This window comes from Telmatherina bonti (genome assembly GCF_933228915.1).
Source record: "Telmatherina bonti genome assembly, chromosome: 16".
Classification (NCBI taxonomy): Eukaryota; Metazoa; Chordata; class Actinopteri; order Atheriniformes; family Telmatherinidae; genus Telmatherina; species Telmatherina bonti.
Genome location: NC_136614.1, coordinates 23,017,475 through 23,161,653, shown reverse-complemented (window position 1 = coordinate 23,161,653; position 144,179 = coordinate 23,017,475). Strand labels below are relative to the sequence as shown.

The 144,179-nt window shown below is 38.1% G+C and overlaps 4 protein-coding genes and 1 pseudogene across 11 annotated transcripts; 3 read left to right on the top strand and 2 right to left on the bottom strand.

The window, feature by feature from the left end:
* Positions 1-30,202: 30,202 nt before the first annotated feature.
* On the top strand, positions 30,203-62,519 carry sgk1 (serum/glucocorticoid regulated kinase 1; the record flags this gene model as incomplete). 4 transcript variants are annotated; one of them, XM_079255455.1, is made up of 13 exons in its annotated part: positions 30,203-30,319; positions 35,058-35,297; positions 46,946-47,161; positions 50,992-51,055; positions 58,312-58,387; positions 58,592-58,667; positions 58,779-58,967; positions 59,072-59,203; positions 59,986-60,222; positions 60,317-60,412; positions 60,539-60,694; positions 60,785-60,874; positions 61,061-62,519. In XM_079255455.1, 13 exons carry the CDS (start codon positions 30,203-30,205, stop codon positions 61,226-61,228), a joined length of 1,857 nt encoding a protein of 618 aa, XP_079111581.1. In that variant the 3' UTR covers positions 61,229-62,519. The 4 variants fall into 4 exon arrangements, with proteins under 4 accessions (XP_079111581.1, XP_079111583.1, XP_079111584.1 ...); XM_079255457.1 differs by lacking the exons at positions 30,203-30,319; positions 35,058-35,297; positions 46,946-47,161; positions 50,992-51,055 and adding an exon at positions 56,268-56,634; XM_079255458.1 differs by lacking the exons at positions 30,203-30,319; positions 35,058-35,297; positions 46,946-47,161; positions 50,992-51,055 and adding an exon at positions 57,675-57,744.
* A 10,676-nt stretch (positions 62,520-73,195) lies between these two features.
* Positions 73,196-84,210, top strand: slc2a12 (solute carrier family 2 member 12). Its single transcript, XM_079255903.1, has 6 exons — positions 73,196-73,293; positions 75,090-75,206; positions 81,450-82,742; positions 83,190-83,312; positions 83,462-83,594; positions 83,689-84,210. The coding sequence occupies exons 2-6, from the start codon at positions 75,113-75,115 to the stop codon at positions 83,780-83,782; spliced, it is 1,737 nt and encodes a 578-aa protein (XP_079112029.1). The 5' UTR covers positions 73,196-73,293; positions 75,090-75,112; the 3' UTR covers positions 83,783-84,210.
* A 4-nt stretch (positions 84,211-84,214) lies between these two features.
* Positions 84,215-91,088, bottom strand: tbpl1 (TBP-like 1). 4 transcript variants are annotated; one of them, XM_079255904.1, is made up of 8 exons: positions 91,017-91,088; positions 90,316-90,376; positions 89,908-90,143; positions 89,702-89,784; positions 88,946-89,009; positions 87,723-87,826; positions 86,142-86,236; positions 84,215-85,796 (listed from the first exon to the last, which is right to left on the bottom strand). In XM_079255904.1, the coding sequence occupies exons 3-8, from the start codon at positions 90,040-90,042 to the stop codon at positions 85,714-85,716; spliced, it is 564 nt and encodes a 187-aa protein (XP_079112030.1). In that variant the 5' UTR covers positions 90,043-90,143; positions 90,316-90,376; positions 91,017-91,088; the 3' UTR covers positions 84,215-85,713. The 4 variants fall into 4 exon arrangements, with proteins under 4 accessions (XP_079112030.1, XP_079112032.1, XP_079112033.1 ...); XM_079255906.1 differs by having other exon boundaries at positions 90,310-90,376; positions 91,017-91,080; XM_079255907.1 differs by having other exon boundaries at positions 90,343-90,376; positions 91,017-91,077.
* Positions 91,089-114,420: 23,332 nt separating this feature from the next.
* tcf21 (transcription factor 21) lies at positions 114,421-115,745 on the top strand (the record flags this gene model as incomplete). The annotated part of the gene is made up of 2 exons (XM_079256002.1): positions 114,421-114,852; positions 115,571-115,745. 2 exons carry the CDS (start codon positions 114,421-114,423, stop codon positions 115,658-115,660), a joined length of 522 nt encoding a protein of 173 aa, XP_079112128.1. The 3' UTR covers positions 115,661-115,745.
* A 22,112-nt stretch (positions 115,746-137,857) lies between these two features.
* Positions 137,858-142,219, bottom strand: LOC306767196 (E3 ubiquitin-protein ligase TRIM35-like; annotated as a pseudogene). The gene is made up of 6 exons: positions 141,816-142,219; positions 141,628-141,723; positions 141,331-141,561; positions 141,208-141,230; positions 138,527-138,645; positions 137,858-138,399 (listed from the first exon to the last, which is right to left on the bottom strand). The product of its transcript is annotated as an E3 ubiquitin-protein ligase TRIM35-like (transcript).
* Positions 142,220-144,179: the final 1,960 nt, after the last annotated feature.

Here is a 144,179-nt window from a genome sequence, read left to right as displayed (position 1 = left end):
TAAACCAACACTGCTACACAGACGAGTGAGAGACAGACACACATATATACATATATCTTTATTATGTCTATGTTCAGGCTAAAGGTAACAGAGCTCATGGCTAACTGCACCAGTGTAGCATAGCTAACCCTAGCTGAGCTGCTGGGTGACATAAGTACAAGTGTAGGGACGTTTGTAACTGTAAAAGCAGCATCACAGGTGATTTAGAAGTAAGTATACACAACTAAAAAAGTAGTGGGAATACTCCGTATGCCCGCTCATACCCTTGGCTACACCCCTGTCTAAAACATTTATAAGAACTAAAAATAATTGTTATTATTCAACACTAATACTACTGAAGACAAATGCCCTTAAAATCTGATGAAGACAAATGTGACATTTTCACACGGTTCTGTTCTTCTGATTGACAAAATAATAGCAACAAACACCAGTTTCTAAACATGGACCTAGACAAGAGGACTACTGGCAAACCAAGCGACATAACTACCTTGATTTAAAGTTTCCTGTTAAAAATCGTTTATGAGATTGAAGAGCATTTTTTACAATGCATTTTCATTTATCATTTATTTACCTTACCTTGTTTGTTCAAATGCACAGGATACCCAATCTGTCCCACAAGGGTGAGTACACACTGACACTTGTTTAACCCTCCTGAAGTCACGTGGGACTGCGGCAGCAGATCTGTGGTATCTGATGAAACTGCTTCTCTGACACTTGACATTTCAGTCAACATAGCACTGCTCTCTGCACGGTGAAGCACTCAGCATCTTTATGTAATAGCTGATATCTATCAAGCAAAGCTAAGAGAGCAATACAGTGCAGCCAAATTTTGAAGAACGCCCACACTACCTGAAATACAGTGTGTGTATGTGTGTATTTTGCTACATTCAATCTTCCCAAAAGCAGCGATGTAACAGACAAAACACATGTGCAGGGAAAGTTTTTTTTTTAAAAAGTGATGCTGTCTCATCAAACATAAATAAATGAATAGATAAATAATTAAAATAAACAAATAAATAAATAAACTGTCCTCTGATCATAGAAGTGTTCTCCTATACAGAAAACCAGCCACGCAAACCTGGACCAAGCACTTAAAATCCTCTAAGTTCTGGGACAAAGAAAGGTTCAATTTCTTGCATTAACTCATCTTTATGGTCCATTGTGTGATCATGTGAGGAGAACGAAGTTAATCGGACACGAGAAAAGAACATGTTTTTAAATTTGCCTGTTGATGTAATGGTTTGCTTCCTCTTCCAATCAAATGGTTGTACACACACATGTCCAAACACAAATGCATTAAAATAGGACATTAAAATATATTTTTAAAAAAAACAAACAAAAAACTGGGCACAAGGTTTTTAAAACAACATGTAGAAATGATGTAGTAGCTTTAATTATTCCATCCATCCAGTTTCTTAACCATTTTGTGTCATTGCAGGGCTGTAGCCTATCCCAGCAATCATTGGGTGAGAGGCAAGATACACCCTACAGGTCGCCAGTCCATCGAAGGGCCAACACAGAGAGACAAACAACCATTCACATCCACACTCACTCCTAGGGACAGTTTAGAGTAACCAGTTAACCTAACATGCATGTCTTTGGACAGTGGAAGGAAGTTGGAGTACCCTGAGAGAACCCACTATTCAGACTTACCCCCACGCCAGTGCTTGAACCAGTGAGACCACAGTGCTTACCATTACCAGGCCACCATGCAGCCTGCTTCAATGAAAAATAATACTTTATGGACCAGTTAAAAATGATTCAGTGTAGTCTTCAAATAAGGCTGTGGGAGACTTTAATTGACATGTGGCAACAGCTGTTTGATTGTGTTATAGCTTTGCTTCCAATAAGCCGTTATCACTCAAGTATTCTCACTCAGCGAGGATCCACCTGCAAAGCCCTTTAAGGGGTTTCTGTATTTCATGCCAAATGACAAAAAAAAAAAAAAAGATCCAGGTTGAAAAAAAAAGCAACTTTTCTGAGAAAGAGATCTGACACATTGGTGTCCTTTTACCTGCTCCGAATGACTATATAATATGTACATATTTACACAATATCCATGTAAGCTGCATTTGCAGAATGCATTAAAACTGAACTTCTTTGCCTTGAATCTGTTGTTGTTGTTCTTTACTAATTTGATGATCTTGTGCAAAGTAGCTGCACATTTAATGATTAGATTATGATGGTGCATTTACATTATTGAAAGCCATGCTCATTATTTTCTTTTTAATAGACTGGATATTGTCTTTTACTTTGTTCATATCATTAAAAATGATATCATTAAAATGAAAACTTTTGTATAATTGGAATGAAAAGCTGAGCTGGATTTGCACTGTGTTGGATTTAAAGAGTGTTTCTCAGCATGAACGCCGCACAATCTCTTCTGGCATGATGTACTGTTCTCCCTTCACTCCAAAGACCAATTCATTTCACTCCAATGATGCAACCAAGGCAGTGATGTAATGTCAGTGTAACAACAGCGATAGCCTTTGGCACACACACACGCACACACACACACACACACACACACACACACACACACACACACACACACACACACACACACACACACACACACACACACACACACACAGACTCACACAAGTAAGTAAAAACATACACTTGAAACAATAAATGTCAACCCTTCCTGCTAATATACAAAAATAAACCACAAATAAAAACACAGACTCAGATTGAAACTTGTGTCATGTCTGAAAGTTTTAGATCCATGCAAGACTTAGATTTATTCATGTAATATGCTTTCATTTTTTTCCCGATCAGTTGACTCAAAATCCTCTACAAACCTGCAGAAACTACCCCCTACTCCTGCTTTCATTCACATTTTGCACTTCTCCCCATCTCCATGTTCACATGTGCAACCAGTGCATTTTAGAAGCTGACATCAGCGCACTGGGCTGTTTGTTTGTGTATCTTTGCTGAGAATACATGCAGACTGGCAGCCAGGGAAAATAATTTGTCAGCTGGAAGCAACATGCAATACCAAAGAAAAAGAGGAGAGTGATAAGTAGAAGAAACTAATTTATAAGGGAGTGCATAACAAAAGAGATGAGCTCATGGGAGAGAAAAGGAAAAGGAAGGGTATGAGGACAGATAATTACTATATCACTGAAAAAACTAATTAGAAGAATAATGTAGAGAAGATTTTAGTCCTGACAATAAGCAGATGAATATGCTTGGAGGACAACTAAGGACATGAGAAGGAAGTCTGGAGACGGAAGCAGAATGAGAGAAATATGCTGACATAGAGGACTTAATTAATGAGGGATCAAAGAGAGGAGAAGGAGAATAGAGTAAGACGGAGTATCAGCGGCAAAAACAATGACATCACAGTTTCTGTTTCCCTTCTCAACAACTCTCTACCTTTTCCCTTTTGACAAAGAAATACCTGCTCTACATGCAAGACATGTCCCACTTCCCATCATCTGCCCTCCATCTGTGTGTTATTGTGCGTTATGGTCACGCACATGCACTGGCATATCAAGATTATCCTGTCACTGAGTAGTTTCACCGGGCCACCGGTCCGCAGACCTGTCCCATATGCTCATTGGCTCATGAGATGTGCTGCCTCAACCAATGACAGGGCAGCAAGGTTTTATAGCCATGTGGGTTTGTGTGGTCACTGTGCGTGTGTGTGTGTGTGTGTGTGTGTGTGCATGTGTGAAAGAAAGGGCTGAAAAAGGAAAGCAAAAATGAAGAAAGACAGTTGGACAGATTGTCACAATAGACCATAATTATCAAAACTGTGAATGAAATAAGGCTCACATCTGCTATGAAATGAGAAAAGATGCAGCATAATGAAAAATTAGAGACACTCTGTTCCTTCACCCCAGAAAACTGTCCACCTCCTTTCTTTTTTCTCTTACTCATGCCAGCTCACAGTTAAAGGAACAGAAATAAACCTGTATTGAGTCCCTGTCAGGTAACCAAGAAGCACAGCCTGTGTAGTTACTATTGCTTTGTAATCAGACTTGTGGTTAAACCTACAAAATTTAAAGTAAATCTTTCAGCAAATGTCATCCAGGTGAGCAGGTTGAATATCAGAAGATGCCTTAGTGGTGTTTTGGGTGTGTGAACACCTGCTAGCTTTGGGTTTCAGTTGGTGTTTTGCTATCAAAATTATTGTACATATTTTTCAATTAAATCAGCATACAGTTGAAAGATGTTCAGAAAAAGTTGTTATTTATTGGTGGCTACTTAATGAAAAGACTGTCAGCAATGATTAGCCATTCTTCCAATGTGAAATGTTTTAAACCAGGACACTCCACAACCGACATAATGTGAGCTAAGCTTTCAATGAGACAATGCTGCTTTTGGGAAAAACTCTGATATGATCGTTGGATATTTTATTTCTAAAGTCACAAACAGGCTTTTCTTTGTGTTCTGGGTGATAAGTCTCCAAGTGGCATTGTAACGTGTAACTTGCATCGTATGGTCACATGACAATATTTTGAGAAACACCATTGTCTGGTCAAGCCCAGAGACAAATATGCCTCATGATATTTTCTTCGCTCATGTTTTTTTTGGAAGTTGAAGTCTCTTGTTGAATCACCATCATTTCCAACTGGTACTTTAAAAAATGTATATTAATTTTGCTCAAAGTGACAAAACTATACGATTTATTCGCTTGCTTAAACACAATCACATTTTTAATATTGTTTTTAATGTTCTTTCTTTAGTTTTTCTCTCTTTTTTTAAACTTTAACTTCTTATTTTTTAATGTTTCAAAATATTAAAGATATGGAAGTGAGAAGCATGTAAACATCATATCCTGTTTCCTGCAAGAAGGAAAACTGACTTACCAGAACAGACCAGACTATTTATTCTAACTAGACTGTTGACATGTTAGCATGTTTCTTACAGCAAATAAATGAACAATCACTTATAGCAGTACTGAGTTGTTGTTATGGGACACTTTTATTAATATTTTACTGCTTAATTCTTGGTAAACCAAATGACATATCTATGCATACAAGTACAGTAACTATATAAACTGATATATCTGTCTGATTTAATTAGTGCTAAAATGCCTCACGATTTTCACAACCATTCATTTTTAATAAGTCCCATTGGAGAAAATATTAGTGCAAAATTGAAAGATTAGCACCACATGAAGGTTTGTAAAGATCAGAGAGAACAACTACATTATATAACAATAACAGAGTCCACTTTGCTGCAAACGGAGAAAGAGTGCCCACTTACCTGATTCAGCTAAAGCTGCAGGCAGACAAATGTTAAGTCTGTTGGATTCCATTTGTTTATCATCTCATCAAGGGGCTTAATGTGTCATTGTTGATTTTTCCTCTTTAAGTGATTGTGTCATCAGTGATTAACCCTAACATCTAACATATTTTGTTAAATAAATCTTTTAAGTCATACAAAGTCACGTTGCAATACTTCAGAAGTCTGGAAAGAGATGTGTTTTCCAGACTTCCCAATGTCATCTTTTTTTCTATACTGTTGTTGTTCTGCTTTTGTCAGGAGACATTTATTTTCATCCCCAGCTCAGTATTTCCAAAAATATGGCTCAAACATTTCCATTTCAAAGCAGCGCTGGAGTTTCTAAAGTGTGTGCATGTGTGTATACACATGCGGATGTAAATGCATGAGTGTGTGCTCTGCAGTGGGGAGAACTGCTTCTTAAAATTTGAAGCTCAAGTGTTCAGAGTCATTGCTGCTTCCAGCTTCCCAGAAGCAAAATTGTTATCATTTATTTGCTTTTCAAAAGCACACTGGTGAAAGAACAGAAGAGTGTGACTTTCTTCCAATAAAAGAAACAAGTGAAATGGAAAATAGACAAACTAAAACTAAATTTCTCAAGCAAATTTCCTTACAACAGAGCCCCTTTATCAGACACGCACTTATAATGTATTCACTTAATATATGCAGTCAGAGATGAGAAGCTTTCGCTGCAGCTCAGTAACTTTTAAGAAGTTTTATCTCATTTATATAGGTAACGAGCTCATAAAAAATCTTTTGTTTTGTTTTTTAATATATATTTGATAAAATAGTTTGTTGTATTTAAAAGCTGATCAGAAACCAAATTAACCCACAAAACTACATGCATGTTTGCTAATAATAAGCTAAAACAAACAAAAAAAAAACTAAAACTAAAAAAAACAAAACAAAATAAATTTAATCAACAACTATCGTGTGTTCACCGTGTCATCCAATCCAACAAGTAACTCAAAAAAAGGGTGAATACTAACATGAGAATATTGCACAGAATTTGGCAAATTCACATTTAGCTGTATTGCAAGCATGATCTTTATAAGTTATGTGTCATTGTACAGGTAACTAATCAGACCTTTAAACTCACTGACTGCCAAAGACATCTGCTCAAACAATGGCAGGCAGCAAATGAGTTAATGATGTATATAATACAACACCAGTTGGTATTTTTAAAGGGGGGAAATGGTGGATCAAACACAATTTTCCTCACTTTTGTGACCAAGATATCATGAGTTTAGATCATTTTAAATTTCGTAGTATTATTTACCCAGTCTTTGGTTTTCAGTTTAAACTGTCCAAAGATTTGATTTTTATTTAGTTTTCTGTGTTGTGTTTTGTATAGTTCACTCCCAATCTGAACTGTGTTGTACTTACTTCCTGCTCCCCTGTTGCACCTGGCTCTCATTTCCCATTATGTTTGTTAATTTAAAAGCACTGTGTGCCTTTTGTTTTCTGCCTGTTTAATGGTCCTTGTTAAGATATTATCTTCAGCTTCCTTAGAGTTTGCTCAGTCAATTACAAGTTTTAATTTTGTTATTGTTAGAGTTTAATTTTCTATATTTTCTATGTTTTATAATAAATTCTTTGGTCTGTTCTTCTGTCTACTGCTTTGCAGAACTGCACCTTTATGTCGTGTCAACTGTATTAAATGTTGGGTTATAAAGCCCTAATAACGTCTTGTGTTTTTATGTAAAATGCACATTAAAGGCTTAAAATGCAAATGAATGACATTTGAGAAGGGCAGGAATTTAGTGCTTTGCTATTTATTCATATTGCTATGCGACTGCAGCACTTCCAACTTATACTTGTAACCCATAGAAAATATATATATATATATATATATATATATATATATATATATATATATATATATATATATATATATATATATGGCAATTGTTACAGAAAAACCCCACCATAATCAGATGTGACATCAACAGTTGCCAATTAATTTAAGAAAAGTAGTGCATGTTAGGAAGTGGTAGTGTACTGTTGTGTTATATCTCTCAGCCAGGCAAAGAGGTAATGGAAAAGGTGAATCAAAGTGGAGTGAAGGATAACATTACAGTAAGCACAGATTAGTTGAAAAGATGCAACAATAACATGACTATCTTACAAACAGAACACGTTTTGTGAGCCGGAAAAGGTTTTGCGTGTGTGCAAATGAGGTCAGCAACACTGGGGCACCACAAGGTACTGTACTCTCACCATTTCTCGTCATGTTGTTCTATTCTATTCTATTGTCATTTAGTGGACGCATTTATCCAAAGCAACTTACATACATACTCATATCCCGACAGGCACATCGGGGGGCAACTTGTGGTTGTAAATCTCAGACTTCCAATAGAACTTTAAAGCTCACTCCATAGAAACGATGATTTGGTTTTTGTTCTTGAGGCTCCAAGAAACAAAATGATGTAATTTTGTTCTTGCAGCCCTGGTTTGGGAATTCTTGCAGCTTGCTCTCAATGTATCAGCCGATCACAACTTTCTTCTTGTTGGGTTTGAGGTAGGTGAAGTTAATGCAGAAAAAGGATTGAAGTTGGGGTAGCTAATCTTGCACAGAGATTTTTTTTTTTTTTTACTCTGGGAGAAGTGGTTCCTCGTCCTGATAGTAGTCTATACATTTTGTTATAATAGACAATAAGAAATATAGTTAGACCCCTCAGTTTTCTGTGAATCTGTAAAAACTCTGACCAATCCAAACATTCGGACTGAAATGGAGTTGTTCATTTCTTATATTTTGTAAGCTTCTTCACCCAGCTCCCCTCCTCCCCCTCCCGCAGCGCATACCTGATAGATGCACCCTGCATAGAAATAGTGTGTCAGGATAAAAATACAAAGTAATGACGAAGAAACTCGGAAGGCAAACATGGCTGAGAAAATGCAGGGAAGGATTTTCCTGACCCGGATCCTCCCGCTAAACAGCCGAGAAAGAGAAAGTCGTTGGTGAAAAAGGCAGCAAATTAAAATTCCTTGGATCACGCAAGGAGCAAAACCAGATTATTGATTGTAGGGAGGAGGAGCCAAGACAGAGGGCCACTTTCAAATCTTGCCTGCTCCCAACATTACCTGTCCCAGCTGTAAGTTAAAAATGGTCACCTCTGCATTTTCACTAATGAAGAGCCGATAGAGGTGATAAGAAAGTCCGAAAGTATATACAACATGTGGCCTATAAAGACACAGACATCTCCACATGCACAACCCTGCCCTGCTATAGATGAAGATTCTCATTAAGTTTCCTCCGTCACCTGCAGTTATCCTTGCCCTGCTGCCAACAAAACTGTCCATGGAGTATGAACTGCTACCTTAAAACAAGAAAAAATTGGCGTTACAAGCTTAAGTCCTGTTATCTACAGAAATACAGAAATACTGACTGGTGGGGTGTAACAATAATGGACCAGAAGCTGAGTGCAGAGAACTGTTCAGTCAGTTTGTGGGATGGTACAGAAATAATCACTTCATCTTGGACACAAAAACTAAATGAAATAAGAGATCATTGTGGATCTTAGGAGATGCAGGAGTAAACAAAACACTGCTCAAATCCTGGGAGAAGAGGTGGAGGTGGTGGAGCACTAAAATTTCGTGAGGATTCGGCTAGACAACAGAGTAGGCTGAAAAACAACACAGACAATAAAGACAAGACTTCTTGAGGAAGCTGAGCTCCTTCAGCGTCTGCACCAAAATAATATGTATATTCCATAAATATTTCATGGAAAGATCTTTTGGGTCAGCAGCATCAGAGCCACAGACTTACAGAAATTGAACAAACTAATTGTGAACGCTGTGTCTGTGCAGAGAACAACTCTGGAGCTGATTGTCAGAGAAGTATCCTTCATAGGCTGCTGAATATAAAGAGTAGTTCAGGATGTCCACACAACCCAGCGAGGAAACAACACAGTCAGTGCGAGACTTCTTCAAGGATTCTGCATGACAGAAAAACACAGGATGAAAAAACCAAACAGCACCTACACACATGGCTTTCATTAAATGGATCCAACAGCCAATGAAGCTCTGCACAATGAGTGATTAGTTTGAGTCAGGTGTGTTGGAGCAGGTATACTTGGAAAACCTACAGGATTGTTGCCCTCGAGGACCTGAGCTCAACATAAGCAGTCACTGATACTTGTCAGTGCAATTTGTTTTCTCATGTTCATGGACATGAAGCATGAAATTTTGGGAGCCCTAAAAAGACCATTTGAACTTGCAGGGAAAAAAATCACTTGAGAATGTATCTGTGAATATGTTTGATGTTAAAATGTACCTTGTCCATGTTTGCAAGAAGGTATCCTACTTAAAATTAATGTTATGCAAGCTGGGTGAGACTAATATGAAGATTATGTTCTTAGTCATGAAAGGATCAAGAGCTCACCACTCTAGCAAGACAAGTTGGAATGAGAGACAAGAAGCCATTTCTCTGATTTGTTTCTGTGTCTTTTTTTTCTATTGGGTTTCTGTCTGTTACAGGACATCTTAACCCTTTCATGCATAGCGATCACCATAGTGGACACTTATTTATAAGCTTTTTTTCTTGCATATTGAGGATGTTACTTTACTATTTGCTGAAGAATAAATAAATACATGATAAATCTGAACATAAATGCATACATTGTAATTACACAAAATATTTACATAGTATAATTATGATTATATATTATTTTATATTATATAAAACACATGAAAATGAATTCAAATAAAATTAGAATATTAGCAGCATAAGACTGTATTTAAAAAATGTCATTGTTTTTTTTTTTTAAATACATGCATGAAAGGGTGCAAATTATTAATTGTGCAAATTATTTGAAATCTTTGAATGAATGACACTTTTTGGAAATCATTTTCTCAGGAAAAGATGCTAAAACTAAACAAAATGTTCATTTTCCACCTCAAGTTTTCTACTTCAAGTCAGTAAAGATAAAGAAAGTTTAGAAAGCTATGCTACTGACATCAGTATGTAATGTAGTTACTGTGCATGGATCTTTTCTCTTTCTTTTGTGCAGAGATTACATCCTTTTAACAGACAAAACAAACAACAAAAAAAACATCAACCAACCACAAGAAAATTCATCCTTTCAGTTTGGTTGCATTTTACAGCCATTCCTTTCCCAAAGCTGAAATCAAACAATCAAAGAAAGATGACATATTCACAAAATAAGTGTGAGATTGTGCCTGTGTGTGTGTTCAGGAGTAGAATGAGCAATGTGTAAGTGCGTATGGAGGAGGGAAGAGGGTGAAAAAGATGAGCCAAAAAAATCTGTGCATAGATAACAAGTGCATGTAAATCTGAGGGAGTGAAACAGGAAGCCTGACAGATGAAAAAGAATAAAAAAGCAGTGGAAAGAAACTGACTGTGGCTGCAGTCTTTCTCTGCTTTTCTTTTTTATATGTTGATATTTATATTCTTTTCAGAGTGTATTTTATGTGTATGTGTAGAATTGGATCATATTGGGTGGAACACTTTTAGGACATTGTTTTGTACAATGGAAGATATGGGAAAAACTGATGAAAGCTTTCAAGAATATGCTTCATTTGCAGCTGTAAATTAGTCTACTAAATGCTCCTGGGCACCAGCAATGATTGTTCTCCCTACCAGCTAAGACTTCTATCATAAAAGGATATTCACTGGCAGGAAAAGGTAAAGTTGCAGGATGGTAGATCTTGACGACTGAACTTTGCAGCCCTGATCTAGCTTAATATCAGCAGTCTCAGTAATATGAAGGAGCTTCTATTTCTCCTTTCATGAATCCTGTTTGGCCAAAATTTACTTATTTCCCAATTACAGTTGTAATGCGACAAATCAAAACTTTGGAGTATGGTTTCACATCTGCACAAATGACTGGCTGACAACTCCACTCCGGTTGTTCTTTTTTAACTAAGATGGTAATGAATGTGTTTCTTTGGTCCCAGTGGAACAATTCCTAGGATTCCCAGTTCATGGCTGTGTGCGCTTGTTTCTGATCTTTACTTTTTCAATGATCCAACGTGGTTGTCAATTGTGCTCTGTGCAGATACAGTAACTTTGGTCTGTTCCCAGTCCATGATGTGATTTTCCTGTTTGCAGTGGTCTGTTCTTAGTGATTTCATGTTTTCCTAAAGTGCCCGTTCTTTTGTTGACTGTGTTTGTCTTTTCTCTGTTTTCTCCTTTGTGTTCCTTTTGATGTTCTTTTTTTATGTGTGTTAAACAGGTTCTGTGGTGCACTGGAAGTTTTGTGCATGATTTGACCAGAGTGCTAAAGTGGTGTTTGTTCAATAAAACCTATGATATATGGTAATGCGACTGGTCCTTTGTTTGCTGTTTTTCTATCTGGTTTCTTTTTATTTGGTTTCTTCTGTTTTCTCTGCTCCACCTGTTCCCGTCCCTTTGTTATCGCCCATTGTGGATACTCAGATGTCGTCAGTGTGTTTTGGATGTATTTTTTTTCTTCTTCTTTTCTGCCGTCCTCATCTGTTATCAGTTTGGTATGATGTTCTGACTGTTGATAGTTTTGTGAGTGATGTTCTGAAGTCTATAATATTAGTCTTTGTCTGTTGGTTTCCTGTAAATTCTTATTTTAAAAGATTTGGTATCGAGTTGGTCTGTGATCTGTTGTTTGTTTTACTTTTACCTTGGTGTAAGTAGCCTCAGGTTTGTGTCTTTTTGAAGATCTTCTTTGATGGATTTAAGCTTAATTTTTGTTCTGTGGATAAGTTACTGATAATAAATCACAGGTTTTGCTACAGATGTTCGAAAAAAAAAATCACACAACACTGCTAATTTCTGGTTTGAGGATAAAGAATACTGGCAATCTAAAAAAAAAAAAAAAGGACCTTCACAGAAAATTTGCAGCTCAAAGCTGTATGACAAAAGTGTATGATAAAATGTGGAAAAGAGCCAGGAAGCTACATGAAGTAAATGAGACAGACTGAAATGACTCTCTTGGGAAAAATAAAAGTCAAGTGGAAAAGAAAATTGAATTCAACTTGGAGCTTTATGTTGTGAAAAACAGAGGTGTGCCATTATTGGGACATGAGTGGTTTGATTCACACTCACTTCAACTGGAAAAAAGATGAAGTCAGTAAGACAGGTATCAGGCCTAGAGATCTAGCTGAAACATATGCTAGATAAACATGCACAAGTGTTAAAAGATGGAATTGGGATGTTGAAAATGATTAAAGAACAGATTATACTGGAGGAGGGTAGAAAGCAAAGATTCCCAAGAGTCATTCTGTCCCTTTTTCTGTACCCACTGCAGTTGAAGAAGAGGTCCAGTGCTTGGAAAGAATGCTCACAAAATCAGAATAAGGCCATACTGGTCTACACCAGTAGTTCCTTGTTCCTCCGCTTGACTCAACAGCTGCCTGGAGGCACCTAAGGCAACTGCATGTCCTGCCTTAAATGTCTCATCCTTGTAGTTTGTCAGATGCTGTAAGCCCTGCAAAACTTGCCTTGGGTAACTGTCACCCAAATGGTTTTCTATCTTCCTTTTGTGGTTCCTTTTGGCCATTTTGTTCAAGTTTCCTCTGGCCACGTTGTAAACGTCCTGCTCCCAAGTTTTAAAAGGGTTGCCTCAGGCCTTCATCCCTGCTATCATCCAGGGTTTCCAGTTGTTAAACACTGAACTGGTTTTGTACCGTGATGTTGTCGAAACAGTCCTGCATTTGGCTAAGGTTTCACATTCCTTCTGACTGGTTTAATTCTTCTCCTGAGGAGTTTATGGGCTGGCACACTGAGCACTGAGATGTGGTCTGAAACGCCCAGGTGGGGCAGGGGTGTTGTTCTGTATGCCTCATTCAGGTCTGAATAAATCTGGTCTAGTGTGCTTACCCCTGGTGGGACCTCTCAGTGGCTACAGAGCAAGAGCTTTGTCTTGTAGCAAGGCATAGACCGTGATGTAGAAAACCTGGCTAAATCCTGCAGTGGTAGCCAGCCAAACCTGCGTCAGCCTCAGACAGCACCTGTACACACTTGAGGGTGGCCATCAACCTTGTGAAAACACAGTCAAGTAAACTATGCTGGACCATATGTAGACCAAATGTTCCTGATCGTGGCCTATACTCTCTCACAGTGCCCAGAAATCTTTCCTGCGAAACAAGCAACAGCTGCCATCACAATCAACACATTTACATGCACACATCTGCTACAGCAGCTAGTGAGCGACAATGGCAGTCATTTTAAGAATTCCATTGTTACCTTAAAACCAACAGTGTATGATAAATCAATTCATCTCCCCATCATGAATGGATAAGGTGAAAAAGGTGAAAGTCTCATCCAGACAAGCAATCATTGAAAGCCAGCCATATTGAGGGCAAGTGAGGAATCAACAAAACCAAAACAAGGGCATTTAACATTGGACAAAAGGTGATTGCCAGAGATTGCGGAAGCTCAAATCAGAAATGGTAGCCAGGAAATATTCTGTTACTAACTGGTCCTCTGACTTACACCACGGCTGTGGGAGCCAACCCAGTCTGGTGTAGCAATGTTGGCCAGTTTCTACACTTACATGGTTTCAGTGCAACATGGTAAAACAGCTCATTACTCAGATGAGTTTACCTTCACAACAACACTTAAGGTTTAGGGTTTGAGTGATGTCAAGATGCTCAAACAATTGAACTTTCCACATAGAATCTCACTGACCCTGGTTAAACAGACAGGTGTTACCTTCAGAGTTATCACAGAGCACCTTTGTAGGATATTTAGTTCATTCTCTGAGAAAAACATTCTAAACCCATTTTTATGTTGTAAATCACTGAGTGTGTGCCATATTTCTGTTTGGGGTCAAGTGATGTGGTCACAGCAGATGTAACTTTGACTGTTTGTTGCATTGTTTTGTTTTAATGATATATTTTAAAAAAAAAAGTAATGTTACCCTCACATCTTCAGCATGTGAGCTATGTGCAAGTTTGCCAGTAACAATTATCATCTTAAGAATTTGCTAAAAACGTTTTGTTCAATTCTCAAGAACTGTATGAACAAGTGACTATGTTTTTCCATATCATCCAGCAACCGTGCAGGATCATGAACATGTCCTGTTGTAAAGTGATGAATTTTGCATCCAAGCGATCAGTCAAAACCTCTGTTTAGCGTCATTCTAATCTAACATAATGATTTCACATTTAAACAGTAAACCACTGCAGGCACATTGTGCAGCCATAAATGATGCAGGAGTTCTTAGCTGACAGAGTCTTACAAATGCTACCATTTTACATTTAACAGCCGTACGGCTTATTCATGCTTTTTGTGTGTCTGTTTAGGTCTGTGAAATGTAAATTTCATCATCTGCCCAAGTCCCAGAGGTTCTTTGAAGAGCTCTCTGTTGATATCTGCATGCTGCTCAAATAGTCTGTCAGCACAGATTGTATGCACTGCTCAATTGCCAAGAAAGTAGCATGGATGCCTGCTTAATGTATTACAATAAAAAATATATAAAAGCAATGTAAAATATATTTAATGGTTTACTGCTTTGGTGCATGTTGGGACTTGGCATGATTTTTCCAAAAGCTATTCGCTTTTTAAAGCCACATCCAGCTTTGTGGAAACTTCCACAAAAACAATGTAAGTTTGTCTGTATTTGACATGAGGAGCGACGTGGCCCCAGTTTACTGAACTTCACCGGTGACGTCTGAAATGGCTGTTTTTGTCTTTGCTTGTTTTATACTGCTGTAGCACTCGTGTATTGTGCTGCACGTGCGTGAAATGTCTACATAGCAGACCTGTGCCTACATGGCAGGGGGTTCTTGTTGGCCAGGCAGCGCAGCGGCCGAGTTCATTTGCTTCATGAAATATATCTCTCAAGCTTACAGCAATTTTCCACTGACTGCTTTTTCTGGGATAATGGACATTTTCCATTTGAATCTTTTGTATTTGTGCAAAAAGCAACTCCCTATCTCATCATATTTCCTCATAAGCGCCTGTTTGTTTTCTCCTCTTTACTTAAAACCTGTTCATATGTCCATAGAATATGACTTTATGATGTCTTCATAGCCCGAAGTTTGTTCTACCAGCTCTTTGTGTGTGACCTAGTTTGAAAAGCTTTCTGAAAGAAAGTTTGCACTTAACACAACTGCAAATACAGCCGAGCCGATGATACATGACCACATCATTTTGCCCAACATTTGTAATCTAGAAACCAAGTTACTGACATTTTGATGTGGAAACATAGGAAGGATGATGCTGCTCTGACATACTGAAACATGAATTTTATTGAAAGTTGAACAGAATAATGTTGCAATGACTAAACCTAGCTGTTGCACTGATTTTCTAATAAACATGTCAGTTTTCAATGTATGCTGCGAGCTGCAGCTAACTCGTATTTTTCCAGACATAAGTCAGAGTAAATTCCATGAAACTGTTATTTTATGTGTGTTGAGTTGACAGTGATGTCCTTAAGCTTTGATGGTAAAACACAATAAGCAGCAGAATATGCTGCTGTGCCAATTTAAAGTCTTTTGTGAGAGATGACAGTGAGAGAGCTGTTGTTGCTGAGTTACTTGCACCAAAGGTTGACATTTTCCACTGATAGGGTGATTTCACCTTTAAGTTAACATCAGTCTCATCATTCTAGTTAATAATTGTGTTAAGACAAGAATGCATGATAAATTAAATTAACTGTATATTTAATTTAACTGTATATTTGATCTTATTTTATAATCAAACGTTCAAATATTTAGTCAGTGTACAACTGGTTAACGCAGCTTCCACTAACTACTCACTCTGTATGTTAGTGTGTGTGTATGATAGGAAAGGATAATCCAGGCCACATCCCCTGGGGAGGCAGACCTAGACTCATATCCAATGCTCTTTATGAAAGAAAGCTGTCGCCCCTGTCAGATCTCTCTATCTCTCTCCTCCCTTCATCTCTCTCTCTCTTTATATTCATCTTGTTCTGTTCTATCACATTCACTCACCCTTCCAGCACAGAGCCCTGCATTTCATCTGGCTCTCAGTATTTTTTCTCAGAATCAGTCATGATTTCACTTTGAACTGGTATTCCTTCCACGCCGTATATGTCGAGGGGCATTCGTGATGAAATTCAAAGTTTTGCCTTGCAGCTACAATGACCCAAACATTTGCCTTTCCGCACAGTAAACTTGCTCAGCCTCCACTGGGAACCTCTTTAAAAGATAAACTAATAGCCTGTAACCTTTTTAATCATGCATTCCCCCCCCTATCTGTGAACATGGAAAAGTTTTATTCTTTCTTCTTCTTCTTTTTTATTTTAGATTTACTCTCCACTCAGCACCCAGAATGAAGCTGCACATAATCTTACATGAAATCACTCTGCAGTTTCTGCAAATTACCCGAAACTGAACACGGGAATGTTTCTTTTTTTTTCCCTATCAGCCTTTCCTATCTGTCCCTCTGCCCTTGACGCTACCTCATAGTGTTACTGAGGCGATGGGGGGCCAGTGGCTGGCCACTGGTGTGGCGCCAGATAGGAAGCAGCTGACTATTTGTGCAGGAAGTCAGACAATAAAGGACACATTGAATCTAAAGCAAAAAGAGTGGGACTGTGGGTATCCATCAATGTATATTTGATAAGACTATTGTTTTCAGTGGTGCCTAGTGATGCCAACAATGGCACAGGTATTAGACAAGTATTAATTCTTTTTAATTAATAAATGAGTATTCAAAACACACCAATTGCTTGTATACAATTATAAACACTGACAATTACTAACTATTAGATCAAGCTATCAAAATCTTAAGCCAGTTTGTGCGTAATTTATCCAATATGCTAAGTGCATTAAAGGACTTATTTAGGCATATATTAACAAAGCTGATATGATATTTGTCATTCATTCAATGGGCGCACTTTAATACATCATTTAATTTGCTTGAAATCATGCTGCACTGTTATTTTAAAGTTTTGCTCCATATATACATATATATATATATATATATATATATATATATATATATATATATATATATATATATATATATATATATATATGTATACATAATAATACATAATGTATATATATATATATATATATATATATATATATATATATATATATATATATATATATGTATACATATATATATATATATATATATATATATATATGTATACATATATATATATATATATACATATATATATATATATGTATATATATGTACATATATATATATGTATATATATATATATATGTATATATATATATATATATATATATATATATATATATATATATATATATATATATGTATATATAAAATTGGTAATAAACACATATCTCTTAAATAGATACATATTGTCAGTAGCATTTATAAAATAAATATAAATGATATAAATCTCCTAGTAAAATGGGTTTTTTGTTAGCATAATATATACATATTGAATATTTATCAATGTTATGTAATAGAATATATGAATATGCATTGTTGATGATTTATTGTTGAGCATGTAGCAGAATAATATTTTATTTCATTTTTGTTTTTCCTTTTTTTATTATAAATTTATTTTATTTGTTTTGCCTGGTTATAATGGAAAATGTTCTGCATCCAATGTGTCAGATGCCAGGAAGAATAGCAGCAGTTTTGCTGCAGTTAATGGGGATCCAATAAAAAAAAAGTGTTAAAAAAAATAAAGAACAACGAACAAGAAGGGTGAAATGTGCCTCTATGTGTCATCATATAAATGTTGAATTATTTCACATTAATTCATTTTAAAATCACTGCATTATTTATAAGTAGAAATATTGAGAATTTCTTCCCATTAATGATAGAATATAAGTACTTTAGACATCAACACTAAAAACACAGACCCACTTCTTGACACACTAACTGACATGGTTAGTAAACATTTGGGCCACTTGCTTTTGTTTATTTATGTATGAATGATGACACCCCACAATCTATATTTTCAAAGAAAATCTGGGTTTCTGTGGCAGTTCAGACAAACTGTCCTAAATCAGACAATTCTTTACAACACATATACAAGATTTAGCTTAACTGAAGGCACCATAAAAAAAAAAAAAAAAAGTCTTGGTGAATGTGGGGAGTGCTTTTTGGTTGCACTTTACATTATGGCTAAGTAATTATAGGGTAATTGTGTGGTAATTTCATGATAATATAGATTAAACAAATGGGTAATACTCTGTAACTACCAGTAGTAATAACCAGGTAATGTCCTACTAGTAACACTCGGTACATCATGGTAACAACTGATTAAAATTGAAGTTAAAGGCCAATAAGTTGCCTGTAACCTACAGCAACAGGAGGGTAACCAATTCAATGAGAAAGAGAAACTGTTTGTTGTACTATATTAAAATTGTGGTGCTTACCTAGTAGCTGCCTGGAAGTGTCAATAAATATCTATCTATACTTAGATAAACAAGTAATTATGGTGATATTATGTCATTATTACCCAATTATAATTGGACAGTTTATATGGAATAACAAAAAATCAGGGCTGTAAAATCATCCATGAAATGTGTCAGTTTTATTTTATGGTGTTATGACATCACAGCAGACATTGCCATATAGAACAATTACCTGGAAACATCAGTAGTTTCTGTGTAGTAACCAGGAAACAGGGCTGCAAAGTGACTCATTACCTGTTTCTGTGTTATTCTTCTGTAAAATTACATTACAGCAGACATCACCATATAAAACAATAACCTAGAAAAAAAAACATTAGTATCTATGTAATAACCAGGATCTCCACTAACACTTGAGTATGTACTCCTGTAACTGGATGAACAAGAAAGTTGTAAGTGTAAGTGTATAAGACTGTGAGAAAAATTAACAGTTTGTTATCCTATGACGACCAAGCCGTAATGTAATGTGTGAACCCCCTTTTTTTGTCAGATAAAATGTAAAGATTAAAATAATTTGTTCCCCTTTATCAATTAACCCCTCAAGAACTTTCACATTAAATGTAAAGTTCTGACGGTGAAGCACAGAGGTAAGAGTTGCATAAAGTAGAGCAGTGTGGTTGCGAATGGTGCTGGACGCATGGCATGTTGGCTTCATGACTGGAAACTGAGAGCTTTCTCATCAGACAGTCCTCATCGTTTAAAATAAAGATCACAGTAATAATCTGAAGCACAAGAGTACGAGTTTATAGAAAAATGTCAAAGCTGCAACTTGATTGTTGACTTGAATTTAACAGTATACTTTAAGTACTCTCATGTATTTAACAGGTAGAGCAACACATCTCCTACATTAGAGAGCAATTAACAAAAAGTGTCTGTGAAGAGCAATTACCAGGAGCAGTTATCCTCCATGCTGAGAAAGATTGAGTCTATCATCAGAAAAAAGAAAAAAAAAAAACATGTATTTATAAACAAATACTGCTGTTTTGTGTTCCTATGGTGGCACCATCAATCCTAAATGTTAGTACTGAATTCTTAATAAGAGCAGATTTTGAATAAATTGACATTTAAGTACCATTTGCACAAAGATGCACTCACCTCTGTTCTTTTGCCTCTTGTCTGTTAACTGAACTGAAAGCATGCAAATCCCTGAAACTGGAGTTTCATGTGGATCCAATAAACAGCTTACTGCTGCTTTTGTGTTTTTCAGACAGAATGAGTATCAGGATAAAACAATATGATAAATTGCCCTTTGATGTGTGTCTCTGGAGATACATGAGTCACCTGCTGGTGGGCATGTAGATGTGCGTGTGTGTGCAGGTGATATGTCCCCAAGTCTCCTGGCTTATCCTTGTCAATCATCCAACTGAAAATTGCATTGCTGAAAAGGTCACAAGGCGACTGTTAAACAGGCAGACAGATTGAGAGATACCTGAATATTTCAAACTGTTATTGACCGAAACGAAGAAAAAAAGCATTTTCCTTTTTTTTTTTTTTTTTTTTTTTTTAACAAAACTTTTTTGAAGCTATAAAAACTAAAAGAAAAGTATCTTCAACACCATCAGTACTTCTGATCAAAAACTGCTGCAAACATATAACAAAGCGATCATAAATCAGCACTTCATTTGGAAGGCATGTGGCAGGTTGCATGTGACAAACAACATTCTTGGTTTGTTGACCGTCAGACAAGAACAGAATGTTTCTGTTTCACTACATACCAAACCAGACCTGCTCAGATGGTAAACCAGGTAAATTACCTGTTCCGGTATGTGGCACCAGTCATCAACACGCAGAATCTGTTTTCCTTGTGTTTCTAAAATGTTTCTAAAATATTCATGGATCCAATCTGCAACAGCAAGCAGTCAAGGCAAACATGAAGAACAGACATGTCACACAGTGAAGTGAAAGAACATGGGGTCATAATGTGCTGCAGAGTCTGGACTGTGCTGCAGCAAAGCTGTAACCAGGTTGATCCTTAATCAAACCACATGGCATCAGTTTGTACACAGATGCTTATGTGAAATGTGTTTCTGATTCTCTGTCTTTTGTTTTGAATAAAATAATCCAAAACGAGCAAGCTTCTCATTGTAATATGTAATGTTGATGCGACGCAAGCCATAAAAGCTGTGATATCTGAAACTAGCATGTTATACTGTTAACAGATACTGTAAAAGTAATATGATACACATAAAATATAAATAAGTAAAAGACATGAAACAACCTCGCAAAAAGTGCTTACCCTGAGCAATTTCGCGATAGATAAACTCTCAGAGATGCTTTTCCTCCTGCTTGTTCAATGTGCAGGTTTGAGCCTGAAACAAAAACAATGGGTAAGATGAATATCACTAAGATGTAAATCAAGTGATACTGATATGATCTGACCCATTAGATCTCAGATATGAACTGCAAGTACAATGAATGTAAGCAGGCCAGAAATGTACTCATACCCATTAGTTCTAGGTTTTATTTTTGTTAAAAAAAAAAAAAAATAAAAAAAAAATCATTCATTCATTATCCCAACTGCTTTGTCCAATTAAGGGTCGCAGGGAAGCTGGAGCCTATCCCCGCGACCTTTATTTAATTTAAATTTAAAGACAGAAATTGTAACGCAGATTCTCTAAATACAATAATTTCACCACAACAGTTCAGCATATTTTGGCCCATTGTCTTCACATTCTGCAGGACAAGTGACACATCTATTCACACCTCCCATTATGTCATGACCTGATAAACACCAGGTGTGAGAGCATCAGGTGATTCAAACTTGATGTTCCTATTTGAAGCATCTCCCCATACCACATGACTATATATTTTTCTTTTAATGTGTTTCTGCTGCTGTTTCTCATCTATGCATTCACACAAACACAGGCTTGCACATTTTATTTGCTTTCATTTATTGCGTATCCCTTCCCAAAACATAACCATGATTTTCCACCTCATTTGTGCTTTGGTCCCTATGAGATACTGGTCCTGACAAGGTCAGTGATTCTAACAAGACAATGTTTTGTTAAGGTAACAAAAGCAAAAGCACACACACACACACACACACACACACATAAATTTAGCTTTCTGACTTTGCTCTGGTATTTTACATTTTTTCATTGTAAACTGAAAGAGTGGTGCAACAAATTCACAACCCTGCCACTGTGGACAGGTTGTGTGGAAGAGCTAATGAGTACTCTGTAGGCCTGGGTGAGGGGCTTAGAGCTGAGTCTGGCCTTGTTCTGATATCAGTAACTCCAAGTCAGTGCTTGTTTACTGTGGCCATGGTGTTTCTGCCGTGTGGAGGCCAAGAACCAACTATAACTGTCGACACACTCCTCTTCAGTCCTGTTTCTGTTTTTCAAAAATCAGTTTAAAAATATTTTTGGATATGAATCATGACTCATTGACACATTTCATTTTCTGAATGACAAAACCGCTCTGTCCATATACCAGTACCACACAGAAAACGTTCCTTTTACTGATGCATGATGGTCTGAGATATTCTTTATTTACTTTTACAGTGCTGTAAGGGTGCATGAATGTCTATTTGTGTTTCTGCTTGCATTTTTTGCTGCTTTAGATTGCTTGTACTCTGTGTAATTGGCATCTAGATATCAGAATTACCTTACATGGTGGAAAGTGAGCACATTGTTTTTACATGGAAATATGCAGCACATGCACTCTGCAATTAAGATGATGTGTTTAAAAACAGCTAATTTAATTAGTTACATGACACACTATGCTTTTATCTGGTGTAAAACTTGCTTTGACAAGTTTCTGCAGGCCTGGAACAAAATGACTGCTGTTATTGTCTCTGAGCTGGTTGTCAGATAAAAATGGGTTTTTATTGTCGTGTTAATTCAGTAACTGAAAAAAGAAAACTGCTGTAATGATCTGAGTATTATTTATACTTCACAATCAGCGCTCTGACTTACTGAAACTGAAAGTTTTCACCTGACACACAACCACTGAAGAGGGTGTTTTGCTTCTTGCATTCCTGGGTTTTCTCGAAAGAAACAGGTACAACGGGTTTTGGAACAAAAGGCAGGTTCAGTCGAGTAATTGTAAAATTGTAAAAAAATAAACACTTTCTTCCTCACTCCCAGGTATCATAAGGTGAGGTGGTTCCTAATCTTGAGTTTTGAAAACTACAAGGGATGTAGCTGCAAGTTGGGATGTTTTCAGGAGAAAAATATGGGTGCAAACATATGAACTCAGATGTATGAACATACAGGAAAAAAGCTTTGCAGCATTAACACTTGAAAAGAAAAAAACTAGTCTTGGCATGCAATGTTGGAATGTGGGTAATTATTAGCTTTGTTTTCAGAAGTCTGTTTGTCTTGCAGGGTAGGGTGATTGTTGGTATGTACTTTCCCTTTTTAGATGTCAACCTGACTGCGCTTCTGCAGAGGTAAACTTCATTCTTTTACATCAGACTGAAACAGAGCTTTTAGTAACAGTGCATATCCAGCCCAGCTGCCCCATAACCTCACCATATCAGTATAGTTGGATGCTACAGTAATGCAGACCACTGCATTTTTTTTATTAGTCAGCTTGTCTATATGCATACAGGTTATATACTACTTTGCTCAAATCCAATGCGGCGGTAGATCACAAAGGTAAAATGTAACAGGTAGAAGCTGAATCAGGTTTAGAATCAGGTTGTGCTAACACAAGTCAATGCTCTACCTTATTATAACCTAGTAATTTGTAATATACCAAAACTGTACTCAGTTATTACAATAGGAATGATTTATGATATAAAACTTTGGCTATGTGTATTAGTGTAAACGTGATAGCCTATAGTATCATTATGTATGTACACAGGTATTTATGCATTTATATATTTGAATGTAAAGGCATATATCAGTAGGCGAAGACAAGAGTAATCACATGGATAGATACAGACATATTGTAATTTTTATGACCATTAGTAATAATGGATTAATATACATTAATAACATATGTGTTGATTCATGAATACAAGTATAGTAGTATATAATGGTGGCAACACCTGGTTGCTTGAATGTCTGACTTATGCATGCTTTTATATTCTTCTATTTTTTTTAAAAATTCTGATATGTACTTTATCTGACAGTTATATTTTTAAACACTATTTTTTCTATCCTCCAGTGACATTAGCCTTCAGCTGAAATCAGGGTTTTTTTTTTTTTTTTGCAACATGGTTACATGTAATGTTCATTATAGTCTTCTGTCCCTTCCAAGTTTTTTTGAGGCGGTTCAGAAAGATGACAGAAACTAGCAAAAATAATATTTTGGAAGGGTATGAAAGAACCAACTAACTAAATTCATATTACGCTTTAATATGTGCCAAAAGACCGGGTTAAGGAAGCATATGTGATCCACAATAATGGATATTTGTGCAACAAGTGTTTGTTTGTTTGTTTGTTTGTTTGTTTGTATGTTTGTTTTTTTTTTTTGTTGGGAACAAAGTTTATCACAAAAAAAAAAAAAAAAAAAAATCTTTAATTGCAGAGAAGGAAAGATCCATTGTTTACAATTTAGCTTCCAGCTCATTTCCGACTGCAGTCTTGAGCAGGTAAAAGACTTAAATTTTCATGCAAAGCTGAAATTTTTCCCAAGAAGTTAAACTGGATTTTGTGGGAATGGATGTTTACAACACATATAAATAAATTGTTCACAGATTTGCATGATGTTCTTCTGTCCCGCCAAGACCCTGAATTGGATAGATGGTCACGTGTTATGAATAGAATACTGCTTTGTATGTTCACTTTCCAGAATTAATGCATATTTTGTAGGGGGAAAATTTTGTCTGAAGCACCAAAACAGTGCATGTAAAATCCGTCAGAAAAACATTTGTCATCTATGTGAAGTAAAAGGTCAAAGCCGGTTTTTGTGAAATGACTTCAGTGTAACTCATATTTGAGTGATGTGACAGGACTCCACACCTACAGTAAAAAAATAAAACAAAAACATAATTCATATGTGTCAGAGCAAATAAAAATAGGTCCTGATTTAGACACTCGTTGCAGTCGCTACTCATGTTTTAGTTGACTGAGCTCAGCAATGATTGTCGGCTACTGAACCAGTCTAATTGGTTCTCTCCTCTCTAGCGCTTTTTCTCTGTCTCCTTAGCTCAGCACTGCAGTGTAGTTGGTCCCACTGGGAGTTTTGTGGCTGCACTCTCTCCCACGCACACCGCATGCACACACACACATACACCAACACAACATGGTAATATGGCAAACAAACACAACCCCACCACAATCACTGGCACGTGCAGGTATGTATACAACCCACTAGATTAAACCCCTCCCTACATTTTTCAAGCACAGTCAGTGTTAACTCCCACGCATCTCACATGCACACACACGTATATGCACATTCCCACACACACATTACTGCACCATCAGTATGCACTGTGCGGAGCTCGTTAGAGAATGATAGATTCAGTAAGCTTGAGTTTCGGCCCTGGGAGAGCCTTGAGGTAAATAACACCTTAAAAAGACTGTGACAGAAACACACACACACATACCCACACAAAAAAAATGGTGTTCATCACCCTTTCCATTAGTAAGATGTGGGGGTCAAATTAAAAAAAAAAAAAGAAAGAAAAAAGAAAACTTGTTTACTCAATTTATTTTAAAAAAAAAAAAAAAGTGTGCATCCTCATTCTCACCTATTCTAAGACCAGCTCGCAGTTTTTTTCTCCAACATCCTGTTTCAGTATTCTGGTGGTCCATCACTTCTGCTTCCCAAGATTATTCACACCTAGCAAAAATAATTTGGTGGGTAATTACTCGCGAGTCCAACAGTCCTGTACAGACAAATACACATTTCTCCCCACACCAAGTTATATTCCAAGAAAGTGGGTGCTTTCAAATTAATACGTGCCGAGCAAGGCTGCTATTTTCAGTTTGGGAGAGAACTTGGGACTGGTGAAAAAGCACAGCACTCCTCCCTGTATAGACTTTTCAGAGCTGCAGAGCAGGAATATGGTTAATTTATTTATGAGCCAAGAGCATCTTATTTAAAGTGGAAGACAGTGAGAGCTGTGGGTGTGTATGTATTTCAGAGAACGACACAAAGTGCATGCAGGCAGGGTCACACGGTCCGGGCATCGTTCCCAGCCATGAGGTCACTACCACATGTTACTGGTCAGTCTGTGTCCAGAAGAAGCTTATCCTCGAAGGGATGGCTCTGGCTGTGCCTTTCTGAGCAGAAACGTGTGTGTGTGTGCGTGGAAGGGGGGGGGGGGGGTCAAGGGCTGGTATAGTCCCATTTATTATCCTTCCTAATGTCAGATTGACCTTCATTACTGACTTGAAGGGTAAGCAAAATAGTCATTTATGTCAATTAGTGAGTATTTTAGTGATAATCTACCTCTCTGCAGACTTAAAAAAAAATAAAGTTTGAAACGAGCCATCAAAGTAATGTAAAGAAATAGGTTTTATTACTGCTTTGGTTTAGTTACCGATGACACTAAATCTGAAATACTAGTTATTTGAGCCCACAGTTTGTTATGTTTCTCGCCAAAAGAGCTGTTAAGGATTAGTGTGGATATCTTTTTCAACCTGGTCTGTTCATTACATTATCAACACATACCATTAGTGGTCTCAAATTACAAGTGTTTATTATCTCTGTCCATCACAAGGGGTTCAAAATGCTCTTGCATGGCTTTCTGTCAAAAGTTCTTGGTCTCATGTGTATGGTATGATGTTATGGGTAAATAATAAGCACGAAAATGCACGTGAGCCACAACCCTAACATATATAGCTGTTGCTTGTGGGATTTTTAAAAATTCATATTATTTTTATGAGGGTCTAACTATATGATATTTTATTGCAGAGAATAAATTTGAGCAAAATGTATAATTCATTGACTTTGTGATGATTTTGGTTACTCTTTGCACCATTTAAGAAATCTTGTTTTTAATTATTTAGATAGCACATTTAAATTCACAAAAGCAGCATAGAATCTTTTAAGAGAACACAGAATTATTTATGTGCCACGCAGCTATATATTTGAGAGAATCTGTTGCGATTATGTAAGTCTGTTGCATGCTGTCAGACCCTATAATAGCACCCTGGAGCCCCTACAACTCTATCTTTGAGAAGATATTTTAGCAAACTAGGTTTTTTTTGTTTTTATTCCCTTGACTTGAATAAGTGAAGCATACCACTGGTGCTTTAATGCAAAAACCAAATATGGCTTTTTTCTTTCTTGATTTTGTTGACCAGAGTCAGTCAGGCAAAGATTAGATTGCACTTTAAAGCTCAATCTCTTATATAACTTTTGTGATGTACAAGCCCTTCGGCAGAGATGATTTGTCCGTTCTCTCTGAGAGGACCCACAGAGGCGTGGGAAATATGACACAAATAAATAACTATTTAAAAAAACAAAATATCAGTGTGACAGAGTTCACTATCAATTTGAGATGAAGCTTAAAACAGCAAACAATGTTTTATTGACGCCTCCATCTACCCAAACCTTCATCCTTACACAGAGTTTGTGACTGTGTCTATCATGGACAGATGTGATGGACAGCCAAGCTCCCTGGTCTTTTTGTGTTTAAAAAATAATTTGCTGAAATGACTGATTTCGTCTCAAATCACAATGACCCTCATGGCTTTCAGTGATATGCCCATCTCACTTTGACAGTTCACAGAACAAAACAGCAGTTTAACAATAAATACTTAAAATGCACATTAATGTACTTTTCTGTGATGTAGCGACATCTTTTTGGAGGATGAATCACCTCATGTCTCCTCTGCCTGTGGACACCACACAGCCCCATAAGGATAAATGCACCTATTAAACATTTGTCTTCTAAAACTGAGAAAATTCTGTATATAATCTATCGGGTCTTTATTGTAATTTGAATAGAAAATTTGTGTAAAATGAGCAATTTTAATTAATTAAAATGAAATTAAATAAATGAGATTAACTGATTATTTTGATCAACCTCCAAGGGAAAATATGATCTATAATATTCAAATTTAATTGCTAACACTATGTCAGCCTAACCTAATGCAGAATATCAAACTGAGATGCATATTTTACAATTAAATGGAAATCTGAAATAACGCTGGTAACAGTTTATGGAATATTTTCATTTTTACAGAAAAAAACAATGCAGCTGGCCTTGCAACCTATTGCACCAGTGGAAAATAACTGCTGGATCACTGATCACCTGGCTGAGTCTGACTTGAGCAATACTGCACAAACATTTAGTCTTTTTAAGGAGAACAACATCCTTCTCTGTATGCATCTGAGAAAAACTGACTTTATTGCATTAGATCTTCTTCTGCTGAATGGCCCCAACAAGCTGATGGTTGTCTTCTGACCTCAATAATAGCTTCTGTTTTAATCAATACAGCGCAAGCTACTATGTTTTACTGTAATGTTATGCATTCTTCTTATATATGAAAATAATAAAAGCCATGGCACAGCTATGGCAAAACATGTTGCAGAAAAATACAAATGAGCAACATGACTAATGCTGTAAAAAATTGTTGTGTATCATTTCGGCCCATGATATTTTCCTAAACCCAACCAAGCAGTTTTGTCATCTGTAATGAACCTAATCATCTGAAAGTGTCTCTGCCACTGATACAAATGTTACATTTGACTATTTTAATGAAATTTCATGAAACTTTTTGATAAAAATCTTGCAAGCAAACAGATTTCTGTTCTCAGTGACTCTGACAAAAACACAAATGGAGTTGCTTAAACAGGGGTCTGTGTGCAAAAATAACAATTAAATATAAAATGAGAGTGGATAGATAAAGCACAATAATTGTAATTTTCACAACAACACAATAAAAAAAAAAAAAAAAAAAAAAAAGAAATCTGTTAATGTGTTGTGAAGAAAACAGATTTCTGCAGCCAAATTTCTGCATCACGCTACCTCCTGCTCCTTCTGCCTTGGCTTCCTCTCCACCTCCCCCTTTATACCAGGAGAGCTCATTCAAAGTAGAAAGCCTTCCACTGCAATGTGCTTGAACATCAACTGCAGAAAGTGACCAGACAGAATGATCTGGATTCTCTCGTGAAAATCTCAGCTGTTCCTATGTGAAAATGGCTCCACACACTAGATCTGTGGCTGTGTTGCTCCCACAGGCTGGAAACTGGCTGAAAGATGCAATTCCAAGCAGCTGCATCTGTGTTAGCAATGCTAGATAAGTAAAAAAATCTTAATAATGTTCCATACTTACAATTCATCTCACATTTTGGTTTTAATTAATCTAAATGCTTCATGTTACCTGAGTTATGTAGAAGAAAAAAAGTGACTCAGCTTTATTGTTCAAAGATGACACATCAAAAAAACTAATGGATGCAGTGAAAGACTAATACACAGATAAAATGTGTGTGTTTTGTATGAACCAAAACAAATAGGGAAAATAGACTGCTGTACATCAAGCCTTCACACTCTTACTTTGCTGCGGGGGACACATAACCAAGCGTCACTGTACTCTACAGTCCTTCCTGGGACAATTTCAGTAAAACGAAAAACGAAAAAAAAAAAAAAAAAAAAAAAAAAGAAACCATGGGAAAGATGAGGTGAGGTAGTTTAGAGGAGGGAGAGAAAAGAGGAGGAGCCACTATCGACTGCAGCAGAAGAATGAGTGAGAGGAGAAAATAGGGAGGGCGAAGAGGAGATCAGGATCGGTGAGGAAGCTGGATGGAGCGAGAGAGAGAGAGAGAGGAGAGAAGGGGAAGGGAGCCAGCATCTGCTCACTGCAGAGCCTTCCATTGATAAAGTAGCGGAGGTGTGAGGCACAGGGCTGCAGCTGGACACATCACATCCTCTTCATCATGCACACACACTTCCTGAGGCTTCCTCAGAGCATTCACCTACAATGCACCTCAAGCGATTGCACTATTGAGGACACACACTCACAGAGAGTTATCACACAGTGACACGCTCTTACTGAACCATACAACAACTTCATCATTGGCTTGTCCTTCTCTTCTCCATCCTGGCTTTGTGGAATGAAGACTTAGTTTAGAGAGAAGCGACACCTGTAATTAAGGACTGTAATTTGGTGCATCTGATCTGGGACCAGGCTTTGGAGGGGACTTCTTTAAAAACAAAAAAGGGTGCAGCAGGATCCGGGGAACAATCCAACACATCAGCATAAAGGTACAGACGGATGCAGACCGTGCTATTCTGAATGTTAATGATGTATATATAGTCACACTTGCATGCATAAACTTTACACACACTTCAGAGTTCACTGAGTTGCTTTTAAAGTGTTGTGACTCCCCTGTAAACAGAGCTGTTTACTCCTTACAGCAACAGGAGCTGCTGTCTTCCTCCGCCACCCCCTCCTCCCCCTTGCATCTATCTCTCAATCTTTATCTGCGCCTCTCTCACTTTCTCTGTTATCATCTCCATCTCTATCCAAACACACTGGTGTTACAGTAATCCCACTGTAATTGCAGTGTCCTGCCTCCCTCCCTCACATTTTGGTCCATATGCCTCCTTCCACCTCCTCTTGCTCTCTCTCATTCGTCCTCTTTTTGCCACACAGAAACATCTCTTTCGTTTTCTGACCCGAACTCGTCGTTTCTTTCCCTCATGACTTAAACAAATCTGTTGCTTTTGCCATAGCTCCTTGCCAGTCCATCCGTCACCCTGGGATCTACGGAGACAAGCGGGGTGCCGGTGTCGGCCATGAAGCTGGTGAACGGGGGAGGAGGAGGCGGTGGGGGAGGCGGAGGAGGAGGAGGAAGAGAGAAAACTGCTTTCTCCTTTAAGAAGTGCTCAGCTTTCCAGTTTGTCAAGAGAAAGGTGAGGTTGGATGGCACACTCATGCATACATTTGGCACATGTTGGAGGTGGGTGAATTTTGCCCTTTCTACACTTGCATCAAAGCTGGGAGGTGTCACAGTCGGAGGGCTCCCTTTCTCTTTGTGCCAGAGATGATGTCATTGTGGGAGCTAAGCCACTCTGATAAGAAGCAGTTCAGCTCCCTGCGTGTCTGTGTTTATCATGTGTGTAAGAGCATTTCTCTTTGCTTGTGTGTGTGTGTGTGCGCTCCAAAAGAGTTATAAGTGTGTAAGTAATGACAAATAGCAAAGCCCAGTCTTTAAGACCTGCCTGCACATCTGCCATTATGCTGCAGATTTGTTACAAAGATTATTTCTTATGTAAATGAAATAGTTTACATGAAGTACTTCCTTTGTTTGGTGGTCCTTTGTAATAATTTATTGCTTGAATTACCAATTATATGATGCAAGGAGTTAATAGATTGCAAACCAACACTTTGGAGGGTTAAATGCAACTTTACTGTGTGGCATGCTTTACCGCAAGCACTGCAGAGATGCTCATCCAGTTTTGTAGCTATTTTATTTTATTATGATCACTGGCATTCATATGCTGACATGGTCAATATCCCATTTATTTGTGTTATGGTCCATATAATGCTGCCACACACAGGATTTAAAATATGGGGATAAGAGTATGAATCAGTTGCGCATTTCGAGCAGTTTTCATCCCCCTTTGCTTTCTGCAAGTCACTATTATTCAAAATCTCTTCTAGGAGAGTAAAAGTCTCAGAGTCATCATCCCGTTAACAGAAAATGTGAAGTTTAGATGAAGATGCTGATTGCAAAATAAGGCAAGCAACATAATTATTCTTTCTGTCCAGTTTACTTTCACCAAAACAAGTCTTCTTGTAGCACTGATGTGCATGCGTGGGCAGTTGCAACCCAAGCTCAGCACCACATAAAACAACTGTGAATGGTTAAAAGAACCCCCCCCCCTCAAACCACCCTTCAATTTCAGAGCATTTGGTGCAGCACGACAGATCTCCTCTGCTGAAACGGTGCTGCAATCTGGTTATGTGAAATTACATGGTGCCATAAGGTCAAATGGTTTATAAAACACAAAACAGCATCAGCAAAGACGGACATGTCACACGATGAAAAGTGAACTTTTTTAAAGACAAAAAGACAATAACAGAAGCTTGCAATATGTGGGATGCAGCATCTGCTCTCTTAGCTGCCATAGTTTTTGTCTTATAATTCTTGCCACAGCTAGGAAATCATCCTAATCTCAGAGCAACAATAAAAAGATCTCATTTCATACAAATGTAATTAATCTTTGATACATCAAGATCACAAAACCAGACAAAAGTGCCCCAAGAATGAGTACAAAGCTGTTGACACATAATTAACCTGTAAGTACTTAATTGCATATGCTGTTATCTAGTTTTTTGTGTAGTTATGTATGGTTTAATTCTTAAAGTCTTTTCTGAATCCCAAGCTGGAGGAATATGGTGATAGATTGGTTTTAGACATGTAATATACTGTTTTATATGTATATTATACATATATAATCATTTAGAAACCAGTAGAGTAGCTGATAATAAACTGATGCCTAATTTCAAATGAAATATTTTAATTAAAAAGATACATTTCTATACATACTATTTAGCATAATACTACACATCTATGGTGTTGATTGACTAAATGTGTACTAAAATGACATCAGCAGGCATGACCAGAGGTTTGTTTGATTGGTGTGCGACCGTATGCTGTAATCACTCCGAGCTTGACAAACTGCTCAGCATCTTCATCTCTAAATCTGAATAATTTACAGCTGATTTACATGAGATGAAAGGAGAACACAGAGCAACATGACTGCAAGCCATAACAGGAAGGAAATGACTATCATTACTTCAAACTTGTGGAAGAGGAGAGAACTAATGGATTTACTCAGTAACACTATCCTATTATGAGGATGCACATTTTCATTTTTATTACTTAAACAATTTCACAAAGGAATGATAAATTTGAAGCTGTCAAATTTTCACCCTCAGGATCCAAACTTATAATGGAGAAATAAAACCATGACTTTTGCTCTTGTGTTTTGTGTAGCAATTGGTTCCCATTTATTTATTTATTTTTATCAAAATATGGGTTATTTTGACTTGTGGGTGGCTTAGTGTCAGCTGGTGAACAATGGTGTGGATGACACATGACTTGCTGGGTGAAAAAAAAAAAACTCTGCAAAGCGGGCACTTTATTTAAGATCTGTTTGCAGTTTATATCCGTTTTAATTGTTTAAGATGTTACTGGACAAGAGCTGGAGGTCATCATCACTTCACCTGTACATACTTACTGTAAGTTCAAAGCAGACTTATTATAAGATACACAATGACTCAGAATAAAAATATCTTTACCTGGCTTTATTGTAAATTGCAGACTGACTGACTGACTGAGTGAACGAATGAAAAATGAATGAATGAATGGATTATTGCATTCTTCATTATAAAGTTACCTTCCCTGTCTCTTTGACAAGAAACTCTAAATGTCCAGCCATTAATCTTGCAAAAAAAAAAAAAAAAAACAACGTAAAAAAAAACAACAACAAAAAACCAGTATCTGCTGGGTGGCAAAGAAAAAATAATTCAAATGTCTGCTAAGGGTTTTATGTCAAACAAGGAGTTTGAGTATTTCGATCCAATTACTGAATCGTTCCAAAAGAGGAGAACAAAGTAGCCGTTGTCCGTTCCTTCCCACTGGCACTGGGGAAAATGGCACTTCTTCTGCACACAAGTCCACACCATCAAAGGAAAATGTCACTTTAGCAGTAGGTGGTTTGAGGCTACGGGTGTAAAAATGAAGCTTTAAGCTCATGCATGTTTACTCTGTTGACGTTATGTCTCACTGAGCACATCTATGTTTGTGTCCAGGCTGGCTGGAATAAGAGACCTACTAATGAGTTATGTCATTAAACCAAAGCTAAAAGTATCATAGTGCATGAAAGTGGCACTGTAACAGCAGGCACTGAGCAAAATAAACACTGTTACATTCATTGTGTACTGCTGCAGACATATCTATTTCAGTGTCTGTCTACACTGTATCTGTAGCTTAGCTTTCACTCTGCTCCATGCTCACTAGAGTCAAAGCCCAGAAGCTTCCAGACATTTAGCAGCACAGCCCAGAATCAAAAGTAAATTTTCTGCTGCTTTTCTGACCTTATATGTTGCTTTAGTTTCATCTAAGTAAACCTAACCACAAAAGGAAGAGCTCAAAAGTCATGTCAAATGTCTGTGGCATACAAATCAGGAAAGGAAACAATGGAAGGAAATACTGTATATATTCCATAATGCTCTGTAAATAAGTGTGTATGCATATGCCTGTTTGGATAGTGCCTATTACTGTGCTACACATTGGAGCAGATGCACATGAACAAACACTTCAAAAAGATGATGTAATATTAAGCTTTTTCTGGATTTTTTTTCAAAGTGAGTAAAAAAAAAAAAAAAAAAAACCTGATTATGTAAAGGCTGCATAACCGTTTATTTAGATTTTTTTTTTTTTTTTTTTTTTTCCTTTTGCGCTTGAGAATTTGGTGGATTAAATTACACCTATGTTCGGTTTTATCATCATCTTGAGATCTTAAACAGGAGGTATGACAGCAGACCCTTTTATCCATGACTGCTGACTAAAACGTTTCTTTCTGCTTTGAATCTGATGAAGAGCATCAAAGGAAAAAGCAATCCAATTACATTTAACATCAATCATACGCTCAGTTCTGCATGAAAAAGCTTGTGCTGCACTGTTCTTCCTCAAGGTGTGGGTTGTTTTTGGATTTGTGCAGCACCTACAGTGGCTAGCTTGTTTTTGTGTGGAACTGCCAACGTGTTTTTACAGGTTTGTTTCCTTCGACCCAACACTCCTTGACATGTTGCCTGGCTATCCTTCGACTTTGGCATTCAGTCTTGGAGTCTATTTCTTTGTGTGTGTTGGTCTCAGCTGTCTGGACTTGCTTGGTCACACAGGCCACGGCCCCATGGTGTGTGTTTACTGACTGTTTGACACACACAGCACGACAAGCTCTCTCATGTCCTCTCGTGAAAGTGTAGCTTCTTCTGCCTTCCTGTAGACCTCCTACTTCAGCGTCTGCCAGTTGTTTTTTGTTTGCTTTGTTTTTGTGTTCTCTTGTCCATTTTTGCCAAATCTTTTTTTCTGTTTCTTTTCCCTGAAAGCACAGACATACAAACTCTCACCCACACACTTGGTTTTACAGTTAGTGGCAGTGGTTTTCTGGAAGGGCTTAGTCACTGCAGAAGTGTTGTGAGTGTAGTCATGCTGGCATGCTCCAACTTGTGCTTGTTTTGGTGATATAACACAGTTATACACAGTGTTTAACTCCATGCTGACAACATATGATTGCATAATGTGAATATCCATCAGTGCAACGATTACAGACTTTCCTCCTTCATCGTCCATAAGGGGGCCATCAATGGTCCTGTGTGGCATTAGCATGCAGCAGGTGTGTGTGTGCGTGCAATGCATGCATGTCAATCAGCAAGCATGCCCCTTTAGCGGCAGAGCAAAGATGCAATCACTGCCTTTTTTTGTTTTTTTGTTTGTCATTCTTTGACTAACATGTAATCCAGGAGAACATTACAAAGTCTTCTGTCTCTAATCAAAGACTGCAGCAGACAAGGCTGTTTTTGTGAGTGTGTTTGTTAACCGTTTAAAAAAACACATATCATCTATTCTTTCTTGTGCAGGTGAGAAGATGGATGAGGAATCCCAAGGTTAGCGTGGAGAAAGCTCAGGGGAAAGGTCTCCTTTATTCTTGTCCAAAGTGTCCACTGGCTGATGATTTGTGGTACTCCCACTTCCCCTCACCTTATGGCTGCTGTCACTACACGGGCCTGCAAGGCGGCCATTATTACCACCAGGAGCCATGCTCACCTTGCACTGCAAGTGGGCAAACCAGCGGGCATGACAAAAGCAAAGGCTGTAAGGTAATTGTGTGAACAAAGAAGGGGGGTTGAGTGTCTTTGTGTGTGTCCATGTTTGCATTTGCATCATTACTCATGCATGATGTCAGATCCTGTGAAACAAAAGTGCTTGCCTACACCTTTCGGTGTCATTCTCCTAAACAAGCTTATGACTCTGTGGGTGAAATGTTCCGGTGAGTAATATACCAAAACCTAAATAAGGCACTTTGGTACTTTTTCATTTACACATACATTTTTTATATGAAAAGCAAGTTAAATAATGATTGTTTTGTTCATCAACCTTTATACCTTTTAGACTGTATAAATAAGTAGGTTGTTTTCAATCTTATTTGATAATCTCCCACATTGAGTTTTAAATTCTGCTTCATTCATTCAGCTTCAAAAAGTCTTTCAACATTCAATGGGTCGGAAAGCTGTGAATTATTGACTTTACATTCAGTTTTATGAATGCAAATTTTTTAAAAGTCTCAATTGCAACATTTATTTTACACGGATTTTTCATCTTTAAAGAGGCTTGATCAGCAGTGCTGCCTCTGACTCTTGGTTTTTATCCCATAGCCATTTATCAAACAATTATTGTACATGAAAATACAAACAGATTTGTAAAAACAACTCATACAAGCATAAAATTCTAATTTACAAGTAAGTAAAAGCAGGATTAAAATAAAATGTAGAAGTAAGCATAAATAATAATATATGCAATGCATATTTGCAGCTAAGTTTATTCTTGTTCATTGAGTTAATCTGCGTTTAGAAATTATTTAGTAATGTTGTCACCTTTGCAGAATAATGATAAACCCCAAACCAAAATAAAAAAAAGAAAATAACTTATTTGCTGCCATATTGAAAAAGAATAATTTCATTCTGAGTTTGAAAGAAATGACCTACTATTTATGGGAATGCCTTACTAAATATACATGCAGAATATCTGTATGATGTAGCTATAAAGTCACAATTAAAATGTGTCTGTGCTTATACAGTTTGTGCATCCTGGACTATGAAATGTTTTATGCCCTCAAGAATTTCAAAGAAGGTCAGTTTAAGCAGTACATGATGTTTTGTGGCCTGTTTTATTACCAGTACCATGAAAAAGGAGAGGCTGCCCACTCAGCTGCGGTCCTCACACCACAAATGTCCCCCTCTGGTCTGCCGGTGGAAGTGTGTTCACTAGTCCCTCCATAACTTGAGTCATTTGATATCCATCTGTTTCCCAATTTGCACTTTGAAGAAAGTCAGGCAACCAATCAGTGTTGAAAGGATTCTGGACATTGTTGTTTCTTTCTGTCTTCTCTCTTTAAGCACAACCATGACTCGTGTTATGTAATGCAAACAGAAAGGCGACAAAAGACTGAGATGTTTTTACAAGGTGCTCCATGTATCTACATCACTGTTGTGTGTCTCTTCACATTTAGCAGAGACCATAAACACTGCATTGAAAACTGAACATGAGCACCGGTTCATGGTCGGAAGTGTAGCTGTCAATATTGCCCAAACATGCCCCCCCTACACACACACACGTTGTGATAATGTTGCTCCAGTGATCCAGGCTGTTATTGGCTTTTAATCTCAACAGCTATCCCATTGTGTATCAATCATTGCACCTATCAGCTGTTCCCTACTGTGTGTTTTTCCAGTCCCCTGGCTACTGGGAGGGAATGAGTCATCAAAATTGCAGCATGGCTGAGCCACAAAATCTTTTTCTTCATATCAGTGTGTGCAGTTCGAAGCAGCATTAAGGTGTGTAAGGATGAAAAGAGGGCCACAGAGCCATTATCTTTCCTTCAGCTCTTTTTTTTTTTCATGTCGTTTCATTGACCTGGATTTTGGAGGTCCTTTTGCTTCATCAATTCACTTTTTTGCCCTCCAAGCTGCTGCATGTGTCAGTTGTTTCACTGATCTATCTCAGAGGACATAGCTGGTGTGTCTGCAGACTTAATGGGTGTAGCATTGAAGTGAGAATATGTTGGGGTGGGGGGTCGGTGGGGGTCAAAGAGGAGGGGGCTTGGCAGTGAGTCATTTTCACTGCAGGGTGTAAGACTTGCAGAGTGTTCATGTGTGAAATCAGAGGTGCACATGTTGACCTAGAACAGCTAATCATAGGTCATATGTGTTTCTGTGTGGTTTTTGATCCGAGGCCCAATTAATGATTGACAGCACAGAAACCTCATACAGTAGCAGCTAGACATTGTAATATGTACTTGTCCTTCCCCTGCAATATGGCCAAATACTCCATGAGAAAAATGTTGTATACTTTCTTAAAACATGGCATGTTTGCATGCTGCGTCTAATGTGGGTTAATGTTAGTTTTACCAAATATTGGTGGAGGATAATGCTAGTTTGGCAACTGATGTTGCATCAAGCTAACTGCTCTGCTTGGATAAAGCCCACCCAAGACCTGACTCATATGCAAATAAACAAGGCTTTATTCTAAAAAAAATTTATCCTGTCAAAATGAGCTGAATCAGTGTGTTGGACTGGACTGGAGAGTTGCACAAGAAGGCTTCCGTCATATTTTCTTTAACAATGAACGCGATATGGTGTCAGATCACTCTTCAGCATGCACAGAAACTGGGGATATCTGTCATTAGAAATGTCACAATATCAGATTTTTACTGCATGATAACCGTTGTCAGAGATTCATGGTATCATTAGGAGATCATTGGAAAGTTTAATTGCCAACAAACCAATTTGATAATCTTTAGACTTTTCCTTTTTTTTAAATGTGGTCAGTGATGTTTTTTTTTTAAAGCTATATTTATTTATATTAATATTTTAATATTTTGACTATTGTCAATACTTTTTTTTTTTTTTACTTTCATTGTTAACTATTTCCCCTTAGTTGCCCCGTGTTGTTAAATACTGAATTTTAAGCTTTTACTGTAGTCTCCTTTGCTGCAAGAAGCAATATGTTGAACAGCATTTAGCAGTGAAATGCGGTGGTTGTTTCTTGCCAGAGGACCTGCATCTGACCTGTAATTAAAGTCTCCATGCAACCAAAAGAGGCCAAAAATGAATAAAATATTTATTCTGCAATATCTTGAATTAATGTACTAACTTTGATCAAACCGTCTCACATACTTGTGACTTTTTTCCAGTAAAATCCTCCCTGACAGATTGTCCATGTCCTCCTCCTCCCTTTCCTCATTAAAAATCCATCACAGCCCCTTTTTTTTTCTAATTACAAAGCATCAGCACCATTAAAAATGCAGGTAGCTTAGCTTTGCCTTGACCCAGTGCTCTTCCCTTCACCCTACTGCTACGTTTGATGAGTCTATCCAAAGTTAAAATAAATATAGACGCAACTTTATGACACTGATTTTATTATCTTATGAAATCAGCACAGTAAAGTTATTGCCCTGAATGTTTGTACAGGGATTTAATGACTGCTGGGAAAATAAATGGTTTGCTGTAAGCAGATAAAGATGAATGATAAGAAAAAAGGACAAACAATAGCTTAATGGCTGGACGGAAGAAAAAAGCACTGGTTGTAGGGGAGAAATATTAGTGATAGAAAATCAGTGATAGAAAGAGATGAGAAGAGCTGAGAGGACAGTTTTATTAGAAGACAGAAGATGAGGTCAGGCCATCTGCCCCAGCACTGCGTGAGCATGAACAGAAATCAAATGCGTATAAATCCTCCTGGCAAGGATGTCCTGTAGTGTCCCTTATACACACGAACAGGCTGTCACACACTCAATTACTTATACAAGTGCAGCCATTCCAGTAATCCATTTCATCAAGCCTGAACTGTACTTGTTGAAGACTTAATCAGCATGAAAAGAACAGGAACTTTTGCTGACAGCTGCTTGTTCTAACACGTTATCTCTGCTTTGTGCGATTGCGCTGCTTTTCTTTTTAGAGCTCAGTAATGCATTTCCACCTTCAGAAACTATTACTTGAAGTGAAATGCTTCATTGAAACCTTTCCATCAATAACGCAGAAACAATGTGTGTTGGTAAAATATAAAGAATGCACACCTGCATCATCATTTTTGATGAAAGTTCTCTCTTTCTTCAATGATTAGCGCAACACTATTGTGCAAACAGTTATTGTTGCTGTTATGTTTACAGGAGATTTTGCTAGACTGGAATGTCCAACCAGTTCTTGGAAAGGAAGAAGCATTTCTATGAAAAGAATATTAGTTTAGTTAGAGTGTGAGCGTGAGTGTGGTTGTTCGTCTCTCTGTGTGGCCCTGCGATGGACTGGCGAGCTGTCCAGGGTGTACCCTGCGTGTCGCCCAAAGCCAGCTGGGATAGGCTCCAGCATCCCCGCGACCCTGAATTGGAATAAGCGGTTCGGAAAATGAAATGAAATGAAAAATGAAATGAATATTAGTTTTATTGAGCATCAATTGATTAATTTTCCAAACCGCTTAGTCTATTTCAGGGTCATGGGAAGGTGGAGCCTATCCCAGCATCCATCGGGGCGAGAAGCAGGGTACACCCTGGACATATCACCAGTCCATCACAGGGCATTTTTATTAATCCTTTAAAAAAATGTTATATTCATGAAGTATAATAGTAATAATAATAATAAGTGATTCAAACAGAAAAAAATTCAAAATAAAAATAACAAAATTAAGTTTGAAATTGATATTCTGTACAAGTGTACTGCCTCAGAGCAGACGAAGTCACTGACTGAGGACACTCAAGTCTTCCTTCTGAAGTGGTTCCACTATGTAGACCCTTATATCAAGCAGCATTATAATGAATTGTCATCATTACTATTAATAGTATTAATGAAAGCATCATGTGTCCTCATGTCTAAGCTGATTTTATAGAATTTCACCAGCAACTGACATTGGAGGTAATGATGCAGGTTACTGTGAACTGGCCCGATATCACTGATCATGTGATGGTGTAGATCATCAACCGTATTCGGGATGGTTTACCCAGAATATCCTCACCCGCTCTGGCACCATTTGTCTTTATTGTCCAAAAGTTAGTCATGCAGGAGAAAGAAAGGAAGGAAAGCAGGGCATGAAGCAGAGAAGAAGAAGGCTGAAGACGTCTAGAGAGAGATGAGGGAAGCCAAGTGTATCCAAGAGGAACAGTGATTTTTATCTGCTCCCATGCATCACGGTGAAGTAGGGTTGACTGTTGTGTCATCCCCACCTAAAGTACAAAGTAAAAGACATGCAATTGAACCCAAATGCTGAAATTTGCTCATGTACAATCAGATCCTTGCCTCATCTGTCAATGAAATAAGCTTATCTTGTTGATGTTTTGTTACGGTCAACTGGATCATTCTGTACCTTTGTCTACACAGACAAACAGCTCAAGTGAACAATGGGTCATAATCATTTTATAACACATGTGTCATGGTTGAGTTGGCCACAGCGTGTTGTTCTCCACAGAGAAAATCAGAATGAAATGATCTATGACAAATCCACCTCCAGTGGCAAAGCCTCACCACTATTTCACTAATGCTAAAGCTTTTTGTGTAAGTCAGTGATTGAAACCTCTCAATATCCTGTTGGGAGACTACTGGCTAATCACAAGCGCAAACACATTTCAAGTGTAAATAAGATAACACTTACTTAAGGCCAACATACTAGCTGTAAACAGTTTCTCAGCTCTCCAGCTATCACTGTCTTACATTTCCTCTGTCAAGTGGGAACATATTTCTCGTGGACTTCGCACTCCAGACTTTGGCTCTTGACGTAGTCTCGTCCAAGAAGTGGCTTTATACAGAAAACACCTCTTGATAGAGCAAATGATTGATGACTTGGGTGTCACATTAAAGGTTGCCGTTTTATTAGTAACCTTTTACTGGCGCTCCGCTGACGTTTTCCAGGCAATGACATGAACTTTGCATTACAGCAACATCCCCCAGCTGGATGAAAAATCTTAAATTACTGCAGATTCAGCTGAATATCAGACTCCGCCCCAAAACTAAGACTTGATGAAATCCAGTAAAACAATAAGAACAAGGATATAATATATTTAAAAATGGTACATAAAGATTAGGAATAAAGATGTATTACAGTACTACTGGTTTGTGTTACTACTGTGGGTGTACCTGTTGAAATTCTTGTGGTGTCCTGACCAGTTTCTCTTTTCACCTGCCAGTTAGGTTACAAGCCTCCCAAAACCGCAGCTGAATTTCAGCTTTAGTTGCATTCACCATGAATTGAATTACTGTCAGAAAGGTTTTAGCAAGCACTGGGAGTAAGATGGAATTAGTAGGAACTCCCCTCAAGGTCCAATTATATTTCCTACAAAGAGTTACACTAAGAAGACTCGAGCCAGAAACCCTTTTCAGGTTGTTGGCTCCTCATGCATACCGTATCAATACCGGAGAGAAATGTCTTTTATTCTGAACTTCTGTTTGTATTCTTTAGAAGAGTTCATCTAATTTGACTGAGAACTTTCTTTTTGCCTTGTTAAGTACTTCAGCACATATTCACATTCAGCTCATAGAAATGCCAAATGTCAGAACCTCCTGAGTCTTTTAAATTCTTTGCTTAGTAATGAAACTGGTGGGGTGCCAACTTAGCATTTGTGTGAAGCCAGCTTGTGTCAGCGTGGCCACTTTCCAGCACTTGGCAATACCTTAGCTAATCACCTAGTTTCCTTCCAAGTATATTCTGCATGTATCCATTATATTATTTTAATTATCAACCATTGATGTTTCACCCTGGTTAAAAAAAAAAAAAAAAAAAAAAAAAACAGGTTTCATTTAAACTAGGCAACTCTCTGAAAGGCTAAACGGGGTTTAAATCTCCACTTTGATCATAAATTATGTTATGCCATATATTGATATTATAACAATATTAATAGTGACTCAGCGTTTGCTGATATCTCAGATTCAGTCATGATCTGATTTAAATTGTGTGTGTACACACACACATATATATATATATATATATATATATATATATATATATATATATATATATATATATATATATATATATATATATATATATATATATATATATATATATATATATACTGGTAATGGCTCCAAAGTCAAAGTACAAAGTACAAAATATCTTGATTGAAGTTTCCTGGACTTGTCATGATATGAAGTGACAGTTGTATTACTTTTGTATTTTTTTTTTTAACCCTAATTTAATATGAAAAAGCAAGAGGGATGTTGAGGAAGAGAAAACATCTGAAGTTTCTGTCCTCAGTAATCTGTCATATTTGATGAGAGAGGAAAGGCATTCAAGGCACAAGAGAATAGATGTGCACATGGTAACATGCCTTTCGGTTAAATTGAGGGAATGACAGTTTCATTTTTTTTTTTTTTTATAATGCTTGCTGAGTTTCAGGAGAGTGAAGTTTTAAAAAGGATGAAAGTTATGAATGTGTAGATGTTAATGACAGTAATGTATAGTAAATAAACTGATTATGGAATTTATTATGCAAGCAGGAACTTAAATGAGAAAAAAAAAGCTGTACATATAGATTTCTAGCAGAATAAATGAAGAAACAGATCATCTGTAGATACAAAAATACAAAATATATTTCAGAAACTATTTGCAACAATGAAAGCCTTTAAATTTTCCTTGAAGACAGTTCAAGGGCTCTTGTACGTGAATTATAATTCATGAGCTTGCCATAATGTGTGTGTCTGCTTGTAGAGGTGTTTTGCTGGAAGATCCATGACAGCTGTGTCAACCCTGGTTGTCTGACTGTAACATATTTTGTATTTCTGCATTCTATTAAGATGACTTGGTTATTTCAGAGTTGATCTTTTATTTGTGATATTGAGTGCCTCCAATGCCAGTCTTGCAGAATGATACAACCTCCACCATGTCTCTTCTTTTCAGAAAGGGGCTCCACTGTCCAAAAACAGTGAAATGCATCAGCATCATCTCAAAGTGTTGAAATGAAAACTTGATCTTGGAAACTAGTTTAAAATTCCCAACGCTATTAGAGAGCTCATACACCTTGTTATGCTGAAAAAGCAAATGAAGACAACCTGTCATTTAATGTAGTTTGTCATTCAGGTCATGTGAAAACTAAACATTTAACACAGTGCACGAGTTTATAACAATTAAATATTATTCTATTATTTCACTGTAATAATGCCTTTTTTTGAATTCTTGGTCAAAAAATTACAAAAAAATTAGATTTCACAAATTGGGTAATTTGGGTAAGGATATTTAATATAATGTACAAAAATAAGACATTACTGAACAAAATTCCACATCTGAATTAGTTGCTCTCTCTCAACCTCAATCCCTTCCCTCCTCTTTTCATGCTGCTGGAAAGAAGCGGAGCACCCACCCTCATCGGTGTTATTGTGAGGGGCTTTAGAAATTATTGCTGGCCTAATCTACCCTGAGAGCCCAGTTAATCCCATCTTCCATCTTGATGTTCCAAAACCCAAACTGCTGCCCCACAGAGGCTCAGCAACACCCTGATTATCCAGTGTAGCTTTTGTTTCTTACACTCCCATGCATGTCTCTGCAGAAACTGCTTTGTGGGGTTTCAGTTTATGGCACACACTCAACGGCTGAGCAAAAAAATTACCTAATCTGCTTCCATGTGAATTTATTGGCTTTAGATATTCTGCTGTGGTTGTTCAAGACAGTGATTTCATTGTGATAAGCTTAAAAAGCTTTGCTCACTTTCTGTGTAAATCAGGGTGAAAGCGTAATTCAAGTATGAAGTTGCTAAATCTGTGAGCTCAGTGACATGCTGAAAAGCTCACTTATTACTAAATAATCTTCTTCTTTATTCCTTTTGCATTACCACAAGGGAGACATTTATGGTTTTGTGTATCTTGATAACTTTAGTGTTGGGCTCTTCCCAATCTGAATTGCGGCTTTTGGCATGCCGATATGAGCATTTAGGTCAAAGCACTGCTGTTCCTGCAGACTCACAGGCTGACAGCTGTGTACTTATAATCCTGTTAATATGCACTTTTCACAAATATCTATGTTATAAACGTGATGTTTTATTAGGCAAGGAAAAGTTGGCATCAAGTGCCTCTGTCAGATTAGGGACACGAGAGAAAATGAGCCATGTATGTGGGTTTTAAGTCAGAGTTTTTTTTCTCCTTATTCATTGATATTAATAGGACGTTACAGAAATATTTACACTAAAGCGTATAAAGTTTTCTTCCCTTTAACAAAAGGGAAGAAAATCACATTTCATATTAGGGCCTATAGAACGTCAGCAGGCTCTGTGCCACATTTTCTGGAGAGAAACAAGAGAAAGACAGAGAGAGAAGATCAGGTCAGGGAGAGTGCAACTCTATAACACTGCAAAAATGTGCATAAATGTTCAGTGAATGTCCATGAATATTAATGTTTTCACCAGAAAGTCAAAGTTCAGACACCTTGTTGATGCACAGATTGAAAGATGAAGGAGTTTTTACAACCACATTGGATGAGAATAGGTGCAAGCTCCAAATCAGCTTAAGGTCAATACGCCAATGTTGAAATCCTAAACTTGCTCCTTCGTCTGCTTCTCTGCTCATCCATGACGTTACAGCTTTGTCTGGCTTGGGATTTAAACTCCCGTGGGATATGCTGCACATTTGCTGCTCAATCCCATTGAGACTGATCTGAATCGTAGTTATTCCCCTTTTTACCAACTGGATCTAATTTTCCCCGACATTCATTCATTTTAAGACCTTTTTTGGTAACAGAATCAGTTGACCTTGGCGTTAATGAGAAAGCCTTTTCTGAGAGAAAATCACTTTGCTTATGTAACTCTGCCTCAGGTCCTCTTTTTGTCTTTCAAACATGCATTTCTTTGTCTTTATATCCCTACTCACACCTTATACCTGTTAGAAAAGGACTGACATGCACAAAGGGAAGTGTAGCCTACTCACAAACATATATATAAAACAAGCCTAAAAACTGGTTACCAGGAAAGAAGGTCATAGACTGACTGATGACATTAAAATTTTTATCCAACATACATTTTATGAAGGCCAAAGGTACAAATTGCATGGAACAGAAAACAAGGCAGATAAAAACTTCTTCAGAACAGTTTAGCGACAGTATAATGGTTATAGCTGTATTCACTTCTTTTTTTTTTTCATCATGTGCCATCCAGCAAGAGTAAAGACCAGACCTTTCATTCAATGTTTTCCATAACATATGTAGAATATCTAGAAAATAAGGCAAGTAAGGAGAAAGCTGAGGGAAGGGTTTTGATGAAGCAGGAGCAAAGTGATGTTTTCATTTCTTGATTTATGGAGCAGTAGATCCTGCACATCCTGGCATTAGCTTGAGAATTTCCTTTGAATATATTACATCCTGAGTTTATGGAGCAAAAGGACAGATCTTGTCTGAGAAGCCTTATGTAAGCTAATCACTCTTCTGTTAATGGGTCGTAACACAAAACAAGGTCAACAGGCAGAGAAAGGGGTTGAAAGGGGAGAGTCTTGTGGGGGGGGTTTTTTGTTGGTTTTTTGGGTTTGTTTTTTTTTTTTTTTTTTTCGTTTTTCTGTGAACATATTTTTCTAAGCCCTGAAGGAATCCAAAGGAACCTTTCCTGGAACAAAGTTACAAGCTAACTACCCCACCTTACCTGCCCGCAGTTTTAGTCAAATGCAAATCTTGTTTTATCAAGTTTCATGCCGAGGAAGGCGTCTTCACACACTTCTCACATAAGCTAACGTTTAGTTATACATCTGGCTGTTGGGTTTTGTTTCATATTGAAGTGATGAACATGGCAGGTTATTATGCTATCACTTGGTCTTTCCTACACTGGACTGCAGTTTTAATTCAAGGGATAAACCCATCACAAACAAGATTTTTTTTTTTACTGAGTTGCAACTTCAGAGTCAAATGCACACATACACACACACAAACTCACTCATTCATATTGCAAATTTGATAACACAGTGAGCCAGCAGAGAAGCAATCACTGATACAGGCCTTGATAGCAGTTATTTGAAGTGACTGCTCAGTGAACGTGTCCACTCTGTGTGCCAAGGACATGTATTACCTTACATAAGAGCCACTCTGGGTCACTGACACATGCCGTTTGGTTTCCTCAAGAACCATTTGCACCTGAACCTTGGGTTCTGTTTTCCTGTATCTTGTATTCATTTCTCATACATCTGTCATTGATTGATATTCCCATTTCAGTCCTTGAGTGTGTATTCAGTCAGTGTTACCAAACACTTGTTAAATGCTGATTGAGAAATTGAGCTTTGTGGTAAAATCATCCTCGCGAGAGTGTGAGACACCAGCTCTCACATAGGAGGAGATTCTGCTAAGATTAACTCACTGCAAACCAAATGTCTGCCTCCAATGTTTTACTCATAAAAAGACAAACTTGACTCTTGCTGATGTAGTATATTAGTCCTACAGCTTTTACATACATATCCTGTGCCTCCAAATGGTAAACATCACTTGAATAAATGCTCTGAATAGAATAGTAGTAGCTCGTTCTTAAATGTGAAGTGTGTGTGCGGAGTTGCTTCTGTATTTCGTTAGAGTGACCATAACATCGGTTGACAAGCTAAAGGTATTGTTTCCTTCTTTTGTACTAATTTTACTGCAGTTGCTGTTTTTAATTCACCGTCTATAAATAAATCTGTTGTTTCATGTAAGTATTTTGGTTATTTATAAGTCCATAAGTCTGAGCCACTTTTTCCCATTAACACCATGAAAAGCATTTAATTCTCAGTTTCTCTTTGATCAAACAAGAAATATAATTCTTCCTAACATGCAGGTCAGGAAGTGGAAGATGCTGGCTCGACATCATAATGACAGCGAGGGGAAACAGAAGGAGACAGAGTCAGACATCCACCTGGGAGGCTGTCAGTGCTGGGGACTTCACACCTCACCTCTTCTGGCCAGCCCGGTGATGCTGGAGTGCTCCATCTGCAGCGGTCCTTATATTAGCTATGCCCTGGAGGATACCTGGCAGCCACGTCAGCGCACACAGGCAAGTTAAATCCACAGCTTTATTCTAGTCACAGAAACAGTTTATCAGTGAACCTCAAAGCAAGAATGAAAATTCCAAGAAAAAAATGTAAATCTTTGATGAATAGTGAAACATTATTATTTTTGTTTTCTATTGGTTTAGCAAAGTCTATTTCTTAAGGCAAATATGTCATTATAGCACTGACTGACAGTTGCATTAAAATATTTAATAATGAAAACACTCCCCCACATCAGGCTATTGCACACAATTTAGCAGAATCAGTAAATTCCTGATTTGCTCAACCGCATCTCTGAGTAATTTCAGCTCTTGATCTTTGTCAGTTACAGCTTATCTGCTTCATCTCTTGCCATTAATTTAGTCAGTGATACATTTTAGTATGAAACCAGAGATAATTTGGCTATTCTCCATGAAAACATGCTGACAGCCTTGCCAACTTTACTGCTGACCTGTACTGCCAATTAGCATTCAGCACACCATGTTCCCAACGCATTTCTTGAAATTTTCAATTAGGCTCTTCCTTATCTGGAACAGTTGTAGAGAGTAAAATTCTTTTCATGAAACTGTCAAATCTTGACAGATATAATTAAAAACTGATATAATTAAAAACAACTTTCAGGTGGTGAAAAGTCATGATAATGACACATTTTATTCTATTCTAATTCACACATGTAACAAGCTGATACAGTTGTGTTTGTCTCTATCTTTTTTTAATATTAAAAGAAGTATGAGTTGATTTTTTTACACAGCTGAAATGCCAAAAAGTTATTCTGGTAAATTAAGTACCAATATCACAGTTTTCAAAATTATTAAACGTTTTGTAATTTAAGAGTTGTAGTTGTGTTAAGTGTTAACCGACAGTATAACGTAAGTCACAAGATAAAATTCTGCTAATTTCAACTAATACTCATTGTTTAGAAATTAGATTTGATTTGTTAAACATAATGATCAAAACAATTAATTTCAGTGATGGTTTTGAAAATGTCATCACTATTTTTTCAGTGTTCCTTCTTTAATGAGATAAATAAACGATTCATCCATTTTAAGCAGTTCGTGCCCCAAACTTCCTTTTAGTTCTTTAAAATACCTTAAAAAACAAAGTATTCATAATTTCAACAAGAAGTGAATGCAACAAACTGATCAGCATGCAACAGGTTGGATTTTCATTTATTCTTTTTTTTTTTTTTTCCATTTCACTTAGTCAAACTGAGGGTTGCAAGGATGCTGGGAACTCTCCCAGCAAGTGTGAAGCAGCGTTCACCCAGCATACAGGTTGCCTGTACTTCACAACAGCTGGGTTTCTGTTTTTAAAATTAAATCTGTTTTTTTTTTCCAGCAAATATATGTCAAATATTTACAAAAACAAATTCTAAAAAGATATATGATTAAAGAAAACAACAATTCTTGTAAAAAGTGGATATAAAGATTTTATACATACTTTGTAGTTTTAATTATCCTCAGTAAACAATGCGTAGCATCTTTTCTTAGATTTTTGTTTCTCTTTTTGTGGATGAAATAAAAAAAAAACTGATCTAAGTCGTTCAATTCTTGATGAGTTTTTTTTTCCCTTTTTGGAGAAGTTTTTTTCTTTTTTTCTTTTTTTTACACAAGCTCTGTCTCAACATGATCCTGACACACACACACACACACACACACACACACACACACACACAACTGTTTCAACAATGTAAACTTTAAGTCTTCTTTTAGAATAATAAATCTGCTATCAAATATTGATGAATAGAAACTTCAGCCTCACCATCTCTATGGATACCACTCCATCAGACCTCCGCTGAATCAATAAACAACCGTGAGAGAGCACGACTGAGGCTAATTCAAGGAGAAAGAACGATCATGAACTGTAAAGTGATTGCAGCAAGTTGTTGACAGCATAGCTGGGTATGAACGGCGAGCCACATATGTTGATGTGTGTGCGTGTGTGTATCTAAGAAAATGATAAACAGACGAGGCAACTGCCAATTTTAAGACTTAGATGGAGATTAAATGTCTGGCATGACAGGCAAACAGTTGAAAGAATGGAGTGAAGAAGCAAACTGAAAGAGCTAAAGCAGCTCACATGCAGGCACGATCGCATGCACACACACACACACACACACACACACACTTCCCTTAACTTTTCTCATTCTCATAAAACACATGGGAGCCCACAGAGAGCCGTGATAAGTCTTCAATGCTGAACGGAGGAATGGAAAACTAGGCTAAGACTGTATTGAACAGAGACACAAGCCACTTTGGGAAGTAGTTGACTGACAGCAACATCATGGAAAACTAATATCCAACACAGCAGTGCAGTTTCGTGGGAACATGACTGTCTCTTTTTTTTCTTGTGTCCCGTGTCACCTGCCAATGAAGCTGTTGATGTATGAAAAGTTAAGAAAGTGGGGCACACTAACCAGCTGCTGTTGGAGCGTGTGTGCATGTGTCTCCACATCTGCAATTTGGAGGCTTTCAGCCTACTATATATTGAACAGTTTACTGATTGTTTTAGCCAAACAAAGCGAGCAAAAGATCAGCTCTCACCTTAAAACTGCACTCCACACTGAGTGTACAACACCAGAAACTTCTTTAGTACTTTTACTTATATATATTTTTTCTCATTTAGTGCTCTTTCCACTTTTCTATAACATTCATCTTAATAACTGACTGAAGTCCACAAACAAGTCCTTTCCTTCTTAATCTTTTAAGGTAGCTTTGATATTTCATAGATAATGTAATGAGTTGAAGTCCAAACACAATAAAGCAGCAATTACAAAAAAAAAGATTCAATCATCTCATGATCAATCAAAATGATACAAAGCAAATTGTGTTATCAGGTTAGTGATGTGAATGAAATCATGTGAACCAGCTGCAGCCAGATGGCTACTGAGTACTGAAAGCTAAACTTTAACAGACTATACCACAAACTATTTCTTATTTAACCCCCTGCAAAAGTCTTGAAATATCCTACATTTCTTTATATTTTGCTTTTAAGCAGTCAGACTTTCTTGGAGTCTTTTCATTGTGAGCTTGAGAACTTTTATTACTGCTTTTTTTTTTTTTTTACCCCCTTTAAGTCATACCTTGTTTGTTAAGCCACTTTACACTGACGTATGAATCGATTAAGTAAGAAAGAAGGGACCTAATTCAAGAGGTGAACCAGTTTGTGTCTACAAATAGCAAAAAACCCATCAAATAGCCTATTTAACCTTTACATCCCTGCACTTTGTTCCAAGTGGCTTGTTACAAAGACATAGAATTTGTTCTAGTTTCTTCAGCGGCATTTGTGAACAATTTTATTTCTAAGATGGTCAGTGGTAATAGTATGGCACACATCAAAATTGAGCCGAAAACTTGGCATATGTCTGGATGGTGTGTTGAGTGTCCTTAAGAAACATTTAGGTTGCTGGATGAGTGGTAGACATTGGAAAAAGTGGTAGACTTAATAGAAACAGTAAAAAGACAATATACAGCAGATAAACATTGTCAGGAAATTAAATCTCGAAGAAAAAGAAAAAAATTCTCATCAGATGACTGACACAATGATTTGTTCAGCTAAAGGGGACATTTACTTGTAGCTGGTTTATTTTACTTGAATAAATGTTTTACTTGGATATTAGGAAAATGTTTTTAATATCAAATTATGGGCATTTATACTTGGGTAAAGGATCACTACAACGTTTTATGTCCTTATGTGGACAAATGAAATATTGTTATTTGTGAATCAACAGCATTATCTGTTAACTTAAATTATTTATAATTAAATTTGTATGGAATAATCGCTACTATATTTCCATGAACTGTTTTCCTAAGTGATGCCAATGTTTTTCCCTCAGGCAATGGACCTGTATTACCACAATGAGTCAGAGTCGGACAACTACTGTTGCCCTGGCAACATCAGTAAGTAACCAGCAACTTAGCCTGTTATTTGTATTGTTTCACTTCATCCCACCATTTTTCTTCCATCTACTCTGACACTGTGACTCTTATCCCTTTGTTATTTCTCTCCCTTATCCCTCTTATTAAGTTTTACCTTTTATTATTCAGCTACGCTTTCATGTTGTTGTTTTTTTTTCTCCAAACCTAAAAGCTTCATGTTACTCACCACTTGGCTCCCTGAAGCAACCTCTAAACTCACAGGATAATAACTGTTGTCCAAAGCCCAAATTACTTTTTTCTCCTTTTTGGAATGTGGCAAAACAATGGTTACAGACATAATGCTCAGGACAGATCATCATAAACATAACACAGTGACCTTTTCTGTTTACAGCTTCACTGCAGCTGTCGACTCAATGCAAGCTTGTTTAAGTGCAGCCCGCCTTGCACATGAGCCACTGGGTTTAGAGTCCATCTTTTTTTATTGCTAGAATTACTGTAAGTTATTTAGCTTGAATTTCCAATCATGTTTTATATTTGTCCAGGATAAAGTACACAATCTGTATGTATGTCATGTTTTGGCACTGAGATTATCTAGACCTTTTTTTTTCATATTATGGATTTTCTTCTCTGGCATGATGTGAACATACTTCTGTGAGGATGTTCCAGTGAATCCTTATTGTTAGAATAATGTAAAAATTTAATTACATTATTAGTGTTTTACTGGTTATAAAATATTAGGATTAAGCTAAAAAGATTTTTCAATGTTGAACATGTTCATTGGTTAAGCAGATGAATTACATAGTTGGATTACACAGAAGAAGCTGGAAACAGGGAAAACTCAAACAAAGCAATTGCATCTTTTACCTGAGCATTTATACACTGTGCAGGAATTTTTGAACATCTGCAGGTACCTTTTGGAATATCACCAAGAAAGATATGTGACAGGAACCACACTGATGAAAATGCCTCTTGCTGGCTGTGGTCTGCCTGTTAGTCATGAGAGGTTTCAGCATGCAGAGAGAAATTGGAGCAATTAGCCGAGATGGTGACAGGCTCTTCCCGTGGCCTCTACTGTCACGCTGCTAGACCCTGACAATCCAAGTTCAGCAATTAGCGGCTTTTGGAACACCTAAAAGTTAAAGATTGTCACATATATGATTCGTTTACAGTGATGCAGTGGTATGTGTGACAGAGGGAGCAAAGAAAAGCAAAGGAGAGGTTAGGTCATAATAATTATAGGGAGAAAAGTCCTGATCATGTAATTCAACAGAGCCAACTAAGTCTGTATTGTTTCTAACCCCTTAGCAAAGGTTCAGCCTGAATAACAAAGAGCATCTTCAACAAGAAACCCTTATTAAAAAAATCTGTGCTCATCAACCTGCTGCTGTGAATCAGTGTTTCAACACTGACTTTGCTTTATCACATGCTGTTATATAACGTGGAATTACTCAGCCTTGATTTGAGTGACTGTGTGTGCATGTTCTTTAACCTTTCTTCTCTGAATACAAAATACAAAATGCTAAATTATAGAAACAAGTCACTTTTTAAGCCACGTTCTCACACAGTTTATGACTCATCATTCACCTTTTCAGCCTGCCCGTTAGAGATTTCTGTAAAAGGTTTCACCAACTGCACACAACAAAAGCATATATAAATCTATAAAGGCTCAACAAAGCCAAGGACATTCCACATGTTTGTGGGCAATGTCAGAACATGTTGGTTATGGTGAAAATTGTTGACAGACTTGGGTGTGTGAACTCTGATCCAAAGGCAGCCATTGTTATTTGATTACACCATATTAAATAGCAGCATTTATTTGCCCAAGTTTAAACAAATACTTTGGAGCGCTGCTGTGTAAATGTACTAAATGAGAAATGTTTCCACTGAAACGAGAATCGGAATCCTGCATCTTTAATAATAACTTTCCACTTAAATCAGCTAACTGTGCTTTTCCAGGAAACTGGCATGTGAGCAAAAAAACACTTGTCACATGCCTTTCAACACACAACTGACCCTGCAGGCATACAAATCCAGTCATTTCACCCAAATATATAAAAACCAGCAACCAGCTCCATTTCAACAATGGTTATATGGCCATATATGCTAACAGAAGCAGCTATAATGATAATTAGGACACTTTCTGGTAACCAAGAAAGCCAAACCACGCTGACATGCACGACACTGCACGCATTCACCGTGTCAAGTGACAAGATAAAAGCCAAGCTGTCTCTCTTTGAATAACTGAGGCTTTTATGTAACAGTGTCATTTGGTTCCTCACCACCAAAGCTCATTCACACTCATCGCCAGATCAGCTGTATCTGAAAACACCCTCATCATCCTCAGCAGCAGAAGAAGAGATTCCAAAAGAGTGATGGGCAGTTGACAGAGATGAGCAAACCTGATGGATGCATACTGTCTGTGGGACGCAGTGTGAATATGGGGACATGCTGGTCTTTATGTATGTGTTGGTCCACAGTGAGTAGGTACAATTTGTATGCTTGGATTACAACTCTAATGTAGAGGCAAACCCTTCCAATCCTTTCACCAAATGGCCAACAGAGTGTGTGTGTGTGTGAGAGAGAGAAAGAGAGATAGAGTCAATGCCTTTGTTGGCATTGATTACTGTGCCACTAGTGGGTTACATAACGTACTAGTTACCCCACACACATATGGCCAACAAATACGCAGCTTGAGTGTTGTGGAGCCTCCTCTTGTTCTGGGCCTGAGCATTGAGCAGATTGTGAATCCAGTGTGGTGAAAGAGGGCCAGATTGGAAAAACACTGAGAGGATCTTTTGTTAGAATCGCTCCCTGTCCTCTGATCTCCTTTCACCACCTCCCTGTCTCTCATTTTATTCAACTCTTGGCTATATAAACATCAGATTCAGACTGAAGAGTAGAGCGTACACCCCAGCAGAGGTAATGTAAAGTCTTTGACAATTTGTTTCAAACTTCTACAGTTTGACTTTGCAAAAAATTACTTTTCTTGTTGCAATGCTTCCATTGTCTTTCTTTGTGCTTTCATCCTCTTTTGAAAAAAAGGAGGATTTTTTGATGCACTGGTTTTACTTGCTTACCATATGCTGCTTTCCAGTGCTGATAAAAGATGTTAAGTTGTATCCCACAAGGACTGCCACTTTGGTGTCAGAGATGAGAAACTGTAGATGAAATGTCTGCTGAAGGATGGCACAGCTGCAACCTCTACTGTCTCAAGGAGAAATGTCTTTTTCGAGCAAAATACATTAGGTCCTGGTGGTGCAATGAGGAAGAGGTTTGCAGGACACCTTGAAAAGATTTAGAGAGATTGTCCTTCATTGTTCGGAAAGATTGTGCAAGTCTCTCTGCAGGTTTTTGTTGCCCTCCAGGTTGTGTACGTCTGTGTGTCCTCAGACTGTCCTGCAGGTGTGTTATGTCACCTGGCTCTGTGAATATGTGTGCAAGTGCATCAGGTGGCTGCAGTGGATAGATTAATAATAGATTTGACCTGACTTATGGAAAAATCTGAGACAGCAGTGAAAAGTTGGGGCTATATTTAGGACCTGCAGAGTCACACATGCATGCTAGTCTTCTTGACTGAGTATATGTGTGAATGTGCATAAATTGGTGCTTTTCTTTGGCTCTGCTTTTCCACTAATAACAATTACTCACAGCGTAGATGAGTTATTCATTTTCATCAAAGGATTTGTGGCTAAATGCTTGCAGACTGATCTCCAAAACTGGCAGGATAAATGAGAACGGGACAAAAAGCAGGAATAGCCCTTGGGCTAAATTCACAATGGCTATGCCCTGTAGCCAGGCCATTAAATCCCTACTGTTGAGGCTGACTGGCCAAGTGTTTGGAATCAGTTGTCCTGCAGCATGACCCAGTTTCAGCCAAGCTTAAGATGTTGGGCAGATGGTTCTATTTTTGACTGAATATTTGGTATAAAAGAGACTTGATGGTAAACTCAATTAATACAAATTATCCAGGTCCTATGGCCCAAATCATCCCCTCCTGCACCACCATGCTTCACAGTTGGTATGAGATATTTGTGCTGATATCTTGTTTTTTTTTTTTTTTTTTACTTAATGTAACACAGTGCATTACAGATAAATATCTTCTCTTTGGTCTCAGTTGTCCAATAACATTATTCAAGCCGTTTTGTGGTTTGTTTAGAAATATTTTTGCAAACCTAAACTGTACTGCTATGTTCATTTTCAAGAGCGTTCTCCAATCAACCCTCAAACAAGCCATGCTTTATTGTGTTTTTACTCATTTCAATACTATGAATGTCAACATTTAACATGCGAACTGAGACCTACACAGTTTAAGATGTAAATAATATGCTTATTACGGTGAAAACTGCAAATGATATTAAGGATATTTACACCTGAGAAGATCGGTATCTATGTAGAAGGGCCTTATAACCTTTCCCTGATTGATGGTTAGCACCACTTGCCTTTTCAAGATCACTGCAGATGTCTTTCCTTGTCGAAGATTCTCTCTACCAGATTTCAAAACGCAATACATTTTGTTATTTTACCTGTTGCCAACAGATCTTAGAATCTATGATCTTTTATTACACCATATAACAGTTTTTTTGTTTTTTGTTTTTTGTTTTTATACAAAAAGCAGACTGTGTCCTCATTCACAAGGTTCTGTTTGGACTACAGTGTCATTGAATGGACACGATATGTCTCATGATCGTTTTGTTGGCATTTGTATCTTTACATCGCAACTTTATTTTAGTCCTTCTCTTCAGAATCAAGTACAGTATGCTAATCATTTTCCTGACAAAAAAGTGTTTGCACGACAGAATAGTGCTTAATAATATGCTAATAATATTAATAGTGGTTAATAATATGCTAACTCTTCCTGGCAGTTGTCAAATTTGACCCTAAGTGAACCCTGTGAATTTCCAAATGCTAGTAAGGTGTGTGAACAACCTCAGCTGGCAAGAGTGGAAAAAACTGCATGTAATAAAAAAAAAATTAAAAAAAAAAGGAGTAATTTCTGAAAGGATTATTTTTCCTGTCTTCATTTGATGGAGTATTGTACATTGTGGCAAAACAATAAGGATGCATTGTGCTCAGGGAAACTACACAAAGATAGTGTAGGTGGCAAAAATTCAATCAGGATTATTGCTGACATATGTGTGCACAAACATTACAATCTGAATGTCCACCTCGTGTTTCACTGGGAGGCGACTTCATCTTCATTTAGCATTTAACTTTGAACGCATTGAAGTTGCAGGGAAATAAACAGATATTTCACAAGTACAATTATTCATGGAATGTTCTTGCTAATGTTTTAGTAAAACACAAGCTAAATGGCTCCTCTGGAAAGCTAAGCTCAACGAGAGCATTTGAAAACGGCGTCACCCCGCCCTTGGAAAAAGTCATGCAACCATCAGTGAAAAAACAAAACCCGAGTGGAAGGAGAGAGAGGCGGGACGTCTCCGCCCTGAAAAGAAGAAAAAAAATGTGAGAAGAAACTCTTCAAAAGGTGGAATGTAGTGTAGTTTGATTACATCCCTGCCGAGGAGCCCGCAGCCTCTCTCCTTGTTGTGATCAGGGGATTAAAAGCATCCTTATGAAAGACAAAACGACCGCTTTGACGTGTGAGTAGAACTTTAATAAGAGAAATCCTCTGAGGAATAAAACAATGCGGAAAAATCTGATTTCTGTCAGTTTTCTTAGTTTCTTTTGTACCTAAATTGTACTTAAACATTTGTCTTGTTTTGTAAGAATAAAAAGCCCAGACAGATTTTCTTCAGTGCGCTTCAGTAAGCCATGAACCCATGACCAGGATTTATGGTAGTGTTATCACTGGAAATGTCTCGTTGATAGGGGGCACAGCGTCTTAGAAATGCTAGAAAAGTCTTTGCAGCTCTGCTGAGCGACTAGTTTAACCCTGGAGCTGCAGGTTGTGTGAATGAGATCACTTCGGAGCTGAAAAGGTCTGCTTTGCGTGGAAACTTTACTTTTAGGATGAAATCGGAAATATCGAACAGTTTTATGTGTGTGTATTGGCCAATATGTGTGTGTGTTTTTTCCCTAATTCCTGCTATGTACTTTCTATTGCCCTAACATTACTGAAGGCTACGAAAACAGGGCCAACATAATGTTCTATTGAAGCGAATCTGGTTTCTATTGGTTGTATCGTCTTACTCATTCCGCAGAGGGGAGCAGATAAAACCGAACCAGGTGTCTTATGTAACTGTGCCCAACTGTCCTGTACATAAAGTGTGTCAGCGCTGAAAACGCAGCGCAGAGCCGCGTTTAACATTTTAATGAATCCTTTTGCCTGTTTATTTGCAGACAAACAGCCACAGAATGAGAATCAGATGCTTTCTCATCCTTTTTAATCGGATGCATTCAGGAGTTTCTGTACTTTTCCACTACCAGCGGCTTTTCTTGGCATGCGGCCTCCCTCCGCTCGGCTCTCCCTCCCATCTTTTGTGTGTTGGGAGGGGGGGTGAAGGGGATGAGAGGGGGGTCTGTGTCATTCCCCGGCTCTTTGAATTGAGAGGCAGCCAAGCAGTGAAGTTGATAGGCTTAGTGAGGAGGCTATCAAATTATTTGTACTGGACTTAGAGGCGACCTCAAAGTGGGTGAGACGCTGCGTGGAGGCGGTGAGACCACGCTAACCAGGCTTTAAAAAAAAAAAAAGGCTCGGATCGCGTGCGAAGTTTTGATCTCTGCTGAACTTTTTTTCACGTTCATGTACAGTAAGTTCATCCTGAACTCCTAGAACATACGTCTGATCATATGTTAGTTGATGGAAATATGTGGATTTCAGTGGCACAAGGGTGCAAATAAAACTCTTCCAGCGTAAATGGGTTTTTTCCTCCCGTTTCCCCCCCTATGTCGTTGACGCAAGCGGTGCTGAGGTGCGGCTATGACGTCAGAAGCGCAGAGCGACGATTGGTCCATCACCCTCCCCAGATTCGTGTGTTAAAGCGAGATGTTTACAGAGGATAACGCCCACTAGGGGGTGTGGGCGCCTGGGGGCAGCTCCTCCCACCTCTACACCTATTATATACCAGAGGCCCAGCGTGTGCAGTTAACACTTTGGATTTTTTGGCAGAAGCATAGCAGATGCTGGACTCATCATGACGATCAAAACAGAAACAGAGAAACCAGGCCTGACTTACTCAAAAACTAGAAGCCTTGTAGCATTAGTCACTGGTATGGGCGATGAACGGATCTTTTGTTTTAAATGTTCTTCATGTTATTCATTTTGTGTTTGTTCAAGGGTCCTAAATCTTCTTTTTTTCATTCTTTTTGCTGTGCAGCTTTTATGAAACAAAGGAGGATGGGTCTGAACGACTTCATTCAACGGCTTGCCACAAACTCCTACGCCTGCAAGCAGTGAGTACCATCTGACTCATGTTATTGTTCTGCTCTCCATGGAGGTCAAAACACTGGGAATGAAGCAAACATGCTAGTTATTTGTCCTCATGGGAAACTTATTGTAACTTTCCAGACAGCTGATTCATACTTAGAAATTAACTGAGTATTTATTTAATATTTTAACACAGAACTAAATGTTAACCTTTATTTTGTAATTTTCAGTCCTGAAGTTCAGTCTATTCTGAACTTGGGTCCACCACAGGATGCTGAGCTCATGAACGCGAACCCTTCTCCTCCTGTAAGTATGTTTCCATGAAGCTGAATGAACCTTTTCTTTTCCTCAGACTTTGACATGTGCAGAGATTGCCTTTATATTTTATATTTGACTCTATCCCGTTTTACCACACAGCCCAGTCCATCTCAACAGATCAACCTTGGCCCCTCATCTAACCCCTCAGCCAAGCCCGGTGATTTTCACTTCCTCAAAGTGATCGGCAAAGGCAGCTTTGGAAAGGTGCTGCTAGCACGCCATCGCACAGATGACCAGTTTTATGCTGTCAAAGTCTTACAGAAAAAGGCTATTCTCAAGAAGAAAGAGGTAGGTGCACACAGAGGCATGCTTACAAGTGAAACAAATACAAAAGTTCAAATATGTCAACCTCTCTAACCCCTGCTCTTTTTCTTTTGTTTTTTTTTTTCCAGGAGAAACACATCATGTCAGAGAGGAATGTGCTGCTCAAGAATGTCAAGCACCCATTCTTGGTTGGGCTTCACTACTCCTTTCAAACAGCTGACAAACTCTATTTTGTCTTGGACTACATCAATGGAGGAGAGGTGAGCTATCTGCAGAGCTGTTGCCTGAAAAGAGAGTGGATAAGAAGCAGCTATAAATATATATATGTCAAGCTATAAAAAGAAGTTAAAGATGAATTAAGGAGGAAATGATAAAGTTGAGAGAAGACAATATGGGCAGATACTGATAAAGTCTGATAGTTTTAGAGGAATGACACTGTCAGAATGAGAAACAAAGATGAAGCAGAGACAGAGAGGAAATCCTGTCATGAGAAGCAGTCTGCCGCTCTCTCCTCTTTTTTTTTATTTTACTCTTTTCACTGGAGGAAACATGGCTCAGGAAATTATGGGGAGGGCTGGGACAGCGGGAGAAACTCACGGCCAAAATTAGCAGCGCCATTGAGAGTCTGTGTGTGTCTAATCGAGCTAATTTCCTGTGATTGTTGCATGAGCAAAGACAGAGCTGATTAAATATGGACCTCATCAGGAAACAGGACGCATTTGCTCTCTTTCTCTCTTTTCTCCTTTCTTCCCCTCCTTCCTGCTGGTCTCTCTTTCCACCTTTGGCTCTTGTTTCATCTGTCTTCCCTTGTCAAACTTTTTAAACCATTGCCTTCCGGCGTTTTTACCGTCTCCCATCCATTTTCCTCTCACTTTTTTCTGCATTCACCTTTTTATAATCTTTCCACTCGTGTTTCGTACTTTTACTTCAGTCCACCTGATCATGTAATTTCAGGGTAGCAAGCGATTGATAATGTGGCTTTTGCTATTTTACCCAGAAACTTGTCAACCTTATGTGTGTTCCTTTTTTTTTTTTTTTGCAGTTGTTCTACCACCTGCAGAGGGAGCGCTGCTTCCTAGAGCCGAGAGCAAGGTTCTACGCTGCAGAGATTGCCAGTGCACTGGGATACCTGCACTCCCTCAACATCGTCTACAGAGACCTGAAGCCTGAGAACATCCTGCTGGACTCACAGGGACATATCATTCTCACAGATTTTGGTCTCTGCAAGGAGAATATCGAACCTAACGGGACAACTTCGACTTTCTGCGGTACACCTGAGGTAAGGAGAGATTATTCAACCGTGCAAAACTGATGTTTTTTCATTGACATTTTGATGCACGCTTTGAAACTGAATTTGCGTCTTCCCTTTGCAGTATTTGGCTCCTGAGGTGCTACACAAGCAGCCATATGACAGAACGGTAGACTGGTGGTGCTTGGGAGCTGTTCTCTATGAAATGTTGTATGGCCTGGTAGGTAACATAAAACATAAGTGTTTCCCCTTTTTTTTTTTATAAAAAAAAAAAAAAAGAAAAGAAAAGAAAACTTACTTTTTATTGTTGCTAAGTTGTTAATAAGTTGTTTTTGTACGCCAACAGCCTCCATTCTACAGCCGGAACACAGCAGAGATGTACGACAACATCCTGAACAAGCCGTTGCAGCTGAAGCCAAACATTTCCAATGCAGCCAGACACCTGCTGGAGGGTCTTCTGCAGAAAGACCGCACCAAGAGACTGGGCTGCACAGAGGACTTTGTAAGTCTTTATTTAGCTATTTATGCACTTTTTATGCACTTTTCTGTTAAAAGGGAACTTTTGATCATTTTTCATTTGTTCCTTTTTCAGACTGAAATTAAGAACCACATATTCTTCTCACCCATAAACTGGGATGACCTGAATGCGAAGAAGACCACCCCTCCCTTCAACCCCAATGTGGTAAATTGCTTTTTTTATGACTATTGCCACTACTTTTAAGTGCTGATGTGCCCAAATCCACACATCCACTCTTTTAATTGTGTTTACGTAACTATGGAACATCCTCACTGGGAATTAGAACATTTCCAATTATGGCAAGGTACTGTAAAGCCTGACTAATCCCTATTTGTTTCCCTCCTTCTCTAGACGGGCCCCAATGACCTGCGGCACTTTGATCCAGAGTTCACAGATGAACCGGTTCCCAGCTCAATCGGCTGTTCCCCAGACAGCGCCCTCTTCACAGCCAGCATTAAAGAGGCAGCCGAAGCCTTTGTGGGCTTCTCTTATGCCCCGTCTATGGACTCCTACCTATAGGACTTAAACACTGGCACTCAATATGGACACCAGTCAAGATCTACTGGACTTGAAATGTGCCATGTTGATGGACTTGCATCTTGACCCAACCCAGCATTCCCCATCAGAATGATGGATATTTCCAAACCAAAACCCTGCAAGAGCTCTTCACCTACATGTGTACTTGCCATATTCTCCCCTACTCTTCAATGCATCTCGCTACAAGAGAATGTCTGCCATAATTTATGTCAAGCTGGGATTGTAATCGTCCATTTCACCTTGATTTACCAACAACAATCTAGATCCCATTTAAACCCTTGATTTCCCATTTCTTACCTGACAGTGGGGTTTTTTTTCTTGCACATAGCTACGGCAGCTTAACAGATCCCCTCAAACCTGAAGCCACAACTGACAAGCACACATGAAACTTCCACCTTTCATCAGCAGAGAAAGGCCAGACAATACTGTTGCAGCGTTGGAAAAAAAAAGTCTATTTTCATCCATGTAGCGAAACATCTCCGCCCCCCCTTGCCACCCAAGGGGAGATGCTTGTTGAGTCTGAAAGAGTATCTTGGAGATGGCATTCATTTTGGTGCTTTAGTTTCTTCTCATTTACTGTCTGTGTGTCTGAAAGAGGAATTTCAAGAAGCTGATTGTTACAGAGGGGAATGGGGGGGGGTTTCTCTCAAATGTGCCTTTATTTTTTTCTCTCCATCAGAACTCACATCATTTGGGTAAATCAGATTTACAGTCTCATCCACTTGACTGTAGGTGGAACGAGTTATTTTACTATTATATTTTTTTTTTATTTTCAAAGTTTTGTAAGTTGAAGGATGTAGCACTAAAACAGTACATATGTTCAGAATTGAACATGTGAAATAGGAGCTCAAATGATGTTTCGTATCCTCATTTGCACATTATTGCTGATAGAGAGATGGAAAGAGAGCACTGCTGCTAGGTGAGATTGAGAGGGATGTGTTTGAAAAGTATTTCTGTAGTTTTGCTTGCAGACTGCATCCCCCTCATATAGTCTTCCATTTGCCTCACACTGATGTAACGGCAGCCTGCAGACAGGCTGACAACATTGAAACAGAACATTCCACTTTAATATTGCTGTAATGCAGTTTGACGGTATTTAAGTTTGTTTGTATATTTGGAGTTATGTGTACTAGTTTTAATGTATATTGAACAAGACAAAAAACAACTAAAGGTATGCTTAAATATGTATATGTAACGATTCATGTGAAATGTACTGTAAATTGTAAAATTGTTTATGTGACCATGTTTGGTTTGCAATAAAAATTTAACTTTATTACACATTATAAAGTGTTTGGGTGAATTTGTTGGACATAAAATATACTTTCCAATAAATAATGAAGATCAACTGGAAGAAAGTGATCAAAGCATGACTTTTCAAGTCAACTGAGGAATGTGAGGAATTAAGATCAAATGGTAAACATTTACTAGTGCTGATTGGAAGTGACTTGTGCTACTGACCAATGTCCTACATTGGTGTAATTTAGACTTTATCCCTGTTCATGCGTCAGCAACCTTACACAATACTGCTTGTGACATTCTAGTTATGTGACTGTGCAAATGTGTGTGATACTCAAATGAATGCTGCACCAAGTTTAGCAGAGGGGTTTAAATCTGAATAAAATAAAAATTAAAAGCCATATTTGTCAACAGTTCTCTGAGTGATACTTGATTGGAGCTGGTTTAAAATTAATAATACAGATAATACCCTGTGTCTTTAATAATGAAGATCAAGACAAGTGAGCTGAATAACTAAAAGGTTACCCTGGTGCAGTTCAGTGTCATGTCTGTGATTAATAATGTCTGCTAATAATGGACCGACACAGATCGGAGTTATATGATACTATATCAGAAATACTAATACTGATATCAGAAAGGTCGTGGTGGGTTCCACAAAAAATTTGTTGCTTTACATACATTAAACTTAAAGGTTAAATTTAAAATAATATGTAAATTGATTGGATCGTGATTATACAAGAACATGAAGTGGATAAGTCCATCTACCAGCCAAATATGGAAATTAGCTATTGACTATATTCTTGCTTATTTACATGCACATGCACATTCATTTGCCTGGTCCATATGCTTAAATAAATAAAGAAAGAATTTAAATAAATAAAGCAGATATTTAAAAAAAAAAAAAAAAGAAACAGATGGGTAATGAGAAGATGCTGTAAACATCTTTAGAAGCTGCTGCCTCCTCAACATACTGAAATAAATTAAAACACTGACTGGATCTTTCACCAGTCTTTCCTATTCTCTAATAAACGCTTCGGGTACCGTTGGTACATCCAGCATGACATTGTTATAAGCCAATGTCTCATTCATTTCGACTTATAAATTCTGTTAGTTTGAGTATGTGCCGCAATGTTTTTGCACCTGAAAAGCATCCATAGCTGTAGGCTGCCATCTGGTGGCTAAATTGTCTTTGTGCTAGAGTTTTCAATATTAATAATGCTTCAGCATGGCCATACATTCAAGATATTGTGCAGAGAATTAGCTGAGTCCAACAGAGGCTGACTGGATACTCTGCTGTGATGTAAAACTTTTGGTGTAGTTAAAGTGTTCAAATGATGAATCCAAGAGCAAAGAGGAAGAATGTCAAGCTTCTCCTAGGAGTTTTAAAAATGACGTACTGTTGCAACTGTGTGAGTTTTGCATTGACTCTTTTAATGGAAAATACAGACACAAGACTGGTGCTAAGACATTTTTAAGAAATACATTTGTAGGACATTACAGACGCTTGGGCTTTGGGATGTGAGCTGAAGAAGATGCCAATAACTGGAAATGCGAGGACATGGAGTTTGTTGATGACCAGTTGGAAAGCCAGAGAAAACATGTGCCAAACAGACTGAGAAAACTGATGAGGGGATACAGTCTGGTGTACAAGCATTTTAGAGCTGGGAGTCAGTGAGACAACATAGAGTCATGAGGACAGATACAAGGACCCTGGGATTCCCAGTGAATAAACAACGATGAACACATAAGATAATCTCTAGGGAGTCTTTACAGTTTATGGGCGTATATTGAAGGTGAAAATGCATTATCTCACCTCTGATGTGCCCCTATGCTAAAACAATTTCTTGAGGCATACAAGAAGACAGATAAAGAATTTTCCAATATGTTTGAAAGGGTTCAAATATGCCTCATATTCATGAGTGGTAATTTGAGATTGTTTGTTGTTCAGTATCTTGCTAAATGTCAGGCATAAATTGACATCATTGATGCCAACCCCAGAAATCTGCTCAACAATCTGCTTTTAAAGCAACAAAGCTGTAAGTCTCTAGATGTTAAGTCTTAGAACAAAGGCAACTACAAACTTTCAGCTTAGTATGAAATGAAAAAATGGAATAAGATCAAAATTACAGACACGTTTTATTCATTCCGTTTGATGTTCCTATGTGAACTTTAGATCTGCCGAAGAAGAAGTAGAGGATTTAGAGCAAATGTTAAAATGCTGGTCTTAATTCCAGACTAAACAAATAAGCAAAAAAAAAAAAAAAAAAACAAACAAACAAGAAAAAAACCACAAATCTTAGATCTTAAACACTGCATGCTCATTAAGTGTAAATTTTCAACTTACAAGGTCATCTGTTAGACTTCAATTGGTTTATTAGCTCATAAAGCTGGTCACCATGGAAACCAAGAAAAGGGAGAAAAGTATCTTTTTTTATGGCACATTAATAGTTTAAAATGGTGCATTGTTACGCAAACTAAGATGTTTCCACTCATTCATTCATTCATTCATTCATTCATTAAATCAATCCATCAATCAATGACATTATTGAAAATATTGAAAAGGATTTTCTGGATAAAAATCTATTCCACCACTTTGGGATGATAATGTTGAGACACTGATAAAGTCGATGATGTTGTAATCTCATCAGTTCTGTCTGACAAGTTGTTTCTCAATTTCTGACCCAGTCTTTTTTGTTTGATGGAGACTCTGTAGTCTCCTTATATATAAATTTAGAATTTATGGGCCAAGTCATAGATAACATCATTACAGACCTCCTCAGTCATAACATTTAACTCATTTAAGAGACACTTTTATATTTACATTGAATTGGACTGTTTTCATAATAATCAACAGGATAAATGAAAGTTTTATTTCCACAACCCATTAGAAAAGTAGGAGACTTACATTATAAAAGAGCCAGTTATTTCCCCTTCAGTTAAATCTGAATGCATCCTGTTGTTTACTGCTGTATGAAAAAATCAGATCTTTGAGCAGGAAAAGCAACTCTGGATCAGGTGTAAATGAAGAGTTAACCTGGTTTCTGTTGTATGTTTTTTGCTTTCTATTCACCTTTCCTTTGGCAAAGTTTAATTTAATGTTAGGCCTCTTTTAAAACTTTGAAAACAATAACGAATATATAGTTTCATGAGAATGGAAAGGAGCAGAGCAATAAACATTTGAATCCGGTAGATGTGTACAGTCTAGCACAGGGGTGTCCAGCTCTGGCCCTCAGGGGCCAGAATACTGCAGGTTTTCCTGGTATCCCAGCTCCAACACACATGACTTAAATTAATGAGTCATTGTGCAGAATGTCATAAGCTGCTGGATCCATTTTAAGTGAGTCAGGTGTGTTGAATCAGATATGTAAAAAAAAAATTTAAAAAAAAAAAAAAAAAACCCCTGCAGGATAGTGGCGCTTGAAGACCGACTTTGGACTCTCCTGGTCTAGCATGATTCTCTAAAAGAACCAAGTCTTCTCAAAAACTCCTCATAAATCCTGATTTCTCATTATTTACATTATTACATTTTTGTAAGAAACTTATCTTTTGCCTAGATCTCATTAATCACAGGGTGTTAGTTGCCACTCTTCTCTTTCCTCGGTAACAGGGGGGTCCAAATACGGTCCCCAGAGGCCCATGTCTGCACGTTTTTTTAAGTCAGCAGCTTCTGATATTCTGCAAACTGACTGATTTATCAAGGTAAGGTGTGTTGGAAGAGGGAAACATGGAAAACCTGCAGGATTGTGAACCAGCAGAGGTCACTTTTACACAGGTATTATGCAAGCATAAAGTTTGACAGGCAAGTCAAAAGTGTAGTTTAGATTGGGAAATACAAGTATATGAGAAAAACATGCTTGGATTAAAATATATTTGATCTATATGTCAACCTTGTGTGCTGCAAAATGCAGTACTCCCACACTTTACATAGCCAGAACTACAACAGTTTTGTTTTCTACAGAAATTTAAATAAAACCTCAGCATGAACGTGTGGGTGTGAAAAGTTTAAAACAAACACTGATTCTGATTGTTAAATATAAGAACATATTTCCAAATCAAGATTTTTTTGTGAGGGCGTGCCTGTTAGTTGGGTTGCTGACAACTGTGTTTGTCTACTGAGCCTCTACAAAGAGCTAAGTCATCCTGAGAACCAGGATCTGACTTGTGTCTAAATAGTTTCTGTCCTGTCCAACCCTCTGAATTACCTAAAATAATAGCTTCATCTAAACCATCCACCTGTTTTTTAGACTCTCTCCCAACAAGCCTCTTTAAGGACAATTTTCCTTCAGGTGATACATCTTTACTAAATCTTATCAATTTATCTTTAGTGACAGGATATGTACCACAATCATTTAAAACAGCTGTAATCAAGCCTTTACTTAAAAAAATCTCTGGATCCAGAGGTGATAGTAAATTATACACCTAAATCTAATCTCCCGTTTATGTCCAAAATTCTGGAAAAAATAGTTTCAGCTCAGCTACATGCCCACCTAAGCAGAAATAATTTATTTGAAGAGTTTCAGTCAGAATTTAGAGCTCATCATAGCACTGAGACGGCATTGGTGAAAGTTACTAATGACCTTCTTATGGCTTCAGACAAAGGACTTGTGTCCGTACTTATCTTGCTTGCTCTTAGCGCTGCATTTGATATAGTCGATCATAACGTTCTGTTACAGAGACTAGAACAGGTGATTGGAATTACAGGTACAGCGTTAAGCTGGTTTAAATCATATTTATCTGATAGACCTCAGTTTGTTCATGTAAATAACAAGTCCTCCTCACAAACTACAGTAAGTCATGGAGTTCCTCAAGGTTCTGTACTTGTACCGATACTCTTCACGCTATATATGCTCCCTTTAGGCAAAATTATTAGACAACATGGAATAAACATTCATTGTTTTGCAGATGATACTCAGATATACTTATCCTTTAAACCAGATTAAACAAATCAGCCCGATAGGCTACAAAATTGTCTCATAGGCATAAAGACTTGGATGACTAAAAAGTTTCTCCTCTTATACTCAGACAAGACTGAAGTAATTCTCTTTGGATCTGAGAAACAGGCTAAATTTTCCAGTTTTGTAATGAACCTGGATGGCATTACTTTAGCTTCCAGTGCTACAGTGAGAAACCTTGGAATTATATTTGACTCTGACCTGTCCTTTGGCCCACATATTAAGCAGGTTACTAAAACAGCCTTCTTTCATTCATGTAATATAGTCAAAATTAGGGACATTCTGTCTCAAAGTGATGCAGAAAAACTGGTTCATGCTGATTCACTGCTTCAAGACTAGATTACTATAACTCTCTATTACTGGGCTGTCCTAAATATGCCCTGAAAAGCCTTCAGCTGATCCAGAATTCTGCAGCCAGAGTCCTGACCAGAACCAGCAGGAGAGATCATATTTCTCCAGTTTTAGCCTCTCTTCATTGGCTGCCTGTTGAATCTAGAATAGAATTTAAAATCCTTCTCCGTACATATAAAGCGCTCCACAACCAAGCACCACTATATATCAAAGACCTCATTATTCCTTATATACCAAGCAGAGTACTTCGTTCCCAGACTGCAGGCTTACTTGTGGTTCCTAGAGTCTCAAGCAGGAGGCAGAGCCTTTGACTATCAGGCCCCTCTCTTATGGAATAAGCTCCCAGTTAGTGTTAAGGAAGCAGACACCCTTCCCACCTTTAAGACTAGGCTGAAGACTTATCCTTTTGATAAGTCCTATAGTTAGGGATCATTGGTGTCCCTGGCCGGGATTAGCAGTTCCTGTTGTCTGTTATCTTTCTTGTTGTCTGTTGTCTTTATGTCCTCTTCCCCAACACAGCAGAGGCAGATGGCTGCCTGTCCTTGAGCCAGGTTCTGTTGGAGTTTTCCTTCCCACTGTCACCAGTGTACTTGCTCAGGATTGTTGGTTTCCTTATATAGGCTATTGTGAATTGGCTTTCATTATGTTTTTTTTTTTCTACTGTCTGTAAAGTGTCTTGAGATGGCATTGCCATGATTCAATGCCATATAAACAAAGTTGAATAGAGTTGAGTCTATTTTAAGTAGGAGTAGGAGTAAGAGTTTTCATATTAAGAGTGTGACTGTCTGTGATGTATCTGTAAGTGGTTCAGACAAAGTGCACAAAAATTTGGGTAGTGATCGCAATGTAAGATTGTGGATACAAGCGGCTGAAATGAACTTCTTTCAGACAGTGGGTGGGTACAGTCTGAGAGATTGGGTGAGAAGCTTCAAGTAGAGCTGCTGGTCCTCTGCATTAAAAACAATCAACTGAGCTGGTTCAGATATCTGTAAGATGCCCCCTGATTGCCCTTCTTGGAGTTTTTCAAGGCATGGCATACTAGGAGGAAACTCCAGGTTAGCCCCAGTCTGCTGGAGAGATTGTATATCCCCTCTGGCTTGTGAATGTTTCTGGAGAAGCTGAAAATGCTTCTGGGGAAAGGGATGTCTGTGGCTCCTCCTCCTAAACCTCTATGAGCCAAACTCTGACGAGATGGAAAAACGGATGGAGGTGTCAAATATTAGCGCCACACCACAGCCTGAAAAAACATCAAATGTAGCTCATATAAACACAAACTCTTAAAACTGATCGGGAAAATCTGAAAACTATGTAATTTTGATATTTGTACCAGCAGCCTGCTTATTGTTATTTAACAGCAGTGCTCCTATCAGCTGTGAGAATAGTATCAAAGAAAATCGCTATGAGTGTAGGTTATTTGTGAGTTTTCCTCTTTGAATTGTTTGTTGTGGATCTACCTCCTACATGCCAGTCCTTTATTCAGTGACTGTGCTGGTGCAATAACCCATTGGGAGTCGGTGCATCGTTGAAACCCACTATGAACCAATTGATTTTCCACAGCAAAAGCGTCACCACAATGAAATGCTGCTGAGTTATTTAAATGTTCCTTCCTGTATATGTTTGAATCTCCCTCAAGCACTGTTTGAATTACTGTGGAAAACCTCAATGCAAGCAGTGTGAATGGAAGTGAGTATTCACAAATGTAACCTTCCATGTTAAAACATTAAACAGCAGGAAAATAAAAGAAGCACTGAACTTGTGGTTAGTTTGCTGCTTCATACATCAATATTGATACTCTAAGATTGTATAAGGTGGTGTTATCTTGAAATACACAAAACAGAAATTACACTGGTTTTGAATTTTTTTCTCGTGGTGGTTAAAACAGAATAGATCTGACCGATCCGAATGACATCGTCAGATGTAAATGATTATTTGCTCTGAACCAGTATAGAGTCGGTGCTAGACTAGAATCAGACTTGATGCTAGATCCAGTGCTTTTTTGGTCAACACAGAACTAACAGACACTGGCATCAAACAAGCACTGGAACTACTTTGCTTTATATGCTCCCATAGCAATCTTAGGGGAAGATTTATTGACTCCATAAGAAAAGCTGATGTTTTGTTTTAGATTGGAGTCTGTATCATGTGAAATAACAACATTAGTTACCATAGCCATGCAGACGACACAGATTTAAATCACAATGTCACCAGGCGACTGTAGCCCTGTACAGGTTCTTGGTAGATGAGGTGAGATTAGTAATTGGAGTTATAAACTTGTATAACTGATTAAACTAAACCAGTTAAACAAAAACAGAACAGATGTGTTGTCTTTGGAGTCGAAGAGAAATGATTAAAGGTTACTACAGAGCTGCATTTTATACACCTAAAAACCACCAACCAGGCCAAAAATCAGTGTAACAATGGGCTCAGACCTAAATCTAAAAAAACACATTAAAGAAATCATAAATGCTTACTTTTGAACTTAAGAATATATCAAGGGTGGACGTTCTGATGTCACAGCAGGACCAGGAAAAACTAGTCCATGCTCTCATCTTTAATTAGCTTGATTATTTTAGCAGTGACTTTAAGGGTCTAACTAGAATGAAATAAAAAAAAAAATAAATAAAAAATAAAAAAACTGCTAGGAAACTGCAGCTAATTCAGAACTAAACTGCTTGAGTCCTAAATAAGACGAAGAAAGTGGACCACATCCAGCTTTGAGGTCTTTACGCTGGCTACTTGTCTGTTTGTCAAAGGATAGATTTAAAAGATCTGTTGCTGGTCTAGAAAGCTCTGAATGGTTTAGAAACAAAATCCATCAGTTACCTCTTGACCAGGTATGAACCTATAAGGCCCCTCGGGTCATCTGGATCCAGTCAGTTTATCAATTCTTAGCGTCAGATCCAGACATGGAGTGGCTGCTTTCTGCTTTTACACTCCATATTTCTGGAACAAACTCCCAGAAAGCCTGAGATCAGCTGAAGCATTCAGTTTATATCTAGGTTAAAGAACAACCTCCTCTCAGCTGATGGAGTGAGAGGAAATAAATGACTAGTTCAATAGTTATTCAAAAGGCCAAATTTGGGTTGCACCTGTTAAAGCAGACAGGACTCTGTCTGGATTTTGGCTACTATTGTGACATGACCACGGTACACACAGGTACAAAAGAACACAAAGAGGACAGTGTAAAAGAATCGTCCAAGACGGAAGAAAAATAAAAATTTCTGAAACACTTCTCCTGAAGAATATCTGACTTAGGAAGTATTATGCATTAATATTTCCAGGCTGCAACATCTGCACTGTTTCTTTTAAACCTGAACCTTTCAACCAATCAGGTTTTAATACTGTCAGGGTTTGTGGAATATGAAGATTCAACTGCAGGATGGAGAGGCAGAAGAAATGCCGAAACAAAGTTTAATCCAACATCTTTCACAGTACAGAGACTGAACTGAAGACTGGATGGAGGACTAAAACAGGATGATCTGACCCAGGAAACTGAGAACCACGAAGTGTAAATACAGCGAGGGATTAATAAGGAACAGGTGAAGAAAATGACAAAACCAAGCCAGGTAAACTAAAGAACAGAGAGCGAAACAGCTAATACACAAGGGACTTAAACAGAGGAAAACTACAAAATAAAACAGAAAACAGGACAACAAGCAGAAGACAACACAAAAAATCCAATCCATGATAAATAGCGTTTTCATTTAATGCTCTCTTTTTTTTTGCCTCTTATTTTTCACTTTAAAATATACTTTTTATTCTCTGATGTTTGTTTCTTTAAAGCGGTTTGGATTATCCTGTTGTTAAGTTGTGCTATACAATTGAACCTGCCTAAGAGGTTGATGTAAAAGTTCTGCATCTTTGGCTTCATGTGTCTTTGGCTAAGTCCATCTTTGTTTTTTACGCATTCTAAGATATGAACTACATAGATTTTGTCTCGTCAGGACAGCTAACAAGTTGTGGCAGACCAAACAATATTCCCCAATGGAGGACCCGCTAATCAGTCAGTATGGATGTGTGGATTTGTACCACTCTACTATTTAACTTTTTATTTGCATAGAAATGATCAAGCTGTTTCATAAATTCACATAACCTATTATCATAGTTAGCATTTATTTTGTTTTATTTATTTACAGTATTCACTTTTACTAAAAGTATACTTCTTCCCAATTTTTTTTTTTTTTTATATCCGCATAAGCCACACTTGTGCCCTGGCCTTTGGACGATCAATAAGTCTGCCTACTGATTGTGTCACTATTGCTTTCTTGTTGGAGACGAAGTGATCCAAAACATTCTGTATGAGCTTTCATTTTTAAAACTGCTCACAAATAAATCAATGGACAATTGTCAATAAAAACAGGCTAAGGTCAAATATTTATCTTTGACTCTACAGGGGAGGATTTTAATAAGTGAATATGTGAACATAGCACAGTGCTATCTCAAGTCGGCCACTGCCAGAATTCTTGGTTATTAGGTCGCATAACTCATACGTGAGCACGCATGCAGTCACAAACCTACACACCCACACACACAATTCCATTTTCATTTATTTCAAGCTATCACACTTAATTATGTTTCTTTCAGGACTTTTTACTCTGCTCATAACTGTTAACTATAACTATTAACCTAATCCGAACCCTAAAATCCCATGTCCCCCAAAAGGAAGACAGGTATATCCCTATAAGGTAGATGTATAAACAAATCTACAAATCAACTGCCACAATACCTTGATCACATGTACACATCCTGTCATATCATATGAGGGCCAAATGACAGGTCACTCTTTTGATCTTGCATAATCTTGCACGAAAACCTAAATACATCTTAGGAAAAGCAGGCCAAGTTCAAACATAGCGTTCCACATATGTTAAAGGCTACATTCTGTCATCTGTGAAGCATCAGGAGCAGGTGGGACATTTCCGTCTGCAGCATTTGCAGAAATCCGACACGAGAATCTCATAGAGCAGCAGGTGGAAGAACTGTTTGTTTTAACTCGCAGTATGAGGAAAATATGAGTAGTGATGCAGGTGTGTTCTATTGTTAGGTGATTGTAGATGCAGCAAAAAATACACATTTCACCTGCAATAACAGCTGGATAGAATATAAGGAGCATCTACAGGAATTACTTAGATACTAATTCAGTTTATTTTCTTTTTTACGACACATGCATGGTACGTTATTAGTGAATATTCAGTGACATTCATTTCTTAGTGAATCCATTCAATTCATTGCAGTTTCTACGAACTCTACCGGTTTGATTCTTTCGGACCAATCAAAAGTCACGCTTGGAATTCTGGGACCAAACCCATGTCTCTGATTGGTTTGTGAACACATAGAGGGGCGGGGTTAAGCAAATTCCTTACCATAACAAGTTGAACGCGTGCACTAACACGAGTGAAAGAAGAGTTTGCAGGAAAGGGAGAAGTCTGCGGTAAGTGCTGGGAAAGAGGCAAATGGCCCGATAAACACGGCTTTAAACCGACAACAGTTTCGCAACTGGGGTGTCAGGTAAGAACTGCGTCAATCTGAACAGCTACCATAACAACCGTACTTGTTGGATCTTTTTTAATGCAGGGAAACACGAAAACTTGCATGGTAGGTGTGGTAAAGCACACACAAGTGGTTTTGTCGCTGTTATAATGCCGCTTGGCTTCTTGAATACTAGTGTTCTGTTATTTAGATAATGACAGCGTTTTATGTCAAGTTTCGGCGTTGCAAGTCATGGTAAACCAAATGCAAGTGAAAAGGGCGTCAGTCATATAAAAGGTACGGAACAATCAAAACCTCAGCTTTCACATGCAAAAATGTGTTTGTAATTATTTATGCCCAAACAAAACATAAGCAGCTATAGCTATCCTTGAGTTTAGGAGAGATGGTATTGATTTCAGGGCCACTGCCACGCTAGGTTTGATTGAAACCCAGCACTAAAAGTGCTGAGAAATTGATCTTTTATTCTGTGTTAGATGGATAAGTTAGAAGGCCCCATTTGTTTAAGGAAAGTGGTTAAGGTTATGCATAAAGTTTATGGTAATAGAACTGTTTTTTCAGGACCATTAGAGTATTTTTCTGATTCCTCAAGTCAATCACACACTTGCTGTGTTTACATTGGCCACTATTAATTATATTAAAAGTCCAGTCAGAACATAAAAGATCTAGAGTAAAACATGTCAATCAGATCTGACTGATCTGATCATACTCAATCAAAACCATTTCAGTTCATGTAAGGGAGGGGTGGTGAAACCCTTCCAGTAATCTGATCAACAGACAGACATTAACATACACTTATTCTGATTTATCTGTCTGACTGAAATAAATATGATCCCTCTACACATGAGAATTTGGGGAGAAATTACCTTTTGAGGTAGAAAATGTGCTGCAAAAAAAAAAAAAAAAAAAAAGGAACTGGCCTGTGATGGTCACTTTTCTTTTTTTCTTGGAGATGTTAGAAGAACTAGAGATTATTCAACACCTTTTCTAACTTTTCTTTTTTTTAATGCCTAATTCCTGAACGGAAAATTCCACGAAGAATACTGAGGCTGTATACTGGTTAACTGTGCTGTAAAGACATTCACTCTTGCTTGTTTATCGCCTACAATAAAAGTCAACCTTTATGCTTTCTATTTGGGAATAAAGTTGTGAAAATGTTTTCATCTTCTTTTTTTTACTACCATTAAATATTTATCTTGTTAATGTTCAACTAGTTAAAAAAATGTTATATAACAACGAATTTAATTAATTTATATTCATAATATTCATATAATCCAACATTTTCCATATCTTTTCCTAGGGTTCAAGTTTGAATAGTTAATCAGTATGATTTCAGTCAGATTTTTGGAAACATTTGTCCATATAAACACACTATTTTTTTCCCCCATTATTCTCATCTGAGAAATTCACTCCACACACGTGTTAAATGAACTGTCATGTTTCTATAAATTGTTGCTTTCTTCCTATTATTGATCAAAATCTTACAGTGCAAGTATTGACAATTGTCACGTGCAGATGGTTGGTATCAAATATCTGGTTAGATTTGTTATCTTGTTTATTTGTTCATCAGCTTCTCAAATGTTGCACATTTTTTGCACATCTTTTGTTTTTCAAATAGTTCTTGTATAAGTTCCATTGTTTGGGGTTTTTCAACTGAAGAAGTCGGAAAAGGAAAAAGTAACGGGCAGTTTTATGAAAATGTGTGGAGCTTAAAATAATATATATTTGAGTTTGTTTGTTGGCTAAACTGATATTTGTTTTGCAGAATTAATGGTGTCACTTGTTTTTCATGTGTTTTGTATCTGTTTGGGTCTAAGCCAACTACTAGTTCTGGTTGACAATGGACCCCAATCTGGAGACCAAGAAGATGACCTCTTACATGTCTGGATACCACTCCTGTGACACTCAGAAACTGACCCCAGTCAGAGGACCAGGTACACACAGAGATCCATAAAGTCTTTCATCAGATAAAATGCTTTTAAATCTTTGTGCTACTTACAAGATACTTTATGTTTTATGGCGACCTGATTGTGATCTCCCAAAAAATCTTGGAATGAATTTCTTAGAATTTGCACAAACAGGCACTTTGACACAAAGGTGGACTGATTAGAAATGTTGGTCAAAGGGCAAAGCAGTGGTGACCTTACAAAACATGTTTTTCTGCTTTAATTCTGGGAATTACTGTTGTTTTTTAAGACTTGCTTTTTCATATATCGACCTTTTTGGTCCACTAAAAGTATTGTCTTCTACTACAGCTGTATTCTAACAGTAAGCATTCAGGACTAAACATGAATCCACTTAACAAAGTTCCTTCATTGTCTTCACTTCATGCGTCAGACATGAGAGTTAACATGTCTACACGGCATCTGTATATGAGTTTATTCTGATATAATTTAAATACATGAAATTAATTAAGCAACCTTGCCTGCTTACTGGGCTAATCCACTGAACCTCTACAAAGATTTGTGTCCAATTTAACCCGTGTTGGCTGAAAATTGTTGTTGGATAACTGTGCTGGAACTTGTTGATCAGGGTGGTGAAGTAGCTTTAAAGGTGGAGTATGTAAGATTTTCAATATTTAAAAAAAAAAAAAAATTAACTAATAAAATAACTACAATCATAATTAGATAGCTTTTTGAACATGTAGGTTCCAGTCTGTCCATATTTGATGTGTTATTAAATTACAAGTTTAATTGATGACAAATGACAAAAAGCACTTTTTCTTTTACTGGTAGGCAAACATTTAAGAAGGGTCTTTGTCATTAATTAAACTTGTAATTTAATAACACATCAAATATGGACAGACTGGAACCTACATGTTCAAAAAACTATCTCATTATGATTGTAGTTATTTTATTTATTTATTTTTTTAAATATTGAAAATCTTACATACTCCACCTTTAAGTAACACCCCTGCAACCGTTAAACTTGGACTAAAATAATAAGTCCTATTCAGCAAAATTGTTCAGGTAATTCTGCACATCATTGCTGAAACTGGTGCATAAATGCTTAGAACAGGGAATTGGTGATCATTCACAAGAAACAGAAATGTAATTAGCTGTACTAACACTTTCCCAAAATGCTGATTTTTTTTTTTTTTTTCTGTTCTTTCCCCTCTTTATGATGATAGTGAAGCCAGAAGTTGTTAATGCTTTTGATACTTTGAAATTCATGGCAAAGTACCAACATCATGAAAGACACTCTTCACACAGCACCACAAACATTAACTAATTGCCCCTATATTGATCAACTTAACTATCCATATAATCACTGTAGGTGTTGTTAATATCTTGCTGTGTTTAGCAAACTGGTGCATTTTCAGACTGAAATACATCAATGATTTACATAATGTGCACTGTTTTGAACTTTTTGAAACTTTATGTAAAAAAACGCTCTAAGCACGTAGTTCAACTTGAAATTATTCCTCTGGGATTGTGCTCAATTAAGGACTGATCTGAATATCTCTGATAAAGATGCATGGATGATGCATCACTGACACTTAGGAAGGGACTATTCAGATTGTGAACACTTCGAAACTGTTTACCATCATGTGTCTACTGTGGTGTGAAATGCATTAATATTATTTATTCATTGTTTATAACATGTTGAGCAAACTTTAAAGCATAATTTCCCACCTACATATGGTGGCACACAGACATGCCCTTCAGGGGAGACTGGGTGTTTTTTTGCAAGACAATGTCAACACGGGCAACGTCATGGCTCTGGAGTAAGAGTGCAGATAACCGACTGGTTGTAGTTTAGAGAACTGGTCTGCAGAGAAATAAAATATATTATAAAGGGCACCCTTAAACAATAAAATATCTTAAATCCAGCAGCAGTTCAGAATATGACAATGTTTCATTTTCACGTATACAGACATCAATCTCCCGTTTTGCTAAACACTTAAAGTGTGATGTAACACAGCGGTTCACATGAACCAACACGCCCCGATTTCTTTTTTTTTTTTTTTTTTTTTTAATTTTGTGCTGCTGGCAGCAGAGTTAGGATTATATTGTATATTACACAACAATATTGCTCAGGTTTAGTGTTTAACATGTTGCCTTTGTTCTATTGCAATTAAAATAAATGGTATAAACAATTAAAAAAATCCTTTTATTCGGTTTTACTTGAATTTTGCTGAAAAACCCACCTCATTTTGGAAACAATATTTTAATGCACAGATCAGCTGAAAATGTCTATAGCTGAAAGTAAAGTGGTTTATTAAACACCACTGGTACTCTTTTCATTAAAAAATGCAATAAACAAATGGGACTGAAATATAACTTTATTACACCTGTAGTTATTGGGTGTAAAATCAAGTTTTACAAAAGGCATGTTACAAACAATTGTTATTTGAAGAACACAATCAAGAAGTTTCTTAATAAAGAAACTTGAGATTTTCAGTAAGTGTGACATTTAATACAAGATTTCATTGATGTTTTTAGTATTTTAAAGCCGTTTGCACACTAGAAGGACTTTGTTGATTGCTTGAAATGCAGATCTAAAGGGATCAATCAGGTTCAGCATAAAACCAAGATATTTTTCCCATACTTGGCCTTTTTACTAAGGTTTGTTCCATCCATCCATCCATCTTCTGCCGCTTATCCGGGGTCGGGTCGCGGGGGCAGCAGCCTAAGCAGGGAAGCCCAGACTTCCCTCTCCCCAGCCACATTTGCCAACTCTGCGGGGGGGATCCCGAGGCGTTCCCAGGCCAGCCGAGAGATGTAATCCCTCCAGCGTGTCCTGGATCTTCCCCGGGGTCTCCTCCCAGAGGGACGTGCCTGGAACACCTCACCAGGGAGGCGTCCAGGAGGCATCCTGACCAGATGCCCGAGCCACCTCAACTGGTTCCTCTTGATGCGAAGGAGCAGCGGCTCTACTCTGAGCCCCTCCCGGATGACCGAGCTCCTCACCCTATCTCTAAGGGAGAGCCCGGCCACCCTGCGGAGGAAACTCATTTCAGCCGCCTGTATACGAGATCTCGTTCTTTCGGTCACGACCCACGGCTCATGACCATAGGTGAGGGTAGGAACGTAGATCGACTGGTAAATCGAGAGCTTCACCACTCTGACACCTGTCGTACAGGGACCGGACAGCTCGTACAAGGGGGTCCGGTACCCCATACTCCCGGAGTACCCCCCACAGGAGCCCCCGGGGGACACGGTCGAATGCCTTCTCCAGGTCCACAAAGCACATGTAGACTGGTTGGGCAAACTCCCATGCCCCCCCCAGGACCCCAGAGAGGGTATAGAGCTGGTCCACTGTTCTGCGACCAGGACGAAAACCACACTGCTCCTCCTCAATCCGGGATTCGACTATCCGGCGGACCCTCCTCTCCAGGACCCCTGAATAGACCTTACCAGGGAGGCTGAGGAGTGTGATTCCCCTGTAATTGGAACACACCCTCCGGTCCCCCTTCTTAAAAAGGGGGACCACCACCCCAGTCTGCCAATCCAGCGGTACTGCCCCCGATGTCCACGCGATGCTGCAGAGGCGTGTCAGCCAGGACAGCCCCACAGCATCCAGAGCCTTAAGGAACTCCGGGCGGATCTCATCCACCCCTGGGGCCTTGCCGCCAAGGAGCTTTTTGACCACCTCAGCGACTTCAGCCCCAGAGATAGGAGAGTCCACCCCTGAGTCCACCAGCTCTGCTCCCTCATGGGAAGACGTGTTGGTAGGATTGAGGAGGTCTTCGAAGTATTCCCTCCACCGACCCACAATGTCCCGAGTTGAGGTCAGCAGCTCCCCACCTCCACTGTACACAGTATTGATGGAGCACTGCTTCCCCTCCTGAGCCGCCGGATGGTGGACCAGAATCTCCTCGAAGCCGTCCGGAAGTCTTTCTCCATGGCCTCGCCGAACTCCTCCCATGCCCGAATTTTTGCCTCGGCAACAGCCGAAGCCGCATGCCGCTTAGCCCGCCGGTACCCATCAGCTGCCTCCAGAGTCCCACAGGCCAAGAAGGCCCGATAGGACTCCTTCTTCAGCTTGACGGCATCCCTCACTGCTGGTGTCCACCAACGAGTCCTGGGATTACCGCCACGACAGGCACCAACTACCTTACAGCCACAGCTCCGGCCGGCCGCCTCAGCAATAGAGGCACGGAACACAGCCCATTCGGACTCAATGTCCCCCGCCTCACTCGGGACATGTTCGAAGCTCTGCTGAAGGTGGGAGTTGAAGCTTGCTCTGACAGGGGACTCAGCCAGACGTTCCCAGCAGACCCTCACAACACGTTTGGGCCTGCCAGCTCTGACCGACTTCCTCCCCCACCATCTGAGCCAACTCACCACCAGGTGGTGATCAGTTGACAGCTCCGCCCCCCTCTTCACCCGAGTGTCCAAGGCATGTGGCCGCAGGTCCGACGATACGACTACAAAGTCGATCATTGAAATGCGGCCCAGGGAATCCTGATGCCAGGAGTACATATGGACACTCTTATGCTGGAACATGGTGTTCGTTATAGACAATCCATGACGAGCACAGAAGTCCAATAACAAAACACCATTTGGGTTCAGATGGGGGGGACCATGCCTCCCAATCACTCCCCTCCAGGTCTCACTGTCATTGCCCACGTGAGCATTGAAGTCCCCCAGCAGAACAATGGAGTTCCCAGAAGGAGCACCCTCCAGCACTCCCTCCAAGGACTCCAGAAAGGGTGGGTACTCTGAACTGCCGTTCGGTGCATAAGCACAGACAACAGTCAGGACCCGTCCCCCCACCCGGAGGCGGAGGGAAACTACCCTTTCATCCACCGGGGTAAACCCCAACGTGCAGGCACCAAGCTGGGGGCTGATGAGAATGCCCACACCTGCTCGGCGCCTCTCACCATGAGCAACTCCAGAGTGGAAGAAGGTCCAGCCCCTCTCGAGGGTACTGGTTCCAGAGCCCAAGCCATGCGTCGAGGTGAGTCCAACTATATCTAGTCGGAACCGCTCAACCTCGCGCACAAGCTCAGGCTCCTTCCCCACCAGAGAGGTGACGTTCCACGTCCCTAGAGCCAGCTTCTGCAGCCGGGGATCAGACCGCCAGGGTCCCTGCCTCTTGCTGCCGCCCAGCTCACATTGCACCCGACCCCTACGGCTCCTCCCGCAGATGGTGAGCCCACGGGAGGTGGGGCCCATGTAACCCTTTCGGGCTGAGCCCGACCGGGCCCCATGGGCGAAGGCCCGGCCACCAGACGCTCGCTCTCGTACCCCGCCTCCAGGCCTGGCTCCAGAGGGGGGTCCCGGTAACCCGCGTCCGGGCAAGGGAACATTCATGCCCAGGTTAGTCGTCATCATAGGGGTCTATGAGCCGTGCTTGGTCTGGTCCCTCCCCTAGACACCTGTTTGCCATGGGTGACCCTACCAGGGGCATAAAGCCCCCGGCAACATAGCTGCTAGGATCTTCAGGACGCACAAACCCCTCCACCACGATAAGGTGACGGCTCAGGGAGAGGACTATGGTTTGTTGTTTTTTAAATTAATTTGGGTATTTCATAACTTTGCTGCTCCCATAGTGGAGAAATGTTACATACAGAATACTATGGAAGGGTAGGAGGTGCAGTTTCCAGGCAAAGAAAATAAAACCCTGCCGTTTGCAGCTGTGCGTTTGTAGCTGTATGTTGTTCTTGGATTTAGTGACATTATAATTAAGATCTTATGGAAAGACTTTTTAGTGTGGTCCCTTATTAAATGAATGAATGGTAAGTCTTCAGACAAACCTCTTGCAGCAGGAATTAAATAATTTACATCTGAAGTAGTATTTTATATTTGAGCTAGTGGTGTCTTAAGTGCATTATAAGCATTAGTAAACAACAATTTTATCTTAGTTTTTAGCCACATAAGAAAACCTTTTTAGTACAGTAAATATTAGTCATAAATCTGAAAGTGTCGGATCCCTATTGCACTGGTTTTCACGTCACAATCATGTATTAAAGCACACGTGTTTGCTTATGAGGTCGCTTCATCATTTGTAGTGTAAACGCCTGGCCTCTAGTTTCACCCAGTCAGTGCTGTTTCAGTGGCTTCATGGGAGGAACAGGTGCTGGGGTCGGCATACAAAAAAAAAAGAGCTTTCATATAAGAGCCAAAGTTGTTTTTCTGTTATTTCTAGACAGTAAATCAACACTCAGGGCTTTTCACAGACTAGTGATGTCTCCATATATCAATTTGTATTTCTGCCCTTTTCTCCAGGCTGCAGCTGGCTGGTGGTGCTTGCAGCTGTATCGGCCTCGCTGAGTGGCCTGATGTTGGGCTATGAAATGGGCCTGACCTCCGGGGTCCTGCTGCAGCTGCGGGGCGTTCTCTCCCTCTCCTGCAGGGAACAGGAACTGCTGGTTAGCTCCCACCTGGTTGGTGCTCTCCTTGTTTGCATGGCTGGAGGCCCCGTACTGGATCGCTATGGCCGCCGCTGCTCTTTATTCCTGAGCGCTGGTATGGTTGTAGGAGGAACGATTGCACTTGTTGCCATGACATCGCTCATCGCTCTCACACTGGGTCGTGTAATAGTCGGCATGGGAACGGCTCTGTCAGGAACAGCAGCGTGTTTGTACATTGCAGAAATCTCCCCCAGGGAGAGGAGAGGGCTGTTGGTCACACTCTACGAGCTGATGTTGGTTGTGGGTGTAATGCTGGGATTTGGCTGCAGTTACGCCTTTGCCACTTTGCCAAATGGCTGGGCATATACATTTGGACTTGTAATTCCTCCAGCGCTGCTCCAGATAGGGGCACTTGTCTTCCTCCCACCTAGTCCACGCTTCCTCGTCGCTCAGGGCAAAGTGGAGCAGGCGAGGTCGGTGCTGACCAGAATGAGAGGCGATAACAAGGAGCATGTGGCGGTGGAGCTCAGAGACATCCAAGCTGGACTTAAACAAGAATCGGAGCACAGTTTCTTGGAGCTTTTCAGTGCTAAAGCTAACCTACGTTTACGGCTGCTAACAGGTGTGACCTTAGTCTTCCTCCAGCAGGCTACTGGACAGCCCAACTTACTCTCCTACGCTTCACCACTCCTCCGCAGCGTGGGCTTCAACAGTGATGCCGCGGCAACGTTGGCCTCCACGGGGTTTGGAGTGGTCAAAGTAGTCGGTACCATCCCTGCCGTGTTGCTGGTCGACCGCGTGGGACCCAAGAGCTTCTTGTGTGTGGGAGCTGTCGCGATGGGACTGTCACTGGTTGCACTCGGTACACTGATGCTGCAGAGTCACACTCAGCTCACAAGCCTGTGTAAAAGTCACACTGCTATAAACCACACGGATGCACTGTGGGATTTAAACAAGGCACATGCAGATTTGGACAGCAGTGGCATTTTTCCCACTGAATTCCCAAGTCAGTGGAATGCCGAGGACGCACTGACAATTGACTCAGAGAGTGATGAAATTGGGAGATCGGGAGAAGGCACTCATGTTGAAGTGTCTTCCTCACTGAAGTGGGCATCACTGATCAGCCTTTTAGTGTATGTGGCAGCCTTCTCAATCAGCCTCGGGCCGAGTAAGTGCTTATTTATTCTACTTATCTTTTGTTTTCCATTACTTTTGCACAAATATGCAAAGGCACAAATAAAACTTGTTCATGCAATTTATATAAATTCTATAATACAAGTTATTATTCATAAAGGAAAAGCAGGAAGTACATTGACTTTTTTTCTTCTTCCTTTTTCTAACCAGCAATGAATAAGTTCTTCCCATTTGATGATATTATCCTCAGAGATAAGGGAATGTGTGTATTGGGTTCTAATGGGTGCTGCATGTAACATGTTGCATAATTAGGTACGAAGTACAAGAGTTCCTTTTGTACAATAATTAGGTTTAGGTAAATAGATAATATGAACGCTCTGGCTCTTTGATGAAGCAATGCAAAACCTGACTAAGGTTTCCCCTTTTGACCCTGCCTGTGCCTTTTTTTTTTTTTTTTTTTTTTTTTTTTTGCCTTCCTCAGTGGTTTATGTGGTTCTTAGTGAAATATTTCCAATGGGAGTCCGAGGACGGGCCGTGTCTGTGGTATCGGCTGTAAACTGGGCCACTAACCTGCTCATCTCCATGACATTTCTCACCGTCACAGGTTTGTTTGAAACTGTGCAAACCAAATAAGTCATTCTTGCAAATCTAAACGTCATCACAGCTGTGCCAGAATAAGTACATTATACAATATCTACTATTTGGCTATTGTTCTGAGCAAGTGAAGAACATGTATTGTTTCTGTTTTTCTAGAAAAGATTGGCGTTCCCAATGTAATGTTCCTGTACTCCGCCATGAGCTTTGTTCTACTGGTGTTCGTCATCCTCTGTGTCCCGGAGACCAAAGGCCGCTCACTGGAGGAGATATCAAAAGAGCTGGCTAAGAAGTAAGTAGCCACTCACTCGTGTCACTTTATCTTGGGAACTGATGTGGAAAACTGATTTGTCCCTTTTTGTTTCTTCTTCTGTTGCTTTTACCAGGAAGAATTTTAAGGTGAAGCTCTTAAGGCACACACAGCCTCGAGACAGTCTTCTCAACAGGAGCACATCCACAGATAGTCCAGCAAACGCATGACTCTTAAGACTACAACGCAACATCTAACCTGAGAGGCAACAGATGATTATGTAATACTTGCATATATTTTATCCTTTCTATTCAGGCAGTCCCAAAGCAGAAAGGGCCTACCAGAGTGTGAAACTCATGAAGGCTCTTGAATTATGGTTAAAACTGAGTAACATGTACTATGAAATCACATACTTGCCTAAAATGGGAGTGTTTAGTGCCTTGGCTCCCTCTTTTATGTAGGGTCAGAAGACATAATGTGGATTTGTTGATGATCAAACTAGTATTGGTTATACAAGTCTAACTCCTTATTCCTTAAACTTTATGGGAACAAACATTTTAATTCAAGATTTTTTTTTCATTTCACATTTATGAACAACAAAAAAACAGACTATACGATCTCCTAGTAATAATTCATGATTTAACATCTAGGACTATAACATTAAGAGGTGTGAAAAGTGGAGTTATTATACCCAAGTAACTGAGTGGAATATTTTGCAAGTAAAATTATTTTTTTAATTATTCAGTTAAATTTGCACATTTTTGTGATTGGTACTTTGATACCTTTACAGATCGTGTTACCTGATGTAGAAATGTGTTTTAAGTGACATTCTGTTAAACTGGAAATTGCTGCACTCCACCTCACCAGGAAACACATACACTACAAATACATCTGCAAAACAGACGCAACAGGACTTTTTTTTTTTTTTAGTGGATTTTATCTTTTTTTATTTCTATACAAAATACAAAAATTCAAGTGTCACAAATCTTTAGTGGACACCGATTCAAAAAGTACTCCATTCCACACAGACAACATATTAAAGTTTGTCAACATCTTTCGTATCATATGCACACATTATATACAAACATACAGTTTCTGCTACCGATGTGACGCAACAAGCTTGAAGTAGCCAGAAGTTATGCAACCGTTAAAACACTTTTTGTGTAAGACAATGGTATTCTTAGGAGTCTTATTCTGCACATTATGCTCCACTGCCATTTTATTTTATGATGCTGTGATGTATTCCAACACTTTAAAAAAGTGTAGCTGCTGCCATACAACTTTGTACAACTCCAGCGTGCCTGATTATGCAATTGTAAAATGTGCTGTTTCACATTGTTTCTGCTGCTTATCTCCTGCACACACAGGCAATGCACAACAGTGTTTTGAATACTTTCTACTTTTCAGACAATAAAAAGCTCATTTTGAATGTTAGCTCACCAGTATGTGTAGTTTTTAAAACTCAAAAAAATATTTAAGTTTAGGAAATATTTCACAACATTTAAAAACTGGACGTTAATCATGTTTCCACATTTATTAAGCTTTGCAGAATATATTCAGGCTTACTGTGTGTGTGTGTGTGTGTGTGTAAAACATTAGGAAGGAGCGTTCTGAATCTACATCAGTTGTGAAAAGGTAGAAGCTGCAAACCAAATAGACAATTCAGGAATGAATTCATACTGTGAAGGAAGGAACTGTTGTGTCTGAAGGACATGGGTTTGTGTCCGAGTCTGTGAGTTTGTTTAACTGAACAACAATGTGGACTGCAAATGTGCCTACAAATGTGTCTGTGTTCAGCTCTGCAATGAAGTTGTGGACGGAGATTCTTCAGAGAGGAGATATGCGGCTTCAAAATAGACAAAGTAAAAGCAATGGTCACCACTTTTAGGCATTAAAATAGTTTGATAAAAACATCCGTGTCCATGCAAAAAAGAAATTAAAAAAACCCAACAAAAAGCAAATTGGGAGCAAGAACAATTAACTTTCCGAAACCGGAACTGAGGCCATTAAAACTCTGAGATCCAAGTCCAGTCTGTCTAAGTTGAGACTTTTGTGGTGGTTACTACATTATAAAACCAAACAAATCAATCCAAGAATTGATTACTTATCAGCGTTGCGTTCTTCTCAACTGATTTCCTGTATCTGTTTATAAAGTGAGCCTTCATTTGCAGCGGGGTTTCTGACACTCAAACAGGAGAGGGTAGACCTGCTCCACTGCTGTTGCCACATTCTGCACATTTGGTCCTAAATCAACACATAGGGGAAGATGAAACTGCATAAAAATTCATTCAAATAACAGTTTTATGACAGAGCACCTTTAAAACCACTTAGTGTCACAGTTGCAAAAAAGATCAGAATGATGGTGTGGATGAAACTTACTCGTATGTTAAACTTCATCCACTCATACTCATTCCACACTAGCAAAATTCTTTGAGGAATTGGGTTGTTTACAAACTGCTCGTCTAGTTACAGACTACAAAAGTGCATTACAGCAACATGACCTCAATATCATAAGCTTTGTGTGCCCTCTAGCTGTGTAGAACAAGGAGAGAAAGTGTGTGTGTGTGCGGTCATGTGAGAATGACATACCTGTAACTGTGAGGCTGCCAGTAGAAAACACTTGTATGGTAGCCTTCAGATTTTTGATCCTATATGTAGCAGCAGGATGGAGCTCAGGTTCGTAACTGAAATACAATCAAAGACAGGTTGAACACAAAAAGCTTTCAGAAAACATGCAGTAAAAAAAATAAATAAATAAAAAAAAACATGTATACAGCTTATTATGCAGTATGTTCATGCTGAACCTTGAAAAGCTGCTAACAGCTCATAATGCATTCCACCACTAGAGGGCAACCTACACCTGCTAACATTAAAAAAACACAAACCAGGACAGGGTCAGAGGAGATGCTGGCTTAATAAATGACAGAAGACGTTTTTCAATACTTGATGGTAATGTAACTCATCCACCACTAGGTACACCTGATCAATTGCTTGTTAACACAAATAGCTAATCAGCCAATCAATCACAGAGCAGTGACTTGATGCATTTATATATGGAGATGATGTCAAGACAACTTGAAGTTGAAAATGATTATCAAACTAGAGACATAGGGGGAATAAAACAAATTTAAACATTTCAGTTGTTCTTACAATGTGGTCACCAAACAGACTGGTCTGAGTGTTTCACAACATGCTGATCTACTGGGATTTTCAGACAACCATCTCTAGGATTTACAGAAAATGGTTTGAATAAGAAAATATCAGATTAACAGCAGTGACCTGGACAAAAACCCCTCCCCTATGTCAGAGACTGGAGGAGAATGAGCAGACTGAGCCGGGATGATCTAAAGGTTTGACAGCTATATCCAGCAAGATAACGCACCATACCACATACAGTCGTTGAAATCATCTCAATGAGGTCACTGTATTTCTATAGTAGGGGTGGGAAAATTGAATTGAATTTTTTTTTTTCTTTCAAATAAATAAAAACAACCCATTACAAAATGTTTGTTGTTTTTATTGATCTTTTTACTTGTCTTCTTGGGCATTATAGCAACAGAATGATGATCTGGCTACTGTGTTGTTGTTTCCTCATTAAAATCAAGAAAAATGACAAGCAAAAAAATTTTTTTCATATGTTTTTGTTCTTAATCTACAAAAATAAGCTATATCAAAGAATTATGAGAATCGCAATTTAAATCGAATCGGCACCCAAAAAATCTGAATCGAATCAGGATAAAAGCATATCGTCACAGCCCTATTCATTAGTATTCAGAATCACCAGATATCAGTTCAATAGAGCATCTTTGGACAGTGGTGGACCTGAAGATTATCATCATGGATGTGTAGCTGCCACATGGAACAAAATCTACAAGGAATATTTCCAACACTTTGTTGAATCTATGACATGAAAAATTAAAACAATTCTGAAGTCAAAAGGGGGTCCAACCCTGTACTAGTAAGGTGGACCTAATAAAGTTCCAGGTGAGAGTATAAACATATCAAAGGGAAAATAGAACAGACTGGACAAAATCCAATTTGATAAAAGTGCAATAGAACAGAGAAATTATAATGGGCGACATCTAAATATTGTCCAGGATTCTTATAGAAAAAAATTACTTGGTGATGGTAGAGTGACAGTATTGGTTGTGATCTAAATTACTGCATTACCTTGCAATGGGCCGGTTGTTCTTTGTGAAGTCTACAAGGTGGACTGCGAACGGCATGGAGCACACTGCAAGCACGTTTACAACTTTGAAAGCTGAAAACCTCACCTGAACACACACACACACACACACACACACACACACACATTCATATATCAATGCATTCACTGGAGTATATTGGCAAGTAATAATATGTAATGTATACCATATGTAAGCCTAATTTGTAGTCATACCATCCACTTTCACAGTCTTTATTGTCTTTTTACAATTTGTACAATACAGTAATAGCACTGGATACTCTGACAAACTCAGCAAGCAGAAGAATGCTTTTAATTCTGATTCATGGACAAGTTTATGAACATGTATTGAGGCTGAAAACTGTGCTTTTTATGCTAAACTGAACCAAAACTGGATTTTTTTTTAAAAAGTACTTGCTATGTGTTTTCAGACTTGACAGAGTACACCCAAGAGGTGAGTAATATGTTGCTGGTGGACCTTCAGTACATCGCGATGTACATCTAACTTCTGTTTGCAGAGCACTAAATTGCATGTCCCTCTCTTATGTGCAAGACATTCACATTTCTCCTTGCAGATTGGAAAATAAACACAATTGCTTTAAAAGGCCTTTGTCATGGTTGTGAAATAAAAAGGCCAAAACTCCCCCAGCATTATTAGTTTAAGTTCATATTTTAGCTGTGGTTTATGTTACAACACTACTGTATGTGAAGCTTGAGCTCATTACCATTTTATAGCGATGCCTGTAATTTGTCTTTTGTAAATAAGTCAGAATACATAAGCTCATATTTTAAGTCAAATTAAGATTTTTTTTCATGACAGAAGTGTTGATGCTTCATTGTGCTCATTATCCAGGTTAGAATTGTGAAAATAAAGGAATACCTTTATAAAGGAATAACTGTAAAACACTCACTACAAACTTATTTAAGGTGATTATAAACTAAGGTAATGCTTCTACATTATTTACAATTGTAAATGTTGGAAGGTTTGTGGGTACTCTCTTCCTATTCTAAGCAGAATTTTGTGCTGAAAAAGACAATGACTGTTAAGCCTGACACATAATCGGCAAGAAGCAGATTGAACTCCCTCATCTCATCGTGACATTTAACTTTCTACATATTGCTGATTATGTTCATTTTACTTCTAGAAGATAAAAAAAAGTTATATCAATAATACAGCTATTAAAAACAAGCAATGGTGTGTGATTCTCACCTTGAAGCCCAATTTCTGCAGACAGCGTGCTAACCTCCGTGCACCCAGCTTTGCCTCATCCTCGCTTAATAAGAGTGAAGAGGAGGAACAAGTGGCAACATTACAACTTTATACTTTAATGTTTGGCTTGCAAAAGAGAAACAAAACAAGCAGTAGTCACAAAGAATTTAAATTACTCCCAATCAACCTAAAAAATTCACAACACTAACTGCAGACGGGAAGCATAAACGCATGAGGGTGCTCTGAGCTTTCTTTTAATATCTTGTATCACATAAATAATCATCCTGCAGCCAACAGTATGATTTGTTGTGAAAATTTTATTTTGCAAGGCAAAGGATGGGTAAAAAGCCATTGCAAATTATATTAGTCCTTGCATAACAGTAGCTCTAAAACGCAATCAGTCGCTTGGTCTTATGGTTTACATCTTCTTTTGGAAGTAACATAATATTTATGAGGTATCGATGAACAGGAAGAAAGTAAATAGGCCATGATGCTTGGACATCTTGCCAGACATCACACTTTCAGATATCTGACAGGTGAGACAAATGTTTTTCTATAGATAAATAACATTTTAATGTAGTATTTCTTGCAAATAACTATGAGAAATAAAAATACTGATTTGATTCTAGAAAGAAGCATGGCCCTTTCCAAATAACAAACTCAAAGTTGTTTTGTAAAATAATTTGTGGGGTTTTTTAGTCACTTTTTTAATAGCCGAGTCAGATGCTATCATTAATGTGTGCCGATTTGTCTTACCTTGTTGCTCCAGTGCAGATGATTTTCCCTGAGGACCAGATTGAGGCGGTTATCATTGGTTTCCGAAGTTTCATCAGGACTTTCTGATAAAAAAATGTGACAAATTTGAAATGCTTCAAAATCTTATAGGGATATTATATATCTTCTAAGCTTCCAACAAAACATCCTCTCTATCATTTTTTTTAAGACTTAGATTTCTTCCTTACCCCTACTTCAGGCTTATATATGACATTGGTTCCTTCCAAGGCAATGGTGCGGAGGTTAAGGTGACATCTAGTCCTGAACGTTGCCACTACATTGGTGACAATTATGTCAAGGGCCTCATCATTGCTGGAATCCATGAGGAAGTGTGTGGTGCGGGAAGAAGACCACTGGTGTATTCTTCTCACACATTCATCTCCAAAACCACAATCTCCATCACTTCATTGTCAGAAAGTCAAGACTATAGGGTGAAAAGAAAAGCCTTAGGTCAGACAAATACATCCTGAATCCCACAGTATTTGATTGAATTCTGAATGTTCCTGTCTTTAGGTTTATGAGCTAGATTAACAATCCTTATTGTTGGTGAAGATATGGTGTAGGTTAGATCAATGTTCAGTGATTTGTACCAGAACCTGAACAAAGTTAACATAACAGAAGACCTGGCATCTCGGCCCCCTACGATGACACAGGCATCTGCAAGACATTAGATATGCTATTTAAGACATTTTAAGCAAAAAAAAAAAGTATATTTCAAGTCTTTTTCCAAGATTATTTTTTCATTTTATTTATATTTGTGACTATATTAACCTATATCCCTTCTACAAAGCAAATGTGAATTAGAGGCAATAGTCAAGGTCATCAATTCAGCATTTATATCTGGGCATACGCATTATATTACCAGACAAGGCAAAATGTTATACTATTACAACTAATTCAGTTTTGAATTGCATAATTATTAACCCAACTGAACCTCGTTTGGGGAAATGATCCTTTCTAATTTCGTCTGCATTACAACCAGGCAGCCAAGCATAAACAAAACCCATACTAGTTCAGCGAAACTGCGTGCATCGACTTGTTGCCGCTGGAAATGTACGAAAATAATAGTAAAATCTCTCTAATGCCCTGCTAGCTACCGTAGTAGGGAAAGCTAGCCGTTAGCTGGCAACAAAGAGGAGGACACAGGTAGCAATGAATGAAAAGTTGTTAGCATCGGTCGCTAGTAGCTTAGCTGTCTTATGTTGAACTAAGGACAAGTTCCAACATTTCCAAGTGACTGAGCGTGCAAACGACAAATAGTGCGTAAATAACATGTTTGCTTCAAGTATTTAACTACCTCAGAGAAATTAGTCCAACATATATTAGTCAGTCAATTTGGAAAAATACGCTGGCAAACCTCCTCCTTCGCATTGCCAAGAAAATCTGTAATTTTCCGGCTTGTCCTTTCAAAATAAAACCAGTTTATTTCCGAGTATTTCCGGATATATATTTTTTCATAATAATGATACATAAGATGTTTTCCAAATGCCCAGAGATCTTATCAGCATGATGTTTATTTTCCGAATAGAAAAACACCAGCATCTATATATATACAACACAAATCAAATAGTGATAGCCTACTTTAAAAGTTCATCTCAAATGCTAAATTCTGAATTATAAAAACTGCAGGGACAAATTGCTAGATTAATAATAATTAAGACGGCATCATAAATCAATCAATAAACATATAAATCAATAATTAAGACGAATACATGTTATTGTCTTTAAGGAGTTTTCTCAAAATATAAAATATATTTTCAATCCCAATTATAAATCAGGCTGTAGGCCTGATGTATAGTCAGCCACAACCCCCAGGCTTGCTGTGAGGATTGGGGCCTCACAGCAAGAGGGTTGCTGGTTCGATCCTCGGCCGGTCTTCCCATGTGTGCATGGGTTCTCTCTAGGTACTCCGGCTTCCTCTCATCGTCCAAAGCCATGCACGTTAGGGTAATTGGTTATTTTGAAATTGTCCCTGGGAGTAAGTATATGAGTGTAAACAGTTGTTTGTCTCTCTGTGTGGTCCTGCGATGAACTGGTGGCTTGTCCAGGGTGTATCCTGCCTCTCGCCCACAGGGATAGGCTCCAGCTTCCCTGTGACCTGTACTTGGACTAAGCGGTTTGGAAAGTGGATTGATTATACATCCTGAAATATTGGTTGTTGAAGGACTTGAATCAGTTTCAAATCTATAAAAAAAACAAATTTTCTTCATGGTTGCATGGTGGTGTATTTGTGGTAGCACTGTGGCCTCACATCAAGAAGGTAGCTGCTTCAAGCCTCAGCTGGGGGCCGGTTCCACACAACCTTTCTTTGTGGAGTTTGCCTGTTCTTCCTGTGTATGTGTACTCATGACATGCATGTTATGCCTGTGATGAAATGATGATTGAACTTCTCTCTTATTTTAATGTGTAATTTTGAAGTTATCCTATTTCAGAAGCATCTTCTCTTCAAACTAAACAACTGCATCAAACCCAGTGAAATGTTTTAACTCCTGAGGTGAATTTAATTTACACATAAAATTATAATGCATTAAATGCACATTGAATAAAAGGATATGTGTCTAATTTGTGAAAACAGTCAAAGGAGTTGTTAATATATTAAGGCTATATGGTGTGCACCCCGTGGAAGCTACTTCTACTGGAAGAACATTGCAAACTGTAGTTCTCAAAGGGAAAATTGAGTCACTAACAACTTAAAAATGTTCAATTAACTTAAAAATGTTAATTAAAACGTGTTAAAATGACAAATGTTCTAAATTAGGGTTGAAAGAGTAATTTACTTCATACATGAATCTCCAATCATCCATTTTGGCCAAAATCCCTCTTGAAAGTCTTTTGTTAACATACTCTCCAGACAACAATGTGTAATCTTTTGCATTTTTTTCCTCAAGTGTTTACTTTTAAACATTAAAGTTAATATTCCAAGGAAATTATGCACATCTGCTCTGAAAATGCTTCACAGAGAAGCTTGGATGGGTTTATGAAGAAGATGAGTAAAGTTAGGAGGCAACTGGGAATGTTTGTGTTATCAATGACAGAATTTACAATCATTCTGTGGCTGTGAATGAATTCAGTCAATGAATTCTGTCTTGGTAAAATGAAAAATAAGACTGTGACCTTTAGGGACATTCATAGCTTTACTGATGACTTTATACATGTTCTTTATGCATTGACATTTTTATTTTACTTAACATTGCCTGGATATTTAACTGATAATGATGACATGAGGTGGCTTAAACAAAAAACAGCTCTTAATATGTATCTTCTTATTTTAAGTTTTTGTGTGTACATGTTGCTATTGATGACTTATTGCTTGATTATGAACATTTTTTGCATTGTGTGCTAGACCTGTATTTCATCTCAGGCCACTACAAACACTTCCCCTGCCTGGTCTGCTCCCAAACAAAACAGAAAAATAACTTCTTTATGATTCAGCCTTACTGTTATTGTTCTCCCTCCCTGGTTACCAAACTATCTCTTTCCTCCTCTCATTAAATCCTCCTGGGTTTCACTCGGTGAAATATAGCCTTGTAATCCACATCCATTCTGCACAAGAGTCTTGTTCAGTTGTCCCAAGATGTTTACTATAAAGGTTTAGATTTAGAGTAGGTTAGGAAAGTCTGACCACTTGCATTAATGGTCTGCATGTGTTTGTGTGTGTTATGATCGACGACTCAGGACGCAGGAGTATGTTTACGGTTTGTAAGACAGCATATCACTGGGGCAGCCTCTTCCCAGGGGAACAATGCTCTCATTCTCATTAGGTCACAAGATAAAACATGTAAACCCCCAGAAGCAAGCACTTACAACTTAAGAGATGCGAATACATCCACTGCTAAATAGACACTCTATCATTTATGTGAGTGTGTAAAAAAAAAACAACAACAAAAAAACTCAGGGAAAGTAAGAAGTAAAACAATTTTCATACCCATGGGAAAATTTGTATTTCTGCTTGTACAATAGACAACTCTTCCATCCAAGATGCAACAACACTTGAGAGATCACGTCAAAACCTAAGCAGAACATTCTTGAAAACACAAACATATTTTAGAAAAAAAGAAAAACCAAACAAAAAGTAATTGTTCCACAAGAGCCAGGGACAAAAAAGAAAGCACAATTTTTATGAAGGCAGAACCATAAAACAAAACACCTTCATTTATTTATTTCCATAGCACATTTAAAAACAAAAGTTGGCCAAAGAGTTCCATAGAATAAAAGCATCTTAAAGCTGCAAGTGGATCTGACAAATACACGCAGTAAAAACAACAAATAAAAGAGTATTATAATTTTTTAAAACATAATTACCACAATACAAGACTAGAAAGCACATAAATACAATATAGTTATTGAAATACATTTGTATTTAGCAAAATGCAGTATTTCCTAATGTGTTGTTGTGTTTCATGAACAGATTCCTTTCTTACTTTTGTAGTTAATAGATATAACACAATCACTTCACACAGACATACAGTTAAGCTTATTCTTGTTATATTACTGTATATCTATTACTTAGTCAATAATGTTTGTAAAGTACGGACTATTAAATTTTAATGCAATGTTTGGTTTACTTTTGAGGGAAAATGTGATTTGTTTCAAACTCCCAGAGGAACCCTTACATTTTCTGTCAAAGTGTTCTTCCTGCCTTTAAATGTCAGTGTATTTATCAAAAACATGCAACATTTCTATCAAAACAAAAAAACAACACAAAACACACAAAAAAAAACCTGAGTTGTCCATGCAGATATATGCGACTTGGGAGACTTTGCTCTTGCCTGTGAACTGGGTGTGTATATTAGGACCTCATTCTTCTGTTTATGTTGGGTGTACATCACAGGCCCATTTCAAAAGAGCTGAAAAAATTTAAAGGAGTCTTGTGGTGCTGCAAAATGTAGATCACAATGTTTATCAGTTCCTTTTTCTTTGCAGAAACTAAAAAGAATAACAAAAATCAAATGGACTACAACTGTTCGGAAATATAAATCAATGCAAAAAAAGCAATCAAAATAATAAAAGCCAGGATAAAGAGTTTGGTTTATACATATCTTTACTTAATACACATATACACAAATTCCTACTTCAATGCACACTTGGTATCTATATGCTGTATCTAACGTGTGTTTCTTTATGAGACAGTGATGAATGGTGTGCGAGTTTGCTGTATGTAGGGAATCCAGTGCTCTGGTAGTGCTGCTCTGGGGTCTTTCAGTATAAACAGAGACGTGGGAACGACCAAGCCTGTTTATATGAACCCCATTCTTCCAGGGACCAGTCCACCAGGCATCAGGGGCAAAGCTGACACTGGGGTCTCATGCGCATACATGCATGCTCACCCATATTGGAAAATATTTTTATTGCGATATATTTGTAAATTCCTGCATTCTGAATATGGTTTATGTGCAGATTATGTTAGGAAACATTTGCTCAATGGAAAAGAAAAATTACAGCAAATGAATGATAAAATTAGTAATTAGTATTAGTCAATTCAGAAACTGTTAAAGTTTAGCTCATGATGCTATCTCAGTCTTAGGGGGTAAAATATGGCTACTAATAATACGTTGGCCCTGCGATGGACTGGCGAGCTGTCCAGGATGTACCCTGCCTTTCGCCCTAACACTGATGGGATAGGCTCCAGCTTCCCAGCGACCCTGAATTGGATTAAGCGGTTAGGAAAATGAATGAATGAATACTAATACATTGTCATTCTGTTGACGTGAATTTTTTGGGGGGGGCAATGAGATCGAGTTTCTTCACCCATAAAACAAGACAGTTCTTCCTGAATGTTCCTCCATGTTACCGCTGAGTCTAACAGAGGAGCCGAAACAATCACGGCCAAAAATGTCAAGAGTTAATCAGACAAATAGAAGTTTTTACAGGGAAGAAAATGTGTTTCTTCAGTTTCAGCTCTAGAGGTGAGAATGATCTCAGAGAGCCTAAGCATCACTCAAACACTCATCAGGCCAGATTTACTACCCTAACATCAACACACCTGCAAAAATGTTATGGAGTTTACTTCTCAGCCTTGTTTGGACTTGTTCTGGAAACGATGACACTGCCATGGGCTTTCTCTGACGTGACTCTGATCTGCAGAGCAAGTTGCTGCTATTTTGAGATAGTTATTTGTAGAACAATGTGGTTCAGAAATTCAAGTATCTTGTGCAGAGGTTGAACATTTTGAAAAAATGAAGCACAGTATCCCTTTATTTGTTTGTTTAATTTGTTTTAAAACCACAACAAAACTATAAAGATAATCTGTTTAAAATCAATGTTTTCTTTTTTTATTTCATTTCTGCGACATGCATGCCCATTTTTAAATCAGATTTTAATTTATGAGATTGTGCATCTTTTTTTTAAGCTAGTCCCCTAACAGCATGATGTGTCACCTGAAAGGTAGAGACAATGTTCAAAACAATTAAAGATGCTTTGTTATATAGAAATCATACACATCTTAGTGATGAAGGACTTTTCATCATGAACATAACGTTTTAATTATTTTGATTTAAGTTATTTTAAAGCTGCATGTTGTGGTGTTCTAGTTTCAGCGACATGCATTAAAATCATGGCTCCTTCTTACATTACTTCTATATTTATTCACTAAACAAAGATTGTTTTCAAATGATTTCAGATACATCTTCAAATAAATGTTGTTTGTTTTTTTTTGTTTTTTTTACTAAGTTACTTAATTTTGTGGACAAAAGAAAACATGGTTTTCCTGATGTTTCATTAGTAAAAATTGAAAGGGAAATTTCATCAATGCATAAGTAGTCAGACCTATTCTTAACAGCTGAGCTCTATATTTGCATCACTGGTCATTCAGATGTTTCTACAGCTTAATTGGAGTTTGCTTCAAATAAACTCATTTGACAGATTTGCAGTAGGAAACTCCAGTACAAACACAGATCATTTATAACATCATGATTACCAGCAATATACTGAGTAGGTTTTCTTTTCTATGCAAAAAAGTCAGATAAGGTGGAGACAAAGAGCACCTGAGTCTGTTCTGCAGTGTCTAGCTCTGTGACGGTAGCAATGAATTGTGTGCCGGGGGCTGTAAACAGGGGTCTTTGTGGTTGTGGTTGGCTTTATACATGTGTCGTCTGATTCCAACAGAATGGTATCCTGGGAGTTTGGAAGCCATGTAGTGTACCTGTAAGACAGATTTGTGTCACAGATGTGGAAAATTTAAAGGTGCTTGACAGCATCATAGCATTTGTCACTTTAAAATTAAATAAGCTTCAAACTACTGACACACCTGCAAACAACTTGCTTTACAGGAAAAAGTGAACATTTTGATAATAAGGGCATAGGAATGGGAGACAGGTTACAGCAAACCAGTTTATCTATAAATCAGCCCATCTTCAGTTTCTTATAATGATACAGAAACTTGTGGTACGACAATAATTACTGCAACCTTCAACCAATTAGGCAAATATTATAAGTGCTCTGATAGCATATAAAACAAATTAAATGAAACACTTTTAAAATTTGCCATACAACTCCTGAATGTGTCATAGTACCAGAAAAGCTAAATAAAGATATAAATTGATTGGACACAATTCCCAGTTGCATGTGTATAGGAAGCTGCGCCGCATCATTCCATAAAATGATCCCTCGGCATACTACATGGTAATGGAACTCTTTTGATGGGGATTATTCACTGCAAAAGAAGAGCAGTCAGGAAAACTATGCAGAAAACAAAACATCAGGATCTCAGGCTGGAATGAAAGTTTACATTTCAAGCAGACAACAACCCAAAGTTTGCAGCCAAGAAAACAAAGGAGTGGCCTCAGGATGACTGCAAAGCTCTTGAAGTTAACCATTTCCATTGCGGGTTTTGGGTTTTTTTTTGTTTGTTTGTTCGTTTGTTTGCAATGTATTTTAATGAATTTGTAATTAATTCACACAATATTTCAAAATGTACCCTGTGATAAGTCAAAAATGACAATATGTGCGCAGAAAAAATACGTACAGGCATAATGCACATAGTGCACATTTGAGTGAACTGAACTGTGGAAGTCATTAAAAACATCTGTCTTAACTAATACTTAAAAAAAAAAGAAAGTAAGATTGTATAATTGTTGCTGCTCAGTGACAAAGATGACAAAACAATACATTTGTGCTCGAGAGTTGGGGCCTTTCGGGCATTTTGTCTGCACTTCAGACTGTCAGACAGACAGACAGTGTTTGGATAGTGAAGGATTTGCTATAAGTCTTGTGGAGTGGATTCTTCCTCCTGCTTTAGAAAACAGAGCACTCTGAAAACAAACTGTTGTAAGAACATGGAGAAGAGTGGTCTGAACGGCACCTAACACTCACAGCTAAAAACCTGCACATGCACTGGTCATTGCAGGAGTTGGAAGAGGGGTCACCGGAGCACACTTCAATTACACACCTCGTTGCCTTATGAGATAATGTGTGTATGTTCAAGCAATCAGGAGTGAAATCCATCACTGTCACAGTTTGTCTAGATATATCCTGTAAATATTAAATGTTTTAGAAAAAGAAAAAGGAAAAAAAAACACTCTGAAGATCGTCTGGATTATGAAACTTTTTTCTTGGTATGTCTACATGTGCACAAATGTGTGTGTAGTACCTTCTTAAGCTTTGCCCGGGTAATTATCTAAACTTAGGTAGAATGGGGGTGGAAGGTGTTGACACAGAAGGATGTTTTGGGGTGGCATTTGGGGAGCGAGTTGGGGTAAAGGTGCAGACTGATGTCAGGAGAAGGAGGGCTACATGATAAGGGGGTGTTACGTTTTAGCAGCTAAGAGTTTGGGAGTACTATTTTTACAGTGCATTACTGTATTGATGTGTGTTTGCAGACATGCGCACACACTTCCTAAATGATTTGCTTTTGTACATACTTGTATAAGTATATGATAGAGCAAAGCTACAAAACCTTCCACTCAAAGACCAGTGACACACACACACACAGTGCATGCACATTCACACACAAGCACACGCACACACACAGTTATCTAAATTAATGGTCTCCTTGGGGAGTCATCCAAAGGCCACAGGCGTTTGGGAGAAAAGATTCTTGGAAAAAGGCTTCATCGTCAGAACATTTGCTCATTAGTAACCCCATCTTAGCCATTCAGGGAGAGACAGAGGTACACTGAGGAACACATACAAGGTCACATACATATCACGTTGAAGAGACATTTCTTCTATAGTATATGTTGTATAGAAAGGTGAACTGATGAATCAACTTTCATGTGCCGCTGACTTTGGTAAACATGCAAATAAAGTTCAAAGAGAATTCCAAAACATAAAAAAGATAAATACATATGCACAATTTATATTCATTTTCAGTGAGTTAAACTCCCTCTGCCTTCCTCAGCCTCACTCTGAGCAGGAAGTCTTTAAAGAGTTCGCCAATAAAGCTCTGTCAGATATATTGTATTCTCAGTCCTCCACACAGATATAAAATATTAGCCTCCCATTCACATCAGACACGGGGATCAGCATTTTACAGGCCCACAATGTCCTCTTTTGGAGTTCAGAGGGTTCACTCAAACAATCAGTTGTCTTGTTGGGTTTTAATTCTAATTGTTTCCGGGTTTATTGAACATGACTCACAACAAAGGGGCTTGCTGGACGACACAAAGGTCTTAAATGTGAGAAGCTTTGTCTTTATAAGACAGCAACTCCAGCTCTGGAAACTTAGAGAATTAGTTTTAAACTTGCTCAGAAGAACATGCACTTCAGGTAGTCAATGAGTTAGATCTGTAGTTTCTTAAGAATTAATTTAGTTTGACTTGATTAATTTATATTGAGATGCAACCACAAGAGCAGAAAAACATGGAAATGAGCAATTTCAGCATGTAACTTTCCATGTTCTATGTAATATGGGTTTTTTCTGCCCTCACGGCATCCAAATGTCCATGAAATAGATTCCACATCACAAAAGCTGGCTTGTGCCCCTTCATTGTGTTTAATTTCTCCTCTCAGCTACTATAAAGAAATGGAACAATAAAACATGTCTTTTGTCATTTGCAGGCATTTGAATGAAAAATGATAACAAATTATATCTTTAAATTCCATTTTACACTGATCGCATGTGGGAGAGCATATCTGCAAGTTCAAATACCCCCACAAGGGAAGTACTTGTGATGATATACGGCCTTTCTTTGTTCTCTGTTTGCCTTGCTTTTCCCCTTACGCTGTGTTTTAAACATATTTGGACAAGTATTTTATATCTTATGCAAACAAAGAGGCAAGTTTGGATGAAAGATGACAAGTCATTGTTGCTCTTTTGCTGATATGGCAGTTCATGCTCATCCAAAATAAATATGCAAAATTCATCCGACAAACAGGAAACTAATGCAAGTGGTTTTATTTTGTTTTGTTGTGACAGTATTTATTCTTAATATTACATGTTCATTCATTTTGACAAAGAGGCAGACTGATAGACAGAAGATAATAGCCATAGCCATACCAGTGAATAGATAGATAGATAGATAGATAGATAGATAGATAGATAGATAGATAGATAGATAGATAGATAGATAGATAGATAGATAGATAGATAGATAGATAGATAGATAGATAGATAGATAGATAGATAGATAGATAGATAGAAGAAAGTGTGCAATAAAATGATAAAACTACAAAGAGTGATAGTGAAAGAGGAGGTAGAGAAGGGTATAGGAGACTATTCCAAACAGACCTGTGCCAGGTTATTTTTACGACTGTCCCATCAGCCATTATCTGCCTGCTCTGTTATGGTTAGGAATAAATACAGACGTGGGTAATACCAAGGAGCAGAAGATTTGTGAGTGTGTGCACTAAAACCTGTGTGAATGATTTTGCGTCTGTGTGGTTTCATGAGCATCGAGCCTGTCTCATTTCCTCTGGCCGTCCTCCACTGCAGCAGCCAGGGAAGAGAGACGATAACCACAACAGTTTATTCCATTTCATCAGACGTTCTTCTGACCATTTCAGCCCTAATGGACACAGAGTGAAGCTTGCCTTTTCATCTTCTTGCTCAATAAAAAATCTCAGGGCCGGTTTGCTTATGAGACTGCATGTTGACAGTGCTGGTGAGAAAGGAGACGAGGATGCATTTGAGAAAGTCTGTGTTTTGCGATAAGTAAAACAGAGGGGAATTTTTCTGTGGGAAATTATAAAGAGACAGAAAGAAAGGACTTGAACACATGATATCATTATATCTGGCACCAGAACTCTCATCTGTACTCTCTCCAAACACCTGTGTTTAAGGCGTGGAGTGAAGATAAATGAGGAGCTTAAACTTAGATATACAGAGGAATTAATCTGTGTGTGTGTGTGTGTGTGTGTGTGTGTGTGTTAGTGTGTGTATGTGTGTGTGTCCATTTTAATGCTGGTGTATGCAGTCATATTTCTGAAAAATAAAGGAAAGTAAAAGCCATTTACACTATTTTTTTAAAATCTTATTTAAACATGCAATTCACTGTAGTCTATTTCAGGTCTAGATGAACAAAGACTCAGTTTACACACACCTGCCGCCTCAGGGAAAGCAAATGACAGTGTGCTCGAACAAATGAGTTCTCACCCCATCTGAACATGTGTGTGTGAGTGTGAGAAGAGCAGAGGTGACGGTGAGTTTGAAGCAGCAGAGAAATGATCTGCACGGTTTATTATCTTTAATTAACATCCAGAGGGACAGAAATAGATAAGGACCACCATTTAGCTGATGGATCTGCACTGTGTTTATTCCCAAACCAAGAAAAAATATTGTTGTAGAAAAGCAGAATGAGGTATCATATGTCCTGGATAATCCCAGAGGCCTCCGGTTATGGCTTCATGTAATGTAACATGAATGCAACATTCAGTGTTTGGAAATATGTTGCAATTACCTAAATTGCTTAAATGTTGATACTAAATGACCACATTAGAAATGAATGGTGCAAACATGCGTACTTCAGTCTTTGAATAAACAATGAATTGTTGTGACAGATATTAGCTTATAATGATCAGCTCCTGCCTACAGTGTATATGTAGGTCATATACTTTTTTTGCTCCCCAACTAATGTTAAACACAAAGGTTCACACAGAAACCCAGGCTAATCACCTCTTGATGCACACTACTGATGTAAAATAAATCATCCAAATCTAAATATCCATCAAACAGATGGATGGCAACATAGACCTTGGTGTGTAGCAGCAAGCATGACTGTGTGCATGTACAAAAAAAACAAACAAGCAAACAAAGAAACAAAAAAAATAAACATATTAGAGGCTACAACACCTCTCTGAAAAATAACCAGCAAAAAACCAACAAATTAGATGAAGCATGAAAAATTTCCTCATAAAATAAATGACACAATAAGAAAGATTAAGATCTAGAACACAGCTCCTTATCAACAACAAAAACAGAGCAGCTCTTTCCAACAAGACTTCCTGGATAAGGGTCAAAAGATGTTATTCAGGCACAAAAAAAGTAAAATTAACTTGAAGTATTTAAAAAATTAACAACAAAATTTCAGTTCTTCTAACCTTAATCTTACAACATGTGGATGACAGAAGACCCAAAAGGTCAACTCCTTTGCTGGAAGCTAAGTTGCCGTTTGATTGGCTGCAGGTCAAATGGTCACGTTACAATGTAACAATACACATGGTGCTATGAATGAATAATGTGCTAGTTAAAAGACTTTGTTTCTGTAGTTAAAACCTCAGTGTGTAGGAAAGACTCCCATTTAGTGGTTCTTTAATTAAATGCAAACAACCGAGTAGCGCTCTCTGGCGCCTCGCCAGAAAGAGTGTTTGTGCAAACCACCGTAGCTGTCACAAATGTAAAACATCTTGCACAAGTTGGAGTGTCTCGTCAGGTGATGCCCTCTATGTATTTGGTACCAAGCTACTGCTAATAGAATCCAGCATTGTCCATCCATCCATTTCTACAACTTGATCCAACTCAAGATTTGAAAATATATCACAGCTGCTATTAAGCAAGAGATGAGGTACACCTTGGATAGGTTGCCAGCCAGTCTTAAGGCCAACACACAGAGCCAAACAGCCCCTCACATTCATACTCATTCTACGGGTTAGGTTAAAAACCTATGACATGTTTCTGGACTGTAGGGGAAAGCTGCAGCAGACTCGATAAGAGCCCACGCATGCCAGTGAGAACATGTAAACTCCCCTCTAACCACAGATGAGGGTAAAACCAGAACCAGAATTTACCAGAGAACCTATAAGCTTAAATTGCTAAGTTTCCCTCCCACTGGCCTCCCTAGTCTCATCAGGTTTTTAATATTCATTCATTCATTATCCTAACTGCTTAGTCCGACTAAGGGTCGTGGGGAAGCTTGAGCCTATCCCAGCAGTCTTTGGGCGAAAGGCAGGGTACACCCTGGACAGCTCGCCAGTCCATCGCAGGGCAGGTTTTTAATATTACACGACTAAATGACTAAATGGTCACCAGTGAAGAGCGTCTCAGCTGAGAAGAAGGCAGGAACACCAATAATGTATTTAGTTTACAACTTGAATTATATAACTTCTGCAAATAGTTCTGTTTGGAGAGTTACATTTCTGTCTGTATCTGATTGTGTTAAACATCAGTTTTGTTCAAGTAACAGACCTTTTTGTGTGCAGCCCCTCTAACAAGAGAGAGGTTGTATACCAAATATAATGAGTTGTGTAGACCGCTAATGACCAAGAGTGATCAAATAATACAGTTATATGTTATTATAATCAATGATTATCATTCAAAACACTTCTTTAGGTGAAACATGCCATTATTTTTTTTTAAAACTATGATCCAATTATTTTAAATTGCAGATGTGAGCAAACATCTGGTTGTGATTACTGCATTAAGGTGCGATGCAAGTGTGTCTGCCCTCTCTTATTCAAAGTAGGTCTGTCTTGGAGCGCCACACAAACAAACACATGCACACACTAATGAGCTAACACCACTCTGCTTCCTTCCTGGGGACTTGGGGTTCAGAGGATCTTGAAGGTCTCTTGAGATTGGATGTGTATGTATGTGTGCGTTTCAGGGGCACATTTATCACAGCTCACATCTCACCTCTTAGTCATCTCCTGTTAACCTCCGGTAGCATTATGTTTTTGTCTCAGGGGACATCTGATAGACACACTCACACAAACACTGATTAGGCTGAAAGGGGATGTGAGAATGTGCAGCAAAGGTAAATCCTATGCACACACAAAAACACACACAAAAGCTGTGTGAAACATTTGCAGGCACTTTGTTTGAAAAAGTCCATTGGTCAGAAATAAGACTGTTATATTCTCACATTTACAGGAATAAAAGCTCATATGCAACAATATTCTGGGACACACCAGTATGTTTGTGTTTATAACAGACTGCATACCTCAAATAGGCCACCAGTTTTTTTTGTTTTTTTTCTTTTCCTGTGCATCAGATTTGGCCTATGAAGCATATCAGCAGAGTCGTCTAGGAGGAGCCGTGGTCCTGGACCTTATGGGGGTGACTGTGCACTGGGGTCCTAAAGGGAGACTGTAGACTGGACGGAAGCAGTCAGGGAGGATAGGGATATGCGTAATGTCTTCTCCCAGGAAGGCAGCGGTTTTCCTGCATTTGGAGCAGTCAACACATCCCGGTTATCAGCAGTTCTGGATGGTTTATCCGGAGATATCTGCAGGTTATGTGGGTGTATCTGAGACAAGTCTGGAGTTTGTTCATACAGACAAGAGCAGGCTTACACTCCCCTCATCAGAGAGCTGTGCAAAGAAATACATAAATGCAAAAACACACACATGACTCACAGAGGAGTTTGGGTGTGTGGTACCAGTCTGATTGTGAGGTGTCTTTAGGGACTACTTCTATCTTTCTTCCTGGTGTCTGATAGCTTTCTGTCTCCCCTTGCACCATGAGCCACAGCAATTACCAGTGAATGTGATAGAAAGCTGCGGATAATCTGCATGTGTTAGTCTGTAACAGTGGGCTGTTTGTTAGTTTGCAACTATGAGCTAACCGGGCTGCCGAGGCACATGACATACGATTCAGTGAGATCATTTCATCTGCAAGAGGAGAAAAAAAAAATAGTAAATTTTTTTCAAAATATAATAAAGATGCTGTCCTTCAAGCATTTCAAGGAGTAAGACTGTTGATAATAAATACAGCTCAATAAATAGAATATTTTCACCTCAGTAAGAACTCTGGAATTTGTGCAACTACCTGACATGTTGCAAAAATTTCCTCATAGATCAACATAAAAATGCACACACCTGCCACTTCCCAGTGAGTAATGAGGAGAAAGAGGATCAAAGCAAAGAACTTGATCCAGCCAATAAGAGAGCAGCACTGTCATCATCGCTCTTCATCAATGGCATTCATATTAACAACAGTCTGACTAATAAGGTGACAATAGTATCAGCGATGGTTGAGTATTACACTGATAATTAGGTGTGTGTAATGATTATTATGACGTCACCCCTCCTTACGTGATGGCCTGCCATCTTAGTTTTGTTTGTGGTGATTAGGAGAGAATGTACTGCACTTGCAGAGGTGGGAGTGGCTTAACTTAGAAAGCCTGCTTTTGCCAGACTGTGAGCCAAGTTGGTAACATGTTCATAAATCTGTTTGAGATTAGATCTGTTTAACAATATATATTTTGGATCGTCTATACAAACCCTCTACTGAAACATCAAATTTATCAAAGAACTCTTCCTCTCATTTTAATATGTAATAAACAGAAATAGGACTGAAAAAATATTTTTTCTTTCATTAAAACAGCATTTCAATCTTACAAATGCAATTGTTGTAGGAGTTTTCCAATTGGCTCCTTTAAAAAAAAAGAAAAATCTGAAAAGTAGAGAGCAGCACTCCCTCCCTGCTTCCTAAAGCTGACTGCAAAATTTTGAAGCTTGAACCTAATAAAATAATAAGTGGAAAAGGGAATGAAACCGAAGACACGGTTATTAAATTAAATAAAGTAAGTAAGAAAAATTCCTGTCACTTGGTGGTCTTTATCTCACATCTAACATTTCTGAGCCCTTTCCTCTGCAGATTGTCCAACCCCTTGATGAAGTTGTCCTTTGCTACTTGAGCAATTAACATTAGTAATCTGTAAAACTTTCTGTTTTTATCTTTGTTAAAGTTACATTTAAATGTTCATATTTGTTTGCTACATTTTAAGGAAGAAAACTATCACTAATTATGTTCTTAATCTTTTTGTCTCGTTTATGTGACTTTGGGCCACAGTGAAAAATAGAGTAGTTTCATGTGAGTTAAAAATGTTGGTGATGTTGTGCTGATGCATAATATAGCACAAATGGGATTAAAAAGCATTAACAACCAGTGTTGAATAATACTACAATCTAAATACCTTAACAACTTGTGGTCATTGCATGTAACACCTTAAGCCTAACTGGGGAGATGCTATATGAGGGATGTATTGCAGGAACATGTTATACACGGTGTACACCAATGCAGCTGGTTCATCTCATGCCTCTTCTGATTCTGCAATGATTTGTGAAAGAACAAACCAACAAGGGATTCGGCCAGCTTGTTTGGTTTATGTGTGGATGGCCAAAGGTGGTTTAGAGAGGGGGAAGCATTATGGCAGAAATTACGTGTTGATGGGGTTATAGACACTAATTATGGGGATTTAACAAGATTTTCAACTCGTCACATTGAAAGAAGGTTTAAAAAGTTCAAACAATCAACAACTTAAGGCATATCTGCAGTAATATGCAATGGGTTTACTGATGTTTATGTCACACATAAACATTTAATATATGTTTTTTTGTTGTTCTTTTCGCGTTTTGATCTTTAGTGACTGTCTTTGTCTTGGCTTGACTGAACTAAGCAGGCGTGAAACAGCAACAGAGAGTGGAGGCAGCAGTGGGGACACTAGAAGCAGAGGATGAAGGGGGGAGAACAAATGGCTTCTATGAAGGATTTAGTGCTGTACTGGGAGCTCTGGCCTGTTTGAAGATCAAACCACACACACACATGCAATCTTACACACTCATTCTAACGGTACCACTGTGTGGGATAGAAAACTGAGCAGTGTACTTCTCCCTCTCCATGTTTATAAATTGTAACCACAATCACAGTGACAGAGACCAGACCACTGGAAACCAGCACAGGGCTATATCCCACTATGCTGCACACACACAAATACACTCTTCTTTTATCTCTTCATCCAATCACCAGGCCACAAGTTAGACCAGAGGTTACAACAGAGGTTAAAACGTGTCATATACTGTACACACACACAAACACACCTAACACAGCTGCATCACGTCTCACTTACTTCCGACAAGTCGCTCTGGGCTGACAGCCAGCTGGACTTCATCTTAAACATTGTCACTCACTGTGTGTATACATGCATAATTCTGCGTAGAGCTGTCAATACCAATTGAACTTTTAATTGACAAGCAGTGAAATGTTCATCATTGTGTTAATGTCAGCATCTTTACAGTTTGCAGCTACAGATAACCCTTGCATTAGATTCGCTCCTTTTCAAGATTTTATTTGTTAATGACCTCAATCTCCCTGGTTCTGATAGAAGATAATTTATTTTACTATAATCAAACAGCTGCAAACAGGGGAGCTATAGAGGCATATATATATTTATATATATATATATATATATATATATATATATATATATATATATATATATATATATATATATATATATATATATATATATATATATATATATATATATACATATATATATATATATGTATATGTGTGTGTGTGTGTGTGTGTGTGTGTGTGTGTGTGTGTGTGTGTGTGTGTTTGTGTGTGTGTGTGTGTGTAAGATTGTCTCAGAGCTTGCTATCTTGTTTTTATCCTCATTTTTATCACAAAAGGGCAGCACCAGAGAAATTTACCTTTTTACATCAAACTTTAAAAGACCTCGACAAACTTGGACAGCTTGGTTCCTCAATTTCACAAAGCTCACATAACTGGAAATCCTCATGCTCCTTGTGCCCTCTCAGAATTAGGTTTAAGTTCTATATCTTTTAATAACCTTCTGCTTGTACAGAGGTGCATTTTTTATCTGGTGCATCTTCACATAAAAACCTTTGTGAAAGCCAGCGTACAGTTTTTCTCAGTCACTGTGATGTTTTTCTTACAACAGAATTAACATTTTTATAACAATTATTTCAAACAACACAACAATTACTGAGTGCACATTACAGGAGCATTTGTCACTCTCATTTCCAATTGCTAATGCTTTTGGACATGTAGAATTTGCTTTTTACAATTCTCCATGTTTAATTTTTTTATATAATTTACTTTGGTCTTTTTGATCAAAATGAACTAAAGTTAGAACTGTAGAATAGTCAATCCCCATAAAACTGATAGTTCTTCTTTCATTGCTTGAATCATTACATACAAGAGAGTCAGGAATAGTTATCACAATGTACTGCAGAGGATGGATTCGCCACTCAAGGAGATTCTTTCCTCACTGCATCACAAGGGATGATGTCAGATTTGATGTAGATGTGTGTGACCAGACAGACAGAAATGTCTTGATGCACAGGAGTAACTTATTTATTGATATAAAACTGATTTGATGTGCTCAGTTACATTCAGTGCAGTAAAATGTATAGACTGTTTCAGCAGTATGTTGTTTACAGTTGTGATACAAGGTTGGTGCTTTAAGTTTGTAGAAGTGACTGAAGTGTGTTTTTTTCTTTTTGCATGCTGTGAGTAAATTACTATAAGAGGACAAAGAGCTTATAAAGTAAAATGTGAATCAAATGTATTCTGTATCATGCATTGACTTAACCCCACTAAGCTCAGTAACATGTAGCATTACTGTTGTTTGCAGATGGCTGGACATCCAGCAAACTGTCACAATGTAAACATGACAACTTATACATTGTTGGTACTCATTGGTGACAAGACTTATCAATTTTATGGCTTTGACTATTTCATTGATATAGATACTTGAGGAATAAACAATCTGTTTTTAGCAAGTAACACACTTTTACAAGTTTCCACTAGATTCTGCAGTTTGTTTGTGTTCTTTGTACAAACACACAAACTGTTGTGCAAATGTTACTTCTGTTGTGAGAAATGCACTAAAGTTAAAAAACTGTAGTTTGCATTTGCGCTTACGTTCCAGAGACCAAGCCAGTCCAGCTCCCTCACACTATAAGGACAGCACTTCCAGGTCACTGACCCCCTATTGTGACAAAATATAAATCTTATTCTAGAAAATCACATCTGCCTTCCCCCGGATGTTCATGTCACTGAATATCAAAGGACTGTAGTCTTTTTGAAATATAATATTCTGTTTCCACTCCCACTAACATGTTCATAATTCTCTCTTATTGCAGAGTTTGTCTGCCACATCCTTACGCCCTGCCTTTCTCCACTCCTTGTTGTGCCTCTGCACTCTCTGCAAACTCTGTTTTAGTTATTTTGCTTAGATATTTTTGTCTTTTCTTTTTGTTTTGATTTGTTTCCCCCTGTTTTAGGGTACTTGAACTGAGGTGAAAAGCAAGTTGAACATATGTGTGTGTGTTGGGGGAGTATGGCTGTGATAAGGGACAGGGAACTGGAGTTCTTGGCATAGATGAATGATGTTTTTCTCACCCTAAGCTTCACTCTGGTCCTCTTCTGGAATCTACAGCTACCAAACAATTAGTTACTGTCTTTGATTTAATTTGTTCTTTTCTTGTTTTCCATTTCATTTTATGACTCACAAAAATATATCTGGAATGTTTTTATAGTGTTTTTGTGTTTTTTGTTCCCCTTGTGATTCTTTTCTCTTACATTAATCAGTTCCGTGCAACTGTATTGTACCTCTGAGTCTTTTCCTTTTACAGTAAATGCTTACACTTGGCCAAAAAGCATGTTTCTTTAAAAGTAGTAAAGCTTAACTTAGTCAACCCCTGCCCCCACACACAAATTAGAGCTTGACGTTCTATCTGACATTCAACAGATCATTGTAGTCATATCAATCATTGTTTACTGGAGAGAACTGCTGATAATTTGATAGCTTTAAATGTCATCTTTTCCTCAAAGCAGACTCTGTATAATGCACGTTTTAACAAAATCTCTAATGTGTAATGGAAAATTACAGGCATATTTAAATTTCTGCAACTAATTCAACTACTATCATTGGAGACCTATAACTGATCTGATCCCACTGGTGATCTCATAGTTGTACTTTTTCCACTCTAAGTAGAGTCAAACTTCCTCTGAAGGAGGAACCAGGGGGTGAGAGCTAAAGTTTTTCCCACCATACTGGCTCGTCAACAATGCCTTTTTCAAAATTGTCCCACCAGTGACTTACCGTCCCTAGTTTTATCCAGAGATGTCTTTATTAACCCTTTGCTTGTACAGAGGGGTGCACTTTTAATCTGGTGCATATAACCTGGTGCATGCATCTTCACATAAATGTTTAAACAGAAACAGGGTTGGCTTCAGTAAATTAAAAAGATGCAGAAGCACCAACATGACATGGAGGTCCGCCATTGTTGTTATGCTTTTTGCATGTTAAGCAGGGTCCAAGGGTCGCCTACTTAACCTGCTAGATGATGTGAAAGATACCATCCTCACCAAAAGATTCTATTTCCAATTTACATTGACAGGAATCACTTTGTGCTGCAAGAAAATTCTTACAGTACAAGAAGTCCTTGTCAGATCTTTGCGATTCTAGCCACCAAAAACTCTGTTATGAGCTCAACAGACGGGGAAGTGACAGGCAACAACAATGGATGAATGAGAAACCCAACACACGGGATGCAACAAACACCAGTAGCAGTGTCGCGCATCATGCTTTTGGGTCATTTTTGGCTCCAGGAAATTTGACTGGTTATGATATTAGAGGGAATTTTGGCATTTTCAAAGCAGTATGTGACAAAAAAAAAACATCAAGGATGAAAAGTCGGGAGATTTTGCTCAAATTGACAGAAATCTTGCTGTTGACTCTACTCTACAAAAAAAGGACAACCCAGGGTTCATCCTTCTTTCATTATCCTAACTGCTTAGTCTGACAAAGGGTCTTAAAAACATTAACCTAACCTGCATATCTTTGGACAGTGGAAGGAAGCCAGAGTACTCAGAGAGAACCAACGCATAAACAGGGAGAACATGCAAACTCCACACAGAAAGGCCACTGTCCAAGCCACATCCCAACCGAGTATCAAACCAGCGACCATCTTGCCGTGAGGCCACAGTGCTAACCACTATGTCCTGTGTTCATTCTATTTTTAAAACAAGGAAACATCATGATGAATATAAATATATGATCACAGACCACAAGGCTGATCCAGAGCCCATTACTTGGTAAACAAGAGGCCTCAGCACAATGAAACTCAATGTCATAGTGTAAACAAGACCTGAGAAACTGAGTAATTATGCTGTAAGATGTGTGCAAATGTCTGCCTGCAGCTGATTGGTAAGTATATTAATGCTCCAGCCATGGAGCTCATGTCCATTTGACAATGTGCTCACCTACCAGCTCTTTTTCTTTTATGTTGATTCTTTGGCAAATACTGAGTCAGAACTCAGTGAAAAGGGTGGTCAAAAATCTTATGATGCTGACTTTTAGAGGCTGGGTGGTGATGCTGTTCAAACACATAACTCTCTTACAAAATTACTGAATTTTTAATGATCTCTGTTCAACAATTATTTTTAATTGCTGCCTAATAATTCTGATCATTTGTTTAGATTCAAGAAACCACCCCAGTGGCTATTCTTTATCCCTCTAAAGTTAGAGTTGGTGCTTTATTCCCTGTGTGTGCAGAATAAGGACATTAGTTGATAGCAAATGCCATTTTTGGCATTTGACCTGTGGTCTATGTGTGAAGCATTTATGAGCAGTGTTTTACCTGAAGCAGATGGCAAGCTAGAAGGCTTTCGGTTCGGAGAATTTGGGAATTCTAAGCTTTGCAAACATCGACATAGGCCATGGTCAAGATTATAGTAAATTTTTCATCTAATAAAAATACTCCATCTCCCATAGATGTTTGTCGTAATTAGATATCTTTGTAGGACATTTTTGGATAAGGCAATTCATCACTCTGTTACCGATCAGCATTTTGCAGGCCTGGTCCATTCAACAGCCCAAAGCAAAAGTGATGCTTTTCAGAATTTCACCATAGATATTTCAAGCCGCAAATTTCTGAGATTTCAGTTGTTTGAGCTGTAAATTCATTTCCCCTTTCACCCCCCCCCCCCCCTTCCTGCTTCCCCAAACTGAGACCAATGTCTACTACAGGCTTTTTCTTTTTACATAGTCCATTTCAAATGGGTCTGGTCCCTCCCTTTTTGCATATTGTGTCCTGCATGAAAACCCTGAGGCAGAATCCCCATTTAGCCTCAGTTGAAGTTGACGGTGAGCAGGCAGTGGTCTGTTTGTGTGAAGGGCAACTGTATAGCAAAGCATACCATTTTAACCTGACTCTACCTTGTATCTGGTGATTCCACAACATTCTCTTTGAACCACAGGCACCACATTATCACTTTCTCAACTAAACACAATTCTCTAAAGCCATCCACTACTCATTGTTTTTTTTAAGACATTCAGTAACATTGACCTCCAGAGGTGTTTCTGTGCATATTTGTACATTTGCTCATGAGAAGGGGGGAAATGATAATGACTGGGGGAATCAGGTGTCCTCTGTAGCTCCATGAACAACATCTGGAACCCTTCCCTTCATGGTGACATCACAGAACCAGTCCAACCTTTGACCTCAAACCGGCTAATTAGCAGCATGTCGCTCTATGACTGTGAGGGTCCCCTCTTTTTTCCCCACTCCCCCCTCTCCACCTGTTGCCTCATGTCACTCTAAGTGTGGCCAAATTTCTGAGTGGGAAAAATTGTCGGAAAAAGTTTCCTACTTTATCATCCAAATGAAAGGCTGTTATAAAAAAAAAAAAAAACTACTTACCACAGACGGTTAGAAGCACTCCAACATGCAGCTAGAAAGTCCTGGCTTTCTTCATGTAGACCGCATGAGAATAAAGCTATTCTGTGAACGAAAGATAGTTATGTTTGTGTTACATCATGTTTTATAGCCACACAGGGGAGAAGGAAAAAGAGCTGCTTGAGTCTTTTTCATGAGCTATTTTAGTTCAGCTCCCTCTCCCGCACTGTTTCTCTGTGGTGGATCCATGTATCTAAGAGGTGATCATCAATCTAACAGACTCTATTATTACTTTTCCACTAAGTGCTTTGATTTTCTGCCCACCCAGAAGATTAAGCCCCCTCATTGCCCTCCTTTTCTCCCTCCATTCCCTCACCTATCTATCCCCTGCTTTGTCTTGCAATATCTTACTCATTTTCTTGTGCTATCCTTCCATTGATTTACTTAAGAAAATGTCTTGCCCTCTTTGAGTTGAAGTTGCTTAAATCTTTGCAAGAGTTTTCCACTTGAAGATGCAAAGCTTGACCTAAAACATAGCATGTAATTGTCTATTTCTAACAAATGAATTAGATAACTCCTGTTTAGATGGACTGTGGCACCGGAAGAAAAAGGGCAAAAGGTCAGCTCTCTGGAGACACACCTCTTATCCTCACATCAGCTGTGCAGTCAAACAACACTGTGCATAAACACACATCTTCACACAGAAATGATCCTGCAACTCAAACAGATGAATATGCAGTTTCAGGCACCATATTTCAGTTTAACCAAACAACAGAAAATACAAAAATGAAAGTCAACCAGAAGCAAAAGACTATTGTGAATGTTTTCTATCCCAGAGGGTTTCTTCCTTAATGCAGCTCCAGCGCTCCTGTTGTTTGCCCGAGTGGGCTGGTGCATAGAGCATCGGTGTGGAATGATGTGGAAGGCCAAACAGGGGATTGTGGGTGCTGAGTATCCATTACATCAGAGGGGACCAAGGCGCCAGTTTGCCATTTGAGAAGTGACACCCCCTGTCCTTGCACTTTACTCCGTTAACTGGCAAGATGTGCTGAAAGTTATGTGGACGCCATGAGCGGAAGAGGCTAAGTACTGCTTTTGTATGATGTTAGGAAAGGGCAACGATGCTGATATATTTTACTTTACTTGCAAATGCAAAACAATGCATTTCTACAAAATCTATATTCACAACACACAAATCATTTTAAATCTAAGATTTTTTTATTTTTTTTTACCATTTTGTGGTTAATTTTACTTTATGGCCAATATTGCAAAAGAAAATCTAAACTAACTGATTGCCTTTTTGTTTGCACTGTATGGAGGCTTCTGCATTTTTTTTTTTTTTTTACTAAATACTAGCAAAAAGTACAAAAAAAAAAAACATGATTAGTGCCTATTTTGATGGCATTAATGCTGTTTGGAACAGCATGTGTTCAGCTTTTCAGAAGAGTTTCAGTTCTAATCAGGATGCTAATATTTTTCACCCTGCTGTAACAAAGTTCAGTCTTTAGGAAAGAGGTTCTTTGTAATAAATTAATCTAGTTACACTGTTTATTTTGTAAGATAAATGGAATATTTGGCAGGTTAAACTGTGGTTAAAATAAACCAGCATTTCTGTAAGTGAGTCATCCAGGGTCCCTCGGGGCCCTGAAAACTTCAGGGGAACCAACAAGTCAGATCAGTACAACACCACTGTCTCCTCCCAGCAAGAGGAAACGCCCTCCTTGCTCATAGAGATAAAAAGTCTGTCCCATTCTACTCTATTCACCCTCAGATTTCTTTTTTTTTTTCATGAACAGCCAGGAGTGTGTTTGCGCATCCAGTCCATTTTCATGTCCAGCCTGTGTTTCCCCGCTCCCATGTTTTGATCTTGCTGCAGTCAAAGACGCTTCATCATGTCCACCGGGTCTCTAAGCGACGTCGACGACGAGCTCCTGGACGACATCCTAAAGTTTAGCTCGTCCGGTAGAGACTCTAACGAGAGTACAGAGGAGAGCTCCAACTGCGAGGGCACGTGTGCAAACGAGGAGCGGATCGATGCGCCTGGTAAAAAACGGAAGACGGCGTCACGGAAAACTCCCAAAGGATTGGCGCAGCAGGAGGGTAAGCAGGTGCAAAGGAACGCTGCGAACGCGCGGGAAAGAGCCAGGATGCGCGTGCTCTCCAAAGCCTTCTCCCGGCTGAAGACGTCCTTACCTTGGGTACCACCAGACACCAAACTCTCCAAACTGGACACACTACGCCTGGCGTCCAGCTACATAGCTCATCTCCGCCAGATTTTGGCCAATGACAAATACGAAAATGGATTTATCCATCCTGTAAACCTGGTGAGCACAGCTGAAAGGGATATTTTAAAGCAGATGTTAGCTGCAGATGTATGCGAAGAATTTGGACACATTTATATCAAATATCAATATTGAAAATTAGAAATAGTTTTGATATAGAAGTCTTATTGAACTCGGGCATCTGTACTATATGCTGACTTGGAATCACAACTCCAGGCCTATGATGCTGAATGTGGTCAGATATAGCTGCATAAAGGCTTTTTTCTCTTATTTGTTGGTTATTTAGATTTTTGTTCAGGTGCAACTCTGTGTGGCAATTTAGAACCATTGCAGACAGAAACAAATTCTTACCTCATGTCTTTGAATACATTTTCTGTAATGTCCTGTGACCCTACATTAATAGGCCACAAATGAAGAAAATACACCAGTGTTGTGATCAGTCAGCTATAATGTAACAAAGAGAGGAAAACTACTTTAATCGCATCTTGTAGGCTTCTGAATTCGGCACTTCTAAGCCAGATAAAAACATAAAAAGTCTACTTAGATTTTATGACTGTTGTGCATGGAATATTGGGGCTGAAAAGACAAAACGTGGATCGTTTTCTATGGTTACTTTACATAAAACTGTACTATACTTTCTGGAGTTCATCACTTTTGCTAAATATCTGCGAAAACCAACCAACATTTTAATAGAAATTTTTGTTTAATTTGTTTTTATAATTTTTATGGGGATAATCTAATAAACTGTTTTCCTCTGCAGACGTGGCCTTTCATGGTTGCTGGGAAACCGGAGAACGAACTGAAGGAGATGCTGAACGCAACCAGGTTGTGTGGAACAACGGCGTCCTAATGTACAGGGGACACTTTTGTGTGTAAATAATTTTGAAAGGATATTACCAGAAAATCCAGTCATCCTGACTGAAATGCCAGTCACATCTCCTCATCCTCTGAGTGGGAATAATGGAGAGAAGTGCTTCCTCTCCTTCGTTCCCGTAATGAAAAATATATATTTTCTTTCTTATTTTAACTTAACATTCTTCGATCTGCTGTCTTTGCCGGTTCAAAGATAATCTCTATACTTTAAACTGACTTTATATATATATATATATATATATATATATATATATATATATATATATATATATATATATATATATATATGAATATATATATATATATATATATATATATATATATATATATATATATATATATATATATATATATATATATATATATATATATATATATATATAAAATGAATTTCAGTCAGGCCTGATTTTATGACTGCATCGTGGATGAATATGCACAACATGAACATTTCAATGTCTTAAATTGCTGTACAGATTGCGTGTATATAAATTGCATAACTTTTATACCCTGTAAACTGAATGCTTGCATTTCTTTTTTAGTATGTATATATTTTCCTGTGTGGGCCAGCGCTTTGACCTGTTAACCCTTCTTATCAGTTCTCTCCTTGAGAAAAGCAGAACCTGAGCACCGACAAAGCGTGGGCGCAGATAAGTTCCTCTCTGTTGTTTCTGAAAGATAACAGTGGACGTGGTTACTGTTACATAAATAAACGGTTTACTTCAAAGATTAGGATGGAGTTGGTGCTCTTGTAGTTTAAACAAGTCAAATTAAGTTTGATAATGTTATTGATGGCCTAAAAGTTCAATTTAACCATTTTTCCAACTCCAAATTAGGTTAGTTTTAGTTAGATATTATGCTTCAGCTAAACAGTTTATTTTCAGAGCACATTTCCACAGTTTCATAACAAAATGTTTATTGCTTCTTGTGTTGTTCACTTGCCGCAAGATTTTGTTTAGTATACATTAGGCTAATGACGCGCAAGTGCGTTTATTGGATAAGTTGCTCTGAATTCAACCAATCAGAAGCGAGAAGTGACCCCTACGTATGGATATTTTAGAAGTAGTAGAAAGCTGCGCCCCGAGCAAACCCGCCTAGACCACTTGTTTTAATTTGCCTAGGTTATGACCGCTGTGTTTACATCATGCCGACAGTTATTTATGCAGTCTGACACGCGGTCTCTCTCGCGCTTTTTCTCCAAGAAGGATATGGCAAAAGAAGTGTGGGCATAAATCAACTTTAATACGTAATCCCATTACTTTCTTCTAGTTTTTGTCTTCTCCCCCACAGGCACTCTCGCTCTTCCAACATGAGTGTCCTTCTATAATGAATTTCCACTCACGTTTAAGCTTCATGTTTGCATGATAATGTTTTATGTAAAAACATTTATCACTTTGAATTCATTATATAAGATAAACATCAGATTAAATATGAAATATTAGGATGAATACAATAATTATATTTAAATATATTCCATTGTGGTTTAAGTCCACAAAAAATGGGAAGAGTTAAGATTTTGATGTTATTCGAACCATGACCTGGTTTGCTTTTAAATGATCAATCTGATTAAGTTCAAATACAGTTTTTTCTTGGAAAAAAAAAAAGAGTTTTGAATGCAAGACTTTTGCTGACATTGCATTATTTAAGGATTTATCCATCAAAAATGTCAGAACAATAATGTACATGTGCAGCAGGTCTATTCAAGCATGTGAAAAATGAACACCAGGTTTTCTATTTGCTTTAACCACTGAGTTTTTTTTGTTTTTTGTTTTTTGTTGTTTTTTTTTTATCAGTCGCCATGTAGACTACTACTTATGTTCTGAATTTAGTCAGATTTTATTTTTGCTTTAAATGTCATTAGAGCTACTTTCAGTCTGTCTATCAGGAGAAACAAACCTCTCAGACTTTGCTCACACACTTGTTACCTTCCATTATACACCAAAGACAGCACCATAACATTAACAGTGAGATTGAGTGTTTTAGTAATAAAAAGAATCCAACCAACGTCTCATCAGGGACCCTCACCTAATACATCAGCAGCAACGTGGCAGGGGCCTCGCCATCACCCCGAAGGGACCACCGTGGAGAAAATAAACTTGGCCACCTTTCTCCCAGGGCCAGCTGCAGAGAGCCGGAGAGGCAGAGAGATAGAGAAGGGAAGGAGGGATTTGGTTGAGTGCAGGGCTGGGATTCCCATACTTGCTAATTGTTTTGTTGGATTGCTGCCCAAACTGTGATGTGAATGAAGTACTCTCACTGAGGGGAGGACAGAAATCACATTTGGTTCCAGCTGATCCCATCATGTTTCACATCTGCATGATCCTTGCTGATCCATGTTGTATTTTCAAAACACGAACTTCGTGTTGGTGTGTTTTTAATATGGAGGAGTTTACTGGTGGTCCAAAAGTTTGCACTTTACATTTCAACAATAGACTCATAAACAACTGGTCTTTTTATTTTCTTTCAAACAAACTCATTCTGGAGGTGAGATTATGAAAAAATACAGAACACAACAAGACATAACTATAATTTATAAAAATTTATAATTGATGAGTAGATTAATTTATTAAATAGGACAGGCTTAAATATAAGCATTACAGTTCAGCCTGCGCCTTTTCAGTCACTATACAATTTTATGTTTGTACTAAATATATATTTATTGTTTATTATATGCCTTGATCATGTTACTGAAAAAAGAGATTAATTTTAGATTAATTTTTATTCTAGTTATATCCTTCCCTTGCACAACTTTATGTCCATAAAGTACCTTTAGACTGCCACCTTCTGGACTAAAACCTTTGTGTGCTTAACCCTTTCATGAATTGCATAAATTAATTAAAAAACAGTGCAACATTTGTAACATGCAGTGATACTTTTTTGGTTTATTAGTGATATTTAGGATTTATCATGATTTATGATTTATTTGAATGTATTTTATAAAATATTCATAAAATAATATATAATCATAATTATATTATGTAAATCTTCAATAAAACATAGCTGTATCATTTTCTTTTCCCTCACAAAAGAAAACTTGTGTAATTACATTATGTTAAATTATATAATATATTTTCCAGTGAGTGGAAATGTATTGGATGACTCACTAACATCCACTGGTTTATTTACAAAAAAAAAATTATCATCCTCATTCATGTATATGCAAGAAAAAAGCTTGTAAATAGGTGTTCACTTTGGCCACTATGCATTAAAGGGTTGATACCATGTCCATGCATATCTATAGCCTATAACGCAAATATTTCTTCTTATACAGCAAAACATATTTGCAGAACCATTATGTGTTTGTTTTGCCTCTTAAAAAACTGTTGCAAATGTGGGTCAATAATCCATTTATCATCCAAGCGTTATCCGGACAAGGTTGCAGGTGTTTCATTTTTAGCCGTTGCTGATGGTAGTCCGCTAGTTGGCATCATAAAATACGGTGTTTGACATTTTCAAATTCAGAAACAAAAGGACACAAAAAGTGCTGTGACTGTTTTGTCCACCATCATTAATAAGGGTCCCCTCTTACATACTCAGATGCAGCAAAACCAGATATATTTTGCATTGAGTATGTGGCTTTTAAAGGGAAAAAAAGTAGTTGTAATAATAATAGATTAATTTCAACTCATTTTGCCATTACATATACACACAGCCACACATACAGACCTGTTTTTGTTTTTTTTTAAAAAGGAAAAAATGTAAAGTGTTAATTAAAACATAATAATAATAAAAAAAAAGAAGTTGTTTTCACAGTCATTGTCCATTTTTAATGTTATTGTTTTAAAAATAGTGTTAATTGTGGACACCACGGAGCTCAAAATGTCTTTACCGTTTATATTCCTAATCATGTTTTTGTTCATACTTTGCAGCATTGTAGATATATGTATTTATGTGGACAGTTTATTAAAGTAAATGAAGCATGATCTGTGCATTAAACTAGAATTCCTATTTAAACATACCAAAAAAAAATACAAAGGAATGATTTAAACTAAAACAGATCTCGAGTGAGTCACAATTCAATCAATCAATCAATAAGAATTTATTTGTGCAGTATTCTATAAGGTAAATTCAGCACAGCCTCAAGTAATACACGAACAATAAACAAGTCCCCCACCCCCTTCAATCCCACTGACCTTATCTGTCCTACATCCACCCCCCACTCCAAGCTCAAATACATCCACAATTATCAAGGAATGTAAGAAGGGTCTTACTCTAGCTAAATTTAACAGATCTTAAAGATTTACAAGAAGAAATACAAGAAGTTTAAAAGCTGTACGGACCCTGGCAAGGTTTCATATTTTCAAATAGTGGTCAATCTAATCTAAAGTTGCAGAAGACTTTTCATCATTCTTTTCTTCCTGTCCATAAATTTTGTTTTGCTATTGTCTGTTTCAATGAACTAACTTGTCATTTCAAACCTGGACAGCTCTTTGCCTCATTTTTCATCTGACATCATCCCATCTAACACTTGCTTGTACTGCACTTAAATCACTCAGACCATGAGTCTTGTTCCACCAAGCATCCTTTCCACATCTCCTTTAGGGAAACAATTGAACAGAGCAACCCATAATGTTATTACAATCACAAAATTTAAGGTGCTCTTCTAATTTAGTGCACAGTTATCACATTTTATATATTAGAAATTCACACTTAAATGAGGTGGTGGGGGACCCTAGTCCTTGGGGACCAATGTGCTGCATATTTTAGATGTTTCCCTTTTCAACACATCTGATACAAACTAAAACATCTCAGTGCACAACTTGGTAAGCTATTGGATCCATTTAATTTGAAATCAGATCTGGGTGAGGTAGGAAACATCTAAAATGTTTATGCTTAAAGCAAGAGGTGTAGTCAGGGGACAGATATTATGGTATGTTATTAAAGAAAACACAACCCCTAATCTGTAATAATGCATAGCATTACTAATACTACACAATATTCATAGTAAACAGCTGCTGAGTCGCAGAAGAATTTTTTTTTTTTTTTTTTTTTTTTTTTACAATTTTTGTGTGTGTTGCAGCAAATATTTTTTAAAAGCCCCTGCTTGGAGTGATGAAATGAATGGGTACAAGATGCCAGCAGCTGTTTGAAAGTGTTATATCTGAGTTCGGTAGACGTGGTCGCTTGCTTGCAGTGGCGTCTCACTGACAACCAGTAGATGGTAGCAAAGGAACTCTTATAAAGAAAACCTGGGCACACAGAGGGAAGCAAAGAAGTGAATTGAAAAAATAAGACTGGCAATAGTGGCATCTGAGGATTTAAAGACACTGTAACACAAAGCGCAGTAGTTAAACAGAGCGTAGCAAACTGGAACTTTAACAATTCCTGACTTTGATAAGCTTAATTTATTCAGAAAATCTTCCAAGAGTTGGACTTGGGTTGAAGATGTGATAAGAACTTCAATTATTCTGAAAGGACTTCTTCTGCTTGCAGCTGCCCTAAATTTACATTACAAAAGATAAGAGTAAAGTAACTGATATAGCAATGAGTGAAATGATTACAAAAGCCAAAGGAAAAACACTTTAAAAAGTGGAGGACAGTGACGTTTGAGGACCAGAATTTGAGATTCTAGGATTTAATAATGATATTAATACTAGCTTTCTTATATTAAATATTAAATTATTCAACTTTTGTAAAAAAGAAAAAAAACAAAAAAAAAAAAACAATTCAAGTGTATTGTTATTATTTTCTTACAGTAAGTAATAATTGCACATATTACAGAAACACAAAAAATGAAATTAAAAAGAAATGATCAAACAGCAGCATTTTTGTGATGCTGTACATTGTTTCATTCAAGTTCTGTTCAGTTTAATGTTCTTTCAGTATTTTGCTTATCAACAGCATCAGCAAAATTCCCATTTAACACATGGATCGGAAAGTTTTACAGACTTCTGGATGTAGCAGACAGCATTGGTATGGATGTTTTTGAGGAAGAACACTGGCTGCTGTGACTGCTTTGCTTCCTAGGATTAGATAAATACTTTACACCCGTGCTGCTCTAAATTATGTAAAGCATTATGCTGATCTTGCATTTAAAAAATTTGCCAGATATAATAACATAGCCAAAGCCGGACGACAGCTGGGAGTGGTGTCAAATTGGATCAGATGGCAGCTCTGCCCGGGCAGACTGGCACAGCAGCTACCAGAGCAGAGGAGATGCCAAAGATAGCTGGGGCCTGCCCAGATCACCAACTCATGTTTACTGGCATGATCACGCCCGTGTATGGGTGTGTATGTGTGTGTGTGTATTCCTGCTGGCATCACATTGTGATTATTAAAAGTAGCACAGCAGGTGTCTGCCTTCAGACTTGTGGGCTTTACGTCAACAGTGGTCATCTATGAGTAATCTGTTTGTCTTGATTGCCCACAATCTTCTGCTCTCATAAAAACCCCTCTTTGCTAAGTTCTTTTAGTCCATATGATACATATAAGACCAATAAATCTCTCCTGCCACTTTTCGTATCACATCTTCCATTAAGAAGCAGTGAAACTACTTGGGCCATGCTGGCTGACTGCTGTCTCTGTATAAAGACAAATAAAAGAAAAAAAAAAACTTTCAGAAAGAAAACAAAGAAACTCAAACAGAAAGTCCAAATGTGTGCTTGTGTCTCCAGCCTTGATGTGCTTGTTTGCACACACAGGTTCATGTTGTCTTCAGTAAATCCCATTTAGCTGACTGTGAAAAGAATTTGGCTTAAAGGTGACAGCTCATGTTTTGGTGTTTAAATGACAACAAATAGGGAGAAAACAATGGTTAATCTTTACTCTTTGCTTCTCTGCATACTTGTTGTGATGACTTAAATTAGTTGTCAGGGTAACAGAGAATTCATTCAGCTGGACAACGTGTTTGGTTGTCACTCCTGCATTGAAAAGTCTCGTACTTTATGAAATCATGTGCTTTAATAGGGTGCTTTAGTCCTCATGGAGTTTTGATTATCAGATATTTTTTTGGGATCAAAGAGCAAGAAAAAGGCAAAAGAGGTCATGCTTGCACACATGTACCCATGGTATATGAGCAGTATTAGCAAGAGGAAGGGGCACCTGGCTAAATGATGTTTTCCCAGGTGGGCACAATTGCCTGTGTGTGGAGTGCGTGTGCAATTTTGTGTGTGCATGCGTGCAAGCCTCTGAGTGTGTCTGTGTATGTATAAGAATTAACTATGTTGTTTTTAGAGGATTCAGGTCGATCACTATTAGGAAGACATGAATCAAAGCCTCCACAGCCCACGCAAAGGTAGACATCCTGCCACCCGCGGAGAACAAGACCGTTTCCTGAAACTTCTTTTATCGTTGCCACTCAGAATATTTCCACATGTACAAATTTGATACCTAAGCAATGTGTTGGGTTTATTTAACAAGTGGCTATTCATTGCTGGCTAGAATAGCATACTTCCAAAGCCAGAGGGAGCAGAATGATGGGTCACTGCATAGGGGAACAGAACACAAGCTTTCACTGTTGAGTCATGAAGTTTATGAGAAGCTGTAGCTAATCCTCACTGCCAGGGTTCATGTGAGTGCATGTATTGGACATGAAGCTGGTGGTAGTATACTGATGGGAAGGCATATAGTTGAAGGACTTCATACAAGCACCTGCTTTAGTGTTTATCAAATTTAAGCATTATTATTAATGGGTGCATGCTGCTCTGTGTGCACATTTGAACAAGTAAACTTGTGTCTCGTTATAAGCTGAAATCACTTACAGGTGACTTTGTTTATTTGATCTGATCTAAGCCCCCACCTTTTCCTCATGGTTGTCTGACTGAGACTTGTATTTAAAAGAAAAAAGGAAGAACTAAAGAAAAATGGTCTTCCTCTTTTAATTGTAAACATTCCAAAGTTTGTGGTGAAAAACCCCAAAGACAAAAAAGTTTTTCATCAAACTGTGATCACTCGAATGGCTTTAACAACCATTTTTATCCACTCGCCACCAAAATGGGAACACCTCGCAATACTAAGCACACATGGGTTCAATTATTATCCCAAGGAATTCTGCAAAAAGTAAAGTCGGCAATAAGGAAAATATTCCTCTAATCTGAGGTCTTCCTCATGCTGGGTGTGAAGGAAATTTAGAGGGTCTCTGTTTAATTGGGTCCAGATTCGACCACCCTATTGAAACACTGCCAGGACAGATTTTTAGTGAAGTTATTTTGTTGAAAAAGAAATTGGGGGGGGGTTTGTTGTACGTGAATAAATGTCTGATTTTGCAGAAGGCGTTTCTGCAAACCAGATTGGACGGCCCCAGTGTTATAGGAAGCAGATGGACAGGACCAAGAAAAGAAAGCAGTGAGTCCCAGAAGAAAGACATTCTAGGTTCAATAATAAGAAAATAATCTACAGCACTTTTAAGTCTGCTCTCTCACTTTCTTACTTTCCTAATGAGTTTAACATACTAGTCTGAGATATGTATTTATATACATACATATACATACATATAAATACAGTGTATTTATATATATATATATATATATATATATATATATATATATATATATATATATATATATATATATATATATATATATATATATATATAAATATATATATATATAAATATATATATATATATATATATATATATATATATATATATATATATATATATATATATATATAAATACACTGCTCAAAGAAATAAAGGGAACGCTGAAGTAACACGTTGTAGATCTGAATGAATGTAATATTTTTATTAAATACTTTGTTCTTTCCTTAATTGAATGTGCTGACAACAAAATCACACGAAAATGATCAATGAAAATCAAATGTATCACCCCATGGAGGTCTGGATTTGGAGTTATACTCAAAAGGAAACTGGAAAAACACACTACAGGCTGATCCAACTTTGATGTAATGTCCTTTAAACAAGTCAAAATGAGGCTCAGTAGTGTGTGTGGCCTCCGCGTGTCTGTCTCCCAAAAACGCCTGGGCATGCTCCTGATGAGGCAGCGGATGTTCTCCTGAGGGATCTCCTCCCAGAGCTGGACGAAAGCATCCATTAACTCCTGGACAGTCTGTGGCGCAACTAGATGTTGGTGGATGGAGCGAGACATGATGTCCCAGATGTGCTCAACTGGGTTCAGGTCTGGGTAACGGGCAGGCCAGTCCATAACATCAATGCCTTTGTGTTGCAGGAAATGCTGACACACTCCAGCCACATGAGGTCTAGCATTGACTTGCATTAGGAGGAACCCAGGGCCAACTGTACCAGCATATGGTCCCACAAGGGGTCTGAGGATCTCATCTCGGTACCTAATGGCAGTCAGGCTACCTCTGGCGAGGACATGGAGGGCTGTGTGGCCCTCCAAAGAAATGCCACCCCACACCATTACTGACCCACTGCCAAACCGGTCATGCTGGAGGATGTTGCAGGCAGCGGAACATTCTCCACAACATCTCCAGACTCACGTCACGTCTGTCACATGTGCTCAGTGTGAACCTGCTTTCATCTGTGAAGAGCACAGGGCGCCAGTGGCAAATTGCCAATATTGTTGTTCTCTGGTCAAATACATATGTATTTAATGACACACAGACTTATCAAGTTAGCATAGTGTCCCACCATACAATAAGTTCTGCTCTGACAGCTCAGACAGAAAAATGTACACACAGGAAGGAAGATATTTGAGAGACTAACTAATATGAGTAGGGATGACATTGAATTAATCTACTTCATTAGATTTCCTGTTATATTCGAAGATGATTCAGACCATACAGTGGTACTTGTGGAAAATTATAATGTTTTTTATGTGATATAACAACTAAATGGCAAGTGAGTTCATGTCATTTAAATGCAACTTTTAAAAATTGTTTTAAAAGCTAATTTAACTTTATTAAATTTAATAGCAAAATCTTACTGAAGTGCTGCCTTTGATTACTGTATATAATTAAATAGTTAAAAAGAGATGTTGCCTTAGCTTACTTATGAGATTTCCTTGATTAAAACACAATGCCTGTTAGGTGAGTTGTCAGAGTAAACTTCATGTATTTTATAGAAACCACAAACTACACAATAGCTTTATGTTTCCAAGCCACTGGTCCATGTAATGGTAAAGTAACTCAGCACATTGACAGTGGACCCTGCTAGAGTATAGTGGGGGTAGGGGGAAATACATAAAATAAAGTTTGGTTTGAGTGGAAGTGTTCAGAGTAGATGAGCGAGGAAGACTTGATATGTTCGAGATGAGTCTATAGAAAGGCCGACATGCAGAATCAGAGAAGACATGTTAAAGCTAAACAATAGATTTTTGCCTCTGCTTGAAGCACAGTGTCTCTGAAAAAGCATGCTACAGGCAAATGATTACCAAATAGGAAAAAAGTGAATAAGTTTTCCTTTTTTTTATTTTTTAAAATTTCCTCCCCGTCTTTAGCATATTTTGATGAATTTCTAGATCTATATGTTTTGAAATTCAGATATCTGCCGATGATTGATAGCAGAAAGACGAGGATTTTTCTACAACCTGAAAGTTGCATGTTATGTCAGCATGTCAGAACTGAGCTGGCTGGTATGGGGAAAAAACAACCCCCCTCACTCACCCTTTCAGTTCAACTTCACTCTCCATCTCCAGGCCATTCTTTCTCTTCAGATGCCATTTGTCCACCGTGGTACTCTGATGCCCTTCCGGAGAGAGTCGAATATCAGTTTTCTTCCCCAGTGGCCCCCAGCTCCCTTCACCATGCATTTTTAATGGACACACTCGTGCAACGCACAAATGATTTTTATTTTTGACAGGGGAGTGTGGGCTCTTGTTACATAGGGATGGGGAGCCGGTGAGCAACCACGCTCCCGGACTAAATACACACACCTAAACACACACATCTTCCATCGACATAACAAATAAAGAAAGCCAAGAATGATCCTGCTATTTATCACGTGTAAACATTTTCAAAAGTTCATATAAGTGGCCTAAATTACTATGACTTTTTTATAGACTTATAGTCTAGCAAACAGAAGCAAACACACATCAACATGCACATACAGTTGGGGATAAACAGGGTAATGAATTCACCAATTGGACTGCAACTGGCCAGAGTCCAGAATGATGAAAGATGCAAGCAGTCCAGTAAACCAGCCTTCATTAAACCAGGATTAGAGTCAGTCTAAATCCATTAACTCTGGCTTAAAACCACTTTAATTCCAATCAAATCAGAATTAAAATTAACTGTGTGACTATGTGCATACTTCACATTGTGACACCCACCTGCTTTCTGCTTAATTGTCCTAGCCATGTCTATTATTATTTTTTATCCTGAATGGGTGAATTGTTCACTAAGGGGCGGGAAAATGCAGTGAAGTGTTTTTAATAAGAAAGATGCATATTGGTTTTAGTTTTGGTTAGACTGAGATGTACAGAAAAAGAGGTAAGTTATTAAAATGAAAAAAAAGGATGGACCTAGCAACTGTGATTTCGGCCACTTTTTACAGACCCAAAAAGTCATTTTGACCACTAACATCCAATGTCTTTAAAATGCAGATGTAATAGGTGAGCAATCTGACTGACAACTGTGGAAACTATGTAAACCCAATCAGTAACAGTTTTTCAATCAGATCTAGATAATTCGAATTGATTTTACACCTCATGCAATTCGCATGATCACCTCCTACTTAAATAGCAAAACCCAGGTTGTTAAAAATAGATCAGTGACATCAGAGTCTCTTGAATGTTTGATAGTTCCTCAGAGCTGTATCTTGGGACTTTTACTTCCTAATATGTACCAATAACCTTCCCCATGAGCTCAGGCACCTAACTACTGGTACATTTTGACCAAGCAACACACACCCATACTGCTGGCCAACGCAGTGTAAAATAGATTACAATTCGTCAGCAGATGGGCCAAAACATTGTCAAGTCATGGACAAAGCAGGGTCTATAGCAACTGCATTAGCAGAAATCTCATAAGACCTCATAATTTTATGAATTAATCTGTATTCAATTATTTAATTTGTTAAAGCTCCATTGGAAATCAGAAACAGTCTTTTAATTGATATTTTGATTACATATCACAGATGAGGGTTTCAGTTCTGCTGGATGACTGGATTAGGGTGTTCTCCTGTATTGATGCTGCTGATCAGTAGCAACGCTTACATGGAGACTTTTATCCCATTTGGTTTGAAAACACTGATTAAGATTTCAGGGCAGCTGTTAACATGGGAACTAATCTATTCTGATTTGGTGTTTACATGCGTTAACACATAAGCAGAATGGTCTAATCTGACATGCACAGAAAGATGTTTACATCACAGGATTCATCAAAGATGGAGCGGTCTACAAACTGATCGTCACAGTTGTGGTTTTTGTAGTACTTTCAAGCAGCAGCTTGATACTCATGCGCTCCTACTGCAAACAGTGGAGAGGAAAAAGCGTAGAAAACAAACTTTCTGCCACTGCAGTGAATTTGTTTGTTCGTTGCCATCTTATCCATGTAAGGAAATCCCACCGGTTGAATGTTTAAATCTAGTAAGAGCATGAACTGTAAGAGCACAAGGTGGCAACTCTCTGATTCAGTGTTTACATAAAATATGTACTCAATATTCTGAAGTCGGAAACTTATGTAGTGCTGCTTCAAAGGTTATATTGACATATTTTATTACCTTTGGTCACAGTCAGTTTAGCTGATTCTCTCTGTTAAAGCTAACCTACTGGCTACAGCCTCAAATTAACTTCACAAACATGGCAATTATGTCTGAATTACATTAATTATTTAAACACAAATGAAAATAAAGCATTACATCTTGGAAAACATAGTAGGCAGATACAGAATGTCAGTATTCTGCATGTAGGCAGTCGCTATGTATTGATGACAAACCTATAGGTTTTTGCTTAATTGCAAATAACAAATCTCACTTGGATGTTTCTTCCTACAAGTCAGCCCTGCTTAAAAGAAGAAACAAACATAAGTCAAGAAAATGTAATTTGTTATGTTCCTCCAAAAGGGAGAGGAAATGACAGGGAAGGAGAAAATGCTGGGCAGGTTAACAGAAAGAACATTCCCAGGTGTGACCACAGCATTCCCTCCATACACTTTAACAAACCACTATGTACGTGTGTGTGTGTGTGTGTGTGTGTGTGTGTGTGTGTGTGTGTGTGTGTGTGTGTGTGTGTGTGTGTGTGTGTGTGTGTGTGTGTGTGTGTGCGTGTGCGTGTGTCTGAGGTTAACAGTCTCTAGGCAAACTGGAGCTGAACTTCAGTCCTGTTGCCAGTTACAATAGTTTCACTCTGAGACCTGAACACACATACACACAAACACAAATTTGGCTAAACACGTTTTCACTTTCTCAAGTGGCAAATGAGGGTAAAAATGATTTTCTTCATTTGGTGAAAAAGTCACTTCATCTTGGAGACTGAAATGATCTTGTCCTTGAAATCCTGTCAGCTTGAATGGACTTCTGAAGAAAGAGTGTGTGCTTTCAGTAGTGTGACTCTGCAGCGGGGAATTTGATTGAGGCCCCAAATTCTCCTGTTGGTATGTCAGGACATTAATTCAGTTTCACTTTTCTTCTTTTTTGTCCTCAGTTTGCTTTATCAGAGGGTTTTACTTCCAACCTGCACTGAAAGAGACCTGACTCAATATCTGCTGGTGTAGATGTGTATACTGTCATGATAAGATGATTATTGGCCAAATTAAACATCAAGCGTGTGCTTGTGCTGTATGAGCCTGTGGATTTAATTATGTGAGGCAGTGTGTGTGTGTGTGTGTGTGTGTGTGTGTTGGGGGGGTGGGTGGGCACATGTGTAATGTTAGCCTTCTTGTGACACAGCAGTTGGCAGATAGAGGAGACTGAGTTACCTAAGCTCCCTTGGGGCATCCACCTTGTGGAAGGCTGTCTGTGGCACCACATTATGTGTGTGTAGGAGTGTGTGTGTGGCTCATATTGAAGAAACATATTAGTTTAGGGATGAGGCAAGGTCAATTCTAGCCTCACGTAAAAAAAACAAAAAAAACAAAAAAAAAAACCACCAAATGAAAACAACAGCATTAAAAGGTGTGAAGGGGTGGGGGGGGGGGGGGGGGGGGGGGGGGGGTCTAAAAGGAATAATAAATTAAAGTGATTCCCACTCTTTTCCCATCCAGGAAGTTTCTCCTACCTGGAACTACCAAAAAAAAAACCTATATGGAGAAGTATGAACTTCACAATGAAACAATGATGTGGACAAATGTTGGTGCATCTGCAAGGTATTTCAGCTGTTTGTACAGTTTAAGTTGCTGCCGTACCACAGAACCCTTACCACATGACTCTACACAGGTTTTCGATCATTTATTAGATGTGTACATGTGGAAATCCCCAAAAGGGCTGAAAATCCAGCCTGGATACCACTGTGCTGGAGAATTAAACAGGAAATAAATAAAAACTTGAATGTAAATTTGTTATAAGTAGATTATAACACCTTTCTATTTCTTTTTTCTTAGTAGAATAAGAACCTCGACTCCTGTTGAGTTTAATCTATTGACTCAGGCCCAACAGAGCAGGATCGTGAAGCTTTCACACAACTCTCACTAAAGTGATTCATTTATTCTGTTTCAACTCAGAGCAAATCAAAAGTGTTTACAATGCAGTGATTTCTCTCTGACCTCTGTGTTTTGATAGCATTCGTTTATTTTTCCTTTATTAAGTTCGACTAACCAAAAGCTAAATTTTGTTCCATGCAGACTAAAATTTGTTATTAAAAGCACATGATCACGGAAAACTGATGCTGAAAACCTAAAAGCTGCATAATTACTGTGTTTATATTAACAATGGATCGAATGACTTTGTAATGTGGAACTTGTTTAAAGTGATGAACCCACAGAGAATTATTAAAGGTCTCAGTTATATGGAACATTTTGCCATCTTTCAGCTGATTTAGTTTTATTGCCCATAATATTACTGTTGATTCATTATTATTGCACTCATCAATGCAATTTTCCCCAGAGTTGGGTCTTTTGGGAAGTAAAACAGTCAAGAAATGTAATTTATTTTTACTTTGTCTTTTTTCATTTTGTACAACTTGCAGACTAAAATGATCCAATCCTTATTTCAATATGTTTTCGGTCACTCTTGCAGATTAATTTGTGCCAATTGTTCAGATTCCTTTAGCAGATGATGAAGAATTACAAAATGCTGGAGGGGATTCTGTTGCAGAGCTTGTGAAAATGTAAATAAACTGATAAATTTATGCATAACTATTCCAAACATAGCCATAAAGATTATTTAATCTTGCTCGCTTACTTTTGAAATTTCTTGACAACAATGCTTTCATGAGATGTTTTGCAAAGTCTCCAGGCTTGAGATTGAAAGTACAAACTCCATCTTGTCCTACTTGAGTCACGATGATTATGTTAATTTTGTCCAAAAAAAGAGCCCTTTTAAACAAACACACAAAAAAGAAAAGAAAGGAAATTCATCGAAGATTTTGGATTTTTTCACAGCATTTTGGCAATTAACACCTGACTGTCGATGGTTAGCTAAAAGCCTTAGATAAAAAATAATCCAACTCATATACTAAAGTAAATTAAGTCACATATGAACATTCATTTAAATTTTTTTTTTTTTTTTTTTTTTTAAATGCAACAGATTTTAATGCAACACTGTTGAAACTTTCTGTGAGGCTTGTTAATCTGGGAACAGTCGGAGCAACTGGGTGTGATAAAACAGTGGACACATACAGATCCTCTCACCAATGATTCATTACAGACTATCTAGAGTGAAAGTTATGATGAACAAGATATGAGATGTAATGGCTGTTCATACACTCCATCTTACTTTATCTCCTTTTCTTCCTTCAGTGTTACTATCAGACTGTTTCCCCTCTCATTGCCAGTTCCATTCAGCCTGAGCTTGTTATTTGAATGAGAGAAGTAGACCACCCCAGGGAGGAATATGGGGGGGGGGGGGGGGGATCGCATTACACCCAAAAATGTAGAGGGCCTACAAAAGAGCCATAAGACATCGGGGTGAGGCAGAACGGGCTGCAAAGAGAGGGGAAGAAATCGGAGAGCACATGAAAGAGCGCATTAGAGAGGAGGAGCGAGAGATTGATTGGGATGTGAGATGAGGGGATGGATGGAGAGAGTTGGAAGTGAAAGAAGGAAAGGTAGGGTGGGTAACACTTTTTTTCCTGACAGCAACGTTCTAAGACCGTGATCTGCTTCATCATTATGAAAACAGGGTGGTTAGTTAATCCTGCAGGCAAACAATAAATAATAACAGAAAAAGGAGGTTATGCTAAAAGGCAAAGTTTTTTTTTTTTTACAATGTTTTTTCATATCATTGGATCCGCTGTTTGATTAAAGGTCATTGGTAACCCAAATTCCTGAACCGCTGTTGTCAGGAACAATATATTAGCAGTCTAAATAAACTCCATTTCCTCAGCATATATAGCATGCAACATATCCATCTGGAGAGTAAACACAGATGCTCCAATATCTATGTTCTTTTTTTTTTTTTTTTCAAAAATAATCTGTAAAATGGTCATTGGAGGATTAATACTGTGATTTATTAGAGGTAAATGTATTTTTTAACATTACAGAACGTGTTTGACACATGTTCAGATTTTTTAAGCGTGTTTTTCTAAAATAATAAGAAACCCCATACCTATCTTGTAATAACAAAAAGTAAGGTTGAGGTGTACAATAAAAAGAAAAAAAAAGGCTGAAAAAAAACAACAAAACCAGAAACAACCTAATTTAAATACAGAAAACACAATACACAGAAAACATATTGACCATACAGATTTTAAAAAAATACATCAAAAGTACATGGGGAAAAAAATACATATGCAGAAAACACACAAAACTTTTTAGAAATAGAAAAGAGGAATTCAAAAGTAGCTTTTCTGAAAAGTTTAATCCTGTAACACAAAGACAAATCTCAGAAGACATTTAAAAAGACACAAATAAACAAATAAATAAAAACTAGCTCATATTCTCTAGATGTTTTCTACTGTATTTACTGAAATGTATTCTTTACGTTCTGAAATATCTCTCATTTTTATTTTGTAGTTTATGAAAGTTTGTTTTTTTCCACTCACTCATGTTTCTATTGGTGTTTTGCTTCATATTCGTTTCTCTTCTCTCTTTTTATTAAATATAATTTTAATCATCTTTTTGCACACAGAAGCTGCAGTTGCCAGTAAATCTCCTGAGGTGGCGCTGTAAGTCAGGCCTTCTGGACCCTTTTTAAAAGCCTACTGTTCCTGTTGCCTTCATTGACATTTAATGACAATTATAACTTGGGTCACATCAGGGGCAGACACACACAGACACACACTGGCTCACTAACCACACACACACAGTGCCTGGTTAAAAACATGAAGACATTAGCAGTAACTTGATGCTGAGTGAGTATTGATCTACTCTCAGGGGGCTTGAAGAGTGAGAGAACACCAGACAGCACTTTATCACAGCACTTGACCATGGACACCAACCCGTGCAAGTGTGTGTGATGGTGTGTGTGGTGACTTACACACAAAACATATCTCATGAAAGAAAAAAAAACATTCTGGAACTATTTAATCTCTCTTCAGAATACAGTATTATCCATTTTTAATAACAAAATTCATACATTACCAAACTCAGTGCTCATTTCTCTGTATTCTATGCATATTTTATTTTCATGCTTCCTTACTTTAATATGTCTCCCAGCACGCTCCTGTGAGGTCCTGACTGGCATGTTCAATCCGCACCCATAACATTATACAGACCAGACAGACCAGCAATCAGGCTTGTGTATGTGTGTGAGAGTATGTCAGATCAGTTGGGATTTCATGATTATGATTGCTGAGGACACGTGCTGCTCACATTCTTCAATGATTGCCTCTAAACGAAGCACAAATGCCAAACAAAACAATAAACCCTTCGAGAGGGAGAAAAATGACAGCATCATCTACTCTGAGGGCTGGTTCTTGAAGATATCCAGACCACAATAACATGAGTAAAAAGTGACCAAAAGGGACCTGAAAACAAGGAGCAGATGGAAAAACAACCACATAAAAGTCCACATGTGTGTTTCCATGCATGTGCTCATTTATCTCCTTATTGCACTATGTACACCGACTGTACTTATTTAGTCAGTGGAGCACAAGTAGCACTGTGTTATCCTTGCAGCTCATTACACTGTGACTGCATTTTATGGTTGTGTTTCATTATTTTCTAATACACAGCTAACATGTCTCCTGATGTGTGAATAACCTTCTATTGTTGTTGCTGTCGTATGCAAATAAAAAGTCATGAGCAATGAAAGGAAGTGAGTATTAAACAAAAGAATGGACACCCCAAAGGATTTTAAACTGAGCAAGCACTTGGATATTATAAGCTTGTTGGGGTTATGGTGTGTCACCTGGATTGAATATACTGTAGTGAATGGACAAGTGAAAGGCAAAAGGTGTTGTCATTTAGTTGGAATTTCAACTTGAAAATCTCTATGAGTGTAGACCTCTGCAAAGCAGCTTATTTCCACCCCAATTGATTTCCACCGTTATAGTCCTACATTCATTTTGCACTATTAGATTCCTATACACTGATGATGAATCCACGTGTCTTGGCTATATACATGTTTAGATCTTATTTTGTTCCCCTGCAGTGATTACATTTTTTTCCCTATTTTTGCTAATGGCCCTTTAAAATCCATATCCATCCATGCGGTGATCCATAATTTAATAGAATTTAATAGAATCTAAGTTAGACCAAGAGCCATTCTAAGATGAAATATTCATGAAAATCCATCCAGGATTTTTTTGTGTAAAATCGCCAACATACAGACCAAAAGACATGTACATGCCAGCAAAAACATAACCTCTGCCACCTCCTTAGTGCCACACAGAGGATCAAACTATGTCGTTGGGAGACAGTTTGCCCACAATACTAGACCAGAAGTGTTCTTTCAAGCTTCCACTATACATAGAGGCGAACCTATCTGTATTATTACTGTCAGTCAGGAGGCTGCTCTGTGAGGTTTCCTATGATTGGCCAAGTCTATTCGGTTAACAGTTGCCTTAGATGATAACTGCAGATGATGTGCAGCTGATAAGGATTAGTATAAATAAGACCCTTATAAAGTGGCCCTACGATGGACTGGCGAGCTGTCCAGGGTGTACCCTGCCTTTCGCCCAAAGATTGCTGAGATAGGCTCCAGCTTCCCCGCAACCCTTAACTGGACTAAACAGTCAGTATAGTAAATGAATGAATGAATGAATGAAGACCCTTATGAAGATATTTTGTTTGGATTTACCTTCAAGGAGACAGATGTTATTGAATTACAAATGTTTTTGACGTGCATTGTATAAAGTTTGGTTAAAAAAGTGAACTAATGTTGCTTGTAACTCTGGATCATCCAAATGGTCACTGGCAAACAGAAAATGGGCCTGGACATGTGCTGGTTTAAGGAACCTTCCCTACCATGCATGATTTTAAATTATGATGTCTTAGTGTATTACCAGCAGTAACCTTGGAAACGGTGGTCCCAGCTCTTTGATTGACAGTCATGTTTACCTTCTTCCATTTTTCAATAATTCCTCCAACAGTGGATCTTTTTTCACCAAGCTGCTTGGCAAGTGTCCCATAGCCCTTTCCAGCCTTGTGGGGGTCTATAATTTTGGCTCTAGTGTCTTTGGACAGCTCTTTGGTCTTCTCCATGTTAGAGGCTGGAGTTGTACTGATTTTATGGGGTGGACAGATGCCTTTATGCAGCTAAAAACCTCAAACAAGTGCCTCTAATTTAACATAATAAGTACAGTGGAGGTGGACTTTTTAAAGGTGCACTAACAGGTCTTTGAGGGTCAGAATTCTAGCTGACAGACAGGTATATATATATATATATATATATATATATATATATATATATATATATATATATATATATATATATATATATATATATATATATATATATATATATATATATATATATATATATATGTATATATATACTGGATTTAAACAAGTCTTAATGTCCCCTGTCTTTTATTATGTTTAGATCTGTGCTGTGGGCTCATACTTTTGCAGGACTCTTTGCTCATCAGGAAAGATCTTTATGATTTTTGAGACACATCTTAAATGCTTAAGTAAATCGACGTTTTATCCTGTGCGACTCTTGAAGTGGACATAATTCAAACATTTAATTTTCTTAAACCTTTTGGAGTTTTTCATTAGCAGATCACTTTACCACTTTAACAAGTTCATATGTGCCCACAGTCCCCTCCTCAAAAGCTAAGCTGGGTCAGATTACATTCATGCAAGCCCAGATAGACAGAAGTAGAGTCCATCTTTTGTCTCAAATTCTGAAGCTGTTTGCACATCCTCTCTTCCCCTTGCTTGTATGTTTTGTTTCCTTTCAGTCTGTCTCTTTACTTGACGTCTACCTACTATTTTGGCTCCAGTTCACAGCAACAGTGTCACTCAATCTTTGATTTACTTTAAATCCTTTTTTTTTTTTTTTTTTTTAAAATCCTGATTCAACCATTTTCTGTTCGGTATGATTTATGAGTAGCACACTCACAGGAACTACCTACATGTTTGAATCCATACAGTATATACACACTGATTATTTTCCTACAACTTTTAGCTTGTGAAAATAAATTCACGGATGTTAAACTTGACTGATGCTCTTGGTAATGTTTTGTGACAAAACTAATTTCCACACAGTTACGAAAACAGTACCGAGTGCTTTCAAAGTCCTCAGATTAATGTGTTTATTTCATCTGCTCAGTAGAAAAATGGCTTATTCAGTAAAAAAACATTTGATCTGTTCTGCATAGTGGTTCTTTGTAGCTCTGTAGCTGACACCACATGATTGATCTTTCAAAGAAGATTTTGGTTTTTAAAAGAGAAAATACACAAGAGGACACATTCATGGACCTTTAAGCCATATCATTAACTATGTACAGTGAAATTCAGACATCCAAAAATGAAAAAACCTGACTCCTTATAGAATCGGTCTTCATCGCATAATTTTATTCATCTTTGCAAAGCATTGTAGTGAACCCACACATTGTTGCACTGAATTTTGGATAAAAGAATACAAATTTCTCACATCAAATTAAAGAAGCAGGAATGACTTCGACACCACTTTTCATAAGATCCTCAATGAGAAAAATACAAAGCACTCATGAACATACAGAAAAATAAAACTCCAATAAAAGGCGCATGCCTCCTCCATTTCCTTTTCCTTCTGTGTTCTCTTATTTAAATCATTTTTCTTTTTAATCAAAGTTTAGACTCGTGTGTGAATCAGCCTCATCATGACTTGTCTCCGGTGTGCATAGGGGCAATGTGGCAGACATCTAAGACAATTTATTCATTTTTTAAAATTTATTGTGCCAGAAGCTTATTTGAAACCTAAACTGCTGTTAGCAAAACAGCAGACACGTACAGCATTTACTTCAAAATTCCCTTAAGCATCAATTAACCAGAAATAAAAGACTCACCTTCCTGGTGGTGCAGACCAAAATAATATGCATCGTAGCTGTGATGCCTTTTTTTTGTAGAATAAAATCAGGATAATATTTAATATACTTAATAGTATTTTTCCCCTTTTCCTATTACTTTTTAAAAATAACATAAAGATGGGAGCAATAGTCTTTTAATTCTACAACACCAGAGAGAAAATAAAACATTTTTGGTTCAAAGGTATTGCCTCCGCCTTCCAGAACAGGAGTTGTAAGTGAATTGTTTCAGTATAACGGACAGGTGCTCTCCTTCCCTGAAACAGGAATCATTGACAGGCTGTACCTGCCTGGCAGGCACTTTTACTAGTATGTTGTCTGGATTTGTAATCGGACAAGCATTGAGGCTTATTGTAAAACTTTAAGAAATATTACAAAAACCATATAAGTACACATTATATTTATTATGCATGAACTAGATAATTACCGGTAGGTTACAATGAAAATTTACATAAACTTGACTAGATCTGAGTTCCCTTCAAATTCGGAGCAAACACCTTGTTTGCCTGGCTCCTAAAACAGGAGGTGATGCTACCAGGATGTACTTGATGACTTTTTAAAAAATAGAGTATATCCTCTGAGAATGTACCAGATCCTCTGAACACATACTATAGCAATGAGTAAAATGTAAAAGAAAAAAACCAACAACAAAAAGCATAGGCAAATTCCTCAAAGTTTACTTGTTGAGACGTCTTTGGAACTTCATGAAAAGTATGGATCTTCAAGAGCATGTGTGTCTCAAAAAAAAAGAAGTCTAAAGCTTTATGTTATTTAGCCTTGAAAGTTTTCCAGAATGTATTCTGAGGTCTTTTTATGCTAACTGACAATTCAGCTGGCAAAACTTTTGCATTCTCACGAAAATACGGAAAAAGCGTTCCTGTGAAAGTATATCTAATGGTATGAACCAGCTTTTTCCGACCAAGGTCAAAGAATGTCAGTATTCCTTGCTCGTAATCAAGTTCTATTCTCACTTTTTGAGGAAAATGGTTATCTGCCACCTCTTTTACATAATCCTCTGGAGTAAGTTCACGCAGAATATTGGTGCAAACACACATGTAGATGGCCCAGATCTTTTTGTAACACTGGTCTTTAGTTTTAGCAGCCACGCCTACAGTCCAGTAACCACCCACTTCCACATCCCAGCTGTGTTTGCCAGAGGTAAAGCCTTCATAACCGAGAATGTCCGAAGAACGCAGCCTTTCAGGGTTGTAAGGAAACGGCTGACACTTCTCACTTGTTTTTGAACGAGTCAAGTTCTCCAACACAATCAGATCAGAGGAACCCGTGTTCGGATCCAAAGTAACAGGAGCTAAACAAACACACAAAGGTTATTAGTTCATTCTAGCTTTTATTTGTATTTAATCTCAAAGTCTACCTGTTTATTCTACAACAGACTGTCTAAATATGAAGAGAAGAACCACAGATGAACTACTTACTGTATTGCACTACATCTGCCATCTTTTTCCAGACCGAGAACTGCAGGTTCCCAATATGTTTGGCTTTGTCCATTAGTGCTCCTGATGGAGTCTCTGCTGTTGGTGACTTGAACTTAGATCTGAAAGAGTAAAAGAGTCAAAGAATACCTGCAGGATATTTCAAACATCTGAATTTGGTGAAAATTAAATTACTAAGTTCCATCCATCACTTTGATGCCACTCATCCTGCACATCTCACAGGAGCAATAAGCACAAATCCTACCATAAACTACCAACCCAGAAAGACGTCAGGCAGGCCTCCCAACCAGATGCCCAAACCAACTCAACTGGCTCTCAAGGTTCAAGGTGCTTTTTTTTCACTCCTAACACCAGATGGGACAGAACATCTTAAAGACACATTACGTAACTTCCTGACCTTAAAAACTCCAGGTTCCAAACCTGTTTAATGACACAGTGACATCTATCATGTGCATTTCTGGAACCGCTGCTGCACAGCAACACTAAGAGGCTGAGAAAACGCACTATACAACTTTTTCATCCGGGATACTGTGTGACGTTTCATGGTGTTGCAGAAGTTTTGCTTCATGCTAGAAAACGCACTCACTGTTTTGAACACACAACGTTGCTAATTCAGGAGAGATTCATGAAGATTAAAAGAGAGAAAGAGATAAAAACAAGAGTCATTGTGAGATCATCTTTTTCTGGCTGGGGAGAGCTAACAGGTTGGATGCAAGACAGATGCCAAATTTGCCATTGATAGGCGGCACGTGATGGGGAAAATGGCAAATGTTCTGTAGTGTGTCTTTAAAGCCCAGTGTGTACTGTACTGTATTGCTATGTTTTTATGAGGAACGTCTCTGGTAATTTCTTTAATCACTGACAATTATTCTGTCTATGTATAGTATGAGCTTTATGGAGAAAAACTGCAGGTACATCAGATGGCTGCAAAATGACTCAAGAAACCTGAAATTGAACTTTTAGGGCACATTCACATTAGCCTTTTTGATTCAAATCTGAGTTCATTGGCTCAGAAAGTCCACTTCGTTTGGTGAGCTGTGAATGCAGCAAACAAATTCTGATTTAGGCCAAAGAAGCAAACTTGGTCCACCTACAAATGCAGGATCAGCCTGTTTCAAGTGGACCATATACAGGAAGCGGACTACAAAAAAAATAGTCACTTCTTGCATTCGACGTAATGTTGCATTGCAGGGAAATACACAGCGATTGCGTTAAGACTCTTCTGCCTCATCTGTTGTTCATACTGCGTCCATTGTTGCAGTGTATTTCTACAGCATACTTGCATAACACAAAATAAAAAACCGAAAACAGAAATAGTTTTGGGCTCTATGTGTAACTCGTAATGGAGTTTTCTTCTTCACATAGGTCTTGTTCTCTCTTTTGTAAAATACTAGTGCAGCGCCATCTTTGGTGGGAATGGGGATATATTACTGTAAAGGTTTGGCGCGTTTGACCAAAGTGCAGCGTGAATGCAATCTTGGTCCTACAACTGAGCCAAGTCCCCAATCAGATCAAGTCTAGTGGACTATCCTGATGTGCACCCTTACTTGAAGATCAGAGAATAATGTCAATCACTTTAATGTTTGCAACAAGTAAAACCACTTATAACACAAAAATGTTTGGAATGGGTGGATTAATACAGTATAATGCATGCGATTGGTTTAGATTTCATGATGTTCCAATACTAAATCCTTGTTTGGTAGAATATAATATAATATAATATAATAAATCTGGGACTCACCATTACAAAAGACTCAGAATCAATAGGTTTCACTGTTAGCCTCCATCATTCATTATCCTAACCGCTTAATCCAATTCAGGCTCGTGGGGAAGCCGGAGCCTATCCCAGCAGTCTTTGAGAGAAGGGCAGGGTACACCTGGGACAGCTCGCCAGTCCATTGCAGGGCCACACATAGACAAACAACCACTTACGCTCACACTCACTCCTAGGGGCAATTTAGAGTACCCAATTAACCTAACATCCATGTCTTTGGACGGTGGGAGGTAGCTGGAGTACCTGGAGACAGTCCACACATACATGGGAAGAACATGCAAACTCCACACAGAAAGCCAAGGATCGAACCAGTGTTAACCACTATTCCACCGTGCAGTCCCACTTTTAACCTTTAGTTTTAAAATCACAGATGAATAGACCAACATGAAGCCCATGGTTTATTCAGCCAATGTGTGATGGAGGAATTACTGTGGAGACATCCACCAGTTGCTGCTCACTGCTGAATCACATTAGTAGAAAACACAAGAAGGTTTATAATCTCTCATGGAGCTCCACAGTGTCCATAACCTTCAAGGAGCCACTAACGCTGTTGGTCTGATAATGAGCAAACAGGCAGGTATCCATATACTCAACACCTATGAAGGCACATAACTAATAACCTTAAAAGCAAACTCTGCTTGGAAATGTGGGGAAAAGTGTCCAGTACCTTAAAAACACAACTCATCAGTGGAAACCTATTTTGCCATGCAGAATTTATGGGCCTGATGTCAGTTTGATACAAAGCTTTAATCCATGCTATGTTTGTGTAATTACACATTGCTCAATTTGAAATGCTGTTCATAAGTCAATTCTAACTAGTTGGGCTTTACAATAGATCAGGTTTAAAAATAAGTTTGCCATTTTAATGAGACATGTTCAAGAAACTTACCCCTCCATTGTGGATCTGACATTCTATCACATATAAAAGAAAGAAAAAAGAATAATCAATTAATTTAGATTTGTTTAAAAATAGGCAGAAATTAAAATGTCAACATAGATTGTTGGTGATTACCAGGAGAAACAAGAGGTTCTCTGCTCCCATCTCCTTCTGTATGGTTCTGACTTTCTGCTTTAGTTCAACAATCTCTGCAGCCAAGTTGCAAATCTTTACATGCATTGCTTCACTCTTCAGTGCCGCCTCTTTCCTGCATGCATCTATCCTTGCAGCCTCCTCTGCTCGCAGGAACTGGTAGAGCTTCTTAAACTCAGCACTGATTGTCATCTCTGTCTGCTGAGCCTGGGACTGAGGAGAAATACCTGATAGTGGAAACAGACACTTATTCATTGTATGCATTAGCTTATGACTTACCTGGATATGAATGGCCATTTTATCCCAAGTCAGTTTTTCCTTCTCAAATGATTCCAGTTTACTTTTGAGATCCACCAGTTTGATCTTGAGTTTAGCCTGCATATGAACATTTGTGTTAATTTTACAGTAAACTGGATAATTAAAAGAATATGCATGTTCAACCTTCTCCATAAATACTTTTTTCTTACTCTGCAGTCCTCTGCTGCTTCATTGATGGGAAGGCAGCTGTGTTTTTGTGTGCTTTAGCTTCCCTGCAGACCAAACAGATGGGTAGTTGGTCGTTTTGGCAGAAAAGTTTGAGTTTCTCCCCGTGCAGGAGGCACAACTCGTTAGATCCTGATACCAAAGTCTTATTCCGCTCCTGTCTCAGGGCCTCAGCCAGATTCTTAAGCGCCAGGTTTCGCGGTGGCTGAGGCATTGGAAATATCTCTTTACAGACAGGACATGTCTTCAGACTGCTTTGTCTCCACCACTCCAGAATACAGTTCTTACAGAAGCTGTGACCGCACAGCAGCACGACGGGATCATTAAATATGTCACAGCACACGGGACAAGTGCACTCCACTTCAGATTGCGCAGCTTTTGCGGCCATCGTGTTGGTTTCTGCGCTGGTCGTCTCCCTTTTGTCTCGGTTTGATTTACTTTCACTTTTACAGGCGGAAGTTTGTTTGATTAGATTCCTTACTTACTTCTTCAGAAGGCCCTTAAGTACTCCTGTACAAATACACAAAAAACATCTGAAATTTACGGTGACAGAAATAAACATGCTATTTTCAAGATTATTTTCTCCTTTTTCTTTTCTTTTCTCTTCTTGAAAAGCTGGAATTTGTGTAACTAAGGCTCCCTGCTTCTCCCTACGTAAAGAAGGAGGAGCGCTTGTCATTTCTAAACATTATTAACCCTTTATGGGGCACTCACTGACGTTCTTTAAATTTTGAATCATAGAAAAGAGGGTTATTATAATATTGGAGTATATTACAAGACTTTAAAACTTGGATATTTTATTTTCTAAAATAACAGAAGTTACACAGTAGGTAGTGGTCAGTACTTACAACTTTTTCCATATTTTATAGTAGTTGGGATGTAGGCTGATGTTCGATGGTTGGTGTGGAGAAGACAAGTAAAAGATCAATAAAAACAATAAAAACTGACTAAACTTTTATAATGGATTACTTTTCTTTATTTGAAAAGAAAAAAGATTTTTTTTTTAAGACAAAAAACTAAATAATTTTTTTTAAGCAAAAAATCCCGATATGCAATATTTTTCAGTTTGATTTTCCAACCCCTAGTTAATGCCTTGTTTGAATGTCTGCTTGGATCAGCTTAGGTCAGGATTTTTCAGGTCCTGTGTCAGGTGACAGGTCTTTCTTATTTATTTATTTATTTATTTATTTACTTATTTATGTCAACAATTTTTTTACATATGGTTCATGAGCTATAGATCACTTTTTGACTTCTTTAGTCCTCCTGTGGTGTAATTTCCCTAAAACTAAAGGTTATTGCATTTCATCCTGATGTGTCTAATGTTTTCAGTCCTTAGCTCTTTGGGAATCTCCTTGTTTGTGCAAAAATATTGTTTCATATCTGTCAAACTATGCTTTGTTTAGCGTTCATTGTAGATGTAACAATGTTTAGGTGCAATGACTGGTCTGAAAAATTAGACGTGGCACAATACTTTTACACAGTATTCCATGGAAATCATTTAAAATGTAAAAATGTTGGTTTACTTTCTGGTTGTTTTATTGGATTAAAGTCCAATAAAACACCTCAATATCTGAAATAATGGTAATGAAATGTGGGGGAAAAAAATAAGCACATAGACATAATTTTAATGAATGTCACCCCCCCATTCCACCACTTTCTGTCAGCCACATTTTTCATTTTAAACACATGTAAGTGACAAACATCAGGTTCTCAGCACTGAAATTCACAAGTGATTTGCCCCTTGACCACTGCAGCAAAATCTATAAAAGTCTAACTGTTCTAACATGAACCGCCATCAAGCAGCTCAGTAATGTGCACACTGTCTCATTTATTTCTCATGCAGCCATTATATAATGTTAAAATATTAAAATGATAATGAAGGCAGGATCTCTTGACACTCATGTGCATGTGTGGAAAGTGTGTGGAAAAGCATCAACCGTTTGTGCGTTGGTACTGGGGTCAGCTGTCATACTAACGTGTTATCCATATCGCTCACAGAGGAAACTCTACACAGTGCAAGCATAGTTACATAACTTTTCCTCTTACCTCTCCTCGTGTAATTATCACAACTGGGAATAGTGGTGCAGGAGTCAATTTTTGTGTGACTGTTTCTGCACTTAAATATTATATCCATAACTATAAAACATTCAATGCACATAAAGCCAAGGGTTCTGGATCTGGCCACAGTAGCCTCCCCAGGGTGGTGCGGTAAAACCGTCCTAAGCCACCATTAGGTGAGGGCTGGAAGAAATACTTGACCGAGACTGGAACTGAACGAGAGCAAGAGCACAGCTGATGGTAAACTAATTTCATTGGTCTGATTTCCCAACTCCACCCCAACATACGCA

What these genes read in the sequence shown, in the direction of transcription:
- slc2a12 (XM_079255903.1), top strand. Translation starts at nt 75,113, where the DNA reads ATGGACCCCAATCTGGAGACCAAGAAGATGACCTCTTACATGTCTGGA. An exon ending in GACCCCAGTCAGAGGACCAG is followed by an intron (nt 75,207 to 81,449) that starts GTACACACAGAG and finishes CCTTTTCTCCAG; the next exon opens with GCTGCAGCTGGCTGGTGGTG. An exon ending in GACATTTCTCACCGTCACAG is followed by an intron (nt 83,313 to 83,461) that starts GTTTGTTTGAAA and finishes CTGTTTTTCTAG; the next exon opens with AAAAGATTGGCGTTCCCAAT.
- tbpl1 (XM_079255904.1), bottom strand. Translation starts at nt 90,042, where the DNA reads ATGGATTCCAGCAATGATGAGGCCCTTGACATAATTGTCACCAATGTA. An exon ending in AACAACCGGCCCATTGCAAG is followed by an intron (nt 86,237 to 87,722) that starts GTAATGCAGTAA and finishes ATTGTATTTCAG; the next exon opens with TTACGAACCTGAGCTCCATC. An exon ending in TGGCAGCCTCACAGTTACAG is followed by an intron (nt 85,797 to 86,141) that starts GTATGTCATTCT and finishes GTGTTGATTTAG; the next exon opens with GACCAAATGTGCAGAATGTG.